The sequence below is a fragment of the Carassius gibelio genome, chromosome A18, assembly GCF_023724105.1.
Source record: "Carassius gibelio isolate Cgi1373 ecotype wild population from Czech Republic chromosome A18, carGib1.2-hapl.c, whole genome shotgun sequence".
NCBI lineage: Eukaryota > Metazoa > Chordata > Actinopteri > Cypriniformes > Cyprinidae > Carassius > Carassius gibelio.
The window spans coordinates 22,415,168-22,537,063 of NC_068388.1; the positions used below are offsets into that span (position 1 = coordinate 22,415,168).

At 37.2% G+C, this 121,896-nt stretch overlaps 3 protein-coding genes across 12 annotated transcripts; 1 reads left to right on the forward strand and 2 right to left on the reverse strand.

Annotated features, from left to right (window-relative positions):
• Positions 1-5,675: 5,675 nt before the first annotated feature.
• Positions 5,676-26,401, reverse strand: LOC127934241 (PR domain zinc finger protein 10). The gene is made up of 23 exons (XM_052531483.1): positions 26,041-26,401; positions 24,320-24,450; positions 22,557-22,718; positions 21,445-21,504; positions 21,201-21,305; positions 20,873-21,053; positions 20,532-20,773; positions 20,249-20,449; positions 19,744-19,816; positions 19,214-19,331; positions 19,005-19,122; positions 18,368-18,652; positions 14,129-14,473; positions 12,817-12,972; positions 12,551-12,727; positions 12,317-12,427; positions 11,178-11,378; positions 10,946-11,092; positions 10,555-10,725; positions 9,869-9,997; positions 7,051-7,225; positions 6,849-6,949; positions 5,676-6,760 (listed from the first exon to the last, which is right to left on the reverse strand). Exons 2-23 carry the CDS (start codon positions 24,389-24,391, stop codon positions 6,569-6,571), a joined length of 3,522 nt encoding a protein of 1,173 aa, XP_052387443.1. The 5' UTR covers positions 24,392-24,450; positions 26,041-26,401; the 3' UTR covers positions 5,676-6,568.
• Positions 26,402-27,656: 1,255 nt separating this feature from the next.
• LOC127934242 (amyloid beta precursor like protein 2) lies at positions 27,657-98,704 on the reverse strand. Of its 8 annotated transcripts, XM_052531485.1 has the most exons (19): positions 98,419-98,691; positions 64,538-64,711; positions 63,983-64,112; positions 54,726-54,838; positions 51,593-51,843; positions 48,785-48,987; positions 47,198-47,365; positions 45,255-45,388; positions 45,041-45,115; positions 44,799-44,957; positions 43,158-43,286; positions 40,423-40,522; positions 38,521-38,694; positions 37,181-37,216; positions 33,590-33,672; positions 31,630-31,686; positions 30,809-30,985; positions 29,339-29,472; positions 27,657-28,743 (listed from the first exon to the last, which is right to left on the reverse strand). In XM_052531485.1, exons 1-18 carry the CDS (start codon positions 98,488-98,490, stop codon positions 29,371-29,373), a joined length of 2,337 nt encoding a protein of 778 aa, XP_052387445.1. In that variant the 5' UTR covers positions 98,491-98,691; the 3' UTR covers positions 27,657-28,743; positions 29,339-29,370. The 8 variants fall into 8 exon arrangements, with proteins under 8 accessions (XP_052387445.1, XP_052387447.1, XP_052387444.1 ...); XM_052531487.1 differs by lacking the exon at positions 37,181-37,216 and having other exon boundaries at positions 98,419-98,704; XM_052531484.1 differs by having other exon boundaries at positions 27,657-29,472.
• Positions 98,705-101,865: 3,161 nt separating this feature from the next.
• Positions 101,866-121,655, forward strand: LOC127934244 (suppressor of tumorigenicity 14 protein homolog). Of its 3 annotated transcripts, none has more exons than XM_052531492.1 (20): positions 101,866-102,005; positions 102,682-102,794; positions 107,977-108,136; positions 108,241-108,371; positions 108,455-108,525; positions 109,205-109,359; positions 109,752-109,784; positions 110,465-110,699; positions 110,811-110,953; positions 111,087-111,190; positions 111,272-111,375; positions 112,621-112,757; positions 112,922-113,026; positions 113,132-113,239; positions 114,142-114,255; positions 114,377-114,490; positions 114,590-114,773; positions 117,202-117,470; positions 117,792-117,928; positions 120,519-121,655. In XM_052531492.1, exons 2-20 carry the CDS (start codon positions 102,747-102,749, stop codon positions 120,675-120,677), a joined length of 2,511 nt encoding a protein of 836 aa, XP_052387452.1. In that variant the 5' UTR covers positions 101,866-102,005; positions 102,682-102,746; the 3' UTR covers positions 120,678-121,655. The 3 variants fall into 3 exon arrangements, with proteins under 3 accessions (XP_052387452.1, XP_052387455.1, XP_052387453.1); XM_052531495.1 differs by having other exon boundaries at positions 101,952-102,005; positions 102,685-102,794; XM_052531493.1 differs by lacking the exon at positions 101,866-102,005 and adding an exon at positions 102,404-102,542.
• The last annotated feature ends 241 nt before the right edge of the window (positions 121,656-121,896 follow it).

Here is a 121,896-nt window from a genome sequence, read left to right on the forward strand (position 1 = left end):
AAAAGTGAGAGGAGCAGGAGCAGTGAGAGATGCAGTGAGAGGAGCAGGAGCAGTGAGAGGAGCAGGAGCAGTGAGAGGAGCAGGAGCAGTGAGAGGAGCAGGAGCAGCGAGAGATGCAGTGAGAGGAGCAGGAGCAGCGAGAGATGCAGTGAGAGGAGCAGGAGCAATGAGAGATGCAGTGAGAAGAGCAGGAAAAGTGAGAGGAGCAGGAGCAGTGAGAGATGCAGTGAGAGGAGCAGGAGCAGTGAGAAGAGCAGGAGCAGTGAGAGGAGCAGGAGCAGTGAGAGGAGCAGTGAGAGGAGCAGGAGCAGCGAGAGATGCAGTGAGAGGAGCAGGAGCAATGAGAGATGCAGTGAGGGGAGCAGGAGCAGTGAGAGGAGCAGGGGCAGTGAGAGATTGTTTTTATTTTACAGTCTTTTTCAGTCGCTAACAAGCATTTGTCCAAGCAGTTGTCACATTTTCAAAACTCTAAACACAATTAGCACAGCATCTGTCTATTGTGGCCATACCATTCACACATTTCATGTCGTTTTCACACAATATGGAGTCATTGAACACATTTCCACAATGCTTACATATTCTGAACAGACAAGCTATACCTCCCAACAAAATTATGGATCGTTTTTGTAGTATTTACAAATGTTAACACACAACATCCCACAATAGCAAAAAAAATGTTCCAAACCTTAGATACAATATAAAAACCTCTGCTTCCGCGATGATATCAGTTCAAAAACAATTTATCTTAGCTGATTTATGTTGTGTAAATTGGGCCAACCACAACTGATTCCAATCTGGCTTAGACTCAATGGCAGGGGTTATTTTTTAGACAGTAAACTTATACAATAAAAGGAGGACTTTGAAGAGTGATGTTTTTGGAAACAGAAACAGAAAAAGAGAAACACTGTAATGTATGGACGAGGAAGAGTAAGAGCAAGGGGCCCAGTGAGAGGAGCAGGAGCAGTGAGAGATTTTTATTTTAAAATAAAAATCTCTCCCCCCCCCCCCCCCCTTTATCTGGGCTTTTTGCTGTTGTTATTTTGTTCACTGTAAGCAATACTGTCGAACCTGTTCTGTTCTATCATACTGTGTTTCTATTGTACTGCCTCCTGCAGTAAACTGTAAAGGGAAAAAATAGCTTTTTACTGGAATGCTTTTGAATGTGAACATTACTGTACATTTGGACATACAGTTCCTAACCAAGAAATTTAGTGTTTTGCTTGCAAATACCTGTAAAACTGAAACATAAAAGTCTATGCAGTTTTAGTAATGTCAACAATAGCCAGTATTTTGAAACCTGGTGTACTTTGATTGACTGTATGTACCTTGTGAGATGAAAACAAGTGTTATTCTTTGACAGAATAATTTAATTTTGAGTCAGATTTCCAGTGTTTTGGTAAAGTTGGTGTGTGCAGATAAAGATGTGTTCTATTTTGAAATGAAGATTTAGTATATATTTAACAAAATGTGTTTTTGAGAAGAAAATTATCCATTTGGCCAATTGTGTTTTGTAGGTGTGAGTCTGTGTTAAGAGTTTAGAAAAAGTATCTGAAGTATGGTTAAGCGCTTGTTAGCGATTGAAAAAAACTGTAACCCCCCCCCCCCCCCTTTTTTATCTGGGCTTTTTGCTGTTGTTGTTTTATGTTCAGAATGCTCTTATGTGTTTCATTGATATTTTGTTCACTGTAAGCAATACTGTCGAACCTGTTCTGTTCTATCATACCGTGTTTCTACTGTACTGCCTCCTGCAGTAAACAGTAAAGGGAAAAATAGCTTTTTACTGGAATGCTTTTGAATGTGAACATTACTGTACATTTGGACATACATTTCCAAACCAAGAAATTTAGTGTAAAACAGTGAATTACATGTTTTGCATGCAAATACCTGTAAAACTGAAACATAAAAGTCTATGCAGTTTTAGTAATGTCAACAATAGCCAGTATTCTGAAACCTGGTGTACTTTGATTGACTGTATGTACCTTGTGAGGTGAAAACAAGTGTTATTCTTTGACAGAATAATTTAATTTTGAGTCAGATTTCCAGTGTTTTGGTAAAGTTGGTGTGTGCAGATAAAGATGTGTTCTATTTTGAAATGAAGATTTAGTATATATTTAACAAAATGTGTTTTTGAGAAGAAAATTATCCATTTGGCCAATTGTGTTTTGTAGGTGTGAGTCTGTGTTAAGAGTTTAGAAAAAGTATCTGAAGTATGGTTAAGCGCTTGTTAGCGATTGAAAAAAACTGTAATGGTGTGCTGTAACAAGTCTGTGCTGTCACTTTTAATGCATGCTTGCTGTGCTACACAAATCTTGCTGCCCTGAAACTTTAGAACGGTAGTCTAATTTGTTTTTGCTACAGAAGTGAATGATATATAACACCATGCAGCATTTTGAATGAATGACAAAAAAGTGATCATTTGTTGCCTGCTGGATCATAAAATAAAAAAATAATGAAAAAAAGAAGGGATCCAAGTCATACTGTATCTAGAGACAACAAGCAAACACAGCAAAAACTCACTGGCAACCACATAACAACATGTTAAAAACAAACACCAAAAAACCCACAATACTTTAATATTATACTTATATTTATAAAATAAAAATCACAACCTTATGCCAATGCAAAGAGTACATGACAAAGTCATGTTTTCTTTCAGACAAGAACCACTTATATTAACTTCACAAAACATTATCTAATAATAAATATATTTTAGAAATACAATTATAAATATCAGTCACAAATAAATTCATATTAAGTTCACTCAAAATAATTACTATTATGAAAAAAAAAAATTCTAACAATCTTACTACTATTCATTGAATATAAGAGAAAAGGCCATTTTAAGAAGGTAGAGACCCTCAGGTCCTGTCAGAGTACAGTACATCACACAGATTTCAATCAAATAGAAAGTCCTACTGAATCCACAAAGACTAGTAGAGAATGAAGGAGCACGTTTGCTCTCATATTCACACAAACCCAGCAGATGTTTCCCACTATAGAGATGATCTGGTGGAAAGGTTTGGCCTCAGTGCTATGAGCAGATAGAAGGGGTGATATTACTGTTAAATCTGTATCTGGCTGAAATAGATATAGGCCTATATGGAGAACAGACTGAGGAAGGACCTTTGGTCTTCTAAGACGTTTCTAAGACGTTTGCATACTATCCACCCTAAATGTGTACTGGAAATAATTCTTATATTAGTGCATACAGAGTCTGTCTCTTGTACTTGCCTTGATCGAGCTGTTGTGAAGGAGCTGGTGGTTATTTCTGAGAGGATTGTGCCCTCTTGTGCTCACAGACAGCATGAGAAGAACAGACACCCATACACAGTATCTCTGGCTGTATTTACACACTTACTGTGTCCGATCAGAACCGAAAAGATCTTATTTACACAGTTACTCACGATACAACGAGGCCTTCAATAGTCAAGCAGACGAGCTGGATGACTACTGACTACATAAATACCATCCTGAAAGCAAGGGTCAGTAAGCTTTTTATCTTTCTTTCTTTCTTTCTTTCTTTCTTTCTTTCTTTTTGTAAATAAATTGATATTTAAACCCATCACATTTGCATTAATCAAAAATGACAGTAAAGACATGTAATTTTCCTGTTTAAACAGAAAATAAATGCTGTTCTTTTGAAGGTTTTTTTTTTAAAGTTATTAAATGTTTCTTAAACACTAAATCAGCATATTAGATTGATTTCTAACGGGTCACGTGACACGAGTAATGATGCTGAAAAAGGAATTGAATTACTATGAAAACAATTTATATATCCTTTTAAATAGCAATATTTCACAATATTACTGTCTTTACAGCTTTTTCAAAATAAAAAATAAAAAATAAAATGCAGCCTTGGTGAGCATGAGAGACTTCTTTCAAACAGACTAAAATCTTCCCACATCAACCTTTTCTGTTATATTTGACAAATTTGAATGCTAATAAAAACAATCAATACTATACCATAATGTAACATATTATTAATACTATTTTATTATGCAAATGGGAACTTATTTACACATTTCACATGCAGAAAATCACAAGTCACAGTAAAGGCACTATATAGAGACTCCAATATTTATTTTTATTAAAATATATATTAAAACTGTGCATAAATTGAAGGTTGTCACATGAAATAATATAGGCATTAAAAATTTAAAAACATCCAACTTTTGTCAAAACTATGGGGATGGCATCCTCCTCCTCAGCTTATTTAACCTCCTAAGACCCAAGATTTTTTAGTTATTTATTGTAAAATATATTTCATTCATAAGTTATGCTGTGTCCTCGGTAAAATACATAAATGACCATGCATAGGCAAAAACAATAGATTTTTTAAATCATCAATACTTTTTTAGTTTTCAAGATTTTTTTTTGTATAAAGATGATTCTCAACTATGTTATAACAGAATTATTCAATATACCATTTTTCTTTCTGCAAAATGTGTGTAAAATGACCATAAAAGGGTTTTCTCATTATATACAATGTATCTATAAACTACATCTAATTTGTATATCAATGTGGTTTTGATTGGAAACCCCAAAACATCTTCCTGAGATGTTAATTTATGACACACAATTTGAAAATTAGATTTAAATGATAATTACAAAATCTTATTTTCCATAAGCGTGTCACTAAATTCATTTCAAACATTTTTGATGACCAAGCAGAGGGAGTGATCATGGTGAAACATCTAATCATTTGGTATCTCTGAAAAGCCCTAAATGAGCTCTGACATCCAGACTTAAAACTGTGGCATGTACAGTCTCTGAGAAATTCACAAAAATACAATACACGTTATTCAGGTCGCTTCAACCAGCAGACATGAAAAATAACCCACAATTCCACGGGAAAACTACTGACTTGACTGGCACCACTCCCTCCTCAAATACTTTACACTCAACAGCTCATTTAAAATATACTATTTAAAATAAAACAACGCACTCAAGAAGGACAAAACTGTAAATATTGCACTGTAAATATTCTTGATGGTTGAATGAAACTACAGCAATTTTTATTTTTTATTTTTTTACATTTGTTACCATGTCACATCAGTGCATCTTTTTTAATACAAATCTATCGAAAATAATTGTGTTTTATTTATACATTATATTCCCTTAATATTTACTTCTAAATTTAAATCAGTTACCAGAAATTATTATTAATAATTAGTAATTTAAACTCATCTTGTGTAACAATAGAAAACGTTTAATGTAATGTACTTACTATAAATTATTTGTAAATTCTAAGTTTTATTAAAGTACTCAAAAAAGGGGAAAAAAAGATTTTCAAGTTGCATTTTTCTTTGTGAATAGACTGTATGGTTTTCTGACGTAATTCCTGTGGGTGAAATAACATGATGACCCTTGACAGTGTCTTTCTGTGCCTGTCATGTGTTGTCAGAGGTGTAGCAACCAGTGGAAAGAGGGACATGCATAGGGGTGCATAGGGCCCAGAGTCTGAGAGGGGCCCGACTGAGGGGCCCTGAATTCATTCAGTGGGTTTATTTATACCTAAACATTTCTTAAAGAAAAAAAAAAGGGCGGTCTACAAAATTAAGCCAAGATAAGGGATTTGAAGACTCACAGACAAGAAAGACATCAAGTTTACAAAAGGGCGTTTATTTCCCATCACTAGGAACAACAGGAGACAGCAACCCAGACGCTGAGGCGCATTACTGTACAGATACTGAATTTATTTATTTATTTTTACATTTTACAAGTTTGTCTCCGCATAAATAGTGTATGCTGGATACGTTTCTCTTTCTCAGGTTATAAAGTCGCAGCAATGCTCCACTGATGGATGTGCAAAACCCAAATAAATACTAGTATGTCCATAAACATAAGTTACATAAAATACACACAAGTTCTTATTGTTCTCCAGTCAACAGATAATAAACAGATTATTATGACTCAGATAAATTGTGACATTTTGAGAAGGATTTCTGTGGAGTATGAAGTGCTCAACTTTGCTCTGAACCTCGCTCTGGCTGGTGACTCCTTCCACAGACCATATTATATAGTCAACTGTATTAAGTAAAGCATTAATCTAGGGATTGCTTTTATTTTGCAAGAGAGCTGATCTGTGCATGAATGATTTGACCTTGGAAGTTTTGCTTCAACCATCAATAGAACGAGACAATTTTGAGACTGATGATAGATTCTCCAAAAGAAACATTTGACCTCTTGACCCCTTTTATTGTGGGGAAATATGAACAAAAGAAAAAAATCCTATCATCAGATTCACTCAGGTAAGAAAATGTAGAATCTCTCAATACTTAAGAGGACATTTACAACAAATAAAGAGAGGGGAAAAAACTAAATAGTCCAGAATGAGGATAATAAAAGGCAGGATGGCATGGGTCTGAAGTCAGGATTTGTCCTGAAAACATATATGCCTGGGTCTTTTTGGGCGTCCAGAGAAACACAGTTAAACACTCCAGTGTTTTTATTAATTCATAAAAATCACTATTTCCGTTCATTGTTTTTAACATTTCAAGAAAATAAATCCAAAATCTGTTTGTTCATTTCAAGATGACGACTCAGGTTCTTCATGTGAGAATGAGGGTCAGGGTTTGCTGATGTGAACCTCACTGGCACCCGTCCCGTTGGTGGTGGTGGTGATGATGTACTGCGTGGTGGTCTGCTGACTGACGGCCGGCTGCTCCAGTGGGTCGGGGTGAACCTGCGCTGCGCTGGACGGGACATGCACCTGCTTACCCTCCAGCTCCGTCTGTCCTTCTGAGATCACATAGTGTGTCTGCAATGCACCAGAAACCAAACAATATGAAGCAAAAGCACAGGAATTTATGTGGAAGACAGGTAGCTCCTCGAGTGAACAGACTCACCGTTTGGAGCTGACTGCTGCTGACAGCCGCTGTGACAGGGGTGCTGGCCTCTGCTATCACATACTGAGTATGAGGAAGAGCCATCATCTGGATCTCAGATGCTTACAGGAGCAAAAGGAGGAAAACACAATGCTGCCATTAGGTTTACTGTATAATATAACAATAGATAACTATTAAAAAAGCTTTTGCTGAAGATACTTACGGTAACTCCTGTAGTTCCAGTTGCTGGGAAGGAACGCATGCTGTGCAGCACCTTGTGTCTGACTGGTGGAGGTCTGAAGAGGCGGGGCCTGAGCGAGGGTCACAGGGGTCAGCTGGGCGGTGCTAAGCTCCTGGGCTGCTTGCTGAGAGGAGGGACTTAGAGGCTGAGCTGAAACCTGATTGGATGATTAAAAAGTGTTAAAAGGGTAGTAGTGATGGTTAGTGATGGGTGCAACGAAACGTTTCGAAGCTTCGAATCAATTGCTTCACAAAATGTTTCACTGATGCCGCTGGTCAAAACTGTGTAAATGCAACAAAAACTCAGACCAAAACATGCATAAAAACTTCAATGAAAATGCTTTCTTGAAAGAATAATATATTAAATGCAATTAAAATAATGAAATACCATTTATAATGAAGGCCTATGCGTCTTTAAAATAACTATTATTCATTTGCATTGGCTTGTTTTGTTTATTTTATGGAGAGCTTGTCTAAACAGGCCAGTAAGAGACTATTAACTACTACTAATCCTTTTACTTACACAAATATCTCATTAAAATTTTTACAAATTGATCAAACTGATACTAGTTCACTGAGAGAACCACTGCATTAGCGTCTATTATTATATTATCTCGGAAGATTCACGGGGTCATAGAGAATACCCCCTTGAGGTGAACTATTGAAATTTCGAAATGTTTAAAAACAGTTATGACATAAAGTCTTGTTTACTGAAATCAATTGACTTTGGGCTTTCGATACGTGTTCCGAAACAATTGTTTCGCTAAGCTTCATGAAGCAGTGTTTCAAAAGCAGCCATCACTACTGATGTCACTTAACTACACAAAAGTATATAAAGAAAAAATCTAATATTTTATATTTATTGAATTATTAAATATAGAATCTGAATCATTATAGAACATCTTAATATAAAATTATAGACCAAAAAGTTGGTCTTGGTGTGAATAAGTTTAAATGTTGCAGTTTTTCTGCAAAATGTATTCCAAAGTTTGGGGCTGAACAATAATAATAATAATAAAAAAGCTTTATATAAACAAATAATAATATTAGAAAATCTTTAAGAAACAACAACTTAAACCTCTTTCAGTATCCATAAAGTAAACATTGTTCAACTATTTCTACTTCAATTATTTGATTTTTATTTTGTTTATTAATAAATAGAAATATAAAAATAAGAAATGTTTTGTAGTAATACTATTGTAATGTAGAATAAATCAAGTATTTAAAAAATATATACTTTTATTTTACAATGCAACTGTAAAATTACCATAGTAATAATAATGTCTTAATTTGTTCATTTTCAAATTTTAATCCATTAAGCTTTTATTTTAACGTCTTGCCAGAGAAAATTCATAAAATTTCAAAAACTCTCAGTGTAAACATTTATCTAAAGGAAGGTACTCAAATGGTTTAGGTCATATTTAGAAGGGGGAGGCTGTTATGTGAGTCTAGGAGAGCATAAGCCTAATGTCTATGACATACGGAGTCCCACAAGGCTCAATTCTTGCACCGCTCTTGTTTAGCCTGTATATGCTCCCACTACGTCAAATAATGGCTATAAATAAAATCATGGCTATTCTGATGATACCCAGATTTACCTAGCCTTATCTCCAAATGACTACAGCCACATTGACTCCCTCTGCCAGTGTATTGATGAAATTAATAGTTGGATGTGCCAGAACTTTCTTCAGTTAAACAAGTAAAAAACTGCAAGTTATTGCATTTGGAAACAAATATGAAGTTTTCATGATGAATCCATACCTTGACTCTAGGGGTCAAACAACTAAAAATCAAGTCAGGAATCTTGGTGTGATTCTGGACACAGACCTTAGTTTCAGTAGTCATGTCAAAGCAGTAACTAAATCAGCATACTATCATTTAAAAAACATTGCAAGAATTAGATGTTTTGTTTCCAGTCAAGACTTGGAGAAACTAGTACATGCCTTTATCACCAGCAGGGCGGACTATTGTAATGGGCTCCTCACCGGCCTTCCCAAAAAGACCATTAGACAGCTGCAGCTCATCCAGAACACTGCTGCCAGGATTCTGACTAGAACCAGAAAATCTGAGCATATCACACCAGTCATCAGGTCCTTACACTGGCTTCCAGTTACATCTAGGATTGATTTTAAAGTACTTTTACTCATTTATAAATCACTCAATGACCTAGGACTGAAATATATTGCAGATATGCTCACTGAATATAAACCTAACAGAGCACTCAGATCACTAGGATCGAGTCAGTTAGAAATACCAAGGGTTCACACAAAACAAGGGGAGTCCTCCTTTTTACTATGGAATCAGCTTCCAGAAGAGATCAGATGTGCTAAAACATTAGTCACATTTAAATCTAGACTCAAAACTCATCTGTTTAGCGGTGTATTTATTGAATGAGCACTGTGCGATGTTCGAACTTTATTTTTGTTATTTTTTTGTTCTCTTTGGTCAACAGCACGACCCTCTTTGGATCCGACTGCCAGAGGGTGGGAATACAAAAATGCAGATGTTCGATCTGTAGTTTTAACAAAAGCCCTGGAGTTATTAAACTTATTCTGCCAGATGAAAATGTACATATTTTGCACCATCTGGTGGACATTTGCTGATAAATACAAGGGATATTCATGGCATGTAACTCTGACAAAGAATGGTAATTGTTCATTTACTTATACTGACATTGAATCAACACACAGCTGTTTGGAAATAGGCAAAATTATCCTACAGTTAAAGTGCAGCCTACAGAGAAAATTAGACTAATCCATATTGTGATATTATATCAAATGAGTGTATACAGCATGCCTCACCTGTGCATTGGCCTGCACTGTCCCTGTAGGCTCAGCCACCTGGATGTGCTGGACCTGAACAGAGTGCTGACTGTAACTGTGAGGGTCGTGTAACTGACTCACATCCACTGTAGAGTGAGGAGAGGATGCCTGCAGAGACACACAGAACACTCACTTACCAAATCAGGCTAAAACTCACCACAAGATGGAGAAGCACTATATTTATAGCATTTAATAGCAACAGAATTTCTTTTTTTAAGATTATAAGTTTATTTTTCAATTTAATGCATCCTCAAAGAATAAAAGTATTTATTATTATTATTATCAAAAGTGATAAGAAACGTCGCTTGAGCAGCAAATCAGCATATTAGACAGATTTCTGAAATCTCATGTGAAATTCTGCTTTGTCATCGCAGAAATAAACATTTCAAAATATTTTTATAACAGCTATTTTAAATTGCAATATTTCACAACATTTCTTTTTTTTTTTTTACTGTATTTTTGAAATGAAAGTAGCCTTGATGAGCATAAGCAACTTAATACAAAAACATTTAGAAATTGGAATTATTAAAAACAAAACAAAAAAAGAACAAAGCTAAAAGAATAAAGCAAATAGAATAGACAAAATGAAAAAGATAAAGCAAAAAAAAAAAAAAAAAAAGTGAAAAGTAATAAAGATTCAAAAGGGATTGTGAGCGCGTGCGTACCTGGGCCACCTGCACCACCTGCAGCTGAATGTGCTGTGGCTGGGACAGGCCTCCTCCTGCCTGAGACACTGGGATGTACTGGATCCTCTGGAAATCCCCTTGTGCTGTGCGGTAGTCTGTGGTCAGGGTCTGGGACAGCTCCGTCATGGCCTGGGTCAACAGATCGGTCGTCTAGGAGAAAGACACGAATTGATGAACACTGGGTTGTTACATGACACTTTACTGCAACTGCCTCTTCAGTCATTTAAAGCATTCAACTGGATGTTAACACTGACAATAACATTGTCCAATGAGCCCACGGAGACCCAAAACATTAGTGTATAAAGTAAATAGGGCAGATTTAGATTGAAGTGTTTGGGAGAGTGTGTGTGAGCGTGCACGTTTGGCTCACCACCACGGTCTCTGCAGTAGCGCCGTCTGTTGTGATGACGGCAGGAGTGCTGCTGATGACGGTAGCGGCCAGAGGTGCCGGGATGCTGCTGCTGCTGTTGTACTGATACTCTGGATGCTTCTTACGGATGTGCTGGACCATCTTTGTCTGAAAATAAAGACAGACGTGTGTTAGGACACATCAATCGATTCACATGAACATCTATACCATGTGATCACTGGCTGTACAGTACCTTGCTGCTGTACTGTTTGGCACAGTGCGGGCAGCACACGGGTGCAGAAGCGATGGTGCCGGTCAGCTGTGTGTGTGTGCTCAGCATGGGGTCAGGCTCTCCTGGCCCGGCTGGACGCAGCTTCCGGATGCTGGGGGGCAATTCTGCCCCGGGGTGGTTCTTCAAAATGTGGGCCTTCCTCTTACTGGCACTTTTATACACCTGAACAGGTAAAGGAAAGGGTGAAGATCAAATAATAACATAATACAATACTTAATAAATACAATAACTTTCAGGGTGTAATTGCATGATATAGATATACTTGTGTGTGTTTGTACCATTCCAAAGTTTGGAATCAGTAAAATTTTCTTTAATAATATTAGATAAAACATAATAAAATTATGCTCATCATAAGACTTAGGGGGGGGGGGGAATAATATATATATAATATTTTTTTATCTTTAAGTCTTATGAGGAGCATAATTTTATTTTTTAAGCTGTGATACTTTTTTTTACAAAATTGATTTAAAATATAAATATTTTCAAACAATATAAGTATTTACAGTACATTTTTTTCTATCAACTTAACACATCCTTGCTGAATTAAAAGTAGTAATTAAAAAAAAAGACAAAAAAAATAAAAGTATTGACCCCAAACTTTTGAACGGTAGTGTATTTTGTAACAAAAATTTCCGTTTTAAATAAATGCTGTTCTTTAACATTTTACTCATAAAAGAATTCTAAAAAAGTATTATATATATTATATATATATATATTAAGTATATACAGGTATATCAGAAATATTTAGATTTTTCCAACCTTGATAATACATCATATTAGAATATTATAAAATATATAGAATATAGCATGTTAGTATGAGGTCTGAAGGATTTGTATTTTTAATTGTATATAAATAAAAATAAAACAATAATTGACTGATATTTCCCTGTTTTCCATTTCCACGGGAACCCTGTCGATATGAACGTACTATGCAGAAAGAGCCAAATGGCAACTCTGTCTTCAGAGGGTCTCTTGGCTCTAGGACACACTGCTATTGTCTTTCTATGAGTCAGCTGTAACTGCAGCCAATGTGAAGACCAGAGCTCACAGCTCTCATAAACAGCCCCAGTAGAACATTCATGTGCTGAAGGAGTCCAGACCTTATCACAGTACTGGCAGAAATAATCTCTGTTGGGTTTAATGATGGGCAGCGTCAGCTCAGGAACCTCCTCTAAACGCATCTCAGGATGTCTCTTAGACAGGTGATTCACCTGCAGACAGAGCAGAAGGAGAGCAAGCAAAGAGGTCACAAGTGGCCTAGGATTTCAATTTGGAAAGGCAAATAAACAGCAAAAAACGTAATTAATAAATAGAAGACAAAGAAACTTCAGTACCAGCATTCCTCGTCTTCTGAAGCCCATCATACAGAGTCGGCATTTAAACATGAAGCTCTCAAAGTCAGTGGTGGGCTCCTTCTGTTTCAGAGCTTTGGTGCGATGGATGTGGTCCTTTTTGGCCTCGCGCTCAGGGTTGTGCATCCTCTGCATGTGTTCCCGTAATTTATCCTTCCTCTAGCCAAAGGAAAAACAACACACAACAAAATGAATGAGAAGTTCATCTTTATGCATGCTTATTATTCATCTTGGCACATGTGGATCACCTTAAACTGTTTCCCACAGGCGGAGCACAGGAAGTCCTTGCGGTCAGAGTGGCGAAGCATGTGGAGTCGTAGTTTATCAGGCCTGCAGAAGGCTTTATCACACTCTGTACACTGGAAGATCTTCTCGGAGTGGAAACTCCTCACGTGTTTCTTTACCTGCACAAAACCGATACATGACTGATTCATCACATATCATTAAACACAGAATATTGCAATGTAATCAGATATTAAAAGATCATGTCACTTCTGATTTCCTTTTTTTTCTCTTGAAAATTCACTTGTTATCAAAGACTGTATTTAGCATTCCATCACTTGCTCATCAATGGATCCTCTGCAGTGAATGGGTGCCGTCAGGATGAGAGTCCAAACAGCTGCTAAAACCATCACAATAATCCACATGACTTCAGGCCATCAATTAAAATCTTATGAAGATCTTATGAAGTGAAAAGCAGCGCATTTGTTATAAATTTATCATTAATATGTTTGACATTTCATCTGAATCAGGAGAGAAATACGCACTGATCAATCAGCTTACAAGCTAAATGGTCTAAAACGGCTCTAAATATATATGTTGGTGGATTTTGATGTGAGAGGACAACAGGTAATGGATTTTTCATTATTGTGGAAGCCCATTTCTGTCACTGAATAAAAAAATAAAACAAGGTAATTGCAACTTTTTAGATCACAATTCTGACTTCTTGATTTAGTTCATATCTCTCAATTTTTACTATATAATTGCAATTACAAAGTCATAATGCGAGTCATAAAATCAGAATTGTGAGATAAAAAGTCACAATTACCTTTATTATTAGTTTTATTTTTTATTGAGTGGTGGAAACGGGCTTTATACATTATGGATTATGGACTCGTATTATGGCCAAAAGTGATGGCTAAAGTGTCCTGATGGATTTCTTTCTTACAAACATGCAGATTTTCACTTTACAAGACATTCATTGATGGACTGGAGAGGTGTGTATTACTTCTGGATTATCGTGATGTTTTAATCAGCTCTTTGGGCTTTCATTCTGACGGCACCCATTCACTGCAGAGGATCCATTGATGAGTGACGGGATGCTAAATTTCTCCAAATCTTTTCCAATGAAGAAACAAACTCATTTACATCTTAGACGGCCTGAGAGTGAGTCAGTTTTCTGAATTTTTCAGTTTTGGGTGTAATATTCCTTTAATAATTAGAGATTTTTGGAATGGAAAGGAAGGGTTTAAAAGCCAAAAAAAAAAAAAGAAGTCATAATGAGGTGGTTCAGAAACAGTTTTATGACTATGTGTCATTCTGTTTGTTAGCACAGGACACCTGTATGAAGTCTGTGAAGGTTTTCTTGCAGGAAGGACAGGAAAAGCAGCCGTTGACCTGGTGAACCCCCACATGTACTCTGAGCAGGTCCAGTCTGTCGTAGGACTCGGTGCAGAAGAGGCAGGAGTAGGTGCGCTGGTCACAGTGCAGTTGCAGGTGATCCTCAAGCACAGCGTTCGTCAGGAAGCCCTTACCGCACTGATGACACATGTGACGGCAGCTGTCCCGCCCGTGGTATCGCATGTGCTGCTCCAGCTTGTCTTTATCTCGAAAGGCTTTCCCACAATGAGAACATTTAAAGGGTCGAACGGACTTACGGATGAAAAGATGCTGGAGAGCGGCATTCTGGGTAAGGGAAGAGAGAAAGCATGGAGGAATGGACACTTTTGAAATGAGAAGATGATGAATCATATGATTTGTGAGCAATGACACAATGCATTTGCACAGGACAGAGATGGTGGCTGAAACAAGTCGTCGTGTTTGCATGCTGAACACAAACAGGATTTAATCTTTAAGTTGTAGCTTTAAGCTCTAGTATAGTTCCAAACACAAAAGACTGTCCTCCATTGAACACAAAAGGAGATGTTTAACAGAATGATTTGCAATGCTAGTATTAATATTCATGGCTGTGATAATGTCCATGATTTTATTTTATAGCTAACCATATAGTTTTTATTTCAGCCAAACGATAGTATCAGCAGTAATTTATGCTATTTTGCTATTTTTGGAGCACAATTCAGATTTATTTCAATTCACAAGATCTTAATTTGATTAGATTCTGATTTTGATATTGATTTATTTGGATACATATCAGGTATAGTGCAGGTACTTGTCAGTTTGTACATTACTATGATTTCAAAGGTAACTAGTCCAAACTATTAAATGCAATTTCTATTTAGTTTCCGATATAATCAACACACAAACACTTACCAAACATTTAAATCGCACAAAAGCCTGTTTTTCTATTTAAAGATATAATCTTGCTTCTAGACTACTTTTTTTGTTAAAAAATAAACTTTTACATTTAAAAGGAAGAGATGACTGGTTCATGTGCACTCAGTGCCAAAATTGTATTTTTTTAATTTCATGATAAAACTGACAAGATTTAAAAGCTGAGAATTTGTTAGATATTAAAAGTAACAAAGCACAATTGTTTTTTTGATTATTGCTTAGAAGGCACACTACTAATAATATTAAGCAACGTTTGTTCATTCGTCAACAGAAAGCAGATTAATTCTTAGGATTTAATAATTGATATTGGTTCATCAAAATGCTAGGGCTGGTAAGCGATTGAAATTTTTAATCTAATTAATTAATTACATGATGTGGTGAGTAATTAATCTAATTAATCACACATCAAATTTGGGGAAATTACTCTGAAAAGATCATTTAAAGTCATTGTTATACAAAGCATCAAACAGAGATTACAAAAAGTAGGTTTAGCAAGAAATATTTTGTTTGATACAATTTATTACATATACCCTAATGTTTTATAAATGATGATAGAATTGTCATTTTTGGTTGGGTGAACTATAACTTTAATAATTTATTTTCTTATTTTTATTATTATTACTATGAAAATATGAAATTATTTATTTAATGACATGATACTCTAAATAATAAACTAAAACTCCCAGTTGGTGGTGGTAAATGTCTTGATCATCAAGTCATCGAGTCATTTATTCATTTGATTCGTTCAATTGGCCGATTCATTCAGGAGTGAAGTAAAGGGTTCAAAAGCACAAGGAGTCTGCTCTCTAAGCTCTCGCGGTTCTTTGATGTCATACACTGATCGGTCTGTGCAGCACCACTTCAAATCCAACACTATGGCCAATGGCTCAACGCGCCAAATAACATGGTTCACCAATTTCGTTCAAAACGTGGATTAAGAAATGAAATGCCACTGTGGGTTGCTCGGAGATGCTGCTTTGACAGTTTTTGCTGCTTTGTTTTTATCTTCTGGTTGTCAAAATTGAGCAAAACAGACAACACAGTGTCTAAAATAACACAATATTAACTTCTTAATGAACTGTTGTATAAGACGAGTAACTTATCACATATGTACTTGTGTAATATTTCATAACTGTGTAATGTAAATATGAGACAAAATTTCAAACAGGGGCGTTTTGCCCCATATCTTGAATTTTAGGGACATTTTCTAGGCTCCATCATGCAGTAAGTTGTTGCCCTGCCTCATATTAGTCATCAATCGTCTGTATGAAATGGCATCCTCATGTTGTTCCAAACCCGTAAGACCTCCGTTTATCTTCAGAACACAATTTAAGATATTTTAGATTTAGTCTGAGTGCTCTCAGTCCCTCCATTGAAGCTGTGTGTACGGTATACTGTCCATGTCCAGAAAGGTAAGAAAAACATCAAAGTAGTCCGTTTAAAACGATTCAGTACGATTTGTTGAACTGGTTCAAAAAGATCCGGTTACATCGAATGATTCGTTCGCAAACCGGATATCAAAACTGCTTTGTTTTGAACTCTCTCACAACAGACACGGAAGAGAAGACAATGCTGAATACAGTCATAGTTTTTACTATTTTTGGACCAAAATTTATTTTCAATGCTTCAAAATATTCTAACTGACCCTCTGATGACACATGGACTACTTTGATTATGTTTTTCTTACCTTTCTGGACATCGACAGTATACCATACACTAGGGCTGTGAAAATTGCTCAAAAATGACGTTTGAATATTCCCTCTAAAAACAACATCTGGTCGCACATGTTGTCAATGACACGCATTAAGTCAATAACAGGACAAAATAATACAAAGAGACATAACTACTTGTATAGGTAGTCTATTTAAGTTTAAACATATTTTACAACATATTACCTGCACAAAAACAAGGAAATCAACTAATGGGCAAGACTGCAGACCTCACGCTCTCTCACCCTCACGTTTTCTGCGCATTACGGTTTAAATGAACAAACCAATTTTGAGCGCTGATCAAGAGTTTTGTGCAAGCAATTTAAGGTCGCGACTGTTGTCCCAAGGCTTCATTCAGTGATTGAAACAAATGTTATTAATATTAATTGAAGTTTTACAGCATTTAGAACTGACATTGAATGCTCCGAGCGAGCTGTGCTGTGGTAAACATGTAGCTTTTCCTTGACATGAAACGATAAATAATCAAACCTCGGTTCCATTGCATGACAGAACTCCCCGAAGCCTGCCCCATCAGCGATACTGATTGGTCTCATGTCCTTACAAAGAAAACGAAATTAATTTATCCGTTATGGCCTCATGTTGTGTTGCAGACAAAGAGCTTGCGGAAGGCGATGCAAAGTAATGTTAAGTGTCAAGACGTGACTGTTTAGCTGGAGTTCCAGACATTATGCCATGCTCATTTGGGTGCACATTTTTGAGATGTGACCTCATGTTGCTAGTGGTCGAATGGTATGCTAACTGTATCTTAAATAACTTGCATACAACTTTATCTCACGGGTCAACAATTTTACCTCACTATCTCTGCTGCGGTCGAATTGGGCTCTGCACTTGCTGGCATCTTCCATGAAGACTTTCAGCAGTGCTGCTGTGCCAGACAGTGCGACCAGTCCCTGAACCCACTCGCAAAGCAGCCAACTACGCCTCTACTACTGCAGCCGTTTTTTTCCACATTTTTTTATTTTATTTGAATATTAATTTTCACCTTCGAAATTCTTTTTTTTTTTTTTTTTTACTATTCGAATATATATTCGAATTTAGAATATTCGTTGACAGCCCTACCATACACACAGCTTCAATGGAGGGACTGAGAGCTCTCGGACTAAATCTAAAATATCTTCAACTGTGTTCCGAAGATAAACAGAAGTCTTAAGGGTTTGGAACGACAAGAGGGTGAAATATTAATGACATTTAGATTTTTGGGTGAACTATCCTTTAAGCTTAATCATAAAAGAACAGATCACCCATGACATGCTAAACATCTACTTTTGGTCAGACAAGGTGACATGGCTACTCCATTTTTGGAGCAGCTGTCCTTGAACTCTGCTGGCGGATGAAGACAGATGTAATGGAGATGTAGACTGTCAGTGTAGCGTGACATCACAACACTGCATTGACTGAAAGAGAAGGTTTTACTCTGGCCCACAGTAGACCTACCTGCAAGTCCACCTTAACGTGCAGCACGCGACAAAAGAGAAAGACACACTCACATACACTCCACCGTTAAACAACTCTAGCCTACTTAACACACAACACTGCAGAGATCTGAGGCACATCTTACCCTAATCCTCCTCGCCCTCCTCATGTCCTGCGGTGTGAGGTGAGGGTCTTCAGGACTTGTCTGAGACAGGTCCTCTTTGGCAGACCCCGGGACTTCTGTGGCTGGAGGTGGGGTGACAGAATCACCCTCCTTTTGCAGATCCTCAGTTTGGGTTGCTGGGGTATCAAGCCCTTCTTCTGTCTCGGTCTCCATCGATTCGGCTGCCATCTCCACCACCTTCAGCCCGTTGAGAGCTCCGTCTGTCCTCTCCTCAAACGGTAGTTTGTCTACAGATCCTAAGAGCTCCTACAGCAGGTGCAGAGACACAGAATTAGCACAAAATCACTTCAAACGTTCAGAAAGAGATGGTAAATCCAATCTGCATGAAGCAAACAAATTTGAGCTGCCGTTACCATACGTGTGTGTGTGTTAATCAATGTTTAAATGTGAATAAAAGCCAAAGAAAACTTTTTGCACTGTTCCATTATTATGGATCACTTTTATCATGTCTTTATGAACTTTTTGAAGCATCAAAGTTTTGGTTGAATGGACTTTCAGTGGAGGGACAGAAATCCCTGAAATTTGCGTTTTAAAGATTGATGGAATTATTATGGGTTTGAAATGATGTGATTGTGAGTAAATGATGAAAGAACAGTACCTGTGTCTTGTCAGCACTCTCAACAGGTGTCTGTGGGCAGATGAATTTCATACGTCGTCCTGGTCGCCTTGTGCCGCCGAATCGCTTCCTGCCCCGTCCTCGGCCACGGCCCTTCGGCCTGGAAGAAAACAATCCTTGTCAGACACTATAATGAACTCACTTCCAGGAATATAATCATGAACATCGGAGTCACTGATGTGCATTCAAACCTTTGGATGAGGTTCAGCTTGTCGTCGTGCATGTTTAAGTGCTGCTGAAGCTGCTCTGAGCTCATGAACCGTCTGTTACATTCATAACACGGCCAGTTCTTCTCCTGCTCACGTAAAACTGACCCAGGAACCACAACAGAAACAGATTTTTAAACTATTACCAGTATAATATCATTGTTCGGATAAGGGGAAATCAATGCATCTCTTTCCCGAAAAGAAAACAAAATGTCTTCTGCTTGTTCTTAAAGGCTGAATAATTCCAAAGGAACTCCTCTATTTTGCCAGGAATAATAACAAAATATAATTTGCATGTAGCGCATCAATTCTACATGGTAAGTAAGACTTCCTCTCGCTCTCTTTGTTTTGCACATCCATTTAGGCACACTTGGATGTGATTTACAAGCATTGTAAAGGGTTGTTAACAAATGTATAGTCTGTCATGTGGGTGGCTATGTGAAAGAATCATCAGTGTCTCTCATCTATTATAACACTTCAAACTGTTAGTAATTTTAAAAGAAACAATAATTTACCTTTTCTCTCTTCATCTGTGACATCATGAACCTTTTGGTTGACAAACTCAGCATATGATGCAGCGTACCACACCTGGAATGGAAGCCTAATGTGAATTTCACTACTTGAATATATTATATATAAAACAACAATAATAATAATAAAAAAAAACTTATTAAAACATATTTTATTTCAGTTAGATCCAAAGGCAACATTTCTCATTTTTGTTCAGTTTTAAGTTGAAGGACTAAAAAAAAATAATAATAAATAAATAAATAGACCGAACAAAAACTATATAGACTTAAAAATAATAAAAATGACAAAAACTAGAATTACAATTAAATCTAATTCACAATATTGAGAAAAACTACAATAGCATCTTAAATGTTAATTAACACCGGTAGCAATCCATTGCACAAAAATAAACAAATAAATACTAATAATAAAACTAATAATACAATTTTTTTAGCATTTTTTCCCCTGTCATTTGTTTGATATAGATAACAAGTTTTCCTTTCAGCCCACCTTAAGCTCCTGTTTGGGCTGAATGTTCTTAATGGTGGCGTAAAAGATGTCCGATCCGTATTGATAAGCCACCAGGTTCTGCTCCAGGTGATTCTGGGCGGGCCGGACAAACATCATCCAGTTACATCGCTCCTCATCGGTCAGGTCAAACCAGAGGTCCTCGGCCCTCTCGTCTTCTTTCTCAGGGTCTAGCATGTATAACTACACAGAAGCAATGCAGCACTGTATGAGACTTTCAAACACTTTTTATTATTTAGAATAAAAGATTACTGGTTTGTCGTACTTTGAGGTGGATGTGCGTGTCCTGCAGTTGGCTCTGTGGCACCAGCGGCCCCTCTATAGGACCGAACTGTGTGCGTTTGGGGATCCGCCTCTTGGTAAAGACTCCGCCCAGGAAGCGGTCGATATACAGGACGAGAGGAAGACTGGCCCGAGCCTTGGACATCACAGAGCGGCTGAGGATGGGGTGCAGAGGACCGTGTTTCATACAAGCTCCGGGATTAGCATTATTACAGTCTTCACACCCTACACATAGAAATAACAACACATGAACACACTCAAAAGTGAGCTTGCAGTTTCCTCCATCACACAGTCTCAAGAGTACAGTGTTAAATGTCTCCTCACAGAGGCTCTGAGGGGTGAACGGCTGGGGTGTCCTGGGTTCCCAGTCGTCCATTTCAGAATCGTCGCTATCGTTGTCTTCTTCCTCATCCTCTGAATCCACAGTGGAATCGGTGGCCCCCAGGGGACTCGACGAGGCCTCCGGCATGTTGGGGACAGCTGCATTAGTCACAGAAAGTTGGCTCTGTTAGGAAATAACCAGTGTCCAGTCAAGAGGAGGTTAATCTTGCTTCACTAATGCAAATTATGTTATATTTCATATTCTGTAAGAGGTTTGAGTTCACCACAAGTCAATACAAAGACACAAAATCCTGCAGGATGTGTGTTTCACCTGTGTCACAGGTTCCAGGATCGCCTGTGGGCCATCGGCTAAGTTACTCAATACGTGTAGATTTGCAGTGTTCAAGTTCTGCCCGCTCGGTAGCAGCACAGTCACCTGAGACAACAGATAATGTGAGTGGTCACCATCAATAGCCATTCCCTAAAAGTTAACATTTGCACCCCCATGCCATAGTTTATAAGGTTTAAAAAAGAAAGAAAATAACACATGATAATGCTATGGAACGCCACACTACCTGTTGTGTGGTTCCATCCTGCTGAATGTAGGCCACTTGGGGCTGATCTGTAAACACCGCCTGAACAGGAACAAAAAAGTGCAGTTAACCTGCTGCATGCACCGCTGTACACATGAGCGACGCATTGAATGAAAGCACTTTCACTCTCTGACAGCAGATGGCGCTAAACTGCAGAAAAAAAATGCTGCCGTTACCCTGGAACCCCCATAAATAAAGCAGCTGCGCTACTTTCTAAAACATATTTAAATAAATTTTAAAATAGCCATTCAGATTTGTGCATTCTATGGTGTTCATCACAACGACAAATACTTAAATATTTAGACTTAATATGATATTTAAATTTCGAATTTATTTTAATCTGGACTAAAGCATGACCTACATATTGTTAAATGTTTGATACTTTATTGTTAATTCACACTTTACATTAGGGCTTCATTAGGAAACATAAGTTAATTTATTAATTAACATAAACTGCCAATGAAAAATTCTTCTGAACATTCATTAATCTTAGGTATTCCAATATTTAATAACACATTGTTCAAATCGAAAGTTGCAGCTGTGTTATTTAATGAGCTAACATGAACTAAGACTAAGACTAAGACTAGTAAAGATTAATAACTTCTGTAGCAAATGTGGCTATTGCTCATCGAATGTTAATGGTTAACTAATGAGGTCTTATTGTAAAGTGATACTGAATGGTCTTTCTAGTACTTTTGCACTTTAATCTGTGTAAAACTTTTAACTTTAGATATTTTTCTGTATTGCTTTATTGTATTCAAATATTCAGTTATTTATAAGAAAAAAGTTATTAAACCTGTAATACTGTATTATGACCAAATTTCAATATCGTGATAATACCGTGATAAAGGCATGAGCAATTAATCGCACTTTGAAAATTTGATTCCGGCATATCTTTACCCACAAAGTGATCGATCTTGTACCACACTTGAAAGGATTTATTTTGCAGTAATAACAATCGACTGTACAGCTTATAACACATCATGCAGAACTATAAGATGCTTTGTCTATCATTTACATTATACATTTCAACCATAATTTTGAACTCTAACCCTGTTTGCTGGAATCCATACATCTCCACAGTGAAGACTCACCTGCGATCCATCGGCCGGGTGTATGTACACCAGTGTGTGTTCGGCCGACTCGACCGAGGTGTAGGAGCTTCCATCTGCAGCGTATACAACCTGCTGCTGAGCGTGGTCTGACTGCTCTCCGCTGTACACGATCTGAGCCACCGCACCGCTCTCAAAATGCACCTGCACACCCATAACACTTTAATACTGAGATCAGGTGAGCCTCATGACAGCATGGGATTTCACAACAAAATTAAATATATAATAAAGCCTCTTTCTAAGGACCATGTTTGCATCATGACATTTTCATGACAATTACTGCATGATTTTTACTGTATTAATGTATATATGGATTGCACAATCACAATGAGACCTTTGCAGGAGAACATGCCTAATTGTAACGCAATTGTTTTTGTGTTTTTACTTTTTTATTATCATTATAAAGATCTTGCACATTTCACAGTTTACATTGGAGTCAAAACATTTTTGACATTCTCTGCGAAAGACACACTTGCATAATGACTCACAAAAAAAAAAAAAAAAAAAGGGTGAATTATGCTTATTAATTATGCACTTTTCCAAATGTGACATTTGGTCTGAAAACAAAAGAAGATTATAATTGTCACACAAACATATTGACCTTTTTGTCATTGCATGTAAACAAAAACCCAATAAGTAAAAAGGAGAACAAAAAAAACAACAAAAAAAAAAAATTAATAAGTAATATATGTAACACAGTTGTTTTAAAGCTGGAGTATACTTAAAAGCTTTCCCCCCGATTTGCCATCTTTTAGTTGTTATTGTGTTATTCTTTGGTATTACTCAATTCAAATGTGTTATTCTACGTTATTTACTTAAAATGGTATTATCTTACTTATAATATTGTGCATAACTATGACAGAAAGCAATATACTGATCAATATGCTGAGTTATTTCCAAATACTGGATGTCATGAAGAGGGTCAGATGTATAAAGGCCCTCCCATAGGGCAGTACTAGTAGTGTTGAACAGGATTGTACACATGGGAGGTCCTGGTAATCTTCCACTAAGTTGTATCTGTGAACTAAACTGACTTCTGTAATGCACCTGTGAACTAAAATAACCCTGAGAACTTTGGGTGATTTCCAAGTGTTGACATCAGTGGTAAACAGACTTGGAGGGATAGTGACCATAGCCAACCAATAGGGAGAGATTGTTTAATTGTTGACTTGGCCGAATTCCACCATTAAGAGAAATATAGTGATAAGGGGTTGCAAACTTGGCAGGCAATGCCAATTAAAAACCGGAACTACCAAATAAGGTATGGAGATAGAGGTATGAAATGAGTGCACGGGCGGCAGATGCGGCGGCCGTCATCTCGGCTTTGTTGCTTTGAGCAATAAAGTCTATATTCTGACACCTGGAACTCGTCTCCTGAGCCTTATTAATTGGACTGAAGAAATTCATCATCAGCCCTAAGACATGACATCGTTTAGAGCATAATGGGCTGAAGTTCTCAGTAACCATTTAAATTAAGTAGGCAAGTCTATGATGCTCTGTGTTTGTTCAGAATTTAAAAGTCAAAATAAAATTTTAATATAAATTAATGTTGTTGTTTTTTTTAATTCAAGATACTTCATAAAAAAGCTTGAAAACATTTGTTGCATAAGAAAGAGTGGTAGTGCATTCGATATAATTGAAACAGAAATACATGCTTTATTGATTCTCTGTTGAACAATGTGAAATTAAGGTAACTAAATAGTTCCATATAACTAATAGATCTATAGAGCCAGGTTTGGCTGTACCTGAGGTGTATTTCCAGTGTCATTGTTGGCTGCTGAACTCCACACATGTGTTGACTCCTGCTTGGCCTCCATAGCATCAGAACGAGGTGAGACCGATCACCTCCTCCACCAATCCACCGCTCATCAACCACCTGCACATGCATCACACAAACTGTCATTTCATTCTTATTGTGGATTATCCCCAAAATGTTGCTATTTAGAATTTGGTTCTATGCATCAGTTGTTGAAATGTGGACATGAAATTGAGCTCAAAGGGGCGAGTTTAAAAGTGCTTTAAATGGAAGAACAAATCCCAGTAAGGCTTCGAGGCTGCAGTCCTTCTCGGGATTATACACTAGTAAGTGATTCATTTTTCTATGAACTGACTTTCTGTTAATGCAGTACAGATAACAACATCTGTCTGTGGCCTCCCTGTGGTTTAGCATTATGTGATGCACTTACAACAAAACCAAAGAAAAAAAATTGAACGCCTCAAAATATAACACATCAAAAATCTACAAGGGAGGGGTGGGGGTCGATAATATTATTTCTATGATAAGCATTTAGTAAACAGATGGGGTGAATGGGCATTTCAAGACAAATTTAATGCAAGAATGGCAACTTTATAAAAACAATTTGAATACATAAGTATGTTCAATTTTAAATGCATAAACACAGTATACTCACATAGGGCGATACCCATCTAAACTGCTTGACTGCTTCTGTTGTTATATAATGTAATCTATTTTATGGCCCGGCTCTATTTTTCTAAAGACATTAAGATATTATAAACAATAATATCATGATTTTCTATCTGCAATAACATGTATTGTGAGTGTGACAAATTAATTCGACTTGGCCTCCAATTATAGTCTTAGGGTCAGGTCTGGAAACCTCAGTTTAAAAATTGCCTAATTTTTCCATGTTTTCCATGACTGTGATCATCCTGTATAAACAGTAATGTAATAACTCCCTTACAAAAGTACTGTAAGTACTCAAAAGAACACCATGATTAATTTATGGCATTATACGTCTTGTGATAGAGTGGCTGATGGAGAGGGATCAGATCAAAGCTCATTCACTGAAAGCTCGCTGTTTAAGTTCAACCCAAACACAGGCGCGAGACGTTGAGTTACTGGAGGAGCGGTCAGTCTAATCACTGCATGGGGGAGGAGGAGGCACACGGCCGGGCAGAAAAACCCCGACACCCGCGCTGAGAGAGAAACCACACGTTAACGACAAACACCCCGGCCTTCTTCATACCCTGTGACAAATTAAGAGATTATAAAGGCTGTAATCGCGAACGAAGTAATGGGGCTGTTCGTCAGGCTCCCCCGTCCCCCGTCTCAAGCCCGCAGGTTGGGAGTTCCAGTCGGACTATACCACACAACCAGCAGCGGCACAAACACATTTCCACTGAAGCTTATCAGACATAAACTCTGTCAGCAACGACAGTGGAATGAGAGCAGAAGCCCTGTTTGAACTGTAACGGCCCTGTGGTGTCGTTTTAATCAAACACATTAGTTACATGGAGGTTTCAAGATGCATGACTGTGGAGCTTGGCTCCCCGCGCACAGATGAGCCCGACCGTGAGTGTCTGCAGCAGAATGAGGAAGAAGCGACTCCATTTTGGGTGGGACTAAGGCAACAACAAAGCACGCCGAAGACACTAGACAAAATATATCTTTACTCTAATCGAGCGTTAAATGGAAAACAGGCGGCGAATTTTACGTGAAACTTACTGAGAAACGATACTGAATCCGCGCTTAATCTTCGGGCTTGGATTTCCCAAGGGTTTTCTTCATTTTTAGGAAAAGGTTGAAGTGGGTCTTCCCTCTGAATGGTAGCTGCAGTGATGGCTGCCTTACATATATTAACATAATCTACCTAGCAACAGACGCGCGGTCCCGGACGACGGTTTCCACATTGTAGTATAAATCAGTGGGGATTTTCAGGAAAGATAGGGCTAAAATTGTTTATATGCTGTGCTGGATTAAGTCTTCGTCGTTTATTTTGAATCCCGATATGTGCATATTGTATTTAATTTAGAGATAATAGTTATTTGATGCTTGTATGCCATTTTCCTTTCAGTGCCAATGGGAATTTTCCGCCTTTTCTCCCAACCAATTAAAAAATTTAAACGTCTTCAAGGCCGTCCAATGAGAAAACGAGAATGTGCCAGACGCACCAATAACATTCAAGCGCGCCTCACAAGCAGTTTTGTACATGTATGCACCAGTGTTGCCAACTTAGCGATTTTGTCGCTAGATTTAGCGACTTTTCAGACCCCCATAGCGACTTTTTTCCAAAAAAGCGACTAGCGACAAATCTGGCGACTTTTTTTGATAGACCTTATTTAGTCTCTGAGACTCTCCGGTACTGCCGCACGAGCTCTCTCGCTCTCTCTCTCTCCCAGCGTGCGCACACGCCTCTCTCTCTCTGCATCTGCTTCTGCTATGTTCAGCGGGCAGAAAGGAGCAGCTCTTTCTGTTAAAAAAATATATTCTGTTGCTTCTAACTCTATTTTACATACAAGTATAGCCGAAATCACAGTACAATCACTATCTTAATCTTATGTGTATGTGATTTAATTAGACAATGTCGTGAATAGGATTTTAGTGCAGAGATTAACATCTTTGAGAGCTGGTTATGTATTCTTAATGGACCGCGTTTCAGTCATTATAATATTAATTCCGTTGTCGGACAACAAAAACATTAAAATATAATAATAAAAAATTTTATTGAGAATTTTGGCTGCCTTAAAACGCAGTACATGAGCATAGAAAGGGCGAGATAATATGACGCACTTACGTCATGAATATGCTAATTAGCATATGACGTCATCTAGCGACATTTAGCGACTTTTCAGGCAGGGTTTAGCTACTTTCCATTGAAAGAAGTTGGCAACACTGGTATGCACGTATTCAACAAAAAAATAAATACATTTTTTGTTTTCCGAACAAAATAAAATAAGTTTATGCTTAAAACAAAAACTTGTTTTCCATTTGAATTAAGTAGATTTTTTTTCTGATTCATTCTTGTTTAACCATAAACACGCTTAATATTGATCAGTTTCTTATAAAACAGTAGGTGATTTTTTAAGTAAAAATAAATATTTTGGATGACTGTTACTTTTGATTTTCAAGTAAATAAGAGCAGTTAAAGGTGTATTAAAATGTGTCCACAAAAAATAAACCATTATGAAATATGTCAAAGTAATTCATGCATATTTTTATATAATCTTTCAAATGCTTCTATATCCTGAACTGAATTCAGACTACTTATCAGATATAAGAACATTCACACATTTCTTAAACTGGTATAAAAAGTAGAAAAAAAAGACAAAATGACACCAACGTGGAAGTAGTGAATTTATTGATGTTTCACACCTGTAACCAAGAAGCCATTTCCACTGGATTCAATCATATTTTTCTTCTAATATATGAACTTTGTATTATTTTCCCCTCACCCCTTCGACCATTTCCACAAATCAAGCAGGCAATGACGAGGTCCAAGACTGGAGCCATTTAGGTGCATAGTGAAAGTCACGTACAGAAATACAGTCACAGGAAGAGGGGAAAAAATAGAAAATAAAAGAAGAGAACAAATTTAAAAATATATATCATAACATCTCATTTAAGAACAATGCACACCACAGGTTGTCCTTGATAAAAGCTATGATTGCAACATCAACTATACAGGCATACAAACACATTGCTTAGAAGAGGGGAAGAGAGAGAGAGAAAAAATTGATTGATTACATTTTTTTCTTTGCCTTCCATTGTATTGGACATGCAAAACATTTCTTGCACTTGCCTTGGCCTCCAGCGGGGTAACTTTAGCATGTTTTTGCGTTTAATCGTGGTTTTCAAGGGTACGACCTTGTGGGACTTATGAAATATATCATAGTATTATAATTACAGATGACTCCAGTAATGCATTTATGCTCTCTTTGATTTAAGCAATGCGTGCAAAGTATTGCCACATGACTAAATTCTCCATGACGGTTCTCATTAGGCAGCTATGAAATGAAAATGCAATACAATTGTGATCAACCTAAGCTGAATGCAACATTTTATCAGGCCAGATTTACTATAAAAAGGGAGTGTGTGCATGTAACGGCATGGAAATAGCATTCATTGAGTAACGAGACATTTTAGTGTGATATGGGAGTCTGGAGGCCCTTAACCTTGTGGCTCTTCCACACTGACCGTCTGCAGGGGCCGCACGTTTATCGGTCCAAGTATGTGACACCATAACCAAAAGATAAAAACAAATGACGTGGTAATGATACACAAGTCGGACACCTCTACATTCACAATCAGCCAAAATATCTGGCAGGCCGTCACAGCATTCATCGTATCTTACACAGGCGATAGTATCAGATGTTTGGACCGGGGATATCAGTCAAAGTTTAAACCTGTAACCCAGCAAAGATTTAAGCTCTGGAAAAAAAAAAAAAAAAGAATAAAAATGACTATGCATAAACTGACCGTCTACTTTTTCTATATTGTGTGTTTTTAATAATTACAAAGTAAATTAATGAATGATTTTCTTTTCATATTTTCTGATTCACTATACATTTAAGTCATTACAAATAACCTTCATATACAAGCGGTCTATTTAAAAGAAGTATATCCTGGCGGCCGGCGATGGTGTAGATAAACTGCTGTCTCATACGGACTGTTTTGGCTTTGCTGTACCTCTATAGACTAGATCTGAACACAACTTTAGAAAATCAACATTTAAAATAACATTACAATACGTTCTGATTTCAATGACGCAAAATCAATTCCAGGCTGATTTGCAGAATCATGTTCTTCTGATTCAAAACCATTGACTTTAAAATAAAAAAAAATAAAAATAAAAAAAAGTTACAAGAGCATAAAAATGCGCTCCATGGTACAACAGTAGCAGTATTAGAAGTAGTAGTATTAATATACCATTGTTTTTTGTTTTCTTGTAATGAACCAGAATACGCATTTCAAATGCATGAAATGATTTGAGAGCAGTTTTATAATTGGTCAGTAGTATGTTCACCCCTCTCTAGCTCCACAGCGCTGCATTGAAGGCTAAATCTGCATCTGCTCCAGGTATTTGTAGGTGGGGTTTTCGTAGCCGTGGTTCTGCATCTTGCTCAGGTGACGCTCTTCTGGAGATAGCATTGGATCAACCTGAAACACAAGAGGAAGATTGAAGACCACCGCACTTCCAAAGAAGAATAAACAATTAACCCAAAAGTTTGGGGTCGGTAAGATTATTTGTAATGTTTTTGAAAGGAGTCTGCATTTATTTAATCAAAAATATAGTGAAATACTATTACAATTTAAAACAAAGGGCTTCTATTTAAAAAAAAATTTACCATTTAAAAAAGCTGAAATTTTTAACAGCCTTACTCCAGTCTTCAGTTTCATATAGTCCTTCGGGGAATAGTTTACAGAAAAATGCAAATGTACTCATTCGCAAACCATTCATGATTTTGATTCTTCATCAGACTAGATTTGGAGAATTTTAGCATTACGTCACTTGCTCACTAATGGATCCTCTTCAGTGAATGGGTGCCGTCAGAATGAGAGTCCAAACAGCTGATAAAAACAACACAAGTGCACTCCAGTCCATCAGTTAAAGTCTTGTGAAGAGAAAAACTGCGTATTTTAAAGAAGCAAATCCATTATTTAGAAATTTTAACTTTAAACCGTTGCTTCTGGACAAAATACCAGTCCATAATGATCTACAATAACACTTCCTCCAGTGAAAAAGTCCATCCTTAAAATCCATAGACCTATTTGTTTAGAACTGTTTTTGATCCTTGCATATTTCTCTCCTGATTCAGACAAGACGACTTCTTCACTGGAGAAAGCAATATTATGGATAGAGGACTTTTATTTTAGCTGGAAACAACCTTTTGAAGTTAACACCACTTTAATAATGGATTTTTATTAGAAACATGGACTGTGGATTATTGTGATGTTTTTATCAGCTGTTGGGACTCTCATTCTGACGGCACCCATTCACTGCAGAGCATCCGTTGCTGAGAAAGTGAAATCTCTCCAAATCTGTTCCCATGACAAAACAAACTCGTCTACACTTAGAAGGCCTGAGGGTGAGTACATTTTCAATTATTTAAATTTTGGGGTGAACTATTAATTTCAGAAATGTTGCGCTGCTTAACATTTTTTTCAGTAATGAAATAGAAAGTTCAAAAGAACGGCTTTATCCATCTATATCTTTTGTTACATTATAAATGTTTTACTATGTTTAATCAAAGCATTAATTTCTTAAAAATGTTACTGACATCAAACCTTTCAATGGTAGTGTATATTTATTAAATATTGTATAGAATTAATTGTATATAAGCCTGAACCTGCTTGTCCTTGTGTTCTCTGAGTGAGAGCATTATCCCTCACAGCGACTGAGAGAGCCTGTCTAGCCTTTGTGTTATCGTCCTCATGGATGCACTGAAAACACTAAGAGTGAATGATGGAGCGTCACGTGTGACCGTTAGCTCACCTCCACAATGCCGTGACTGATGGTGCCGTACTGCCTCTTCCTCAGCAGCACCAGACTGATCACAATCACACTCGCGATGGCCACTGCAATCACCAGCAGGCCAATCAGAGCGCTGCTTCCGAAGCTGAACTCATCCGCCAGGGGGCGGAACGTCTCCTGCTCTGATCCACGGCTGAACTGGGAGGGAAAAATAAACAGCAGCGTTACAGTATTTACACTCCAAAAGCACAAAGAGCACTGACAAACATGGTTAATTAGACATCTCAAAGAGCTGTCGACCCGCTGAAGCAAGGAACTTATGTACAGCGAGACCTATAGCACATAATGAGTAAATTAACAGAATTTAAATATTTGAGTGAACTGTCGCTTTAAACTAGCAGATGGCATAAATGCAAAGAACTTATAATAATACCACTGAAATATAGCTATCGTTCTTCCTGTGAACTGACAATATTCATTTCTGGGGAGGACTATCCCTTGAAGAATGTGTTTGATGGTATCGATCTGCTTCACAAAGTGCTAAATGGACTGAATGTGCACTTACGGCAGTGACTGGCAATTTTCACACACAAATGTTTAGTGCTCAATTTCACTTTGATGACGAAGGATGATAGCCCCGTATCAAGCGGACATTCTCATGCGATCGCGTTAAAAACATGCACACGTGCCGTGGAAGCTTGTGGATAAACAATACAAGGTCATAAATGATATTTGCTCACAGATAGGACAGAAGCGGCCTACTGCAATCTCCCTCCAGCCCATAATCTGAGTCTGAGGTTTAACAGTACCGTGAGTCGGGCAGAGGAGGGCGCTGTACTTACCAGAGGATCACCACCATTCAAAATCACTTCTTTAACATCCAGAGTCTCATCAATCACCTGTCAAAACAGACAGGGCAGTCTCAGTTACTTCCTGAGGCGATGTGCAGAACAGTGTGTGTGTTAGTTTACTGAAAGCGCTTACACTAATACTCAAGATTAAGGGGGACCAAATGTAAACTGATTCTGAATATTGGGCTGACGTTTCCCCCTCGATGTCTGTGGGGGTTATTGTGCTGTTTACAGCAATAGATGGGTATTAAATACTGTGAGCAAATCCAAAATAACTGATGAACTTTGATACAGTGACTATGTCTTTGTTAGAAAACATGGCTGGTTGCATTTAATTCAGGGAAAGATTACACATTTCATCTTAGTGTTTTGCTATAAAACAAAACAGCTCAACATGTAATCAAAAAAAACATTCGATGAAGGGGCTAAGAGCACGTTTAAAGGGACAGTTTGCCAATAAAATGAAAACTCATCATGTACTCATGTCATTCCATACCTGCAGAACTTTTTTTCTTCTGTGGCAACCAAACAGTTTCAGTTCCCATTGACCTCTGCTCTATTTTTATCCATAAAATAGCAGGCAATACAAACCAAAACTGTCTGGTCACCAACATTCATTCTTCTACAGAAGAAAAAGCCAATAGAGGTTAGGGAAAACACAAGGGTTTTCATTTTTGGGTGGACTATCCCTTTAACGTAGCTTAGATTCTCACAAACATGTGATTTTAGAAACACAAACATGCAACAACAACAAAAAAAAAAATCATGCATTGCATGTGTTCAGCTCAGCCCTTCACAGGCACACGGGATCTCGTGTGAGCTGTGATTAGAGAAGACTGGAATGTGCCTGGGAAATATGTGAACGTGGCATGCAATGAATGCTGGGATATAAATGAGATAAGACCAGATTTGTCTATCTGGAAGGAGATAGCAGGGATTGCAAGGCAGCAGAACAGTGCTAAAGTTTTAGGTAAGGTTAGATTTTAAGCTTTGGGTTAGCCATAGATGTTTAAACGGACCAAGTTTGCAAATAAATGCAACAAGGAAACCCAATCATAATGCAACATGCATATAATATGACAATGCAATAACCTTTGGTTAGATTTTGAACAGCTAACATTCTAGCAATATATGTCAATGAGAGGAGTTTAAACTATTACATTTAAATATAAAGATTATGTTAAATTATTGGAGTTAAAAGTGAAACATTTACAGAATTTGACATTTTTAACCTCTTAGTCTACAGTACTTTCTAAAGGCAGATCAGAAATCATGAGATTAATGGTGATTATTTTATTTGTTTGATTTGTTGTTAATATTACGAAACTGTCGATTTTAGCCAAACACTGCAGGTTGTACTGTCTGTAAAGCCGTTTTGGAACTATATCATAAAAATGAGGTTATAAATGCATTTAAATTTATGTAAAAAAATATATATATATTTTTTTAAGCACAATGAGAATATAAGATTCCAATTATTTCATTCTGGCAACAACATATTATCTTAATAATATTACTTTTTTTTTTTTTACAAAGTATAAATGTTTTTAATTTATTATTTAGATTTAAAAAGTAGGGGGACTATTATATTTAGTTGTCAAAATGTTTGCAAACCATAGACAAATGTGAAGAAAGAAAGCTAGTACTGCCTTGCAAATACAGTCAAGTCAAAGAAATTCATATGACACAGTTATAACTATGAGACCATAGTTATACAAATAAAGTTTACAGAGCAGGTGGTCTCTATTAGGTCAGTGTTTATCTAGATGTATTATGAAGCCAATTCTTCATTTTATTATTAGCACACAAAGTTAATGTGTATAAAAAAAAAAATAATAAAAAAAAATGTTTATGTAATTTCAGTCATGAGAGTTGGTGTCAGCAGTTTGAACAGTGTTCGCAACGGATCAGTAAAGTGTGTGTGGTGTTGGAGGCAGGCTGGTGGGCTCACCACATTTTCATCGATCTTGTTCTTCCTGTTGATGACTTTTTCCTCTGCTCCAATCAGACCATCCAGACTGTTCATGCCAGAACCTGCAGAGGGAACAGCCAATCAGAGACAGGAAGACGAGCTGGAATCTTGCATTGTGAAATTAATACAACTCAAACGCTTACAGATATGTCTGTGACCAACAGTAGCTGTCATATAATTTAAATATCTACATATAGTATACCTACCTACCTACCTACCTACCTACTTACCTACCTATATAAAACCTGAGCTTCTAGTACAATCCGAATTGGGCCAGAATCCTGATGTCCTGCTAATTGTTTTTTTTTGTCACGCAGTCCGGACGCCAACTTAGACTGTTTCATTAGTCATGCATTTATTTAAGTGCCTGATGTAGAAGCTCACACTGAACCCAGAATCCTCCTGGATCAGTACAGAAAAGCTCAGTGTAAACATTCAGCTCCGAGAGAGCGGTGTGATCTATTGTGGTCAAAGGGTCTCCTCTTAGTAGAATCAGTGTTTTGGGACGTCCTGTGAGCACTCGTTTCCAGTAACGGCTCCATAAATACATATACTCACCCTACATATTCAACAATTGAAGTCAACATGAAACTTCATTCATAACCCATTTTATGTCCACGTAAACCAATTCGTTTTAGACTGTCATTTTACTACATTAACATGAAAAGGTTATAAATAAAAAAAAAAAAAATAAGAAAATAAAAACAAATGTTACTTGAAATACAATAAATCTAAAAAAATGTTTTTTTGGCAACTAGCTGAAATATCTAATTTTCATTTAGTTTACCTTGATGTTCTAACCAGAAAAAAACAAAAACTGAAAAAAAAAACACTATAAAAGGCATTTAAAAAAAAGGCAAAACAAAACCAAAAATAAAAATAAAATAGAAATCTAATAATAAGACCTAATTTAAAATATTAATGAAAACTATAATAGTATCTCAATGATATTTAAATAATACTGAAAAAAAAAAACTGAATAGCATTTTTCTGTGGTAAACATTGTATGTAAATTCTAGAAATTTCCAAAGACACCTGGCTAAATGAGTCCTTGACCTGGTTGCAAATCTCACTGGTGAAGAGAAGAACAATACCCTTCACCCACACTCACTGTTTGACTGTCAAAGCAGCAGGTCACCGATGTTAAATGATCAACTATGTTCAACAGCTTAACCATGCACGACTGAACCACTAACCACACACACACACACACAGTCAAACTACTTCATGACATGGAAGTGAAGTGTGTCAAAGACAATTAGACTTTACACATGAGATGAGACAACGAAAACCAGACAAATCAGATATTGACAATCACAGAAGAAACTGTGGCTGGTGTCACCGGGATGTTAAGGTGGTGTGGGTGGGTGTAGGGTGCTGCTATATGGTTTCTAATGCATTATGATTGGTTTTAAAGGTAGTTCCTGGAGCTTTGCTAAGATGCTAACTAGCTCGAGTCAGAGCCCAACCTCAAGTATGTTTACTAGACAAGAGTCAATGGTCTTGGGGCAAAAATAAAATCAAGATGAACAAAAAATAAACCACAAATTTAAGATGAAAGTGCAAAAATGTGCAACTAAACTATTAAACAGCAGTTGGAAATGTAACAAGTAAAATGTAACAAGTAGTGTAACAAGTAGTGTAACAAGTAAAAATGAACAGTGTCGATTGTGGCATTAAATTTAGATCTGCTCACATTGCATCAGATTGAATGTTTTTACAGCATTGAGCATTACAACCAATCACCAACATTTCTGCTGAGAATATGAATGCAAAGGCGATCGGAGGCATTTAGATTTGTCTGGACAATGTATGTTTTGCAACTTTATGTATAGCACCATTGAGCAGCATTAAACAGTCTGTGTAAAGATGGCTTTTGTTGATGTTGATCAAATGTGATTGGGAACAGACTATAGTATTCTGACTGATGGAAGTAACTGGTCAAAATTCGAAGTATTTTGCTTAAAAGACAATGCAGATATATTCAATATATATAAAAAATGCCTATGAGAAGTCAATTCTCGGCGCAAGTATTTAGCAAATAGGTTTATACGTGCATTCATAAGGGGCAGGACCACAAGGTTAAACGGTAAACAGGCTGATGTTCCAATTGTAAAATCTGGGAGCAAAAACTTGCCATGGGTCAGCTAAACCGTCCTGGGACAGAACTGCTAACTGATGAGCTCTTATCATGAAAAGCACAAGATAAAAGGAGAGTGACGAGAGTAAAGGCCCGTTCACACCAAGCACGATAACTATAAAGTTAACGATAAAGATATAGTTCTAAAAACCGTTCTCAATATTAAAGAATAGTGGAGTCCACACCACAACTATAACGATAAAGGCACAGAGAAACGATATCGTTGCAATCACTTTCAGAACGATTTTTTTTTCTGATGAATGATAAAAACATTGCCAACCAATCAGAATCAATCCTGCTGTAATGAGCTTGATAATTTAAAGCTGCAGATGCGCGTCCTCTTAGAATACACAAACAATATCGTTCGCTGGTGTGGACGCTAATATCGTTATCTTTATAGTTAGTTATCGTTCTTGGTGTGAACGGCCTTTAGCTTGATAAGCAGCAAATGTGTGCTAAGGATCCGTCAACATGGTGAATCAGGTTATTTGTCTTCCTGACCGAGGCAGATAGTAAGGCAGACATAACTGCTTTAGCAGCACACAGCACATTTACATTGGACTCCTTCCCCATCCAAAGGGCTAATTATCTTAACAAGCTGCCTGGACTCTTCAATAGGCAAAGCTCTTCCAGCCAGACACAGAGGGATGGGATGTTCGGTCTGAGAGAGGACACTAAGAACAAGACGGCTAATAGGACTCAAGGGACGGACAGAGCAAAAGCATGGGGTGGAAATACAGTAAAAATATGAGGACAGATGGGGAGATGTTTCAAGATATGCAAGTAGGGCTGGGTTATATATATATATATATATATATATATATATATATATATATATATATATATATATATATATATATATATATATATATATATATATATATATATCCGACATAGATTTTTTTAAATCCCACAATTACAGATTAAATCATTAAATGATAATAATGATGATGATTAAATTATTAAATATGTATTATTTTATATATAATTTTTTTAAATGAAAAATTCTTATAATAATATATTTAAATTAATTAAAACAATAATATTAATCCAGGACATGGCGACAAAAACCTCTACTTTAGGTGTGTGAATACAAGACCAATAAACTTACTTTCTCTTTTCCCCATTTTGCATGGAGTTTTTAATAACGGTTTATGATCAGCATAATAATTGCTCTTATTATACTCACGATTGATGAAATGCACTTTAGTGGTCACAAAGAAAAATACTGTTTTATATAAAAACAGGCATCCTGACATACTGAAATATTCCAAAATTAAACCAATATCTGACAGAATCAAAATAAGATATAAGAAATGCAATACCCAGCCCTTTATGCAAAAAAATTAACAAAACGCAGGAAAAAAACAGCAAACAGAACATTTAAGCGCTGAAGAAGAAAGAGACACAGAGAAGCAGCGGAGACCCACCTTTCTTGAAGGCACGAGGGGGTTCAGAGAGATCGCCTAGGAAGTGCGTTCAAGCAAAAGACAAAACAAGAAAAGATTGGAATAGAAAAAGAGAAGAAAAAAAAACAGGTGAGTAAAAGAGAAGTAGTCAGGCTCATCAAGCTGTGTCTGCGGACGGAGAGGAGAATCCCGCAGGGACAGAATGATAAAGAAAACAAAATCAAAGAAAAGGGGAAAGAAAGACCCAGGATGTGTTTCTAATGAAAGCCCTCCTGGGGTCTAATGTGTTTATTACATTGCTCTTTTTGTAGATCGCGTTTTAATTTCACAGTTTTGCAGTTTCCTTAAAGGCTTGGCAGGCTCAGGCAGGCCAGGGCGAAGAAAGAGAGAGATTTTTCAAGCACTTGGCTGCAGTGCGACGCCAGAGCCTCAGGCTTTATGATTTCAGCTGAACTTCAAATGGGGTGGTGTTTAAGGCAATGCCAACGGGGATTCAGGCAAGCTTAGAGAAGCAGAAACCTACGGCCAGAGTGCAATATTTGGACTTCGGTGCATTTAGAGAACGCTAACGAGAACAGACCTCGTCCTGCCAGAGAGAGAGAAGCTAATACTGGCTCAAATCAGACACTTTAAACAAGAGCCAGACACCTCAACAAACCTTTTTCTGTATTTAAATGCTTTTTTAAATGTGAAATATGACCCTAGCAGGTTTTATAAGATTCACTCTAGTAGGCTGTGGGTAATAATGAGTTTTCTAACTGGTGCCATGCCAAATACTGATGAATGTAGATGCATAAACAATTGTCAACAAATCTCCTATCACATAAAATTACTATATCAAATGTACATATCATATAATAATATTCAGATTAAGTTATAAGTTATTTTATAGCTACTTTAGATAACCATTTAGCCTACTAAACAAGCATATTCTCTTGGAGTTACTACAGAAAATCAGATCAAACCTCCACTGAATGCTCTCAGTGTTAGAAATGGTACGAAATATAAAATTCAGTAAGAAGTGGAAATATGATTCAGTTTTCCAAAGGGTATTAACTTCCAAAGTGCCATGGGGTCCAACCCTGATGAAAAACAACTTGAACCAGTCTGAGCTGGTCTTTGGTTTTCTGGTTTTAGAAGGGGTTTGGACACTTTTCAGGTGAGCAGGCTTAACTCAGGCTGGGAGACCAGCTTAAACCAGCTAAGACGGTTAAAGCGGTTTTATTCCAGTGGTGAAGTGGATAATAGTGGCTTGACACGGATACAAAACCTGCCTCGGCCACAGTGCCATATCGAGAGACCGAGGAGAGCAGCCGAGAGCCTGAAAGGTTTGCCTGTGTAAATTTAGACTAGAAACGTACCCTCGGGTTCAGCGGGGGAGCCCAGGGAGTTGACCTGGAAGGGGCGGAAAGGCTTTCCTTCAAAGGCAGGAACCTCCACGCTCTCCTCAGAGGACACGGTAACATCAGGCTGAGACTCAGAGATGGAGGACAGGAACTGGTCCATATCTGCCTTTTGATCCTGCAGAAGTTCATCTGAATTGGGAGATGCAGAGAGGAACATGGTTAAAAACCGAAAAATCACAGGAGGCAAGAGATGCAGGAAGTGATCCATTCCTAAAACCATTAAACGTGGCACCACGCAGTCACAAACGCGATCAATTATCCATTACGAGGTTCCATACTGCGGCACTTCCAGGCATCGCTGAAGCTAAAATGACTCTTTCTACTTCTTTAAACTTGCAAAAACATTGTGCACAGAGTCTGGCTTAAAAACGACATCTACACACACTAGTGGGAGTCTGGAGGAGTCTTGACCCAGTTCTGTCAAACCCCTCACACTAGTCTCATCTATACTACACAATGCCACGGCTCCTCTCATAAAACGAACGAAAAAGATGAAAAGAGAGAGAGAAAAAAAAAATGCAAGTGCAGAGGGTTGTCTCTGGGAACAGCTCGACGGTTTCCACCTGAAACAAAGAGGACGGCGCAACAAACGCTTCAGAACACTGTCATTTACTTTGATTGCGATGGGATGTTTTCAAACGGAGTGATAAAAGGGAAGCCAAATTACACTTTTGTGTGTGTGTGTGAGAGAGAGCGCTAATTTCTGAAGGCAAGTTTTCATACAGGTGTAATTATCTGAGATGCAGAAAGATTGTGCAGTTGTTTAGGGGACTAAAAGCTCAAAGCAGGACAAAAGAATGCATAAAAAAGACAGAATATCTTTGTACAGCTTTATCCATGATAAATCAAGGGAGCTTTAGAGTCAGACATCAGAGTCCAGTTTGTCGAGCTCATATGTGCACTAGTGATTCACATCAAGCGAGACGCATTGAAAAGAGAGGTTAGGGGTTCGGTTCACGATATGTTTAAATGTAATCTGACTTAACTTGCAAGAATGGATCAGTATTGATTACATACAGTCTGCCTATTTAAGTCACGTGAACTGCTAGTTGTTTGGTTGTACAGAAACCGAGAATCTTAAACATTTTCCCCCTAAAGGAAACTGATTTTTTGCAATAATGTTATAAATCTGAATGTGAGCTTGCAGTCGAGAGTATTTTATGCAAGCTTTACCATTGAAATATCTTTGAAGAACTACACTACCCACAATCCTGCACAGTGATGAGTTTTTGTCATTATGGAAAAAAGGAGGGTTTAGCAATGACCACAAATCACAATTGCTACAAGAGTCTTCCTACAATTCTCATTGATTATGAGTTAATAATTGTAATCGTAGTTCGTACTATAGTTTCTCATTTGATTACATCATATTTCCAGTGATTGTAGTTTTTTTAAATACACAATTTCTTTCTTTTTTTCTCCTTTTGCTTCTAATCAAATTTAGCAATTTTGTGATTCATCCCCGAGTATGTTGATTTGGTTCATGGCTTCTTTCAATTCACTGGAGAAAATGCATGAGAAAAATACTTCCAGAACCAAAGCCACTAAAAAAATAAATACAAGAAATAATAACTGGATGGCTGCACTTGAGTATTGCAAGCAAACATCTCACAATCTCCTGCGGTGGATCCGTGGCAGACAGAAGCAGTATTTCTCAGCAGCAGACAATGTGGTGCATTTACGGTCAGCAGTAAAACGAAACAGACAAAAACATGAGTAACACACTGAAGCGGACACCTTCTGAGTTGTTACCTAGCAACAGAGGAAAATACCTGCCACTGGTACTCACCGTGTTACTCAATTTCATGATACAAGTAATATAATCTGACAAAACCTGGTCCAGATCTCCTCACTTACCGATCTCGTCCTGGATCTCCTCTGCGACGTAGGGCACCTTATAAAGCAGAGACAGGCTCTGGTTCATCCTCTCCTCAATCACCCGCAGGTGGGTCATCACCTAAGAAACCCAGACACACTTTTAAAACACTTGCACAAGATGATATTTCTAAGACGACTCCGTTCTGCAGGATGGGACATGTCTGTGGTTGTGTATTGCTGGATGGATTAATGTAACACATGCTGTGGCAATCAGTGAAGAGAAGAGACGAGCAACCACGCCTGTTCCTTTGTTGTCACCACATTTGTGTGCAATGTTCAGAAAACAGCAACAGATGGCAATGACGGGCCTATATATCTAAAGAGATAGAAGAAGGGGGAAACTGCTCTAAAATGTCTTTGTAGACCCTCTAGTCTTCCGTCTGGACCTCAGAAAGTTCCTGCACACAGCGGTCACCCTGTTGCTTTATTTGCTCCATTTCTCAAATACATGGTTATATAAAGCGCAGCTCCACGAGTCGACAGTCTAACTGCTATTTTTTGCTCTAACACTAAGTGCTTTTATAAAACCTACACGAGACAGTCGATAAAGGGATAGTTCATTCAAAAATGAATACGGTGTCATCATTTGCTCACCCTCAGGTCAGTCCAAACCTGTATGATTTACTTTCATCAGCGGAGCACAAAAAAAGAGAGGATATAAATTGATATAAACTGTAATTCCCCACACAATAATAGCACAGAGGCTGTCAAGAACCTAAAGAGAACAAAAAAACTAACAAAAGCATTGTAAACGCTCAGACTGAAATTACAAATAATATTTACGGAAAACTTCACATCCTCTTTCTGCTCAAATCCCATTAGGGTTTTTGCGATTTCTATGCTCAAGACATATTTAGGACAAATTTCTCCTTTTGTGTTCCACAGACGTCAGTCCAATGGGACACGAGGGTGAGTAAACGATGACAGAATCTTCATTTGACTGAACTAGCCATTAAAAGCCCATCCCATTTATAAACATTATTGAACAGTTGAACAGATTCAGGGGCAGGATTCAAGAAGAGGTTTGTAAGAATGTGCAATTCTGGAAAAGTTATTAAATATTTTCTTAAGAACATCTAATTTAAGAACAAATACTGAGCTTGAGTGTCGTTATCTGATTGTTTGGCAGCTCTTGTTGAAAATTTTCTGATTGGCTCAATGAAAAACACCTCAAAGACTGTCTTTTTACACTACATGCATATTATTGTAATAATCATATTTATACACACTATTTACACCACAACAGGTGTTTCATTTCATTAATTTGTGCTTGTCGGTCTAGAGTGAAAATCTTAAGTCCTAAAATGAACTATAAAACAAACAAAACAAATAATAAAAAAAAAAAATTAACTATAAAATTTAAATAAATGTTCCGATTTGATTAATGTTTTAGTAATGTTGTTGGTAATGAATGTGGCAAAAAGCCACATGATCAATCATTGTTTTTACATCAGCGATCAATAATGTCACTCCATACATATGAATTATACTGTATGTAGCTAGTATTATGTTACCCTTACGTTTGGGGATTTAAGATTTAAGATGAAGGTTAATCTAACTTAATAGACATTATTTATGATGACTTAAGAACATTCTTTTCAAACAAACAAACAAGATAAGGACTACAAGATATGTATTCGTTAAGTTCGAAAATAAGAAAATAGAAGTTAAGGATTTTATTCTTTGTTTTGCACAAACCCAGGCGCAGAACTAGACACCAGGAAGTTTGCCACTAATTAAATCTGAAATAAACAGGAACTGCCACCAGCCAGTAAACGAACACACAAGACATTGTTGTGAATGTGGGTTTCGTTTCCCATGATTTTCCTGTAAACCATGACAAACATCACTGCTGACTGCGGCCAGTCCCGAATGCTAATTATAAAGCCACGCCATTGGCTTAAACATGAAAGTTCCTTTCAGCCAACTTGCTAAGTTTGAAGTTACACAGGAGCAGTGCAGTGCTAATCTCTCAGAGAATGTTTCTAACGCGAGAATCACTTGTGGCTCTCCTGGACAATCCTAGTAACATCGTACATACATACAGAAAACATTTGCATCGATTAAAGGAGAAATATGTCATTTCTGCACTACTAGTTGAACGGAACAATGATCGTTTTTTTTTATTTCAAACACCACTGTTTTGCCAAACAGCCACAAATTTTAAACCTTTTTGTGAAATTATTCTGAAAATGGATCATTTATGGCCTTTAAATATTAAAGGTGCACTAAACAATATAAAAAAAAGCTTTAGACCACGGTATCGGAACAGAGGGGCGTGTCTAGTAATGACAGTGAGAAGAGAGCGCCGAGTAGATGCACAGGACAGATATTAGCAGATCGATTATAGATAGCGGAAGATGCCAGATAGACATAGATGTTTACGTTGAATTACCATAGTAAAACAGATCGCTTATATTTACTGGCAGGCATAAGAGACTCTACTATCGTCGCTCCCAGGGTTGTGTACGTACGTGTTGGGTGGATGTTATCAAAACGGGGCGAGTTCCTGTTGGGGTATGGGTGTGTTTGTTTTGGTCCTTTCAAATATCAACATCGTTTGGCAAAATTCGCTTAGTGCACCTTTAAGCAGGGACCAAAAGGCAAGTAAAACAGTAAAAAAAAACAAAAAAAAAACAACTATGCAAGGTCAGAAAACAAACAAACTGAAAACAGGATTTAGCAGGAATGCGAGGCAGATGGGTAACACTGACTTGGGACTTCATCTGGGCGGCCTTCTCGGGGTCCACGGCCAGGACGTGCTGGTAGTGGCGGATGGTGTGCTGACGATCCTTATTCTCGGCACGCACATACCTCTTCAGAGCCTGCAGGATACGGTGGGGCTGCGGACACAGACAGAGAAGATAAACTGACCACAAAGGCAGGGTGAGTCAGGTGGACGTCTCCTTATGAGCTGGCTGATCCGTGAATCAGCGCTAGGTTCAAAGAGCCGCAAGATCCGCAGCACAGAGCAATAACAAGAGGATTAGTGAGATGCTGAAAAATTCAAATTAATATCTGAAGCCACCCTCCCCATTATGAGCTTTCAGCAGGGTAATAGAGGACGGGTAATCTGCCACCATTAAATCACACAGCAGAGAGAAAAAGGCAACCATCGCCCATCAGAGACTCGAGTATGAGAATTGTTATCTGGTCATTATGAGAGGAGAACAATCCTTCAAGGAAGCATTTATCTCACAGACTTCCTTTATTCACTAACAGATCATGCATTTCTCACATGACTGCAGATGATGCATGTTCATTAATAAACTGGAAGCGATTGGTCAATGCTGGAAGTCACTCCGAGTCAACAAAGGGCTGGTATTTACATACATGTGGTCAACACAGACACAATACCATCCACACCTGGTATTAACATGAATCTCAAACGCATCTCAACTGATGGGTCATTGACATGAAAAATTTATTAAATGATATGCAATTTTATACATTCAATGACCTCTTCTATGATGAGCATGTTTTTAATTTAATTTTGATACAACCGTCCTGACATTATGGTGGAAAAAAAGCCTCTATAAAATAAATTTTGCAAAAGAAAAACATTTGGTTTGGTAAAATCTATTTATTATAGAACTAGAATAATTATAATCATTTCGAAGTAAAAAAAAAAGCTTTATAAATGTAAAAATAAAAAGTTACAAAATTGCTTTACTCAAAGTTTGGAAAACACCTTTCAGCCAAACCAAAGTCATGTGGTGCAACCAACATGCAGGAAATAACAGGACACGAGCAGACCTTCATGACCGTGTGTCGACAAGTCTCTTAAAATACCAGATTAACCGACCTCTTTATGACAAGGAAAAGTTAGTTCAGGTTGTAAATGTAATTTGGTACGACTCTACATAAATGTTTTGGTATTTATATATTCATTATAAATTAATACCAGTGAATAAAAAAATAAAATAAAAAAAAACTTCTCAACATGAGAAAGATTTTAAACTCTTAAAAAACTAAGATTAGCACAGCAACAAGTATTCCGGGTATAACAAAAATATATTACTTTCTGATGGTTACACCAAAATACATTTTTTAAATAATTAAAGATTTTCTTTAAAATTAAGTACATTGTTTTTACATTTATTTATATTTTAAAAGTTTATTTGTATCATATTACAATACATATGAAACCAATATAAGTATATTTATAACACTTTTTAAGGATATTTTTGATTGTGGACACTCACTTATTTGTCATGCATCTTTTTTTACTAGATCAAGAAAGTAGAAGTTGTCAGACTACAAAGCATCTAACACCTGCATTTACCACCAAAGAGGATGTTCCTTTCAGTTGTAAACGGGTCTAGTAGGTTTTTAGATGTGGTGTATCGTCTCACCCTTGGTGGATCAGCCTGCAGAGCGGCTAGGTAGTTCTCCAGGGCAAGACGGCGGCGATCGTTCAGCATGGCCTCCACCCGGGCAAGATGAGTCTCCACCAGCTGCTGTTTCTCACTGGCTGCCTCCTCCTCCAAGGACTCCACCATAGCCTGGAAGTGCTGCAGAGAGAATAATAAAAACCCCATGACTAAACGGTCACATCGAAAAGGAGATGTCCTCTGGCATGGCAGCTGAGGTGTACCTGGATCAGTGTCTGTCTCTCAGCTTTGGGCAGGTTCCTGGCCTGGCTCTCAGCCTCCTCCCACTCCTTCCTCACCTGGTGAGAGCAACATATTCAAATCACTTGGGGCTCAAACAATGGCTGGGATCTCACTAGCCACATGGAAACAACTCCATAATGTCACATGACAACAACTGTTCATTGACCAGATGTAAATGAGTGACATCTCACTCACCCTTTCCATGCGGTTGCGGTGTCTGATCTCAAGTTGCTCCTTGGCCTTCTGGAAACGGCTGTGCTCTTTATCATCTGCTGGGGTCTCGAAGTACACATCCACGTCATCTGTTGGTTGAGGGGTGGGCGGCACAGCTGAGGGAGTAAAGGGAGGGAGATTATAAAAAGTGAAGCTCTCTCTCAAACACTAGACAGGAAGCATTTTTAGGAATCACAGCATTGCAGAAGCATAGGCTGTTGCTGACTCTAAAGGCCCCTTTCACACTGCACGTCGGACCCGGCTTATATCGGGACATTGCCGGGTCACTTTCTGTGTGAAAGCAAACACGTCCCGGGATTGATTCCGACAATGAACCAGTGTCGGGGACCAAGTAACATTGCCGGTTTCAACCCGGGACGAGCGCTGTGTGAACAAAAGCCAGATCTAATGCAGAGTCGTAGTGATGACGCACGTTATCGTGCGACTCTTTTACCGGCTGTTGTGAAGGAAGATCAACATTCGCGACGAAAACATATGTGCAAACTGTAATAAGGCAGGGATCAGTTAGTTCCTCACTTTCCGTGCTGACGCTGAGATCGTTTGCTTGCTTCAGTGAAAGTATAACGTGCCTAGCGTTTTCGACTCGTACATTACACGTCACGCGCTGATGTCACGTGTCATTACGGGATCTTTACGGGTTCTGTGTGAAAGCACGCACATATTCCGGGTAATCACTGGAAGTGTGAAAGTGCAAAATCTAGCGACCCGGGAACAATTGGCAGAACACTTTACCCGTGTATTTGCCGGAATGGCAGTGTGAAAGGGGCTTATGTAATCAGCAAATTATGCAGTCTTATAAGATTCGCTTTTGGACAAAATGTAAGGCAGGACTTAGTGCTTACTGAAACATTTCAGAGTTGAAGGAAATGTCCTATAGCAACACATTTTTTAAACATTCACACACACAAACAAATTGATAGAAAGACTTAAAGACAGGTAAGAAGGAGCGGCAGCTGACAAGAAAAAGAGACAACTAAGATCGGACCAAAGCGAAGAATAAGCTTCCCACGACTCAGGAGATGACTTTGTATTTCCCCTGATTCTGAGAGAACCAGACAGTACTTCATTTCCCATTCCTTTCATCCTGTCCTCTGAATAGCTCTCTTCTGACAGAACCGCTCGCCTTAGCATTTATCTTAAGAGTTACTGCACAGCTCTGCACGCTATGATCAAGATATGAGTTCAAATCAGATTTCCTTAGTATACAGATGACAAGACCGACATGATTACCCATAAGGCAGTGCACAAAAGGCAACATCAGACATGCATACTGATGAGAACAAACCGTCTTCAGCATCTAGACTGATAAGAGCACAAGAGAAACCTTGGATTATGAAGGTTAATGTGAAAAAAAAAAAAAAAAAAAACTCCCCACCATATTAAACCCATCATTTAATATTGCCAAAGGAACACAGGATGATGTTTCTACTCTTACATACATTCAAAACATTGGCAGATTAGAACTGAAAGACACACAAAGCAAAAGCAAAGACCGAATAACAAAGAATGGGACACTGCACAAACAGAAATAACAGGATAGACTGAATGAAATAAGATTAAACCAATAAAACATTAACTGTGGTAAAAACACATGCCCTTGCGTGTTTTTTTTTCTTTAGTAAAATTTTATCATTTTGATAATATTCCAATGACAAATTATTATTAGTGGTACAACTACTAATAAACTACTAATAAACAATAATAGGTAATTACATTGTATGTATTTTATGCATTACATGTATTTTATCAATCTTGCAATTGTATTGCAAGATTGCAACACTGTTTTAAAAGCAAGGCTGTTTTGAAATTCACATCTGGGTAAACTAGTATAGCATTAGTATTGTGAGAGAAAGCAAAGAGGGCGGAGCAGAAGGGGACGGAGTCCTTGGTGACGAGTGACTTACTCAAACGTTTACACACGGCCATGCAGTACTCCTCTGAGTCGAAATTGTTGCGGTTGCCGGCACAGCCTCCGTAGATGAAGTGCACACACTTCCTCTGCTGCATGTCGAAGTGCCAGCGAGGCATAGAGGCACGGCAGGGGCCGGTCTCCGCCTCCAGAGAACACACCGCTAATACAGGAGGGGAGGCGCAGTTAGAGCCTCCAGCCACCGGGGGCAGCTATGAGTAATGCCATTCAACTATAGAGCGCAACAATGACCGCGCACTTTTTTTTATTTTTACCCTGGGTCCAGAAAATCTTTCCCATTTACTTCCTCCATAGACTTTGCACCTAGAATATTCATTGAGGAATGACTAAAGGCGACAACTATAACGATAACTACATTAACATCCACGCGAGTTTGTTATAGTCCGGTGGATTCTGATTAGCTATATGTGACCCTGGAGCACAAAAGTAGTCTTAAGTTGCTGGGGTATATTTTTTAGCAAAAGGCAAAAAAACCTTTTATGGGTCAAAATTATCGATTTTTCTTTTATACCAAAAAATCATTAGGATATTAATTCCATGAAGATATTTTGTAAATTTCCTATCATAAATATAGATAACTTTAGTAATACGTCTGATAAGAATTTATTTGGACAACTTTAAAAGGCGATTTTCTCAGTATTTAGATTTTTTTTTTGCACGCTCAGATTCCAGATATTCAAATAGTTGTACCTCGGCCAAATATCATCCAATCCTAATAACCCATACTTAAGTTAAGTTAGTTAAGTTTTAATGGAAAGCTTATTTAGAAAGCTTTCATAAAATGTACACTTGAGACTGGTTTTGTGGTCCAGGGTCACATATGCACTTTTATCAGTCATCAGCTGAAGAAAAAAAAAAAAAAAAATTCCAACAATATTTTCCTCTGTTATCATTATATTTGAGGTGTGGACTTCCCTATTCTCAATTTAGAACAATTATTATCTTTTTAGTAATAGTTGTTTGTTATTGGTGTGAACGAGCCATTAGTATAAAAACAAATGAACTTCACAGCAAAATATTCAGATACCTACAAACACACAAGTTTGAGATTTCTGTAGGGAAATTTTTTAATGACATGCTTCACGGCTAGCGAGCACTGCTGAGCTCTGCCATAATTTTGTTTCCATGGCAGCAAGCGACTTCTCTGATTGGTGCATTCATCTTTATCAGGATTCTGGGTAATATAATTTTGGCCGTAGCATGCAGATTTTTAAAAAATGAAGTTAAAATCACACTGACGTGTGGCTTTATCAGAGTCAAGATCTTTTCTTGCAAGGTTTACATAACTGATCAAAGAAAATATATTTCTCTATGGAAAAAAATGAATGAGACTTATTTCTGGACCCCGGCTGTTGTGATATATAGGATGTATAGACAAATAGGCAAAAAATAAAATGTATACTTATTTTCAGAACTAAATGTAAAAAAAAAAATAATAATAATAAATAAAAAAATAAAAAAGTCTATAATTGTAAACCTCTATAGTACAGAGGACCAGAAATACGTATCAATGAATCACTGTGACTATGTAAATTAATGAAGGAAACAGTGTGATACCGACCTTCCAGTTCCTGCAGAGTTCTGTCACCATCCTGGCTTTCAGGGATGGCAGGTTTCTCTTTCTTCATGTCCTTTTCCTCACTGTCTCGGTCGTCCTCTTCATCTTCGTACACGTAGTGGTAGTCCTCCTCATCTCCGTCGTCCTCCTCCTGCTCCTCTTCAGCTGTGTCCTCTGGAGTGGGCTGCTCATTGGCAACAGAATTGCTAAAAAAGGATAAAAATATAGAATAAACATGGTTTAGAAGTTACATTTTTCTTACTGTCACGATCCGGTCACTGAACTTCTGTTAAATCACAACCAGAGGTACTCTTCCACAGCACACTACACAGCACACCCTGGACTACATTTCCCATGCTCCATTGCACCAATAACATTCACCTGAAAACAATCACACAGAGCTGCCTCCAATTACACACACACAGCACAATCATCGCTTTATAAGCATTGGACTTCCGTTCACACAGTGCCGAGTATTGTTCTGCGCATATCCCTCCCATAACAATAGCTTCAATACCAAGCCATTCCATGTTTGTTTTCATAGTCTTGTTTTAGTTTATAGTTTTTCATAGTTTAGTCTTTCTCTTGCTTTGCCTTGTTAATCGTGTTTTGACCCTTTTTTTTCTGGATACTGGATTACCCCCTCTTGCTTAGCCCTCTGGATATTGTACGCTCCTTGAAGACCCATGCATGCCCTAGGATTATTTTTGTTTCATGCCCTCTATAAACCAGTTTGCCAGTGTTTGATCCATGCCTGTTATGACATCTCTGTCCAATAAAACCTTGCATATGGATCCACACGTCTCATGTCTTGTCAGCCCGGTTACACTTACCTTTTAGCCTTTATTTAAACAGACAGCAGTAGAGTCCCAATCTACACCCTACTCAACATTTAAAATAGTATTGCTGCCCAAGTAATAATAATAAAAAAGCTCTTTTAATTTGTATTTATGAGCAGCTTAAACATTTTTTTTTTTTTTTTTTTTACAAATAGCCTTTTTTGATTCATAGGATAAATTGTGTCTTTCTTGAAATGAGAGTAAATGACAGGGTTATTATTGTTAAACCCATATGAAAGGCTACATTTCTCGTTTTGGACCAGTTCGAGATTGAGTACTAAAGTAACAAAAATTACACGCAATTACACACACTAATTCAAAACTATATATAGACATTAAACATTTATGAAAAAAAAAGTATAATAAAATATACTACAGAAATACAATCTAATTCAAAACATCAAAAACTATTTTAGTACATCAGTGATTCTAAAGTAAATTATGACACGTTTTATTTTTAGGTGAAATGTATACAAAGGACAGTAATTCAGGAAATAAGGAGGAGGAGACATGATAAAACTGACATAAGTGGGATGAGAGGGAAGGAGAACATGGGAAACGGAGGGAGAGGAGGAGCACAGGTTGGAGGTTTTATGATTTATGGAAGTGAATCAAGCAGCTGCCAGAGGTCAAAGGCATGGCACTCGAAAATATCCAGATGGTCAACCTAATTTATCCAACACTACACTCACACAGTGTACGCTCACACACACACATGATGTTTCAGCAACTACTCCTCAAATCATAATAAGATACGACAGCTCAGTCACACCAATACATCATCCTTTGAAAAGCGTGCTGGAGCATTTGCTTTGAGGAGGTTATGGAGGCTGTAAGTAAATAATTGACAATACAAAAAATGATGACATTGTGACTAAGCCGCTTTTTAGCAATTACTAAGTTAGATTGGCGAGCACAAGATACCTTAAACATGTGAACAATAGTGCATACAAATATAAATAGACATTAAAATGGTTTAATTTCTTTCTTTATGATTTCTTAAAACTGATCTGAAACTTTGGAGCCTTTTAAAACTGATCCGAGATACAAAAAAAATAAAAATAAAAAAAAAATAAAATAAAAAAAGCCTTGAAAAAACACGCAACCTTGGCCTCGTGTGGCAAAGTTTCAATGCAATTTATCTGTAAATATAAAATGTATAAAAAAAAAATTCTTGTTGATAGTGTATGATTAATTGTGGTAAATTAATTTAATTGAAATTGTGGTAAATGATTAAGCCCTTATTTCTGAAACCACAAACCACAGTGAACTAAAGGCCCGTTTACACTAAAACCAATCACAATAAAGATAACTTTAATGACAACTATATATTTGCATCGACACCAACGCACAAAAAACTCCTGCTTATTATAAACATATACTAAAGTTAAGATGTCTGCCATGTTAAAACGCTAATTCTAATTGACTGTCGGTATTTGATTTGTTGATCAACCGGATAAAATCTTTCTGAAAGTCATTGTACCGAGATTGATCCCGTGTCGTTATTGTTGTAGTTGTGGTGTATACTCCACTACAGAATGCTACTGCTATTAAAAATTAATTATTTTTAAAACTATTAAAACTATCTTTACAGTCATTGTCCTTGGTGTAAACAAGCCCTTATGGTGTGTTCACACCAAACAAGAAGAGAATATGCCCATCGCGTCCCTCGCTCTAGATTATTCGCGGGATGTTTTTCATGCCACTCGTATGTTTTTATTTTATGTTTCATATATTTTAGCTCTTCACTTGCACAAGATTAAAAAAAAATTTTACTTGCGCGGAAGACACTATCGAGGCAAATATCTCACGTTAAATTTACGTCAGGAAATCTCACGTCAGGAATTCGCCTATATTCACGTCCTTGCATTGACTTTGTATGTAATCTACCTGTGCAAATAATTTAAATCGCGTTTGGTGTGAATACATCGTAAGACTCATTTCAGAAGATCATGTGTATGCACTACATTACCTCTCCTCTACTACTTCATCATCATCATCATCATCCTCCTCCTCCTCCTCAACAGCAGGCTCCTCCACCTCCACCGCCTCATCCTCATCCTCTTCCTCATCATCTAGCTCGTTAGAAGGTGAAGCAGGAGGTGCGGGCTCTTCAGGACGAGTAGACGGGCAGCAGACGTATTCAGTGCCGTGGAACTTATCGATGCCACAGGGCAGCAGCATGCCGTAGCTGTGCAGGACCATGTTCCCCTTAGAGCAGGCCTAGAGAGAGAGTCAAGAAATCCCATTCAATTAGAGCAAATGTGCTCTGAAAGGCCAGTCTGCTGCGTAAGAACAGCCCGGAGAAATTTAGCAGAGCTCCTAAATGTCTGTCCTGGGATCAGTCGAGTTGCTTTCATAGAGTATGCACACACCGAGAATGAATGACGGCAGCTCAGGGTGATTTACAATTCCAACACACACTGTGACCATGTACACACTGCAGCTAAACCTGGTTGTGTCGTATTCTACGTTCAACTCTATTCTGCACACAGAGTTCACGGCATTCTGCATATTCTTTCATGAGGATGGCAGTGATGACAATACATGTCTGGGATGCAAGCGTAGCTTCACAAACTCAAAGCTAAACTTTATAGATCACATTTCATTCTTTACATATGACAACAATCATCAATAGTAAAGTATTGCAAAATGATGGAGTAATACAAAAATAACAACAATAATTATTTACAATTGCTGTTTGGTCAATGGTGTGCATATATCAGCTAATTAATAACTTTGAATCAGGCACATTTAATCAGAATTCAGAGTTAACATTAAAGACTTATATTTGTTAGTTTTGAAACTCAAGATTAATGTTGGTTAGTTTATTATATTTATTAGTTTTCTTATTATAATTATTTCACATTTATTCTGTTATGAATATTATCTTTTGGTTTCACCAATCAAAATAAGTGTAAATCATTTAATAAAACATTTAATAAAATTAAGATTAAGTGTATTTCATTTCATAAGATTACCATCACCACATGACTATTAAATGCATATATATATATATATATATATATATACACACACACACACACACACACACACACACACACACACACACACAAATATTAATTTTAAGCAAGAATGATACACTACCATTCAAAGGTTTGGTGTCAGTGAGATTATTATTATTTTTTTATATAATTCCTTTATTCTGCAATGATGCATTACATTGGTCACGGACCATGAGTGACAGCAAAGACTTTTAATTATTACAATAGAAACTATATTACATATAAAATATGTAAATATTCCTTTCTTGTGAACTTTCTATTCATCAAAAAATCCTAAAAAAAAAAAAAAAGTGGCGAAATTTCCCCAAAACTTTAAGCACCCAAACAGCATTTCAGAATTTCTGATTTTTGAAGGATCAATGTGACACTGAAGACTGGAATAACGGCTGCTAAAAAAAAATAAAAAATAAAAAATAAAAAAATAAAAAAACAGGAGAATTCCATAATTTTTTTAATCTATTAAACTAGAAAAGCCATTTTCTATTGTAATAATATTTCATACTATTATTGTATTTTTTTAACATATAAATGCACCCTTAAAATAAAGATAAGCGAAAGAGACTTTTAAATTACCTTAATGGCCCCAAACCTTAATAGTAGTGCATAAGTGTCTTAATGTTGATTACTTATAACTCTGAGATGCTCCATTGATGTGCTTTGCCTCTTTTTGACATTTTTGCCACACATAATCATAAACATCCAGTGTTAGTTAGTGACACACAAAGAATGATAACTTGAGGAATTTAAGCAGTTTATGCAAATGAATGCAGCGGTCACACCCAAAAACTGTGAAAATGCTCTACAAAAAACTCAAACTGTGGAAGATTCAAGCTGACAACAATTAGAAAAGACAGCACAGACGGCAGGGAAAAAAGAGAGGCAGAAGCAGAGCAGCATTCATGAGTTGTGAGTGAGTGTAAAACGAGTTCAAGAGCAGATTTGGAGAGCAGAGCATGTGTGTGTGAGGTGGCAGAAGTCTAGAGATTAGCAGTATTACAGCAGCTCAGCTTATCCAATTATCAGAGTGAAATGTGAGGACTCAAGCATGCAGCAGGAAAGGCTGCGAGAACGAGTGCACAACACACTGGAAAGCCAGCGATTTCTACAAGGGCTGAGGATGGCTCAGATGTAGAGGAAAATCACATTTTGATAAAAGCTTGTGAAAGCCATGTTCTGTAGGATCCTATGTTTTCTTTCGTGCTGAAAACAGACTGAATCCCATATTTTTGAAACCCATATTTTTTAAATACATACAATTATTAAAACTTTAAGGAATCACAATTTTTCTTCCATGTTTTAGTTTTAACAGTCAACCTCTGTTGTGCATCAGTTTGACAAAATACAAGGAACCATTTGGATTTCATTTAATTACATCGGTAACACTTGTTAATGTTTTTTATCATAAATTGTGAAAAAGCATAACAGACAAATTCATTGGGCACTATTTTTTGGAAAAAAACAATGTAATAAATTATTAAATTGCAAAAGTTTTTTTGAATATTATGTCAATCAATTAATTAGACATGCTTTTTGATTATTAAATTTAACTCAACCATTAAATGCAATCCAGAGAAATTGAAATAAAAATGTAACATGTAATTAAATGAACTAAAATGTAATTTAGGTAAACTGTACATATTTCATGATTTACCTTAGAGACACTTCTTGATTACTAAAATATATTAGCCATTAAAAAGCAAAATGCAAATAAAAATGGAATTCGGGAAAAAATTTTTAATGAATTTGGAAAAATTCACAAAGTCCTACTTCTGTCACGATGACCAAAAGTTGAGTGTGTTCTGGCAGCGACATCCATTGACCAATGAGAATTTCAGAGAAGCGGATCGAACTGTGTTTTTAGAAATGTAATTTACTGAATATCCATGACGTGGCTCCTTCTGCATCTTTTGCGAGCCCTATCTGTTGAATCTCATTTGTCCAAAGGCTGGCTTTACAAAGCTGTATATTAGATTTTAAATACGTTCACTGCAAGATTACTTGTTGCGCTGCTTCTGATTAAGCATTATTGCGCATTATGTAATCAGTGTCTGTATGTGGCGCTGGACGTTGCCATCTTACCTCTTTGGCCACACCGTGCCACTGCTGATGGCTCACGCAAATATCCATACGCTCCTTGTGGAAGAATTTACACTTCTCTGGCACCAGGAGGACGTCACTCACAAATTCCCCAACTGAAATCATAAAAACATACAGCATGCAGATTATTGGCAAAGCTGAGGCTGTAATATCTTGCAGCTGGTGCAATGCAAACAGCAAAACATCTAACACCCACTTCAACGAAACAGAATTGCAAATTTAGGACAACACAGCTTAATAATTCATCAACACATGGTCTCTTGCATTTTATAATGAGCATATTACAAATAGAGCAAGTGGCATCTGAATAGACATCTGGTCAGTACCAGGAGACAGAACAAAGATCTGGCTCACACAGACCGTCCCGTCCACAGCAGAGAGAGAGAGGTCTCATTGCACTTTTGAAGGAGAACTATGTAATTCTTGCTCAACATTTCTGAGTTTGAACATGGTGGTGCTTACAAACATTTTTCTGATCAGGCTTAACCACTGGAGTTTAGAGCAGGACAACCTGTTTGAGGGAGCATGTGAAGGAGTGAGTGACAGCTGAGGAGCTCAGATGCCATCAGACGGGACAGTATGGGATTGGGAGCCATATGCAGGAGAGTTATTACAGAGCTGATTTCAGGACAGCTGGGAGGCCAATCTGACCTTTGAGCCTGAACGACAGAGAAAGAGGTTGAATCCTTTAATGACCAGAAGTCTGTTCACAATAGAAGAGGATTGTGACCGTCCACAAACTGCTCATTTAGCCGTTACCACAAAACAGGCCTAAGGCCAAATCAGCCTGAATCCAGAGCCGAGGAAAGCCAGACAGGAGAGAAAGAAAAGGCCAGTGTTTTGGAAAATGAGAGGGTTTGGAGGAAAGAACTGGAAATCTAAGATAACACAGCTGTTGTTCGAACCAAAGCCTCTTCATGCCGTACAAACTCACACATGCACTCTTGCCAAAACTCGTCCTCATCGGCCCTCGGGGCCAAACTAGCTAAACTCCTTACATAATTGAAAACAGCATCTAACCTGAATGACTCGACATATACAGTTTTACTCACACAACTCATTCAAACACTAACACCAAACACTATCTAGGGCACTATGATTTCCTTTAGGCAGAAAATGTGGAAGGAATCACAGAATCCAGTTCAAAAAATAAAGATTGACTGTTTAATGAAGACCTTCTTGGAATTTGCCAAATTTTGGGTGAATAATTCAAAATATAGGGCTTTACTCTTGATCAAATGGCATGTGTATATGTAGACAACTTCATCTCCAGAGCTGCTCTAATCAATTCATGTGTTAAAACTATTGTCATATCATATACACACTCACAGAACTTCAAAGGTTTTAATGATAAACCGGCAAAATAAAAATTTGGTTCAACTTAAAAAATAAAGGGTGTGATTCTACAGTAGAACGTAGTTCTCTAAGTAATAATAATATTATTGATTTTTGAATACATTGTTTAAGTCCTATGAATTTGATTAGACATGCTTTCTGATCATTTTAACTAAATGTAATTTTAGCATTAAAGTCAAAAACGATGGATTTCATTGGGCCCTTGATTTTATTTTAACTAACTTTACTAAATTGTCTAACGTTTTATGATTTCAATTAAATTTGACAAACATTTTGATTACTATAATTTAACCATTTAAACAGAAAAAAATAAATGTAAAAACAGAATCCAGAATTTGTTTTTGTTTTTTGTTTAACACAAAACTGATTTCATAAGACCCTATCTAACTCGCGATATGAAATGCTGCATTGCTTCTCTTGCTACTGAGATGCACAGAGGAACATTATGAACTTAAAACAACACGCTCTTGATTATCACAGAAAAAAAACTACTTCCTTTCCAGCATCTTGGCTTGTAGGGTTAAAGGGATTACTGGCTTTAAAAGTTAACGACCAGAATCAGACAATATTATACAGCACATCTACAATAGTGGTAATATATTAAAAAATATATTTTATGGCTTGTTTCCATTATAAGTGCATTAAATGTCGATTTTAGCTTGTTTTCACAAGCTGAGAGGCAAGTCAAAATTATTTTTCAGGGGCAATCGACAGCATGTCACAGATGCTGTCGATAAAGCTTAACTTGTATTGAACCCGGAATGTTCACAACACAATCTGCTCTGCTGAAAAACCGTGTGGGTGATTCAGCAATTACATTATTTATTTTACAGCAGAAAATAAGTCCTGACAGCGCTGGTAAGACTGCGTGCTGCTGCTCAACTGGAATAAAGGGCTATCGCATTGATATCATGTGAACAGCGAGGCAGAGAAGTGCAGTATTCTACAACACAACACACACCAGCCAGGAAACGGAAAAAATACACTGCATGATGCATACTATTTATTCTTTTTACTAAATGCAATGCAAAACCATTAACCGTGTAGTATTCTACATTATTACATACCATCGTGTTTAATTCAGCATAATCTAACTACAATTACCTCAAAAATAAAAATGACTATTGTGCATTAAATAAATATTCAAGCAGATGCTGCAAACCATCAGATTCATTTGTCACTGAAAATGTAAAGTCAATGCAATACAATGTAGGATACAGTATTCACAAATTACAGCTACAAACATACTATACTGCTTCATATTACGTTATATGATAGTGCATGTTAAAATGTAAAAATATACATGGTATATACAATATTCTGTTGAAGTAGACAATGTTTCAAACAGTACATTCGTGGTCGCACTAGGATGCAGGTTTCACTTAATTTATTTAAGAAACAAATATGGTTATTAGGCTTTTTTTATGAAAAGAAATCATCTCTTTTGGCAATGTGAATAAATAATGTGTCAAACAGGATAAATATAGATTCTAGAAAAATATGTTGTGTTGAATACTGCATTTTTTGGAATATGTATTAGTTGCTCAAACGAGCCCCTGTCCATTGACCCACAATGCCAATAACCAAAAAGCAACAATAAAGCACTTTTTTTTTTTCTTTTACTTTATTTTAAAGTCTTTGGAAGTCATTTGTAAGCTCTGTGTGAGCTAACAAATACATTTTTTTTTTTTTTTAAATTTAACTATTCTCTGGTAATCAGAAAAAAACTGCACAATAATGAACCGTGCTAGTTTGAAGTCACCGATGGCAAGCGTGCAAAAGAAAGAATGCAAAAGAATTGCAGGAAGATTCTTCAAAATCTGGACAAAATAAAAGCATACAGGTGTGGAACGATCACTGTATTCCTGGATTAATTATTCCTTTGATAATAATTAAATATACAGTATTTAGGCCAATGGGTATTCGCTCATGTAATCCCTGATTTTCCATTTTATATTAAACAACTGTGCATGAAATGTGCATGAAAGAACTTGACTTGTAAAGGCAAACTGCAGACTCACGACATGATCAAAAAACTCTTAGATGCTTCAACAAAGGCTGGAAAAAGCAGCATATTACAGTTGGTTAGAAAGAGACAAAGGGAGAAAAAAATGCTATGAAGAAAAATGACAAAAGGATTGAGGCCAACTGCTTTCATCTTCATGGTTTATAGCCCAGTTCTTCTGCTCCGTCCCAGTCCTGCATGAAAGATTTATGGCTATTACACATTAAACACCGTATAATCTCTCTAAAAATGATTTTCCAGTGTTTTTTTCCATTTGTATCTCTGGTTGTATCTATCAGAATCTGCCTGCATCCGCGTCTGTTTTCAGAAACACTAGCATGAGATGAACAAGAGTAACCTTTGGAGAGCTGAACACTGCTGATGTTTCTGTGGAGCAGAGCCGCTGTTGATTTGGCACAATCTTCTCTGCTAAAGAGCTGTTTATCTCAGCACTACCTTGTATTGGTATCATTCAGGACTATTATGGCTATAGGATGAAATAGTCAGCGACCAAACAAACCCAAACAAAATACTGGAAAACGTCTGCTGGCTGCCCATTAGTAGTTCACATCAGCTGAATCAAGCCAATGTTTGAAAGTAAAGAGCTAATGGTCAAATACGAGCCCTGCTCTCCGTTGACCAGAATAGCTCTGAAAACTCATTAACATTCACCCGCAGATGTAATTACTGCGCTCATATAAACCTCCTCATCTTAGGCTTTCTCCATTTCGTTTAAGGAAACTGAAACTAAAATGATCAAGGGAAGACTGATTAAAAACAGGAAAGTTCATACAAATATCTATTCTTTCATTTATGTGCCGTCATGTTATTCCAACCCATAAGACTTTGTTCATCTTTGAAACCCAAATAAAGATTTTGTGAATGATGTCAGTCCCTCCACTGAAAGTCCATTGCATAAAATTTGGCTTAAAAATTCATAAAAACATTGCGAATCTTCTGAAGAAACCCAATCGCTGTACTCTGTATATGTGCGCTGATCAATGTTTATATGTTATTTAAAGTCGAAATTAAATTTATTCATCACATAAAACATTTAAAATCTGGATTTTGTTTTTATCTCCATGAACGTTTTGAAGACTCAAGATTTTGGTGAAATGGACTTTAAATTTCATTAAAATAGCTTCATTTGTGTTTCAAGATTAACAAAAGGATTTGTAATGTCATATGCCTTTCATGTAACATAAAAAGAGAAGTTTAGAAGAATGCTCATGCTGCTGGTTTCAATACACTTTTGCACATGGTTTAACTTCGATGCAGAAACAACCATGCAATGCAGCATGAACATTTCCCCTTCTTTGAGGATGACAATTTTAAAAAAAAATTTTACGAGCATGCATCAGATTTTTTAAGGCATGCAACTGCTTGGAAGTACAAACAACAATACTGCATAACCCTCAAGCCCAAGCATATGCTCTGCAGTAAGAGACAGAGAAACAGATGAGCCGCCCATTTCACTGCATTACACTACAAAAACAAATCACTATCTCTAATTAAACTCCAGAGGCCAGGATGTTGCTGAATCACAATGAAACCTCCTCATTAATAACAGCAGTTAAACCCCAGAGGAAGTGGAGAGGTGAGCCTGAACACGAGCCTCGAGTCTCGCTGATGTACCAATTCTGTTCAAGTTACAAATGTGCTTTAAGAGGAATACAGAGAAATGCTTTTCCAGACACAGAATACATCTAGTCCTTGACTTCAACTGGAATCACCATCAACTGCAGCCAGAAAGACCCACACATTTTTATCAAAGCAAACATCAATATTTTCTAATATTTTGGTTAGGGTAATGGGTTTGCATTAAGCACCAGTCCATAAATTGTCCAGCATAATTTGTGTTTCAGACCTGAATGATCAAAATCACTTCAAATCCTGCAACTTTTAAGAAGAAATGTGGGGTTACTTTTCTAAGCAATCAGAGACGAGGACTGTAAATCGGCAGAAGTTAAACTACTGTATCGCAACAACCCAAAAACATCCTAGCTACTACAAAGCAACGCAGTAATTTGTTATGTTCAAAAAATTTGTTGTGGGTTTTGCTGCGGTGTCATTTTTCTCTTTTTATCTACAGCCAGTTTGCATTCTCCACTTCAGATCAATAAAACTATTTCCATCGCGACGCATAAGTAGAGAAAGTTGTTGATGGAACAGTGTGGTGCTGCTATATGGAGACTTAAACAGCTTTAGATTCCTCCAGACCGAGAGATTCGATTGGCAAACTGTCATTCATAGAGAAAGAGACACAGGAAGCACTGGACTGAAAGTGCATCGTCCGCCCGACCCGGTCAATCAAACAGCAGCCGACGTCAGGTGATGCGAAAAATACAAAAATCAGCCATCTTGGAAAGCCTCCGACCGTCGGCCCATTTCACAGTCGGCTGGCAGCGCTAATGGCTTTTTTCAGCCCGCAAAGAGCCACAACTCAATCCTCTACAAGAGCGGGACAAACACGGGAGGAGATGAGGTAAAGCCATGGACAGCAGCTTCTCCTCGGAGACGTAATGAGATAAATGTTATTTTCTTATGTGGATTAGAACCATTTGAAATATGGGACTGGAATCATTTATTTTCTTGAGAAAATTAATAACAGTGGGAAGTTATTTGTGCCTGGTTGAGTAAAAGTATTTCTGAATATATTTGCATTACTGGTGGTTTATCAGGGGTTGAGTGCAATTTATATTTTTTCACCAAATATACAAAATAAAGAGTTTAAAACTACTTGTCACTGGGAAGTTATTTTGAATTTTATGCCTAATCAGAATAATATAATGATTGCTGAAATGTAAAACTGAAGATTCGTGCAATGATGCTGAAAATGCAGCTTTGCACAGAAATAATCTGCATTTTAACATATTCAAATTGAAAAAAAGTTGAGCATAAGAGACTCCAAAACATTTGAACAAAACATGATTCCATCATTTATTATGTAGAGATTCTCCACTGATGTGTTTTCAACTTAAACTGTATATCACCACAAACACACGGTCAAAAAGCCAGAGACTGTGTTAGCAAGGAAAAAAAAAAAAAAAAAAAAAAGGGGTTGACCGAAAGAAAGTCTGTTAAAGAGAGTTTACCAACTCTGACAGTTTAAACCACCCAAATGACCAATTTGCCTTTGGCATTTGCTGGAAAAACTCTTGGAGGAGAGGCAATGTATTGTAGCCACCTCTGTGGCATGAGAAACTATAACACACACACACACACACACAGACACACACACCCCAGTGGATCTCCACCAGCCTCTGTCTGAAAGGGGAAATGGGATTTTGCTGTATTACTATCAGTGGCGGCTCGTCTGGGGAGCTCTCGTGCCTCCATTGGTAAAAAAATAAAAAAATAAAAATAAAAAAACTTTCAGCGTTGAGGAGTGTTGAGAAAAGAAACCTTGCTAGGGAGGCCTCCCCTTCTGGTATATCAACCAATCATAATAGAGACGGTAATTACGTGCTATTAGTTTGGACGTCTGCCACTGCACTGATAATGAACCCAGTGCTTATGAGTAACAATATTGAATTTGATCGTCAACAGATTTACCAAGCTGTCATTCAAACAGTATACATACCAAATTAAAAATAAAGGGAGAACACGCCTATGCTGTATAAAGGCTACAGCAGTCGTGGCTTAATTAAATAGCACAACAGGAAGCTCTCTTTTAACACAGACTTTTGGATGTTTGCGTCAAGTGATAGGCCAGGTATGTGAAATGATATAATCTAGCTGCATGTCTGTTGTTTTCTTAACGTTTTCTGACTTAAAGCAACCAAAAAGCCATTTTAAAGTGGTTAAGCAAATAATAATAATCGGCAGGGATCCCCAGACCAATACAATCAGTGTGACTGATTACTACAAAGTTCTCCACACAGTAATGGCTTTTCGCCACAATGCCTTCTTCCTGAGACCTGTGTTCAGGAGTAACAAGCAGCAGCACTTACTGAACTTTTTTCAAGTAGTGTGGCAGTAATTAACCTTAGTTTAACTGTAGCTACTTTTTCCAACAAGAAAACACTTTAAAAGTCATGAGTTGAGAAATCATATTTTCCTTGATGTTTTAACATTGAAGAGATCATTGTACTGTTATGTATAACAGTTTCAGAGCTCAAAAAAGCTTTTATTGAAACCAAGACCTGAAAATGACTTGTTTCAGATTTGTCACATTGTGACATCATAGTGCAACAAAAGCCTGCCTCTACAAAATCAGATCAACGCCTACTTCTATCATCATGTCTTTGGCTCCGCCCACCGAAGCATTAAAGTTCCCATTTTTCGTGCTTTTTTGAAGCTTTGATTGTGTTTACAGTGGCAATATAACGCGTTCATGTTTCGCGTGTAAAAAACAGTATTTTTCACACAATTAACCTATCTGTATACCGCTGTTTTCACGGTCATAAAAACGGGCTGATGACTTCCTTGTTCTGTAAAGTTCCTCCTTCAGAAATAAGTAACGCGTTCTGATTGGGAAAGCGGTTCCTGTGTTGTGATTCGACACCAGCTGAGCGCAGCTGCCCTCCTGGTAACGCGATTGGGCTAGTTTTGAGAAGCAAGTGGGCAGGAGCATGTGCTGGAGATGTACTTATAATCACAGGAGTGTTTTTACTGATGAGATGCGCATGAAAATTGCATTCAATTTATTTGCACAACCCTACCATCTAGTTAAAGCTAAACAGTGTTGCCCTTTGTGTAATAAGTTACAGAAACTGTTAAACGCACCAACTTAAATAATAAAATATACTTACCGGTTGTGGTCCATAAACAACGCCTTCTCCAGACAAAGAGGGAACTGCTCCATCTTTCAAGAATAATCTTTGTGCGAATCCGGCATTAAACTGATTGAGATTGAGGAAGCTGTCCTCAGCAAAATGTGCTGCATAGTTTTACATGTGGATTATAATTTTCAGGAAGAGAGTTAAACATAAATTTTAACCATTGATCTCTGGGAAGCCCAAACGAAGGTGATTGGACTCCAAGATTAAAATAACAGCGTTTCAACGACATGGCGACAAACACAAACAACACTTCCTCTTCTCCGTCGGAGCGCCCCGTTTTTTGTGAATTCATGTGGGCGGAGGTTAGTCAAAAAACTGTTTTAGTGACGTCATTACTGCAGGAACTAGAGGGATGTAGTCCAAACGGGTCATTTTTTGTGTAGGCGAATTCTGTTAAATAAAAAAAATCTCGCTTGGCATTGAACTTTGAGCTTTAGAATTCTACAGATATTATTTATACTCTAACAACAACAACAACAACAACAACATTACACACTAACTAAAGTTTAAAACATGGGATCACGAAGAACGGGACCTTTAAAAAAACATTACCTTCCAAAGGATCCTAATCCTAGGAAAGTGATTATTAATTTTTAACTACGTGGATGTTTAAGTAGAGCATTATTTGTTTGTTCAGTACATTTCACTGTAAGATATGGACCTGGTCCATTCTAATGCCTAATCTTAAATTATAGACTGAAAGTGAACAAAAAACACTTCCTTTACAATCAGGGTATATATATTTATTTTTATTTTATAAATGTAAAAAAGGAAAAATGGTGATACTAACATTATAAATGCCCATCGTGAAACATTATCAAATAAAAAAAAAAATTCTGTTCATAGCCCCTTTAATGCGTCATAATTTCTTTGTATTGTGCAATATATTTTGGAGCCTGTAGCCAATCACAGACGAGGAACCGTAGCAGCTACCTGGGCTCCAGTGCAGGGAATGAATCTGATCTTTAACGTCTTCACCTGTCACTTTGAACTGCTGTTCTTGCTTCTCAGATGTCTTACTTCAAGCCCACAGGGCATTCTGGATAACTGGCCATTTAAAAGGACAACAGAGCTGTCAATCACACACCACTCACCCAAGCACTTGTAGGGGATCACGATGTGAGCGTGGCCCTTGCACTGTTTCTTGTCCTTCCTGCACCAGTTCTCAATCTTCACTGGCTGGTTGGCCTCCACCACATTTGTGATTTGCAGTTCAGGATACACCTAAAAAGAAAGAGCGAGAAGAGATTGAGTCTGTACATTAAGTGGTGATGCATGCTTCACAATCTCCAGACACCATCTGCTCACGATCTGGAACGAACACAAGATTCACTCTCTCCTGAAATACAGGACATCAATAAAATAAAAAAAGCAATCTCAAAATGTACAAGTACGGTAGTGCTGTTTTTACATTTATAATAAAGTAATAAATATAAAAAAAAATTGAATGCTAGTTTAAAGTCAGCGTGAAACGCAACCCAATCTATGCATTTCCAAGCAAAGCAGGATTTAAGGGAAGATGTCATTAATCACCAATTCATGATATTGCATATATATGCTCAAGCAGACAAGCTCATTGCTCACTTCCTGCAAGGATTGAACAAAAAATGCATTTTAATGCACATGAATGTTTTGTAACATTGTTTTACCTCTTGACAGTATTGCAGCACTTCTTCTTTGGTTCCGACGCAGGATTTGGATCCGGAAGGGTCCGGCTCCCAGCGGCCAGTCTGGATATTAATGTGCATGTTGAGTTTGCCGCAAAACATGGCAACCTGCGGCTCTGCAACAGCAAATCCAGTACCAGCATTGGCTGCCAGCGCCTGAGGAGCAGAAAAGAAGAAACGTTAATGGACACTCTTATTATAGTCCAATAAAAGTCAAGCAGGATCAGACCTGTCATAATACACTCATAGGGGCCTAGACATAACACAGGACGTCTTTTTTAATGACTGATTTCGGCCAGAGACAAATAAAAGCATAGCCCAACCCCCCAATCTGTCCACTCTCATAAAGAAAGATGTAATCTGGAGTGAGCAGAATGAGCAGAATGAGAAAGTCCGAAGCAGTTATCATCACTAACGACATACTCCTTGTGCTCTAGGGTCCCTCTTTGTCCTATCAAAGGGATTTTAAATTGGATTTGGTTTGTGTGCTTATACAGGCTTGATCGCATAGAGTCTGTCAGTCCCGTCCATGTTTGTTCTTAGCATACGGTCATGCCTCCGAACTCACAAAGTGACCTTCCCGATGACTCCTTGAATCGCTTTAAAACACTCCAGGGACAAAAGGAAAATGTCCGACAGCCTCTAAAGGCATCATTTCCTGCCGATGGCTGAGGTTGATGATGCCTGCTTCACTGCACAACTCTCAGCAGTGACCCAGCGTTACTTTTCTGAACGACTGGGATTTTTACTTGGTATATACAGCGGTAAACAAGCTTCATGTTTGCTGTTAAAGGTCAGAGAAGGTGGGAAAATGCAAAAGACTTTTGATTTCCAAATGACTAAGCCCAAAAACTGGTTTCACAAGCTCAAACAAAAAATCCCCAAAGTAAAGTTTCCCCCCTCTCGTCCCTTTTTGCCCTTCCTGTAGATTGCACACACTCTTGTTTACATCATGTTCTTCCCCTTTTCCTGAAACAGGAAGCAGCTTCGCCCGGCCTGTCATTAAAGCTCTACACTAACACTTCTCGACTGTGATGAAAGTTAAGATTTATTCCAAGTAACTGTAAGATTACACTCCTGAAATGTGAACAAGCTGGTTTAAAATCCCAGGGCAGTTACAGTAATCCCCTGCAGTCTGAAGACAGATCTCGCCTGAGGAGGTGACGGCCCAGACCTGTCTCCACACAGCAATCAACATCTCTACACAAACACACTTGTATTTATGAAAAACATAAGTGAGTTGTGTTTCATACTTTAGAAATAAAAGTCTCTAATGCTCACCATAAGAAAATTTGCTCAAAAAACATTTCTTATTATCAGTGTTGAAAATAGCTAAATATTTAAGTGGAAACTGATATTTATTTTATTATTTATTGTATTTTATTATTGATTGATTACATTATTTATTTATAGAACAGCACCCCCCCCCCCCCCAATATTAATATTTTATAACATTACAAATGTCTCTACTGGCACTTTGATCAACAATGCATTTTACTGAACAGACGTTTATTTAAAAAAAAAAAAAAAAAAAAAAGAAAATCTTGTTGACCCCAAACTTTTGAATGATTGTGTTATTTATTATATTATAATATTATACATAAGCTTATATGATCTTGTAAAAATAATATTATAATAAAAATAATATTACTGATTCTCTCTTTTCAGGATTTTTGATGAATAGAAAGTTTAAAAGAACAGCATTTATATGAAGAAAAAAAACTTTAATACAATGCACCCGTTTTGAAAAAAATAAAAATAATAAAACTAATAATAATAATAATACAAAAGAAAATAAATAATAATAATAACAAACTTATTTAAAAATATAATTATTAATAAATATTGATGATATTATTGGTCATGTTAATAAGAAATAAACGTTAATAACAACAACAACACCTACGCATAAAAACTATAAACTAGAAAAGTGAATTTAAAAATAATAATAAATAAACCTTTGTGACTCCACATAACTGCTCTTGAGTAACCAGTTCATAAATCATTTTAAGATTACAGGCGCAGTGGGAGACACGTGACTTGTGGAATTGCCACATGTTCGCAACACAGCAGCCGAGTAAACAAGCAGATCATCCTGTCTTTAAAATGCTGTAGAAAGAGAGAGGAGGAGGAGGAGAAAAGCAAAGGATAGGTTTGGAGAGAGAGAGATTGAGAGAGAGACCGCATTGTAAATCTGCCCAGAGGAGGGCGAGGACGCCCCAGTAAGACCACACAGACATGACGGCTTCATCAGCCATGCCTCCGTCATTCCTTCCACTCGTCTGGATACGCTCCAAACAACACCAACAGCACACAAATCCTAGTTACTTCACAACCGCTCCCACTATGTTATGCAAGACACTTTTCATAATCCAATCAACTCACAACCGATAAAAGAGACCCATCTTTTATTATTTTGCGGCTGAATAACCCATTTCACCTGGAATTATGTCAGATTTTGGAAGTAAAATGGGTTGTGAAAGATGCCTTTATGAAGCCCTGTATAATTAAGCCGATGCATTTCTTAGCAGTATATAAACAGCCCTTCAGAGGGATGACTGACAAATAACTCCGTCAAATCCCTAGCCTTTATTGTTCAAAACTATCACAAAAATGGATTACACATAATAATGGGAACATTACTCACAGCAGACAATTTGAAGTCTGACAGTAATAAGCCTGAAACATACCGAAGGCAGCACATTTATTACAGAAGTGGCACTTTGATGGCTGGTGATGATTTAACAAGTGAAACTTCTTGGAGAGAGTGAGTTACTTCTCTAAATGCATGCCCTAAAACAGAGTTGCTTTAGTTATTAACAATATTGTTGTTTGATTAATAAAGACATAATATACAGGGGGCAAATATCCATGAACGAAGGTCTTGTGGGTTTGGAACGACATGATGGAGAGAGTTATGGCTGCATGATTATGACAAATATCATAATTGTCAAATATTCCTTTGAAATTGTAATTGCGATTATTAATTTACGATTATTAACCTGTTAACTGTCACTGGGCCCCTCGGTGGGCCCCCTACATTTACTTCACTATATTTACTAGTGTTGTCATAAGAACCGGTACTTCGGTACCAAGTCGGTACTAAAAAAATGAAAATGTGATGGTACCAGGTTTCTTTAAGTTGCGATGGTACAGAGTACCCGGTCAACCCAGTTCTTGACGCATACATCGCTGTGATTTCCGCAATGCAGAAAACGCAGACAGAATCTCAAAATCCAGTCATGAAAATGAAACTTACATTTTAATATGGACAGTCACATAATTTGCCAAGTTAGCATAAATTAATCAAATCAAATCTCCATATGGACCAGTATCTGTAAATGTTAAGCCGTTAAGTTGGTTGAATATGAATCCTATTTTTCCCGCGCGTCTCTGTGTGAATGAATGAATGGTTTGTTTACTACATAAACTGAAGCGCGTGATGCCTGCAGTAATTTCAGCATCTGCTGTCTCAATGAGGACAAAAATACAAACTACATCACCAGAACTGTTCTGAGTCACTTCACAAGAATTTTACTGTTTCATTTGAGTAAAACCAGTGTCAAAATAAAAGTAGCCCGTCAAAATAAAAGTTAATTTTTACACAAAGGCATTGTGCTAGAAATATTATTATTTAGTAGAATGTTTGTGATACTGCTACTACTGTTGAAAAAACTAATAAAACTATTTTTAAAGAAATAAAATCACAATATTTTTCCATGTTTAAATTTTAATAGCAAATCCCCTTTATTCACCAAAAAATAAAATGTTTAAAATTCATTAATTAAAAGACAAATAAAATTAGGGTGAAACTGGTTTACTATTTTTCATAATTATATTACTTGTAGAGAAACTTTAAAACACAATTGTAAATAAGTATAGAGAATGACATTGGTTTTATTTTTAAATGATAATATATTTTTTTCTTCATATTATTGTGTTTTGCTTTGGTGCCGAAATTGGTTTTTCACTGGTATCGGTACCGAATACTGAAATATTTTGGTACCGTGACAACACTTTATATTACAATAAAATCCTAATCTAATCAATGACAAACTATATATCGTTGGTAAGGTCTAAGACTCCTAAATAGATACAAAAAAAAAAAATCTTCTTTGTTGCCTTTTTCTCTATTCATCTCTAGCCATTCACAATGTTAGGTGTTAAGCATGGTTAAAGCTACACTGTCACACTTTATCTTTTCATTTATTTATATGGTTATGACATATTGGTTTACATTGTGCATCATGCTGATATGTAATATTGTTACAGTCATGTTAATAGAGCTTAATTAGAGCTAGAGAGAGAGAGAGAGAGAGAGAGAGAGAGAGAGAGAGAGAGAGAGAGAGAGAGTTTATGCCAGAAGGTAGAGAGATGGGACAGAAAATCAGAAAAGAAGGACAGGGGTGATGGAAGACACAGAAAGAAAAGGCCAGTAACAATGACCAGAGTAAGCAAAAAATACTCCAGCTTTAAGTGCAAGAGCAGCAGTAAGTGGAAGACAGAAAGCGGCAGACCATTTCAAAAGCACTTAAACTTTGACTGACACACTCAAAGAAGTGGACGAGGCTCCCGGGGAGAATCAGAATCGGCGCGAAAGCTAATGTACCCATGAGAAGGGTGCATGCTGTGGGTCCTCATCTTAAATATGCTGAGGGCATTTACTTTATACACATAATACAAGCTCTCACACACACACCTGTATCTTCTGTGTTTAGACCTGAAAGAAGACCTGAAAGAAGCCGCAGACAGTGGGATGGAGTCATGGGCACACTAATGAGAGAGATTTGGAAATTGGCGTCACTAATGGACAAACACAAACAACAGAGACCTTGTGAGGAAATGAGGCTCTCATTCCAGCGAATCTGACCTCGATCAGCACAAGCACAGTCTGCGAGTTTTGCTTCTCTTCCCCTTTTATATTTGCTCATAGTTCAGACACTCTTTCACAATGTGTCCCGCTGGAGACAAGCTTCCTGTGGCTCTGCTTGTTATATTGACACAGACCTGAAAGAACACTCCCCATCCATCTACATCCTGAAGCGCAGAACACAACCACATGTTAAATATCACTGTAAAGACAGAGACAGAGACGGCACAGTATGCTTCAGTTTGCCACAATATGAGGAACTCTGTTACTGGATTTAATTACTGAAATTTAAGGCTGAATTAGATCAAAAGGTTTCAGCATCAATTCAATCTTCAGTGTCGCATGATTCTTCAGAAACCATTCTAATATGCTGATCAAAAACATTGTTTCATGCATGCACACACACACACACACCTATATAATAAACATGCATATATATGCACACACATATGCCGTGTTTCCACCGAAATTACCCGGAACATTTGTACCAGGAACTTTTTTTCCCAGGAACTTTTTTCCCCCCAGACCTGTTGCTTTCTGCGTTTCCACCGCGGTGTAAAGTACCGGGTAGATTAGGCAAATAGACTGGTGACGTAGGTCTGCGCGCGTTTCTCAATACAAATTACCGCTGATAAAAAAAAAAAAAAAAAACGCTGATTTTGGACGTGCATCCTCGGTAGTTGGTTCAGACTTTGTGCATTCGACTGGGGAGTGTGATGTCTGCGACGACGCAAGTCCGGTGAATCTATAAACAGCAGCGTACTTGATAACTTCAGTCAGCTCGTCTTGGCTACTGCAATTTTCCTTACTGTATATTTACAATAAAACGAAATATGATATCAAATACCACTGCCTCCTTTCGTTTTCATTTAAGCATAATAACAACTGCAGAAATGTACTTAGTTCAGGGAAATGTGTATACAGCCATTACAATGAAACGAAATATTATATAAATTCGCCTTTTTTATTTTCATTTTAACATATAGATAAATTGAATACAGACCAAAGAAAACCTGTTAGATTTACCCCGCAGCTGAATTATATGTTATGTTTAACCACTAAAGACACATCAGAGCCAGCGGCACATATCAGAACGTCTATCCGAGGTAAGGCTGCTTCTCTGCGGATACATGAGGACTGAGCTCCCGCTGATCGAGTGGAGCTCACCGTCTACGAGATCGGCGAAACACATTTTTAAATAGGCGCTGTCTATATAAATAAACCACAGATTTGAGTTTTAAACAACTACATTCTCGCCTGAAATACTTTTAAAATTACATTTCATGACACAATAACTGTAATATTTGAAAATTATCCGAATAAATGGTGGTTGAACTCAACCAATGCTGCGTGAACTCAGATGGCTTTGGCTACTGCAATTTTCCCCTCAGTATATTTACAATAAAACGAAATAGGATATAAAATACCAATGCCTCCTTTCATTTTCATTTAAACATAATAACAGCTGCAGAAATGTACTTAGTTCAGGGATAAGTGTAACGTTATATACAGCCATTACAATGAAATAAATATTATATAGACTTGCCTTTTTATTTTCATTTTAACATATAGATAAATTGAATACAGACCAAAGAAAACCTGTTAGAAAATTACCCCGCAGCTGAATTATATTTTATGTTTAACCACTAAAGACACATCAGAGCCAGCGGCACAGAAGGTCTATCCCAGGAGAGGCTGCTTCTCGGTGAATACATGAGGACTGAGCTCTCGCTGATCGTGTGGAGCTCACCGTCTCAGAGATCGGCGAAACACATTTTTAAATAGGCGCTGTCTTTATAAATAAACAACAGATTTGAGTTTTAAACAACTACATTCTCGCCTGAAATACTTTTAAAATTACATTTCATGACACAATAACAGTAATATTTTGAAAATGTTGATCCGAATAACTGGTGGTTGAACTCAACCAATGCTGCGTGAACTCAACCAATCAGCATGTTTAGCGCCAAAGTCCCGCCCCCGAAAGTTCCGGAACTTTAAAAAAGTACCACCTCGCCAGCAGGGACTTTATGGGGGGCATTTTTTTACCCGGAACTTTTATTTAGTTCCTGGTTCCTGCGGTGGAAACACACCAAGTACCAGGCCAAAGTCCCTAGTTCCTGGGTAAAGTTCCTGCGGTGGAAACGCGGCTATATACTTAGATCTTAAGTGTTTAATATTATTCACTTTACTATTATTTGAATAAAATATATTAAATTAAATTACAAAATAAATTGAATTAATACAAGTTTACTTTTTTATACAATAATTGGAAATTCAGCTATTTAGATATTGAATTTAATTAATTAATTCATTTATTTATGTGAACTGTCATTATAAAACGTATTATTATTATTACTTATTTTGTTTCTTAATTATTTAGATGTGTGCCAAATTTAATTATTTATAGTTTTTGTTTAGTGTGAACAATTTAACATCAGTCTAACAAACTTTATAATTCTAGTTGATTAACCCTTTAATCATAAAATATATATATTTTTAATGAACTATATGAAGTGTAACAGAAAAATTCTGTTAACATTTCAAATTCACTTTTTCAAGAAAATTGTTGTGTCACTGTAAACGGTGAGAAGTAAAATAAAAAAAGTAACATTTATACTAAAACATCGATTCAAGTATACCAAAATTATTTTGATTTCAGAATTAAAATATTATTAAAAAAATTTCCTGAGTTAGTTTAGGAGCACTACCTGTTCAGACCAAACCATGTTTCAAAGGTCATGTAAAAAAAAAACCTCACAAATGCATGTTTAGGCGGCGCGTGAGTGGGATTTTGACTCGCGGTTGTGACTGTAGCAGTCTTGTCTGTCAGTATCACGTCAGTCGGTCGCAGGACAATGGGACGGTTGTGACGCCTCGCACACCTTTATCTTGCGTAACTTTGTGTAGGAACAGGGATTCGTTTGTGACCCAGTGTGACTATTTGCCCAGAGATATGAAACTAGCCTGATGTAAAGGTCAGAGGGAACTGAACAGACTGCTAAACCTTTGGAGAAGAACGTATTCAAAGTCAATAGGCAAATGTTTTTGCCTGTCAGCTTCCTGATCTATAACTCTTACAGTTATCACAGTGTGCCTGTAACATGTAACCATGAGAGAGGCGGGTTAAACAGCAGTCTTTCTCACACGCATGCAAAGCATTGCATTCTGGGAATCCCTGTGATGTGACAGCCTGGCACAGTAACTCCATGGATCGGAATTTGCAAAAATCATAAAGCAGATCTCTCCACTAATAATCAATATAGTAAAATTTGGATACTTTTTACAATAAAGTTCCATTTGTTAGCATTAGTTAACTTCACTGTTCAAAAAAAGAATTCAGATGTCATAAATAAAACTGATTATTGAAGTACATTTTACAGGAAGATTTAATTCAGTGTGTAACTTGCTTTTTCTTTGCAATCGAATTTGCAAATTAGGAGTTTGTGGGGAAACATTTAATAATTAATATGTGTTCCCAGATCTAAAGTGTTATGCTAAAGGAACCGCATTGAAAAGTGTTAACAGATCTCTCGCTGTGGACATTTCTACGGTCACATGATTCATACACTGTAAATGTAATGTAATAATTTTGGTAGCTTGTAGTTGCCAGAATATTTAACAGAACAAACTGAATATGTTAAAGTAAATGTAATTTACAATCAGGAACATTTGAATGTAAACCAGTATATTCAACAACAAACACTGATACTAAAGCCAGTATTGTACCTTTAACATGTACTGCCAACCACCATAATAATGTTTTACTGTTAAATTGTGTGTCTGTGTGGTCATACTGTCCAGCCCTAATTTACATCATGCCATTTTTCATGTTTTTGTTCCATGTTTTCACTGAATAACCCTAATTCCCACCCTCAATTTTTATCCCACCCTTAAAATACACTCCTGTTTTTAATATTTTAAAACAGAAGCACAACGCGACGGTCATTTACAGTCAGGCTGTGTGGAGTGGACCATGCAGTTTGGTCTGTTTCACGTCACCCCTGTAGTGCCCAGACATGTTACAAGCTGGTTTAAGAGCGGCTCACAGATGGACAGATGTTGTAAAGGCTGAATTAAACCATGATGGGTTCTTGCATGGGGTGTAAAGAGTCTCAGTTTATTTATTTAGGAGTACCAGTTGTTTCACTGCCCAGGCTGAGATGTGGGCCTCGTGTTTGGGGCCTGCTGGGTGGTTTTTCCTCATCGTTTAAAACAGAAAACCAGAGGCCACACACACACGTGTTTCCAAACATCAGATTACATCAGAAAAGTTTTTTCTGAGTGTGTGTTTGTTTGTTTGCTTGTTTGTATGCTATACTGTTAAATATCTCTTCGTGTAGCTGTACGAGTTCACTAATAATGCAATATTTAGGCAGTCAAGTACCAGAGGCGGTGCTATACTGTGAATATAGTCATGGGTAAATCAGCCTTTTACAAAACTTATACCTGATAGGTTAATAAAATATCAAGGACTCATTCAAATCTTATTATATAATCTTTAACACATTCAAACTAATCTGGTGCTGTATTCATGTGTGATTTTGTAGTGATGAACAACTTTGGGTGTTTTCGTGACATATGATCCACCCTTTGCAGTAAAAACATTTACAGGGGAACATAAAATGGAGAAACAGGGTTCTGGTTTGTTTTTAAGACAGATCTTAAAGTCTCTCTCTGTTTAGTAGTGTAAAATAACAGTAGGAATATTATCAGAGAAAACAGACTACATATAGTTGAGTATATTATAACACTAATTAAATAAAACGCAAATATATAAATCAATTGAATTATAACTAAATATCGAGAAAGGGATTTGAAAAAAAGTAGATTTGACCCTTGTTTAGCCTACCAAAGTGATAAACCCCACTTAGTCACAATTATGGTAAAAAAGGAAGGACTTTTTGACATATTGTGAAACTGATCACAAGGATGATGGTGTGTATGATTGTGAAAGCGTTCTGTTCCTCTACTGCAGAGTGACTCAGTGCTTCGAAATCCCTGCTGGAATGAGACATTATTACTGACCTAAAGCTATGAAAAACACACACAACTAGAGAGTGTATGAGGAAAACAAGACTTCAGTTTACAAGAAACTCTCAATTCTCAGCAAAAATGCAAGTCAGAACAGTTGAAATCATATTCAGCCACCACAAATACAGACCCTGTCCTCTGAGTGACAGTACATACGCATTTCACTGCATTGAAAACAAAATATCAAATAGTCAGACATTTTTAGGTCATACTTAAGTGTCCAAATACATTTCAGGCCACAAAACACGCATGCATAAAAAGCGGAGAAACCTCAATAAATCATGGCCCCGTGTCCTCTGGGATACTCGGCCAATGTCACAGGAAGCAGAGGACCGTCTCTAAAGGAGTGTGAACCAGTTCGGTGTGACGTGTGACATTCTCACGAACAGCTGAACTCATACGAGTGTGTGTTTGAGTGTGTGCGAGAGCGCTGGAGTGTCTCTCCCTACAGTTCATTAGCCTTCAGTCCTTCATCACAGGAGGTCTGGTCTGACAGCACACCTTTGTGCCCACACACACATACAGAGTGGAAAAGTACAAGAGGAAAAAGGTCCAGGTAATACAAGCATGAAACGGTGCAAAGCTCAACGAGCTATAATCACATGATCCCTAATCTTGGTATTATTCACAAAAATGTGCACTCGCACACACACAACTCCTTGTATTACAATGCTTCAATTTATCACGGGGTCACATTCATGGATGAGAGAGAGAGAAAGAGAGAGAGAGAGAGAGAGAGAGAGAGAGAGAGAGAGAGAACTGTGTGGATGTGTATCTGCTTTGAGAACACAATCACAGTTGCATTTTCCAAAAGCTAAAACAAGACGGCACACCTCAAATCCCCAGCACAAAAATGTCCTCAAAGCACACAGCCCTTAACCTAACACACCCTGTTCATGCAAACAAACCTGCGCGAGGTAACAAATCCCAGAAAGCTCAATTTCATGCACTAATGCTTTCTGAAGTATGTCATGAGGTAATTCATAATGCAAGGAGTTGCTGCAATTAGGATTGTGATGGTGAGGAAATTTTCCCACCGGTTATTCGAAGCGTGCAACACCGGCAATACCAGTGTCATCGTGGGGCAGGGCGTTCCCTCTTTTTTTAAAAAGTGGCAATTTGGTGTAAAGCAATTGTTAGATTTTAGTGCGTTTGAATTTTCCCTCTTTTCCTCGCTTTCCTTCGCTTAAAAGCACTGTGTGCATTTTACATTCACTTTTGAATTAGCGGCAGTTTGGCGTCAATTTCTTGAATGCAATGTCAAACTCACTTTAGCCTATATATATATATATATATATATATATATATATATATATATATATATATATATATATATATATATATATATATAAAACATAACTTTTAACAACAAAAATAAAAATGCACCATGCTATAGGGCAAGCTATGACTAATATAAAATAACAAACAACACATTAATTTTAAATAGGTATACAAATATACAATATAAATTTACAATATAAATTAAGTAAACTTATAATACATAACCATATAAATCAGAAACGTAGATAGTTTATTAGTAAAACGAGTAAGAAAGTTTGGAGGCATGGCATAAACCTTGTCAAATAAAATAAATAAATGACAAAGTTTAAATAAAGTAAAATCCACAAACAATGTGGAACCAATTAAATAAAAAACAACGGTTTAAAAAACAAAAACCTCAAAGATCACCTTAGATAAACGGCAAAAGTCAACAGGTTTTTAAATTCCAAAATATTGCCAAACAGGCGTTTTTGTATTTAGTTTCGAAACTAAATCATCCGCCATCGTCTTGTCCATCTTGTGTCTGTTCTTTTACTCAACTATAATGATTTTTATTACTATAAAAAAAATTATAAATCAAAATGACGGTGGGGGTCGGTGACGTAACTGGTGTTGTGGCTTACCACCGGTATCACCGTCAACACCGTTTATCGAGGCAAGCCTAGCTGCAATATAGCGCAACATTGGACATTAATATAAACAGGAAGCCTTAAAGCTACTTACACTTTTAACATTAATAGATTTAATCAACCTGTGATTTAAAGGTGAAGGTAACTCTATCACTTGAAAACTGAGGTCTGTGGAAGGGGAACCACACTCTTGCTACTATTATGGTTTCATAACCTGTCCAAGGCGGTCTCAACAGTAAACCGGTGAAATACAAGCTAATGACTTTGCTTTGAAGCACGTTTTCCTGTAAAATTTCCATTCTCAACTGCTGAGGCGGGATAGTGACACCATCCTGTGCCATTTATAGAAAGCAGTACAAATGGTGAGGTGCATTCAGAGGTCAGAGGTGAAAGGACAGCTCTCTGTCAGATCCCTGGGTCATGCTCTTCCCAGCATGCTCGGCAAGCCAGCTATTTGAGCCCAGAGTAGAGGAGACGGCAGAGGTCAGAGTAGAGCGTAAGAGAGGAAAAGAGCAGGTTTACTTTGCCCAGACCTCGGAAAGAGCAGGATGACAATATGGCTGCCTCGACTTGAGGACAAATCTCTGCACCGCTGTAATCAGAAAACTGAAGTTAAACACCAAAATGTCCACATAAACAACTGCCCTGAACTGAATCACATGGGATTAATCTAATCACAGTAGACCTTAGGCATGTTATACACAGCGTTGCATTTGATATCAATGAAAATGATGCCGTGAGGGGTAGACTTAGCAGTATTTGGCATACCTAGATCACATGTCATGAAAGTTTTGCATACAAAACATTTTTTTTTTGTCAGATGAATATTTGGCATGTTGCACTTCCATCCCTGTCAAAAATTAAATATGGTGTGACCCTGGCTAAATAGATTTTGGCATCAGCATGTTAACACCATAATACTAGGCTAACACCAAAATACTCCAAGAATAAAACCACATATTATGACCTCATCAGTGTAAAGTAACATGAAATCCTTCTAAATTTAGGGTGGTAATGCACAACCTGAACTTCATTTACCTAGATGTAGTTTCACCTTAAATATGATTTAGAAAACCAAATAAATCAACAGGTTTTGCTGAAGAATACATGCAAGGGCTTTAACAAATACGTTTCTGATCCTAGCTTGGGTTTTAAGTTGAGTCCGTTTTAAGAAAAATAAAATAAAATGAAAAAGAAAAAAAGAAAAACAAACAAAAAAAATAATTAAAAACTCAATTAATTATACATTATACTGTGAAAAAAGATGACTTATTGAACTTTTAATGCCTTAATGTCATCTAGGTAGGTAAAATACTAGGCTTTAAAACTGCAACAGTGCATGTTGAGCTATTGCACAAAAAAAATCATGTCTCCGTGCAATAAAATGCATGTGTGTAAAAGTGTGTGTAATTGCTAAGCAGACAGCAGTAGGAGCTGTGTGTGTGTGTGTGTGTGTCGAGGAGAGGCTGCAGTGAAGAGAGACCAGAGCAGAGCTGTATCCCCTCGGGCTCTCTCTGACATACATTTCAGACACAGTCTCAAAAGACTCTTACCTTACGCCAAACACACACACACACAGTCTCAGCACACACATAAACACATCCTCCAGGGGCCAGTCCCAGACGTCACCAAATTACAACATTACGACTGCGGCTTCACGCTGCTTGATGAAGATTGAGACATTAGGAGAGCTGGGGTAGGGAAATGAAAAAAAATTGGGCTAAAAGACATCCATATGAATGTGCACGACTGGTATTAAACGTTGAATAAAGGTTTCAAAAATGAACCAAACAAGAAAAACTACCATCTAAAAGAGAATCATGACTGTCATGCCCTGTTGCAGTCCTAGTTCAAGGATGGATAAAGTAGACAGAGCGAATAAAAACAAAGAAAGAGTGAGAGATGTAATGATGCTGAAAGAGATACAAATTCCCTGATTCACAGCTCAAGGGTGTAGATACGAAGACGTTTAAGAGCCATTTAAAAGTTAGAGTAATGCCAACATGACCTTATTAGATCCATCACTGTCACGACCAGACACAGACGAGGAAAAGGGCTGAGAGAAAACAAATCACTCAGATACATTTTTGCGCTCTTAAAATGCAGCACTGGTTTCTCCGGTGAAATATCCAGGCCTCTGTGAACGTTCCCTCTCTCTGTGTAACGGCTGAGAAGACTAAAAATAACGTCTCATAACGACACCCAATATACTGCAGAGAAAACGCAACTCTGGCGAGCCTGCTGAATGTTTCTCTCAGATGGAAGCTGAAATCCAGGCAAGCAATAAAACGGAAAGCTCAACTTTAAAATGAAATGCGCCACTGGCTGCTGCCGCAAATAACAAGCGATCTTCAGTCTAACGAAAGCACGGAGGTCTGTCACAATCAATGCCTGATGGTTTCATGAGAAACTGCATGCTGTCATCAGACATCTGTTTCATATAATGTTTTCAGGCATGCTGAAACAAAACAACAGCACATAACCATCAAAAACCATTACTGAGGTTTCAATCAGTGCCATTGTTTCTGATGCTGATGACACAGCAGTGATTTCCATTAAAGGGGACGTACCAGAAGAAAAAATAAAAACAGCCTTATACTTTCCTTATTTCCTGAAGACTCAAATCATGTACACATCTACATTTGACCGACTGCCTGTTTACATCTCTTTACAACTTAGCCATAATAGTAATATTGAAGTAATGGGCAATGGGCAAATGCCTTATAGATAAATTAAGTCTATTTGTGACGCATTAAGACAACGCAGTTAAAGACAATGACACAGTGAGTGAATTCTGTTATTGAAGGATGCAGAAGAGGAAACTACATGGTCTTTAAGACTTTTCAATTGAGATTTAGAGCCAGGAGAGAGGATGGAAAAAGGCCATGAAAATGTACTAGCAGAAGAAGACTTAAAGGGGGAAATAATCATAACCGAGGTCATTTACATAAGTCAAAATGGTCATGACAAACTAAAATGAATTAAATGTACAGATGTAAAAATGGCACATAAATTGTTGGGTCTGAAAACATGTTCGGCAAAAAAAAAAAAAAAGAGTGTAGGGAAAAAGAGAAGTGATGTGTCCTGTCACTGTTACAACAGAATTGGTTTTGATTGTGGGCTGCTGCCTTTGCTTTCACACACTCCTTCCATCTGCATTCTCATCCTGACAGTAAAGTGTGACAGAAGCATCTTCTCCCGCAGTGGCCTTTTTAGATTCTCATACTTTTAAATGCATGAGCGCTCTTGTTTCCCTGCTCTGCTTCTTTCTCCTGAGTGTGCGTCTCTGTGCCATGTGACAGGTCGAACCTCTCAATCCGGAGGCTTTGCGCCCACGTGTCCCTTTAGAGGATTTCATTCCTGACATCACCACACCAGATGCTGACGACAGAAATAGACACAATAACGCTCACCCACAATGCATCACGGGCATCAAAATCTTTTGTGGTCCTTCCTTTGATTATCACTTTGAGTCCTACCTTCCTCTCAGGGACACTTTCTTTTTCCTCTGAATCCCCACACATGCCAAACGTGGAAAGGATTCACTGAATATTGATGGGCAACACATTGCTCAAAAAAAAAAAACAACAACAACAAAAAAAAAAACACTCTAGTGGGTTGGTACCACTCTATATTAGGTGCCCATGTTTCCACCACCAATAAAAAAAACAAAAACCTCACAACTAAGGCTTTCTCTCAGTTCTGAGTGAAAAAACTTATGATTCTGACACAATCCCAAGATCTCATGATTAGGAGTTAATAACTCAGTTGTGTGGAGAAATTCACAATTATACTCTGAATTGCAAGATATAAAGTGGGTTTTTCCTTTGTCATGTAATGTGTTCACCCAAAAATGTCATTTACTAAATCTGACTCAAGATATTTTCAAGCTCTTAATGCATCTTGTTTCCTTCTGGAGCATCAGTGAATGTTTGAATCTTTTTTAATAGTTGTTTTTGAGTACCTCAAAAGTCCTCAGTCTAAAAAGATGAATCTCAAAATCATAAAGTCACTGCTGGAAAGGGTTCAAATATGCAAAGACGCTGGAAAACTGAAGAATCTGCAGGACCTTAAAGATTTTTCTGAAGAACGCTGCTCAGTTTAACTGTTCAGAACAAACAAGGGACTCATGAACAACCATCACAAAACAGAAAGACAGTCGAGGATCATCAGGTACCAGAACACAGTATTAAGAACCAAGGGTTCCCAAACTTTTGAGTAGGGTTATTTTAATAATTTCAGCAATTGTTTTGTCTTGTGGACTAAATGTTAATATCTTTTATGCACAATATCTTACTCAGGACAGTACTAAATAAAAAATAACATGCATTTAGTATGATCTCTCTTATTTTTTGAAAATTACTCATATTTTTACAGATTCTGAAAAAGAATCTATGGGGAAATCGTGGAAGGTTTAAAGCATAAATGTGAAGCTCATTTTTGCAAAAGCGCTTATTGTAATTCCTCCCTTTCGGTGTTGTAAAGTTGAGTTGTGAAGACTAAACTCCTTGTTAGTAACTGTAAATGATTGGTTCCTTCTAACCCTGCTTTCCGCGGCAGGCCTGAGATCCAAGCAGGGAAATCCAGTGCATCGTAAAGTGGAGATTTGGGACTTAGTGGACACCGCTGTGAATGCAGTCCGTTACTGTGCTTGTTTTCGCCATTGTTTGCTTGTCTCACGGTTTAAACGAACAGGATTAAGCAGCAGTGTGGGCCGTGTCTGGCCGACAGCTCGCCCGCATAATCTCTGCCCGTAGACCTTGGGATTTCTGAGAAACAACCTGTGCTCACTTCCCTGTGCCAGACACAAGCAATCTCTCTCCCTCCCTCTCATTCTCGTCTACATCCTGTATTTATCAACATGCAGTGCAATAGAAGTTTGCCGTTTCGAGAATAATATAATATAATAATTTCTTAATTCAAAATAAAATATTAAAATGTAAATTTCTGTAAATAGGACAATTGCTTTTAGGGTTTGCTTCCTCCACACTGATAGGTGGCAGTATAACATTCAAGAGCACTGACATAAGAGTTAATTAGAATGATGAATAAGTTTAGTAGAGCAAGAAAAATGTTTTGTCTGGGATGGAATACTAGTTTGCTACCTACATATGGCCCAGCTTTATATTTTATAGTTTAACCTACAGAAAAAGTACACTGCAACTAATAACGACTTTTGACACAAGTACACAGTAGTTAAAGACACATAATATAAAATGGGACTGCATGTCAAATTAAAATGTTTCAAACTGAAGTAAGCTACATGTTGCCAAGTTCATGTTTTGTTTAATTCAGTGAGAGATGCCCAGTTTCTTAGAAATATGGTTGCTTTGCATTTTTTATTCGGTTTGTGTCTATGTTCCGGCTGTCTGAGCAAATAATAATTCAAGGAGGAGATGAGAAATGCATCGGGAGATATAATATTTCATGCTGTTGAGCGGTTGTATTTGCACATTTTGGAAATGTGCATACTGTGCACTATACAGACACTGCAAAAATAGTATGAATAGTACAGCAGCATGTTATTCCAAAATAACCCCTAGCGCACCTTTAATTGTTGAGCACACAGAGGACAGTGGGAGAAAAAAATGAAACCAAGACAGACCAAGGAAGTAGAACAAACATGGACAGACGATTATAAACCCAGGGTGGACGCTTGAGAGGTGTTTAAATGAAGCTGTGTTCCTGTGGGGCGGCTGAAGGCTGGAGTGGAGCAGAATGGCTTTACAGACGGTCCATCTGTTTCTGGACTGACCAGCAGCGAGAAAAACCTCTTAAAATCTCACATCTCTGCCATTTCTAAAAGCCAAAGAGGAGTGAGAATGCTGGCTGAGCGGAAGTGTGTGTGTGTGTGTGTGTGTGTATCTGTGTGAAATTAAACTCCTATCAGAGAACACTAGCTTTACCCATATCACAACACCTCAAACAGTCAGAGAAAGAGAAAAGGACTGGAGCAAAAACAGTGCCAAAAAACACCACAACAATACAAAGGTTTTGTAACATGGTACCATGGCAAGGCCATTTATTTTTGGACATGCCCCATGATAGTACCATGGTACTGTGGTAAAACTGGTGGTACCATGGTAATTAGTCATGCAATGAATTTCAGTTTCACCCATCACAAAAATCATTCAGCTCCATGGAATTTCCATGATACTAACACCATACATTGACAGGCCATACCAAGCAAGAAATACTGATGCAGAACAAAAACCAGGGCGGAATGCCAAGGAAGAGAAATGAATCCAATGAAAGAAATACACCCCACTTCTCACATTCACACACTGCGAATGAATCTCCCCTCCGTCTGCAGCTCTGCCCTCCTCTCACAACCTCCAAGGTTGAGGTTAAATGGATCATTGAGTCCCCTGATCCACCCCCTATTGCTGAACAGAAGACAAGCAGCGGGAGAAAAGCAGATCCCTCTGTGCCACACACACACACACATATACAGAGTCCTTCCTGAGGTACTGAAGGGGAATGGAGAGTGGCCATCATCTTGCAGGAGGAACATTCATGATGAACATAATTTGGACAGGGGTATTTGTCTCTGTTCAGCAGGGTGCAGGGAAAGATGGATTTAAGTAGACAGGACTACAGCAGTACAGAAACCCATGTGGAGAAAGGCAGGTTTCAGGCAGAAATGTGAAGATATAAAGGGCTAGTTTCACATGAAGTTAACAAGAGGAATGGGATAATATTAAAATCTTTCAAATTTGATTGTGGATTTTTTTTTTTGTTTGTGGTCTCTTATTGCCCTGTCGGTCTCTGCAAACTATACAGAAGATCTCCTGTGTTCACAGTGTGCTGAAACAAAGCTCTCCCTCTCTAAATCTGCTGGAAATCAACTCACTAAAAAAAAAAAACACGTTCCAAAATGCATCTCTGCCCCCATAGCAAAACATCCTGTTCCTGCTCAAATGGAGCACGATGTGAAGCGCTTTATCTCAGCAGTAGTAGAGTCTTCCAGCCTTCCACTCTCAGAGACATTAGGAAAGTGATGAAGACATTCTGAGGAATAGTGGGAAGACGGAGGAGTCAGCTGGCAGTGTGGAATTCATTATAATTAGCAACTAATAATGAAAAGCCTCTCAATGAGGACTGTGATAAACAACAATCTGTCAGGAACTGAGTGAGCCGTTTAAAAATAAAAAGACTGAGCGTATCTTCAAGAGAAAAACATGCTGAGTTTATGCCGAGCTTATGGAGATCTTACACTGTATTTCAGCATGCAATACATTTAGACATCTACTTTCTGTTTGAAGAGCCATGTTTTGTGGGGAAGTGGTGGCCTAATGGTTAGAGGGTTGGCCTCCCAATCGAAGTGTTGTGAGTTCTAGTTCAAATTCTGAGTATGGGTGACCATACTTGGCTGAATGTCACTTTTTTTTTTTTTTTTGGATTCTCAGCTGGGAATTAAGAAGTAAGCTGTGGCTCCAAATGATTCACTGATTAAGAGTCTGAATCAAATCGCTAGTTTACAAGGAACTCTGAAGCAGAGTGAAGAGTGAAGTTGAATTTCCCCCTCAGAAATTATGAGCTACACAAATGTCTTTGTATTAATTTAAACCAGAGTTGTGTGTCTTTTTCAACTGATACAATGCCACTTTGTGGACCAACTTATTCGTACAAAATTTAAGGCACATGTGCAAGCTAAGTGTGTACTGCTAGAAGAATCAGTCCATGTACAGGACACGCATACAATACCTAGTGTACACGTAAAACATTAAGTGCGCTTTAGGCTTCATCGATCCGCCAATGTTGCTTTATGATTCCTTAGGTATTCCAAAAAGTTGTTAAAGTTGCTAGTAGTGGTCGACCAAAACATCGCCAAGGCCAATATAATCGGCCGATATTTGGCATTTTTCAAATATCGGCATAAGCTTTTCTGCTTGGCCGATGTGTTGGAGGTGGGACTTTTTATTTTATTTTTCATGATATTCTGGTTGAGGTCGGTTGGGTCGTTTGAAATAAAGATGCCAATTAAACCATTGTAATTTATATAGTACTAGACACAATTTTGAAATACATAGGCCTACACTTTTTTTTTTATAGAGTGACCACCTGTCCCGTTTTACGTTGTACTGTACAGCAATTTTACCCTTTGTCCCGCCTAACGCAAATTGAGCATCTGACCCGCTTTTTCCGTTGACCCTGCCTAATAAATATATGGATACGTCCATAGGCGTACTGTTAACTTATGTCCAATAATTCAGAAGAGAGCAATAAAAGCGTTAGTTGATAGGCTGAGTTGTACGTCAATCAAACTGTTGACTGGTGAACGAACGCCTCCTCAACATAGTCAACAATCTTAAGCAGTCATGGCCAGTGTGGCCATGAAAAAGAGAAGATGCATTTTTAATAGCGAATGGACCGCAACACTCTTGGTTAAGACCTGTAGATGGCGAAGCAGAGAGAGCTTTTTGCATTTTATGCAAAAGCAGTTTTTCTGTGGGACATGGTGGAGAATACGACGTGAGCGACATGGTGCATGTGAGTACCACAGAAAAAAAGCCCATCATCAAGAAACATGCAAATCAGTGCAATCATTTTTCAATAAACCAAATGACCCACAGGCTGACACAGTTTGGGCAGCAGAAGTGACCAGCATTCATCATGCCGTACAACTCACACATTCATATCGCACTACCGACTGCAGTAACAAGTCTTTCCAGATTCTGAAAAAGCTAGTAAAATAGCTGTAGAAACTTTGGGTGATATTTTGGGTCAGGTAGTGTCTTAATCTTTTAGTCAGTGGGTTTAAAAATAAATATAGGCAATATATTACAGAGAGCTTGAAATGTCTACTTTTAAACAAAAATATTCAAACCAAAATAAATAGGTTATAATCTGAATATGTAATCCATCTGAAATGAGCATTTCTCTCTGGCGTTCATGGCGAGTCCGCACCGACAACTTCATCTTATCAGTGACACAGAAAACACCAGTTTACTATTAAACAATTAAATGTCTCCGTGCTAATTTAGACATTCATAATCATTACTTTAACCAGTTCTTTGTGGCAAGCTTTATGTGTGAGGTCATAATGCTTATCCTGTAGGCTATAGCCTATTTAAGTAAATTAATATAAAGGGGCGACGCATTTACTCCTTTTAAAAAATGCGGTCAGGAAGCGGGTCGGGTACAATATTTTATATTTCTTTTTTTGGGATCCGAGTAGTGGGCGGGTTAGTTGAAAACATCGGTCGGGTGCGGGTTGTTTATACATTGACCCACGCATCAATGATTCATACATACATAAATATACACACACACACCCACTACAGCTTTGTACCGGCTATCGCACACCTTTATTAGTACAGTTCTATTTGCAGAAGAGGGAGAAGGTGATAAGGGCTGTGGCAGCCATGAGCTGTGCTGTTACTTCCCCAGAGACTGAACGTTCACTGCATTTGAGTGTGTGTAAACCCGTTTTCGACTTCTTCCAACCTTCCCACATTCCCTCCCACTCGTGAGGACATCGTATATCTCTCCATGACAGGCGTCCTGCTGCAGGCCCTTCTCAAAGGCTCCTTCATCTCATCCTGTTCCCTTCTCCTTCATCATACAGGACAGAGCTGCGAAAAACTGCCTGTGGTGATTTCAGATTGGACACTTCTCCACGGTCACTGCCACCAATAAACCGAAAACTCAGACCCATAAACTGCTAATTTCTGGCTCATTGGATGCTGCTGACCTCGGAGCTTTTGAGAGATTACAGATATCTTGGAGGTCGGACTTCAGGATGCTTTTATTTTCACTGTGCAGCCAATAGCATTCTCTCTCTCCTGCGTTTTTGTTTTTCCTCCCAAAAGTGCTGTATCAGTGTTGGCAGTGCTTTTGGTGGTTCAGCAGTGCAGATCCAGGCCTCTGGGGTGTATACGGTTACATCGTACTGATCTCTCTGCTCACCTCTCCTGATCTGACATTTTCATCCTCTTCCCCTGCTCTGCCTCTTAAGACCAATTTGATCATCACTCAAGGCCAGAAACAAAATCACACAATAAAGGTAAATACATAATTAAATTTCTTACTTCCAAATACATACAACATCTTGCGGATACTCATTTCAAGGTTCATTTAGGAAACTAACTGGTCACACCACATTGAGAACATGAACAAGCGAGCTACACTATAGAGCTGCAACGGCGCGTCAACGTCATCGATTACGTCGACTACAAAAATACGTCACACGGTTTGTTTACATCTCGTGTAATGGCATACTGGGAATGGAGAAAGTTGCATTCTATCACAAAAACAGAGACCACTGTTATCAAAAGTATGGGAATACTTTAAACAGAGGACAAATAAAATGGCCCTTTGTTCCCTTTGCAAAACCGATATGATGTACAACGGCAGCACAACTGCGATGCGCGAGCACCTCAGAGGAAAACATCTTGGCGCGCTCCGGTGTTAAGGTTTAACTGGTTACCGTGTGATCTGGTGACCAACTTTCTGGTTCAGGTCTGTTATTCTTGCGCTTGCGGCATTCTGAAAAGTTGAGATGTTTTTAACTCGATGCGGTGCAGACGCGCCTGGAAAAAACGAGCGTCGCACCGCGTGTGCGTTGCGACCGCGTCGCTTCCATTATGAGGGCGCTTATCACGCGCCTACATTGGAAATAACGAACTTGAGCGCACAAAAGACGTGATATGTGAACGGCCCCTTAAAAACAGCGTGCCGCAAGACAACAGTCACCAATCACTGAGCCACCCCAAATCAGCTCCAGATCTCTGGAAACCACGGTAAACCATAGCAGAACATTTAATGACGTCTCAGACAACTGTAAATTTATGGCTACTGTGGTTTAATTATAAACGCTATCATAAACTCATACTTACCATAGTAAAATAATTTTCTTTGCCTCTTTATTATTTTATACTGTAAAAACTTCAACCACATTTGTTGAAAATGAATAAAGGTTGAAATATTATAAGTTGTACTTATGCATTTTATTAGTAAAGTTATCCAAAGGATTTATTAGCTAATTAAAAAAAAAGAACATTAGGTTAATTATTTATTGTAATAAAAATAATAGTTCGATTAGTCGACAGAAAAAATAATCGTTAGTTGCAGCTCTACTACATTATATGAAAACAAAAACCCATCACAGTAACTTCCCCAGTTGCTAAACCCGCCATTTTTCTTAAAAGAACTTACCATTCCTAAGTTCAGTACATTAGTAATTTTTCTAAATAATCGGTTCCCTATTGGATCATGTTGAATTGTAGGCTGGTGTCAGGATGTATGCACAGCTTTGTTGTTCTTGGAACTGGTATTATCTAACTAGTTAGGTAATGAAATTCCAGATGCTTTAGACAAAAACAGCCAACAGAGTCAAAACAGAAATGCTGGCAGAGATTATATTGTTTACTTGGGCAGAAAAAGAGAGGGAGGCACAAAGGAGAACCAAAAATCTGCTAATGACTGGTCATTCCACATCCAGATAAAATTACTTGAGATACACAAACAAACCACCTAAAGACCGCTGCTCAGAAAGCACAAAGCCTTAATGACTGAGACAAGCCCATCTCTCAATGAGGCCTGCTCTTAGAATTCAAATAAAGACCACAACACAGGAGGGGCTACGAGTCAACGCCTGAGCTGAATTCAAATGAGGATACCAAGCCTCCAGTCATCTCCCACACAAAATTTACAAGCTCATTTGATCATGTAAATTAAAGCGCTACAACGTACACAGGAGTTCTGCGTTTTGTTTTATTCCCAGATTCATTTGCTGCCACTCCTACAAGAGCAAGAACAAGAGGTTTGATAGACAAGAGAAGAATGAGGCGACTGACACACTTCAAAATCCACTTAAAAACTTAAAACACATAAAAACCAATATAGTCAAGGAACACCACATAAATTAACGTAACGTAGGAAAAGAGTGAGCAAAAATAAATAAATAAAGAGTTTGAGGGCTGCTAGAGTGCTAGCAAGTCAGAAAACATGGGAGCGCTACTGTGCCCGTCAGTCAATGTGGCCACGTCTTTGAGGGGCTGTGTTTTGGAAAAGGGGTGTGGCTGAATGGAATTACTTAGGTCACAATGACGCACATCCAAGTGAATTGGATTATTGTAAATAAAAGTAGGACAGGAACTGGGTTTTGTCCTTTGGTTGTTGTTTTTATGGTAGTAGATCTGAATGCGAACTGGCAGTCAATTGTGAGAAAAGGGTGTGATTTATGTGGATAAAATGATCAGAGAAGTCCAGCATATGACACCAGAGAGTAGTTTTCATCGGAAGATTGAGTTTCCATGACTAATAAGCTCAAAAAAGCGCTATTAGAAACATATGCATGTGTAAATGGTTTACAAAAAGATCAATAAACATGCATTAAGCATCTGACGCATTATAAAATGCTAAACATTTGTAGTGTGCTACATCCTTGTTTTGTTTGTTGTGTTAGTTTTTCTGTAAAGACATCAAACCAACTTTTGGCAGGTGAATCAAATAACTTTGATTAAAAAAAGTTATACTGAAACAAATAGCATTTTATTGCATCCCAAACTTTATTCAGCTGAATCCCTTAGAAGTACTTTTTTTTTTCAATATATTTCAATATTCAACAACATTTTCACATGTCCGTGGTTCTCGGTTAATGACCATGCATGCAAATAAATAGATAAAATATATCAAATGAGATTGCAAATATTTAGTTTCTGTTTGAACCTATTATATGACATTTCACCTCTAAGGAAAAATATCTAAACAGAAAAAAAATATTAATCTTGTTTTAATTTTTTTTAATAAAACATTTTGATTTTTATATTTTTTTTAATTTGCAATTAAATATTTGCTATTGCTAATATTTGCAGCGCCGTTTTTTACTTTTAATTAATTTTACTTTTAGTTATTACCTTTCCATTAACCCCCATATAGGAATCCCTGCATTATGTGATATGGTATTCCACACAGCATGCTCTGGTTTAATACTGTGCATAGTGGCAAATGCAGTAAAAACATACAATCCTTCATAATACTTTCTTTTCAAAAATAGTAGGCCGAACATCCATACTAACATTCACACACATAGAGATCTTTCTCAATCACCTTGACACAAATATCCAACCATCAAGAGAAATTCAGATGGCTATAGAAATGGGCCATAAGCACACAGAAGAAATCTGTGCATGTGAGAGAGAACAACATGCTCTTGAATAGGACAGCAAATGTTTTATTCATATGTGACCAAATGCAGAGGAGATGAGTCACACCCCATCCGAACGCAACTACTGATGCAGGCAATGAGCGTACAAGCTCAAACACACTTGCACATATTCAAACCCACAAAATCCATGATGTCCTACAAACCGTAGAGTAGATGACAAATCTCTACGGTGCAGATAAAGGTGGAACGGACTGCTGGCATTCACGCTAAAGTGGCAAATGTGCCCGCTTGTTCCAGTCTTTGATGGTAGAGAGTCTAAATTTGTGATGAGCCGAGTCGAGCCGAGCTGTGGGAGGTAATGGTGCCTCTCACTCTCTCGTACAAAGAGAAGACGGACGAATACGGGCTGGGTAATTAGAGCGAACACACCGCCCAGGAGACAGAGATTCAGAGAGATCGTGCGAGCGGGGCTTGCCTTACGAGCTCGCTATATTTAACTTCCTCTAATGCAGCCGGTCCTGAAGAGGGACCTAAAACAGCAGACACGCTCAGACATGACACAGGAGGAGATAAGAGAGACGTTTACTGAAAGAGAGCGAGTCAGTGGCAGACAGACTGATAAGACAGATGCACTCAAACTCAGACACAAAGAAAGCAAGAAACTATAGGGAGTCTCGCATTTTGAAACAAGGTACAGATTTTAAACAAAAAGTTAGCAACTTGCAAGCAGTTAACATTAACTCTGGAAGTGGAAGCTGATAAATGACAGCCAGTTCCACCAAAAAAATTAATCAAAACAATACCATAACCATTTGGGTTTGGTGAAGGTGTTTGTTTTTGGAATACAAGAAATTAATGCATTGAATATGCATTAAATTAATCAAAAGTGACATTACATTTACTTCACATTTAAATTGCTATTCTTTTTATACTTTATTTGTCAGAAATTCACGGGGAAAATATAATGGTTTATACAAAAATATTAAGCAGTGCAATTGTTTTCAACACTAATAAGAAATATTTTAAACAACAAATCAGCATATGAGACTGTGACACTGAAGCAAGGATGCTGAAAACTCTAATTTTACACGTGTGTGTGTGTGTGTGCGTTCCCTTTATTTAAATATTTTTTTAAATATTGCAATAACTTTAGAATTAAAACAGGAAATGAACAAAGTAAGAGAATAGATGGAACGCAGATTGAAAAACCATACTTTCTTTTTGCTAGGGATGCACGATAATATCGGCACAACATCGGTATCGGCCGATAAAAGCTTAAAATGACCATTATCGGTATCGGCCGATATGAATATTTCTGCCGATGAGCCAAACCGATATTCTCCAAGTGAAATAATTGACCTGTTTTTCAGATGTGAATGTCTGTCTACATTTGTAAAATAATAAATTTATGGTAGAATCAGTACAGAAGAGATACATGGATTTCTCTTCAGTAAAATTAAAGTTTAAATATATCAGTATATATTTGTAAATATATCAGTATATATTTGTATATATATCGATATCGGTATCGGCCAAAATTATTTAGAAAATATCGGCATATCGAATATCGGCCAAAATCCAATATCGTGCATCCCTACTTTTTGCCCTATATTTACACTTAGATTTCCAAAAAAACTTTTTTTCCAAAAGACCTTATTTTGTCAATAAAAAAATAAAAATAAATCTGCAATAGAAATCTCTCAATACATAATACAAATACAGATATAATACAGAAATTTATTAAAATGAATATGAAAAAACAAAAAAAAACACAGAAATAGAGATCTGTGTAAACCTAACTAATCAGTAACCCAAAAGATAGCAAATAATGCAAGAGGACAGTTTTATTTCCTACAACTAATAACATTTTAACATTAATAACCAAAAAATTTCATTTACATCATTTGTTCAGATGTTGGCATATGGTCTAACTGTTTTATGGTTTATAGTTTAATAGCTTATTGTTTGAAACTCCATTTTAAATGACTTTAACCCGGAGTCGATTCATAATTCATAATTCACCCCAAAAAGATGTGATCTGGTTGAGGATTTGAGATTTGGATTTCCTCAGAAAAAAAAGAATGAAGCACTTTATTCAGCAGAGATCATAAACGTGAGTAAGTCTCTTTTTATTTATTTATATACTTCACATAACGTAAACATTTTACTAGTTAGACCTTTTCCAAACTATAATTCCTGACTAAATGTATAGTCATGTGAAACATTATAAAGTTTTAATAACAATATACAATACTATACCATTCAAAAGCTTGATGTAAATAATATAAATGTAATACATAAATGTAACTGTAACAAATGTAACAATAAATGCTGTTTCTTTCAATTTATCCACAAAAAAAAAACGAAGAAAAAAAAATGCTCAGCTCTTTTCCACATCAATAATAATAATAATAATAATAATAATAATAATAAAGAAAATCGGTGTGTGACTAGAGCAATGATGCTAAAGATTCAGCTTTGAAAGTCAGCTTTGATTTGTTCCTAATACGGTTTAACTGCAATCGCAAGTGAATATTACATTATGTTGTGGGATAATTAAATATGTTCTAAATAAACTACAAATATAAAATTATATACATTTATTTTGTCATCACATTCTTTGTTGTAACTCTTCCCTCTCAGTGACACAAGCTGACTGAAAGGCTCATTATGCAGCTCATTATGTCTTCTCAGGTGTAAATCACAACATAATTCTGATAGTTCACGTCCTCTCGCATAGACCCTTTTCTACACAAAAAGTAAATTAGAAAATTAAATCAATATATTGTTTTCTGTGAGTGGATATGGATTATAAATTTGTAGTTTTTCACTAAGCATGCATTTTTCAGGATCTCATATTAATCGAGACACCACAAGGAATATTAATTCTTTATTAACCCATTTGTCATGTCACAGGACCACTGAACTTAAAAATAGCCTAACCTAAAATCTCAGCCTATTAGTCGACCACGCAAACGATCCTGCTGACTATAAGAGACTGAGGGCAGGATTCTGAATAAATGGTGCAGTGTCAGTGACTAATAAGGTGCAGAGACTCATTGTGAGCTCACTCGAGGGTGCGGCCATCAAAGCATGTTTGCGTATGTATCATATCATATCATATCAGTAATGGACGGGCGGAGTATCCGCAGATGTAACATGTTCTCTTCTCTCCTGTCGAGGACTCAGTGTGTCTTAAAGCTATAAGAGGATTTGTGAGGAGACTGAGAGCGGCTGGTAAAATAATTGAAAGTGTCTCTGTGAGCACTAAGCCCTCAGCTCAGAGGATGAGCATCAGGGTGGCGCTAACACAGCTCAGGCTTTACCAAACAGGAAATGGTTGACAAGACCATTATCAATGCCTGAAATCCAACAATAGAGCTCTGCCACACCTGACGTGCATGTGAAATCACATCCAAAATGTTTTGTGATGCCATCACTTAGCACGATGAGTAATGCGTGAAAAGCGGTCTACTAAAAAGAAAACGCTCATTAAAACCTGGGTGTCTTGACTGTGTTGATTTTGGAGGAAAATCATCAGAATTTGATCTAGGATGGCAAAAAAAAATTTTGTTTTTTTTCCCCACCAGAACTACTTGTGGAGATACGCATGGAATCGCCTACATAATCAAAAAAAAAAAAGACTAAAATAACGAGCCTTCGCCTTCTATTCACATAATGACATGTTTGTCAAATATGCAAGTGGGAAAAATAATAATAATAATTTTAGTAATACAGACATAAATATGAAAAACAGATAGCCAGTAATGTTAAAAGCCAGCAATGCTCCTAATTCGCCCGTCATCAGTCTTAGTAGGGCCAGATGCTATATTTATTTTGATGCTAATTTAATCTAATATCTAGGTGGTGAAAATTGTGAATGTAAGAGTACACATCTATCACTGGCCAGACGGATGTTACTGGATGTGAGAATACAGAAGTCCTTACATTTACCATAAAGATAGCCTGTTCTAGCCAATTATGAATGTCTCAGGGTAAATAAACAAATGCCAGTTACTTTGTATTCTTCCACTGAGCATCACATCAAGAGAAGTGCACAATGTGGCAATTAGCATCTGCAGCCTGGCTGTCGTCACATCTGATAAACACGCATGTAATGTCATGTCCCAATCGGGTCCTTGTGCTGGTCAGGATGCTAGCACCAATTCAAAGCTCACAATAGCCCCTCACCGACATCCATTCATCACTCCTGGGGTGAGCAATGCATGCTATTAAAAGCCCTGCTAACACATCCACACAATGAAGTCTGCATACAAATGGATTGTGTGCCATCAAAGGCTGCAGACAGAATCACCCCCGCAGACACCACACACCCCTGCAAACATTCACGCATACACACACACAAAACCACTGCATGTGGTTAACCAAACACAGGTGTGAATACCAAAGAAATGCTCCTTGACTTTTACGCATGTTAGGTCTAACCAAGTGGAAGATTTGATCAGAACCAACCACATTAGGAAAAAAAAATAAAAGTCAACATGTAAAAGGCACCGTTTCTGTATTACAATGCTTTTTATAATATCCACTGATGAATTATGCAAAATGAGACCAGGTAGTTTTCACATTGACTTTTAACTACTCCTAGCACTGCATCGTTACAAGAGCCTAGAGTCCCATCATTGGACGCAATGCTGCACGACTGCGTAACGAGAGCCAAGTGGGCCCTCGAGCAAGCTTTAGAAGAGACAACACTTTTTGTTTACCATCTCAGTGGCTTGAAAAAGAGTACAAAGACGCCCACTCAACCACTGAGAAAATTTTACAAGCTGGGTTTTAGGTTTCTCTTAAACCTGACGATAGCTGGATTGCGTAACTCCCAAGTACGCCAAGTTCAGGGTTTTTAATGTGCTTGATCACTCTTGCTATTATCTGAATCGGTCATGTCTGTGCCAGCAGCAGGTTACTGGAGCACACAGGTATTCAAAATACACACTTCATTCATGTTAGTATGTGCCAAAGCTTGCATTCAGAGCATCGGTGAAAACGTTCAAAAGCAGGCAAGCTTTGCACACAGCACAAATATGATTCAGCGCCAGTCAAATTCCAGCACGCCTCTGTTGCGTTAATTGGCAGTCCCTCCAGAAAAACGTTGATTTTTTTTGTGATTGTTGCGTGCAAAAATCCTTGATTTTGCAGCATGTTTTCTTAAAAAATGCGATGGAATATGCGGGATATTTTTGCAATTTTATGCAAAGAAATTGCGTGAACTTGCGCAAAAACTGCGGTTTGATGAAAAAGAGAAAAAAAGGTGATTCCCCCAACACCTTTTTCTCACTAGGCTACTACCTTAATGTAAAGAGTAATTTCTTATTACTTCCTATGATAAGTGAGCATACTAAATCACAGAATATTTAAGTTGCAATCTCTTACTGCAACGTAAATTATTTTACATACTACTACTATAATTACAACTGTAAGTTTGTGTACTGTTCTGTAACAAAAAAAAGTGCAATCTTACAACTGTAAAGTTGCATCAACTTCTGAATGAAACTACAACATCGTTAGTAGCCTAGTGAGAAGGGGGTGTTGGGGGAATCACCTTTTTTCCTCTATTTCATCAAACCGCCGTTTTCGCAAGTTCTCGCAATATAATTTGGCTCCACTGTCATTTAACAAATCAGGAAACTGCTTTGCGCATTCTTTTGCGCTTATTTTTGTTGGCAAATAAGAATGATTTGCGCGCTTCAAGTTTCACCCTGGTTTCACCGCGGGGTTTGCAGATGATGTTCACGTCACGTAATTACGTCACTTCATAAGGTACCCATGGCAATAGGGGGAAAATGGCGCTTTACTTGTGTGAAGAAAACGCAACATTTTTCAACTTTCTGCTAATATATATATGTGAGTTTTTTTGCAACGACAATACATGGATTATGAAATCATGCTAGCCCCGCACATTTTGCTTTCTGAAATTGGCAATTTATGCGGCGAAAGAGCAGCATATCTAAAAAAATGCCTTGATTATGCATTAAATCAGGCGATCGCATAATCACGTTTTTTTCTGGAGGGACTGAATTGGCAACGATCTATGTCAGCAAGATTGTGCTTTGGGTTGGGCAGCTTATTCATTTGAATTTCCAGAGGAACTCATTTGTAAATTAATGGTCGAAGAAATTAACTCATTTCAAATAAACAAAATGTCTTCTGTGAATTTGTTCTTTTAATTACACATCTCTGACAACAAAAACAACAAGAAAAAAAACCAAGCAGTAGTGCCAGTCATTATGAAAGCTGTACAAGCAAAAACTGACAAACTGAGACTAACAAAACAGGATTTGATCAAATACACTATTGGAAAACACAGATAAAACATCCAGTGCTTAACAATAAGGATGGCTCAAGGCCAAAGCTTCAGCCTCGTACTTGACAGGAGAGTAAGGGATCCTTTTTGCAGTCAAAAAAATTTAAATAGACTGCAACCAAATTGACACAGGAGTCTCAGAAGGTCTTTATCTATCACTTTACATTCATTTTACATGCACAAAAAAGTGCGGTGATGCAATGCAACAGACAAAAATAAAAAAAGAACGTTGTCAAGGTAAACAAAAATCTGAACCGGATAAAATCCTTATTGTTGAGCCTGGATATCTCATGGCTGTAACAAATTTTTTTTACATATCCACAGCTGAGGGAAAAACAAAAAACAAATCCAAGCTTGCAGCAGCACCAGAGAGTTACCAGCAATGCATCAACAATCAAACAGACAGCCCAGAGTGACTTTAACACATTCCCTTTGTCTCCGACAAAATACACCTGACAATTGCAATTTGATTACGTCAATGCGTGAGGACAGTAAATGATTTGGCGCCGCAGTCATGTCATCGCCGGTGTGGAATTATTCTAGTAATTCCCACAGTTTCAAAACCTGTAACGTGGGAAATTCCTACAAATATTTCAGAGCAGTACAGATGACTATCATCATTTGCATGTGCTTTTGAGTGTTAAAATTTTAAACACTCAAAGTGCTCAATTCAGTACTTTCCCACTCTCTGTGAAACCCCTTTCTGTGACCTCACACTCGGGAGCGTGCAACTACAGAATTAAGTTTGTTGCACCTAAACGGCCAATTAAATACATAATTATGTCAGAATGCCCGACTTGTTGAGTTGTGTATATATATATATATATATATATATATATATATATATATATATATATATATATATATATATATATATATATATATATATATATATATATATATATATTAAGGGAATGTAAACAAAACTTGTAACAGTATGATAGATCCGTGCATGAGGTCTTAAAGAGACAGCGCCTAAATAAATCAGCTGCTGTCTGTCATTAATGTTTATGCTTACATTGAATACTAACCAGTGATATTTTAAAGTTAAACATAAATAGATAATTCTTTGTAGTATTTCAGCACCTGAATATTACTATAACTATTACCATCAGCTGAAAAATGTTTATTATTGTCTTTTTTAGTTAAAATAAATTCAATTCAGAGTTTGAAATAAATTTTTTTTTAATTATATCTTACAATATAAATATGAATCAACAACATTAACTGTAAAACACAAATACACTGGGTGACAAAACTCCCCCCTCAATTAAGGTTGATGTTGATCAGAGAGCTTGAGGAGCGATCGGATCAAAACAATCAAGGACACAAGGAGTCAAATGTATAACAAAAGACAAAAGCAGTAATAACAGAAACACAATAAGGTCGTAATATTGATCTGAAGGTAAAATGATTCTTTGATTTTCTACAGCAATGCTTTTCTACGCACATCCATCAACATCCCTGCACCTCCTCATGACGGTGAACCACAGGCAGCGCCTTTCTCTCTAAATGCAGCAATTAGCAACAAAGAGATTGCTTTTTTTTTATTTTAGTGCTTTGCAACCATTATTTCTGGCGCTGAAAACAATGGTTTCACAATTTGTTATATCATGCCTTCAGGCTGAGCTCTTATAGGAAGAGCATGCCATCAGAAATGAGCGCAGAGACTCCTCTTGGACAAGGACAGGTTTAAAGCAACCAGACAGGGATCGTCCCGGAGACTTGACTTGGCTTCATCTAATATACCACACAAATTCATTTGCATAATTTGCCTACTGTGAAAGCAACTTACATGTTTCACAAGGCCGACCCATTGTTCTCTGACGAACACAAACTTGCCCTTTAACATGGGGAGTGCACCTAAAGCTCGTCACACCGATCACAGCAACCCCCTGAAAGCTATTTCTGATGAATACATCTAATGATCTGAATCATTTTAGTAAACTATACTATCAGATCAAATATGTTGAAGCGGTTTGTCCAGTTGGATTGTTTGATTTTTATTAATTTTTTATGGTTTATGTCATTTTACATTAAGCCAAACCTCAGAGCAGATACAAACCTTTATAAGATCTCTTCTGATCGATTTATCAAGGAAAAGTGTGGATATTCTCCAATGTAAGATCAGGTTATAATTCATAAGTTTATGAAATAACACAAATATTAAAACGGCAACTAACATTACTGGTTAAAATGAAATTTGAAGATATACAGAGATTCAGATTCATTCAGATTTCAGCTACAGAGGACTTCAAACTGGCACTAAGATTAAAAAAATCTGTGTGTGTGTGTGTGGGGGGGGGGGGGTTCAAATTTCCAATACAACAACAAAAATAAAAGTACTAAAATAAAAAATAAATAAAAAGGCATTTAACCTCTACAGCCTGTCCGAAGAAAGACCGTCCAAAGACATTGTCAAAATTGAACATTTCATATTACATTATAATCATCAGTGTGATGATTTCATAGGCTGAACATTTATTCTAAACTACTACTTATTCAGAAATATTAATATCACTATAAGAAGAGGTTTCAGTACAAAAATATTAATGTAAAAGAATATAAGATAATTGCGAAAACGAGGGGGTAATATTAGTGCGCACGCACCTCAATGTATCCGGCCAGACTCGGAACAGCGATGACCAGAACGAGCACAGACACGGCCGGGATTAAACCCATCTTCCTCGGTTACTCTCTGCTGGGGCTTGTGCTGAAATTATCCCGATGTGGATTCTTACAAGAGGCTATTAAACAGAAAGCAGCTAGGTAAACGATCCTCGAGCGATTGCTGTGTGTGTCTCTCTTTCCTGTGTTTTTCCCACTGTGCGTTGATCCCGCTCTGAGTGCGCGTGGAATGTAGCGCGTCCCCGACTGCCACTGCGCGAGCTCTAAAAACAGGATCAAGCGCGCCACCGGGCGTCTGAAGAAGGGACCTAGCGGAAATGAGGTCATCATGCTGGGTGTGTGCACCTTGCAACCCCCTGAAATGTTTAGAGAATGTTTGTTTGGTGTGTTGTTATTGTATGTAGTAATATATACACGGACATTTATGTGTGATTGAGATGTGATTGTAAAAGTGTATATTTTGTCATATGTAAGTTATTGTTCCCCATTTGAGTTTGTAAATTTTTTCCACACTAGAGCATATAACTCTAAGGGAATCTAAACATATGAATCTGTCTATGTGTGTGCCTGTTCAGTCGAGGATACGTCTCTCTTCTTCCTCACTAACAATACATATGCTATTGTTAGATTTTCATAATGGCTATTTCTAGCCTGCCTAAACATGTTTTTACTTAAAAGGAAAATTCACCCAAAAATTACAATTCTTCCATCATTTACTCAATCACAGTTGTTTCAGACCTGAATGAGTTTCATAATTCTGCTGAATACAAAAAAAAAGGTATTTTGAAGAATGTGGTTAACCACATTCAATAGACGAATAAAAAAAAAAAAACTTAGGTGAGATTTTAAATTTTTTTTTTTTTTTTACTATCCCTTGAAACTAATGGAAAAAAACACAGTGTAACTCTAAACCCAGTTGAGTATTTCTACCAAACAGGTGCCACCTGTCACAACCTCATCATTTGCAGAGAGAAGCTGCCACACAGTTACACCAGAATGATGCATCATAGAGGACTGTCAAGATATTTCACTGGAACTTGGTCTTCATTACATCTATTTTCTGTTTTACTTCTGTATTTATAAATATTCAGTGTCGATTATCATGTATTCAGTTAATAACTGTTGTTAGAGCACTGTCATATATGCTACAATTTCATTTGTCGAAAAAGTTTTGATGTAAAACCCTAAAATAGACTAGAAGATATTATAAGACCAGGCAGATAGAGAGGTAGAAAAAAAAGATTATAAACAAAATTAAAAAACGAATTATTATTATTAAAAATGTTATTTAAAACACCAGTGTTGTCTCATATAGAACTTTCAAAGCATGGTCCTTTATGAAACCATAATAAAAAGGGTTGTATTTAGTACCAAAAAAAATAACTGTCTAGAACCATTTTTCTTATATGTTCTTCCCAACCATTGGAAACGTATGCAGAAATTCCTAGTGGATTACATATAAAACCATCTATTAACTATCTTTTTTCTAAGAAGTTAATTTATTTAATTTTTAATTTTTTTAATGAGAGAGAGAAATGTTTATTCACAGACAAAGTGAAAATAAATGAAACATAAATGCTAATTACAAAATAATACTGTATATGATTTTCTTTCCAATTTTGTGTTGCATTGACAGAAGTTTCACAGTCAGCGAGGGGAAGTTGACATGACCAAACCACACATTTGGTATCTCATAAAAGTCCACAATTTCCTCTTTAACATCAGTAGCGTAGGCAGAATTTTATTTTTTAGCAGGCCTGGGCAGAAGTGAGTGGGCATAGTAAATAACGGACAGAGTCGGACTCAATATTCAGGTCATTTCAATCTTTTCTTCTTATCCTGTTGAAGAATAAACTGTAATACACAGCGGGAGAAGTAATGTCACACAGCAGGACACTGATTTACATGTCCATGTCTACCTGTGAGCACAGACACGGATGTACAGGTGGTCCATGTAAAATCAGTAGCAGCGGGCAGAAAAAACCACATGGTGTTTGACCCCCTGCAGTTGTTACACAATAGACTGTCTGCTTCTCCCATCACACCACATTTACACAATCCAATAGTCAATACATCTGACAGATGTCATCTGCCCTCTGTGCAACTTATTCATGTTTTCCCACATTCTGATGCACATGTCTATACCTTATATATTATCTTTAAGAGTTTTTGCTAGATACTGTGTGCTATTGATTGTGCAGTTGCTGATGCTATAAATCCAAGGGTCAATAAGGACATCCATCTAAACATTTATCTGTGTATCTATATAAAATTGCCATTTTGAGAGACTAACCCATATCCATTTCTGGTGAATATTTGTATGACTTACCAAATCTTTTGGTACCCTCACTATAAGATTGCCTTTTGATTATAATTTAGTTGTTAAATTTCTATACTGTATATCATTTTATTTAATTTAATTTATTGAGTTAAGCAAATAGATTTGGTCAACAAACTTTACCATATTAAGATACACTCACCTAAAGGATTATTAGGAACACCATACTAATACTGTGTTTGACCCCCTTTCGCCTTCAGAACTGCCTTTATTTCTACGTGGCATTGATTCAACAAGGTGCTGAAAGCATTCTTTATAAATGTTGGCCCATATTGATAGGATAGCATCTTGCAGTTGATGGAGATCTGTGGGATGCACATCCAGGGCACGAAGCTCAACAGAAATTGAGACTCATCAGACCAGGCAACATTTTTCCAGTCTTCAACTGTCCAATTTTGGTGAGCTTGTGCAAATTGTAGCCTCTTTTTCCTATTTGTAGTGCAGATGAGTGGTACCCGGTGGGGTCTTCTGCTGTTGTAGCCCATCCACCTCAAGGTTGTGCGTGTTGTGGCTTCACAAATGCTTTGCTGCATACCTCGGTTTTAACGATTGGTTATTTCACTCAAAGTTGCTCTTCTATCAGCTTGAATCAGTCGGCCCATTCTCCTCTGACCTCTAGCATCAACAAGGCATTTTGGCCCACAGGACTGCCAAATCCAAGTAACTGAGCAGATTGTGAAATACTCAGACCGGCCCGTCTGGCACCAACAACCATGCCATGCTCAAAATTGCTTAAATCACCTTTCTTTCCCATTCTGACATTCAGTTTGGAGTTCAGGAGATTGTCTTGACCAGGACCACACCCCTAAGTGCATTGATGCAACTGCCATGTGATTGGTTGATTACATAATTGCAATAATGAGAAATTGAACAGGTGTTCCTAATAGTCCTTTAGGTGAGTGTATATTAAGAATATATGATATCTATAAACTTTATTATTACTGGCATATTATATTGTATTAGTATTAGTATCATTTTACATATTTGATTTGTGTTGCTCTCTCTCTCTCTCTCTCTCTCTCTCACTCTCTCTCTCTCTCTCTCTCTCTATAGCTATATGTGTGTGTATACTAATACAAATAATATATCTATATAATGATATTATTATTTTTGTGTGTTTTTAATTATTTTTTTGTATTGGTCTATATTTAGTAATACCTACTCATCGTTTTTCCAGTGAGCTCTATTAAGTGGAAACGCCATATTCATGCAACAGAAACCTACAAGTCAAGTTTGTATCATTGAAGGCTTTGTCTCAAATTCTACTACTTACACAGTCTTTTCGGTCCCATAGGCGCATTCCGAATCAGTCTACAGGTATGTTGACTAACCACGCGCTCTAAGTAGGCAGCACACTAATAAGATTCCGAGACATAGTAGACGCTCGCGGAAGGTGAGTCACTCCGCAGCAGAAATACTCATCGATACTGAATTTCTACAGTCATATCTATACTTTAAATAAAGCCTACCTTACAGTTGCTTTAAAATGTTAAGGTATGTAGTCACTTATATCGGTGTATTTAGGACTATTGTGTAGATTGGAGATTGTGTTTTAAAGTGTTATTTCTGTTTAGTGCTCACCTGTAGAGCCGGTATCGCTTGAGTTAGTCACGCCCACTCTACCGGAAATATCTTCCTCGTTTCTCAGGCAGTCGAAACAATCTTCACTCTCGCAGGGGAACATACAAATACCTGGTTTTAATCCTGTCATCTCGTTCTTGAGACATACACGTCTTAGTTGGTTCCACAGTTCATTTAAAAGGACGCTGTAATTTATATTTGTGTTGTGTTTACATTTTGTTCCTCGTGCACTTGTTATGGTCGTGTTGTTGATTTCCACACTCTTAAAATAGCAAGCTTGGTTTTTTTTTTCTTAAAGTACACAATTCTTCGTCTTATTTTATTAGCAGAGGAAGAAGTGTGAGGAGAAGAAACGTTTGTAGATAATTATTCTCCTGGTGGTCTCTCAGAAATGGACCCTATGGATCGAGGAATGCGCTACACTCCCGGATCCTCTTCGGTAAGATTTACCCAGACTTTATATTATTAACAACTTAATAGTTTCCAACCTCAAACATGTAATGAGTGATATCTCACATATCTGTACTAAGAGCTGTGCGGTGGGCATCTTTTATCACTTGAATGTATTTCATGTTGTGTCGACCTGTTTCGTGAAAGGGATCATTTCAAGATCTGCAAGGGCTGGAAGTTTAAAACTATAAATGTATATTTTATTTATATTTAATCTTATTTACAAGATTGTTGTTATGGTGGTAGGGGCATTGCTGCCATCTATGACTATGTCTATTGCTGTCAAGGTTCCCACGCTCATGGGAAACCTGTAAATATCAGGAAGTCATACATTTTTGGGTTCAGGGACTCAAAATGTGTTCGTAAGTTAGTATTATGTTATGTTAAAGCTCCTCTAACACTAATATTTTTAGTAGATGTTCTTTACAACTTTGTGGCTTTAACAATCAAGATGAAAGCTAACATTGATTATATAATATATATATATATATATATATGTATAATTTTTTGTACCTGCAAGGCCTTGTAGGTTGACTATAAGATGTAATGACACATTGCACAACCTGACATTTTGATTGTTAACCTCTATACTGAACTTGTACAGTTAACAAACTTGAAAAGTAACTCTGTGAGAACAAGCCCAGGTGTTCAGCTGACATTCATTCCTTTTCTTTTCATCTCGATCGGTTTGCATGTGTTGGGGATTTCATTTCTGTTTGTGTTTAAGTCGTTCTGCTTGACTGGTTTAGCTATGCTTCATTGTTGTCTGTGAGGATTGGATGCCAATAGACTTTTACAAGACCTTAAATGAAGTGCTTCCAGTCGACAACTGCATCTTAAGTCTCTGGCGATTATATGTAGCTCTTATTTTAAGGGATTAAAAAGTCACTGCTAGTGAATTGTTTGGTTATATGTCGTGGTGACTGATACATGTTTCTCCGCAGAATGTGGATGCCAGCATTTAGGGTACACTTAAAAAAATTATAATAGTATATATATATATATATATATATATATATATATATATATATTATAATGTTTTACTAGAAAATGCTATTTCAGTCTTTATTTTGAAACAATTTAAGTTGAGTTCAATGTGTTTTTTGGCATTTGTGCGTGAAAATATTTTCCTACAATAAGTAAATACTACACCCATTTATTTCAGTGTACTACTAGGTGACTGTTTACCAATATAATAAGAACTGAGACATACCCTACTTTGCAAAAAATAAAATTAATATTCATTTTTACTAAATATTTCTTCAAAATAAGTGAAAACATAATATCTGCCCTTTAACGGGCTGTTTTTAAAATCTTTAACCAAGATCTCAAACATCGGTTTGTCACTGGTTGCTGGGAAGTAAGTAGTGACACGCAGCTTAACTGCATTACTCACCAGTTTGACAGTCGCTCAGATGTTTTCAAAGAAATCAAAAGCCATCTCTGTTTCCGTCATATGTAGTGTTGAGAAAAAGTTGGTCCATTCGAAAGGTTTATATAAATTAACCAGTTCAAAATATGATTCACAGGGTCCCTGAGCATAGTGTGGTTTCAAGTTTTCTAAATCTGTATAAAATAATACTCTTGATAAAAACAATATAAACATAAAAAGATTGGGTTCTAAGATATAAAATGTAACTAACTTGTACTTGGGTATTGTTTTAAAGCAACACTACTAGTTAAATGCAGATCAGATTAAGTGTTTTGGTGCATATGTGGTTTAATTGATTTCATGAATCAGTTTTGAGTTGAAGGGTCAGCACCACGTCATGTTATTGTGTATTTGTATGATACCTGTGTGTACACCTGCATCTGTTACAACATGCTTACGGCGGTTAGATTTACTATGAGACAACACCCCCACAAATGAAACCTGAAAATGACTCTGTGAAATCTCACTTATTCAGCAGTGATCAGCTGGTTTTTCAATGTCGTCATAGAATGTCAACTGCTTGAAGGGTTAGTTCACCCAAATATTAAAACTATGTAATTAATAACTCACCCTCATGTTGTTCCAAACCCGTAAGACCTCCGTTCATATTCAGAACAAAGTTTAAGATATTTTAGATTTAGTCCAAGAGCTTTCTGTCCCTCCATTGAAACTGTGTGCACGGTATAATGTCCATGTCCAGAAAGGTAAGAAAAACATCATCAAAGTAGTTTGAAAGTTATTTTAAATTGTAATAATATTTCACAATATTATCGTTTGTACTGATTTTTTGATCAAATAAATGCAGTCTTGGTGAGCATAAGAGATTTCTTTCAGAAACATTAAAAACTCATACTTAATTAGAAACCTGGTGCACTTCACATCACGTGTAAATGCTCTTTTGTCACAAAGTCCTTTTATTTATTTATTTTATTTATTTTTTACACAAAATTTACACAACAGATGTAACTGTGTTAAAGAAGATGTGCTGTCCTAATCTAGAAATGCTGCAAGCCGTTCTATTCGCTGCGGGAGTTTCACTCGTTCATTCTGGTGAGTGTTTACATTCCCCCGCAAGCGCATGTGAGCTCAGCTTTACAGAAACTTGCTGATCAGGGGCCTGTACCATGAAGCCGGATTATTTGGCTAGCCAGGTAAATTTCAGTTTAGTTTGCACCAATCCTGGGTTTTAGGTACCATGTAAGTGGCTAGGCTTTTAGCTGCGTTTATTTCCATAGTAACTTACACTCCACAGCTAACCTGCTCTGGGGCAGGCTATGTTCTGGATTAGAGATCTCAAACTGAAGCTGGACCAATCAGATGTGAAAGAAGTGACACATGTCTGACACAGTCACTCCAGTTTATCTTGCTCATAATTAAAGGTCACTAATGCTAAAAAAAAACAACAACAACAACAAAATGATAATTACTGAGTCTTTTATGATTTATATAATAATTGTGATATTATTATTTATCTTTTACACACAAGCAATTTTACTTTAACAGTTATTATAAATCGTTTATTTTAAATAGTAATGTATACATATAAGATACAGATCAAACGATTGCACTATTTAAAAAATAAAAAATCTGACCTTACATGTTTTAGTCTCTTATCACTATATATTTTCAAATGTGTAAACTAAGTTAACGAGTTTCACTTGTGACTTCACTGATAAAGCAAGATAATTTATTTTATTTGTCCTCCTTCATAATTCATATGACGTTTAAATTGGTCATATTCATCAATCTGTTAACCTTTAGCAAAACCTTTAACCTTCAGTTTTGAATCTCGCTAAGTAAATCAAACTTTCTTTGTATTGCAAGGCCGTGATTGGCTGTTCACCAGTGATGTCACATATTCATGTGCACACGCTCCACAAACTCAGGATCAAAGCCTGAGTTGACAAAGAAAGTTGATGATCAGCATCATGGTACCAATAAAGCCGGACTGGAGAGGTTTGGTTTTGTCAACTTAAAACTAATCCTGTAACTCTGAATTTGTTCAGCTACCATCATGGTACAGGCCCCAGATCACAGAGACAGAACAACAACACCCGGACTCTGTTTTAATCATTCTCTGGGTCTTTAATAAAGGCAATCTCTCCTATGAACTGCCAAAATACAGACAGCATGTTACATGTCCCACAAGAGACAGTCGTATATTGGATCACTGTTACACCACAATAAAGTATGCATATCACTCTGTTCCTCGAGCAGCTTTGGGACATTCTGATCACAGCCTGGTTCATCTTATACTGACCTAAGTCCTTTTCAAACAACCGCTTTCACCATCCACACCTCCTGCACCCCCCCCCCCCCCCACACACACACACATGCAATACAGCGAGGATGCTGTACGCCAGGTCTTCCGGAAGCAGAAAAGGAAAAAAGCACCAGACCCAGATTGTGTTACACCAGCCTGTCTGAAATCCTGTGCTGACCAGCTGGCCCCCATCTTCACACAGATCTTCAACAGATCACTGGAGATGTGTGAAGTCCCTTCATACTTCAAACGCTCCACCTTCATCCCCATCCCAAAGAAACCCAAAATTACAGGACTAAATGACTAAAGGGCTGTGGCTTTAACATCTGTAGTCATGAAGTCATTTGCAAAACTGGTGCTGGCCCACCTGAAGGACATCACTGGACCCTTGCTAGATCCTCTTCAGTTTGTCTACAGAGCAAACAGGTCTGTGGACGATGCAGTAGACTTTGGACTGCATTATGTTCTGCAACTCCGTCTGTCACTAAGGACACCTCTGTCAAGCTCCTGAAGTTTGCAGATGACACCATACTCATCGGCCTCATTCAGGGGGAAGTCGTGGCCTAATGGTTAGAGAGTCGGACTCCCAATCGAAAGGTTGTGAGTTCGAGTCCCGGGCCGGCAGGAATTGTGGGTGGGGGGAGTGCATGAACAGCTCTCTCTCCACCTTCAATACCACGACTGAGGTGCCCTTGAGCAAGGCATCGAACCCCCAACTGCTCCCCGGGCGCCGCAGCATAAAGGGCTGCCCACTGCTCCGGATGTGTGTGTATGTCACTGCTCTGTGTGTGTGCATTTCGGATGGGTTAAATGCAGAGCACAAATTTTGAGTATGGGTCACCCACCATACTTGGCTGAATGTCACGTCACTTTCACTTATTTATGTCATTTCTTGGTTAAAGGCATCTGAAGAACTGTTAAAACAGCAAGCTTTATTATTATATATATTTTTAGCATGGTTTATATTAACATAATATTTATTCAAATAAAGTTTCATCACTTATCCTTGTTAAATGTTTTCTATTGCTTAAAATGCATGATAATATTTAGTAAATACAGTAAGAAAGTAAAAGCAGTTAAAATTTCCACAGTCCACCCAAACATGCTTTTCTCAACTCAATTATTTAAAACCAATTTTTTGGTGGTGTCTATGATGAATGGTATTACAAAAAAAAAAAAAAAAAAAAGTTTGATTGCTTTATAAAAATGTAGACAGTCCTCCTTCTCCTCTGAAAACAACACCTAGGGAAGTGTTTTGATGCTGCTCTTATATAATACATCTGAATCTGTACTTATTCTGTCAGAAAAGCTCTGCAATTTACTGTGTATTTTCTGTTCAATCCGATTCTGTTGAGGATATGTGCTGCAGCTTTAATTTTTATGTATTTCTTCAAACTGACTTTTTTCTGGTTGAATTCAGAGACCCTGAAATTCACAGAGAATGTATAAAGTATATATTTTTTCTTTTGCTTTTAGGATATGAACTGGGAACTAGCTGACACATTCTTGCCAGCATCAGATAATAAAAAGCTGAAGAAGAAGAGGGGCCCTGGGAAAGTTGGGATCATTGTTGTTGTGGTGATCTTGGCTGCTGTTTTGGCTTTGACCATTGGGCTTCTGGTCTGGCATTTCCACTGTAAGTCAGTACTGTAGCCACAGACAGCATAACACTGTTACCAGTGTCCGGCCTGATAGTGCTGATCACATGTTTGTTGGTTCGTGTCTCCCTGGTGTCTTCAGTCCGGCAGAATTTGCAGTCACAGAAGATTTACACCGGCTCAGTTAGGATCGCAAATCAAGCTTTTGTGGATGCGTATGAAAACCCGGACAGTGCAGAATTTAAAGACTTGGCAAACCAAGTCATGGCTCAGGTAGGAATCAAATTATAACTAATTTGTTTTGCATAATGATGACAGTTGAAAAGTGTGTAATTAATTTTTTTATTCATGTTTAGCTAAAATCAATGTACTCCGAATCTCCACAACTGTCTAAATATTACATTGGTTCCGAAGTCCAAGCCTTCAGGTACGAAGAATACACACATTTTTAAAACACTTTTTGAATGTTTTTTTTGGTTTTGCAGCTATCTTTGCTCATCCAAGATGTAGATGAGTTATTTCTTAATTAAAACTGCGAAATTTGCTCACCAGTAGATCCTCTGCAGTGAATGGGTGTCGTCAGAACGAGAGTCAAAACAGCTGATAAAAACATCACTTCTGGCAAAAAAAGTCCAAAATCCATAATAACATTTCCTCCACTGAAAAAGTCCATCCCCTGTTTTCCTCTCACAGCAAAACCCACTGACGGACTGTAATCAGCTGTTTGGACTCTCATTCTGACGGCACCCATTCACCACAAGGGATCCAGTAGTGAATAAGTGATGTAATGCTACATTTCTCCGATGAAGAAACCAACTCGCTCATCTACATCTTGGATGGCCTGAAGGTAAGTACATTTTCATATTTAAGTGAACTATTCCTTTTGGATCTGCACAGACCATTTTGTTTTGCCTAAATTGAAATGTTTTATTTGCATTTCATCATAAATGGGCAAAATTTTTACTTTTCACTATTGAAAAATAACTTTAATGAACAATAAGTGGCTAAAGTTCTAACAAATTTTCATCAATGTGAAAATGCATTTTTCTGGTAGTCGTTGATGTACACTGTTATATTGAACGTGGCCTGTCTCTGTCTGTCTGCAGTGAGGGCAGTGTAATAGCTTACTATGAGTCAGAGTTTGCTGTTCCAGCGGGACAGGAAGCAGAAGTGGATCAGGCTGTGAACAGGTTAAGCTCCAAAGTTCGCAGAGTTGGGGAAAAACAGGGTCCCCTGGTCTTTGATCATGTTGTGTCTTCAGGTAATACTGCATAGCACATCCATGACATAGTTTGGATAGATGGATGAAACTCATTTAAATGTGTCTAGGTCATATTTTTCAGCAAAATCTACATTAAAAACTTTGCCTAAAGAAATAAATGTACAAACTTACAAATAGTACAACAGTAATCAGATCTATAAATGCTTAAAATAACATTTCATTATTTTATTTTGCATTACAGTAATGAGATTGGGGGTAGTGTGCTTAATTATGATGAAAACAATTTCCTAAAAATGGGTTTCTCAAACAACTTTTTTTTTGTGATTATGGGTTTTGTGAGGTTCACTTTGATACCGATCTCTAGATTGCTTGTTATATAATATTTGAATTCCCATGATCCTGAAGCACAGATGTCAATCTTTCATTAACAGCTCTGGACACACGTTTGTTCTCAAAAGCCAGGGGTGAGTAGTCCATTACTCATGTCTCTCATGTCTCTCATATACTCTCTGTAACAAAACCTAATGAGCTGCTTCCATAGCAAGTTCTGAAAGGTAACCTAATGATGCTGAGATATCTTAGTTTTGCCAAATTATAAGGCAGCATCAGCAATCCCATCCCATAATGAACTGCAACAAGATCAGTTAAAAAAAATAGACCGTCACGTGTGGTTTCTGTTCAGTTTGAATGCTGCCATAGAAAGCAGCTGACTATGTAAGCAGTAGGCAGCAAAGCAAATCTTAGTGCTCTTTTTCCCCCCCCGAAGTTTTAAATTCTGGATTTTCCGTTTTAATTTTTCTGAATTCCATTTAAATAATACTTTAAAAATTACAAATGATGTCTAATCAGTTGCATTTATAAAGCTATTAATTTACATTTAGAATAAATATCCAAGTGTAAACACTGTTGTAAAAACTGTGGTATCTTAAAAAAAAAAAAGTTATTTGGGAACTACATTCTACTGTACAATTTCTTCAAGTTAGACATGGTTGAATTCCGCAGTTCTCTCTGTGTTTCCCATGTAGTGGAAATCCTAGGCACCAAAGTTCAGTGGGTTTTGGAACAGAATTCCCTAAGCACTCATTAATGTACTGTGTATCCAATAATAAATGTGTAAGAATAACATATTTTTCTGTATTTCCAGCAAGTATGAGATACTCCCAGCACGCCAAGAGTTCTGCTGAAGAGATCATTACATCCCCAGGTTTCCCCGACGAACCTTATGCTCCAAACACTTTTGTGCAGTGGCAGCTTCGGGGAGACCCAGGCCACGTGCTAAAGTTGTCTTTTGACACCTTCAACCTGGAAGGAAACTGTTCAAATGACTTTGTGAGAGTGTATGACTCATTGGTCGCCGTGGACAAACACCTCATGGAAGAGTAAGGGAACTATGAACCGTGTTTCCAGATGGAGCACCATCTGGTGGCTTTATATGCATCTCTAATATCAGCGTGTGGAATATGAACTCAAAGTTTTTCTCTCTCAAACAGGGAGTGTGGCTTTTACTCTCCCAGTAATCCTTTAAATTTCATCTCGTCCCGGAATGTTATGCTGGTCACCTTTGTAACCAACGAAGAAGGGAATTTTCCGGGTTTCAGAGCCCGTATGACTCAGATCAGTCAAGATAGCAGCGGTAAAAAAGAATCCTTGTTGTTTCAACAAAAACATATTTTGAATGATTAATATGTTTTTATGATTATATAATATAATAATAGAGTATGCTGTACTGTGAACTTTCTAATCCTCTCGTTCTCCCCGTTTAACAGATCTTGCATGTGGTGGTAAATTAGGTGGAACGTCTGGTAGTTTTAAGTCACCCAACTTCCCCAGTTATTACCCACCCAACAAAACATGTCAGTGGGACATCCAGGTGAGACATTCATTTTGATCTAGTAAATGTCACATTGAACGACTGTTATAACAGTGTTATACCAATCTCTGTTGTTTAAAGGTTCCTGATGGTAAACACATCAAGTTAAGGTTCACCACGTTCATGGTTTCTACAGGGAGTCTGAATCATTGCTCTGGAGATTATGTGCAGATTGTTGGTGTAAGGTCCGTATTTTAAAACTTCTTGTAGACATTACACAAAATTGATCCTCTAAGAGTGCTGATAAAGCGCTTGGCCGCATTAGACATTTCTTTTGGATCTTCCCACCTATTTTTGTCTTGTATTCTAGTAAAAAGGTTTAAAAATATTAAAAGAAGATTTATTTATTTTGAGAAGAAAAGTTGACACAGAAAGTTGTCTTTAGAAATTTAGTTATGCTTGAAACAAGAAAAAAAATCCATATTGGCTTAAGAAGGTTAAATAAATGAAATGGGCAAACATTTTAATTGTTTAGTTTTTTTTTTCTCGTGTAAATGTATTTAGTTTAAAATATATATTTTACTGGAAAGCAACAAAAATATTTAGTATGAAAATTACATTTAAAAAATGGTAAATGAGCAGTTTCTAGTTTGTCATTTTAGCTAATAAATATTGAGATATTATTGGCTGAAGGGTATAATGTTATTTTTTTCCTCTCAGATGATATTTTGGGTTAAATTAATAAATCAGTAATTCTGAATAATTCTAGTATGGTCACATGTATTGCTCATCTTTTGTTGAGATTAATTTAAAAGCGGTGTACAGTACACTTATTATAGAAACAAATACATTGAACAGTCTGGGTTTAAATGTTTTGCTCAAGGGCATGAGGTGAAAGCTCATGGAAAAAGTACTGGGTTTTAATCGTTTAAAGGAAACAACTGACAACATCTCTTTGATGTTTGTCATTTTTACAACTTTTACAACTTACAAATATCTTCTTTAATCAGCTTAAGCAGCGCTCATTTATCTTGAAATCAAAAGTAATATTACTAACAATTTAACAATTAAACTTAAATTTCAGCACATAAAAACTATATACAAAGAAGGGTAAAGAAGTCACAAAAGTTCAGCCAACATTCTTTCAATAGCAACAACATATTTAGTTCAGTAGATGTTATGCAGTTAATCAGTATATGGTTCAGTAATTTAAAGAAAAAAGTCTCTCTCTGACATAATTTTCTCCATGGTAAATAGTTTTCTTTTCTTGTCTATCATATTCTTGGGAAGAAAAAAAAACCTGGCTAGGTGTTCTGTACTAGACTAACTGAGACTTGTCATGGCACTTGTATACTGTTGTTGTTCTCTTGTTGGTCTTCTATTGTTCTCAATTGTAAGTCGTTTTGGATAAAAGCGTCTGCTAAATGATAAAGTGTAAATGTAAATGTAGTTGGAGGTTTCACACGCACTGCTTGTTTGTTTCTTTGCAGCACATTGTGTGGAAAGCAGCCTGAAAATACCATAGTGACCGTCAACAGTAACAAGATGACTGTTGTGTTCAAATCGGATTCATCACAAGTAGATCAAGGTTTTAACGCCATTTATGAGGTCTTTGAGCCCACTGACCGTAAGTTAAGACATAAAAATGGTTACTAAGTAAAAAGTAGAAAAATATTTAACTATTGGTAACCGTCTGGCCTGAGGTGGAAATAAATAGACTAATTGATGCAGTTTTAAAATGGTGTGAGTGTGAACATATTAAAAAGTGAATCCAGTTTCTGAATCTCTCAGCCTGCCCGTATAAGTTCCAGTGTGACAACAAGCGCTGTATAAACCCACCTTTGCGCTGTGACGGCTGGAACGATTGTGGTGACAGCACAGACGAGAGGAACTGCCGTAAGTGTGCAGCGAACTCTGTCTCAGATTCACACACAGAATTACACACTTGCTCTCTGAATATGACCTGAGTTCAGATATACTGAGATTGAATGTGGATTTCAGAATGTGATGCCAGCATGATCAAGTGCAGAAACGGGTTCTGTAAGCCGATGTTCTGGCGGTGTGATGGAGTAAATGACTGTGGAGATGATACAGATGAACTTAATTGTGGTAGGAGCCTTTTCTTTCTTCCTTTCTCTCCGACTTTTTCTCTATATTCATTCAAACGTGAGAAATGCTGCCTCCACAGGCAATGAAAGGAGAAGACATGGAGACACAGACACATTCAGTATACAAAGATACTATAATAGTCTCAATTTAAGAAGTTATTTAAACTTTTTATTTATTAAAATTAGCTTTTATATTTATCACTATTTCTACCAAGAATTCAGCATTTTATTCACTTAGATTTTTTATGAGGACTAAGGATCTCAAATTTGAAATTGGTTAATAATGCAATTATGCCATTTCAGTTCTGTTATTTTCTATAATTAATTAATTATCTGTTTTTATAATACATTAATGTTAGTTAACCCTGTAAAGCCTGTCATATGAAATAATATTTAGATGGATGCTTTTATGGATCATATAGTATTATATAGGAGAATATGGAGCTTGGAAGAAAAAACACCTCAATTTTTTTGGATTTTTTTGGATTTTCCAAAAACAAATTCAGTATTTAGTAAACCTAAGTTGCCTCCATCCAGTAAATTATCATCTTTAATAAGAATATAAGCATAATTTTTCCATTCACTTTATAAAAAAAGGATTTTACAGTTCAAAGACAAGTGTACCATGACCTGAAGAGACTGTTTTTATAATAACACTAAAATAAACTATCAGTCAGAGGACAGAAGGCATGTGGTAGATTGCATAAACAGGTTTCCAGCCCAAAATTAGAGAACTTCGAGGAGATGACTTGGAAATGCATTGATCAAAATATTGTGATTTGGAAGTTACTCTGAAACCCATTTCCTCATGCGGTACCCTGTCTGTGGATGGGCCTCTGTATTCTCCAGCACTCAGAAACACATCCTCATCTGGTTTAACACCGCTGTCCTCTTTTCTGGCAGGCTGTAACGTTGGAGAATTTCAATGCAACGACAATCAGTGTGTCTCAGAGAAGCTGAGGTGTGACGGGAATCGAGACTGTAAAGATGGCTCAGATGAAGACGGCTGTTCAAGAGGTGACAAAGAATTTATCGTAGTATTATTTTTATTGTTTATTGAATTCAAAAATATTCAGAGAATACATTTGGAGACTTTAAGCGGATTCTTTCTCTTCATTCGTTCTCATTGTGCTGTCAGATATCTGTAAAGACTCAACGTTTCTGTGCGGTAATGGCAAATGCTTAACCAAACCGAACCCTATGTGTGACGGGCAAGTTGACTGCGACGACGGATCAGACGAGTCCAACTGCAGTGCGTGCAGAGCTTCCACTTCCTCACATCTATTCTTCAACACATATCCTGCATTGTTAAGCATTGGTTTCTATCTCTCGCTCTTTCTTTGTCCTCTAGACTGTGGTAGGAAGGCTAACTCGAAGCCTCGAATTGTGGGTGGGCAGGAAGCAGATGTGGATGAGTTCCCATGGCAGGTCAGCCTGCACGTTAAAAACACCGCACATGTTTGCGGCGCATCAATCATCAGTGAACAATGGATTGTGACGGCTGCCCACTGCGTACAAGACGAAGACAAAATCAAGTAAATGTTCTGTTTTCTTTCTTTAACTGCACCATTAAATAAACCTTTCAAAAACTGTTTGGACACTTACACTACAGGCCAGAAGTCCAGAAGGAATAATTAAGATTTGTTTGTTTAATATATATGAAAGACGTCACCAAGGCTGCATTTAATTGAATTTATATATACAGTAAAAAATAATTTTAAAATTTAAAATAAGTTTTTGAATTTATTTTAAGATAGAATTTATTTCTGTGATCAAAGCTGAATTTTCATCATCATTACTGCAGTCTTCAGTATCACATGATCCTTATATTTAAAACAACAATTGAAATAGAAATCCTTATCCTTTACTGTCACTTTATCAATTTATTTTATCCTTTCTGAATAAAAATATTAATCACTCTCTTTTTTTTACATCTTTAAATCTTACTCCAAACATTTGAATGCTAGTGTATGACGATTTCCACAAAAATGTTAAGCAGCAAGAAAAAAAAATCAACATTGATGATAATAAAAAATGTTTTTTGAGCAGCAAATCAACATTTTAGAATGATTTCTGATGCCGAAAACTTTTTTACTGTATTTGGTCTTCAAATAAATACAGCTTTGGTAGAGAGTAGAAGAGATGTCTTTAGAAATGGTAGTGTCAAAAGTGAACATCTTTGTATTAAATAGCAAAAGTTCTGAAAAGTTCTAGTATCTTGTGCCGCGTTTCCACCGAAATTACCCGGAACATTTTTCCCAGGAACTTTTTTCTTCCCACACCTGTTGCTTTCTGCGTTTCCACCGCGGTGTAAAGTACCGGGAAGATTAGGCAAATGACTGGTGACGTAGGTCAGCGCGTGTTTCTCAATACAAAGTACCGCTGATTTAAAAAAAAAAAAAGGTACGCTGATTTTGGACGTGCATCATCGGTAGTTAGTTCTGACTTAGTGCATTCGACTGGGGAGTGTGATGTCAGCGACGACACAAGTCTGGTAAATCTATAAACAGCAGCGTAACTATATATATATATATATATATATATATATATATATATATTATACTTGATAACTTCAGTCAGCTCGTCTTGGCTACTGCAATTATCCTTACTGTATATTTACAATAAAACGAAATAGAATATCAAATACCACTGCCTCCTTTGGTTTTCATTTAAGCATTTTAACAGCTGCAGAAATGTACTTAGTACAGGGATATGTGTATATGCAGCCATTACAATGAAACGAAATATTATATAGACTTGCCTTTTTTATTTTCGTTTTAACATATAGATAAATTGAATACAGACAAAAGAAAACCTGTTAGATTTACCCCGCAGCTGAATTATATTTTATGTTTAACCACTAAAGACACATCAGAGCCAGCGGCACTTATCAGAAGGTCTATCCCAGGAGAGGCTGCTCTCTGCGGATACATGAGGACTGAGCTCCCGCTAATCGAGTGGAGCTCACCGTCTCTGAGATCGGCGAAACACATTTTTAAAAAGGCGCTGTCTATATAAATAAACCACAGATTTGAGTTTTAAACAACTACATTCTCGCCTGAAATACTTTTAAAATTACATTTCATGACACAATAACAGTAATATTTTGAAAATGTTGATCCGAATAAATGGTGGTTGAACTCAACCAATGCTACGTGGACTCAACCAATCAGCATGTTTAGCGCCAAAGTCCCGCCCCGAAAGTTCCGGAACTTTAAAAAAGTACCACCTCGCCAGCAGGGACTTTCTGAGGGGCATTTTTTTTACCCGGAACTTTATTTAGTTCCTGGTTCCTGCGGTGGAAACACACCAAGTACCAGCCCAAAGTCCCTAGTTCCTGGGTAAAGTTCCTTTGGTGGAAACGCGGCTTTGGTTTGAAACTAAGATCAGATATATTAAACTACATTATGGAACTTTGGAGTCTTGTGCACAAGTCACATATAAAACATTGCTTTGTTTTGTGGTTCTACACACTGCTTTAAAAAAGTTAATATAAATCGTACACCCGTAAAATTAATTTATCAGTTACCGTATTTTTCAGACTATAAGTCGCACCTGAATATAAGTCACATCAGTCCAAAAATACGTCATGATGATGAAAAAAACATATTTAAGTCGCATTTATTTAGAACCAAGAAATTTATTTAGAAAAGAGAAAACATTACCGTCTCCAGCCGCGAGAGGGCGCTCTATGTCTTCAGTGTAGACTACAGGAGAACTGAGCAGCATAGAGCGCCCTCTCGCGGCCGTGGACCGTAATGTTTTCAAGTTAATTTCTCTTGGTTCATTTCTCTATCTTCGTGTCTAATTTTGATAAATAAGTTGCACCTGACTATAAGTCGCAGGACCAGCCAAACTATGAAAAAAAGTGTGACTTATAGTCCGTAAAATACAGTACATTGGTTTTCTCACTTTAGAATAGAAGAGAAAATGCTGATGTCTGTACACCTGATGAATTCACAGATATTCTCAGCCGGGCACATGGGAAGCATACTTGGGTCTCCACACACAAAAAGAGAAACAGAAGGCAACAAAGAGATTGATAAAACAAATCATTCCTCACAAAAACTACAATGCCTACACGTATGACAACGACATCGCTCTGATGGAGCTGGACTCACCCGTGACCTTCAGTGCCAGCATTCGACCCATCTGCTTGCCCACTGCCACTGACGTCTTCCCGGCTGGTGAAACGGTCACTATCACCGGGTGGGGTGCCACCAGAGAAGGAGGTCAGTAAAAGAGCCACGCAATAATGCTTTAAACCGTTCACAAATCCTGCAGTATTTCACCCCAAGAACAGAAGTTCTCATCAGTCACACTTTACAACAAGGTTGTATTTGTTAAACAAACATTGAAAAATACTTCTAAAGGATTTATGAATCTTTATGGTATTAGTTGATTTTGACATTTACTAATACACTATATAAACTCAAAAGATGTAACTGTTAATGATTATAATGGACCTGAGTGAATATGAAGTAACAGTGAATAGGGATTCAGTGCTTTAACTTAGTGTTTAATTTGTGTGTGTGTGTGTGTGTGTATTTCAGGCTCTGGAGCGACTGTGCTGCAGAAAGCGAATGTTCGCATCATCAACAGCACAGTGTGTAACCAACTAATGGATGGTCAGATCACGTCTCGCATGACGTGTGCTGGCGTTCTGACCGGAGGAGTGGATGCCTGTCAGGTGGGTTTCATAAAGACCACTGATGAATGTGCTTTAAACAGACACGGACACAGGACTATTCCCTTTAAAGCATGTCTGGTTTATTTCTGTTTATTATTTGATTTAGTGGTCAGTATCAGAGATTCTATTTATTCATTTTTTACAATTTAAGTTTTGATCAACATTAGATTTTTATTTGGTAATGCTCATTTTTCCCTATTTTTAGATCTAGATATCGTATGCCATCATCTAATGCTCACTTAAAGTTGATGTTAAAGAGAAGAATAATTTTAACTAATTTTTAACTAATATTTTCTATTTAGGCATTTACAAATATTTTATGTGTTTTATTATCTTTTTTTTTGTTTTTGTTTTTAAAGTAGCATTGAATTTAAAATAGGTCTTTTATTGATTATCATTAGAGCTGAAACAACGAATCGATTTAATCGATTAAAATCGATTATTAAAATAGTTGTCAACTAATTTAGTAATCGATTCGTCGCTAAATAAATTTTATTTGCCATAAGCGGCTCATTTCGTGCATATTTCAAATCTGCGGTGACCAAAGTGTGGCAGTAATGAGCCACCGGAGGTTTTACTCAGCCAGTACAGCAGGTGAAGTAGCGAATAGCCAATAGCTGGCCTCGTTTTATGTCACGTGCTTCCCGAACAGCGTCTCTGCAGCATTCAGCGGGAAGTGGGAGTACTTTACTTTGAGCCTTCAAAATGAAGAGTAACCTGTAAACTCTGCACTACTGAACTGTTTAAGGGGCCGTTCACATATCGTGTCTTTTGCGTGCTCAAGTTCGTTATTTCCTATGTAGGCGCGCAGTATGCACTCTCATAATGGAAGCGACGCGGTCGCGACATTAACATTTAAAGCTTTACAAACATGTTATGTGATCAGTTTGTCGTTTACCAGTTCATAATTCAGACTTGCAGCCTAATTATGACTGAATGAGAGAGGTAAATGTTTGAGTATATTTAAAATGCACTTCTTTTCTAAGTATTCACTGCTCTTTTTCACACAGAAGGTTTTTTGTGTGTGTCCCAATTTTTTTTTTTCTGGACAACCTTCTGATGGATTTTACTTTAAATTGTGAGTACCATTCAGGTTTCATGCCATTGGCACTTTTTTTCGAAGGATTGTTTACAATTTCACAGCATAAGCTATAAAGCTTTTTCCCAGTAAATAATAAAATACAATGCACTGCAATTTTATTCTGTTTTATCCTTATACTTTTATAAAAACGATTATTTTGATAATCGATTAATCTGTCGATTATTTTTACGATTAATCGGTTTATGTACTTATATTTTAGTTTTTTCCATTTTTTTCCCCAAGTAAATTATTAATAAAGGGTCTTTATCATTCAGCATAGATTTTTAAGAGATTTTAACCATTTTGCATTGTCATATCCTCATCAAAAATATACCTGGAGTTGTTTTATTATGTTAGTAATCCTTTGTCGAACTCTTCTGACCACCGAACACTGACCCATACTCTAGCAAAATTCACAAGGAGATTTCAAATATTGTTTTCACCATGGCAGTCCTTAGAGCTCCTAAAGTAGTTTAACATCCCAAACAAAGCTTAAGGAATCTTTGAGAACATATTTTCACGAAGTATAAGGATAAAACAGAATAAAATTGCAGTGCATTGTATTTTATTATTTACTGGGAAAAAGCTTTATAGCTTATGCTGTGAAATTGTAAACAATCCTTCGAAAAAAAGTGCCAATGGCATGAAACCTGAATGGAACTCACAATTTAAAGTAAAATCCATCAGAAGGTTGTCCAGAAAAAAAAAAAATTGGGACACACACAAAAAACCTTCTGTGTGAAAAAGAGCAGTGAATACTTAGAAAAGAAGTGCATTTTAAATATACTCAAACATTTACCTCTCTCATTCAGTCATAATTAGGCTGCAAGTCTGAATTATGAACTGGTAAACGACAAACTGATCACATAACATGTTTGTAAAGCTTTAAATGTTAATGTCGCGACCGCGTCGCTTCCATTATGAGAGTGCATACTGCGCGCCTACATAGGAAATAACGAACTTGAGCACGCAAAAGACACGATATGTGAACGGCCCCTTAAACAGTTCAGTAGTGCAGAGTTTACAGGTTACTCTTCATTTTGAAGGCTCAAAGTAAAGTACTCCCACTTCCCGCTGAATGCTGCAGAGACGCTGTTCGGGAAGCACGTGACATAAAACGAGGCCAGCTATTGGCTATTCGCTACTTCACCTGCTGTACTGGCTGAGTAAAACCTCCGGTGGCTCATTACTGCCACACTTTGGTCACCGCAGATTTGAAATGCGCACGAAATGAGCCGCTTATGGCAAATAAAATTTATTTAGCGACGAATCGATTACTAAATTAGTTGACAACTATTTTAATAATCGATTTTAATCGATTAAATCGATTCGTTGTTTCAGCTCTAATCTGCCATTTATAAAAATGATTATCTGCTTTTTGATATCATTCAGAATTTGAATATTGGGCATCTCTAACTTAAATGCCATTTTATTTGTATCTTTTTATTTTCTTGATTCATCCTCCTGTTATTGTAATCCATGTAAATAACCCCCTCTCTCTCTCTTTAGGGGGATTCTGGTGGTCCTATGTCAGTTTTATCAAATGAGCGTATGTTCCTGGCAGGAGTGGTGAGCTGGGGTGATGGTTGTGCTCGCAGAAACAAGCCTGGCATCTACACAACCGTGCCAAAATTCAGGGCCTGGATCAAGGAGAAGACAGGAGTATAAACTGCCTCAAAGATTATAATGAACTGAAGTTTTATGAACCGTTTTGTTTTCTCAGGTTGCAAATGTTTTAATGACACACATGGCCTGGCTGAAGAGAAGGACAGACTTTTGACCAGTTTTTGTCTAACAATTGTTTTATATGTTTATATATTTTATGAGAGTGGAAGGTTTTATTCTGTCTTAAAATGTGTAAATAAATGTCTTGTTTTCTTTTTTAAAGGTTCATTCTTGAAGTGAAGCTTTTATTGTTTGAATATGAAAGATTTAGTTTTTAGCTTTGGTCTGTACCTGGGGATTTTCTCTGGTTCAAGGAGTGTATATTTCTAAAGTCTCGATCGCATACTTGAATGTAAACATCTTCAGTCTTTTATGACTTGTGCAATATATATGTATGTAATGTGAGAGTTAAACATGGAAACACTTGAAAGGAAGTCTGGAGTGCTTAAGGTTTGATTGAGGGACTACATTTGAAAAATACATTTAGAAATAATAAAATCATTGTTTCATCCACCATGATTGAACAGTTTAGCAAATAAAATGTGTATCTGGTTAATACAGTGTGAAATATGTATTATACTTTTACTGAAAGAGTGCAATAAACCGGTTCTAGAAGTACAAATTCCATTCAATTTCTGCATGTTGGAGATTTGTTTGATAACTTTAAATAAAGACTTGCATGATTTCAGATATATTCAGTATACACTCTGTCATTTGATTGTTAATAGTGTTGAACATTTTAATAGTGCTGAATAATTTAGTTGTAAATCATCCATGTCCTTTAACTTCCAATTTTACCAAGTTTGACCAACATTACTTTTGTTTACCTCAGTAATGTAAATGCTCCCCCGTGGTATGTGACGAAATGTATATTATTTTGTTTATCTGGAAAAAATATTTTTTTGCAGTGTTTCTGTTACTGGGAGGTCTTAAAACTATGTATATTTTTGTACAAACAATAAAAGGTTGTTTCAAATGGTTTTTACTTGACACTGCTGTCATGTTAACAGATGTGGACAGCAGTGAAGTATTTTTTACTTTACTCAAGTACATATTTTTTTTTCCTTTGAAAAACTTTACTTGACATTTCAAAGCATAATGTCATACTTTTTACTGCACTACATTTCATAAATTAAAGTTGTTGTTTTACCTTTAATACTTAAGAACATAGTTTCTATATACTTGTAAACATTTTAGCATTTTGCAAAAAATAATTTAAAAA

Bases quoted from the DNA above. Each gene is read 5' to 3' on its own strand.
- LOC127934241 (XM_052531483.1), bottom strand. From the start codon at position 24,391: ATGGAGGCCAAGCAGGAGTCAACACATGTGTGGAGTTCAGCAGCCAAC. The intron at 12,728-12,816 runs GTGATCCACATG...TCCTTTGGCTAG, and splicing joins CCTGTGGGAAACAGTTTAAG to AGGAAGGATAAATTACGGGA. The intron at 6,950-7,050 runs GTAAGTATCTTC...TGCTCCTGTAAG, and splicing joins CTGGAACTACAGGAGTTACC to CATCTGAGATCCAGATGATG.
- LOC127934242 (XM_052531485.1), bottom strand. From the start codon at position 98,490: ATGGGTTTAATCCCGGCCGTGTCTGTGCTCGTTCTGGTCATCGCTGTT. The intron at 64,712-98,418 runs GTGCGTGCGCAC...TCTGCTCCTCAG, and splicing joins GTCTGGCCGGATACATTGAG to GCGCTGGCAGCCAATGCTGG. The intron at 64,113-64,537 runs GTAAAACAATGT...CTTTCTTTTTAG, and splicing joins TGCTGCAATACTGTCAAGAG to GTGTATCCTGAACTGCAAAT.
- LOC127934244 (XM_052531492.1), top strand. From the start codon at position 102,747: ATGGACCCTATGGATCGAGGAATGCGCTACACTCCCGGATCCTCTTCG. The intron at 109,360-109,751 runs GTAATACTGCAT...TTTCATTAACAG, and splicing joins TGATCATGTTGTGTCTTCAG to CTCTGGACACACGTTTGTTC. The intron at 110,700-110,810 runs GTAAGGGAACTA...TCTCTCAAACAG, and splicing joins GACAAACACCTCATGGAAGA to GGAGTGTGGCTTTTACTCTC.